The sequence below is a fragment of the Nyctibius grandis genome, chromosome 10 (genome assembly GCF_013368605.1).
Source record: "Nyctibius grandis isolate bNycGra1 chromosome 10, bNycGra1.pri, whole genome shotgun sequence".
In the NCBI taxonomy this organism is placed as follows: domain Eukaryota; kingdom Metazoa; phylum Chordata; class Aves; order Nyctibiiformes; family Nyctibiidae; genus Nyctibius; species Nyctibius grandis.
In genome coordinates this window covers 14,499,470-14,643,648 of record NC_090667.1, presented here as the reverse complement: position 1 = coordinate 14,643,648, position 144,179 = coordinate 14,499,470, and the positions used below count along the sequence as shown (strand labels likewise).

General features: G+C 43.6%; 3 protein-coding genes across 5 annotated transcripts; 1 reads left to right on the top strand and 2 right to left on the bottom strand.

Moving 5' to 3' along the window:
• Positions 1 to 28,577: 28,577 nt before the first annotated feature.
• TRPC5 (transient receptor potential cation channel subfamily C member 5) lies at positions 28,578 to 93,900 on the top strand. The gene is made up of 10 exons (XM_068408905.1): positions 28,578 to 28,955; positions 45,318 to 45,839; positions 60,885 to 61,221; positions 65,297 to 65,436; positions 69,307 to 69,629; positions 74,139 to 74,334; positions 90,052 to 90,258; positions 90,439 to 90,480; positions 92,355 to 92,444; positions 93,166 to 93,900. Exons 1-10 carry the CDS (start codon positions 28,578 to 28,580, stop codon positions 93,898 to 93,900), a joined length of 2,970 nt encoding a protein of 989 aa, XP_068265006.1.
• Positions 93,901 to 107,358: 13,458 nt separating this feature from the next.
• LOC137668074 (UDP-N-acetylglucosamine transferase subunit ALG13-like) lies at positions 107,359 to 134,114 on the bottom strand. The gene is made up of 23 exons (XM_068409368.1): positions 133,788 to 134,114; positions 133,326 to 133,409; positions 132,362 to 132,412; positions 130,386 to 130,432; positions 129,384 to 129,456; positions 127,501 to 127,582; positions 126,959 to 127,139; positions 125,995 to 126,070; positions 125,179 to 125,287; positions 123,898 to 123,962; positions 122,901 to 123,001; positions 121,921 to 122,048; positions 120,969 to 121,206; positions 120,691 to 120,804; positions 120,328 to 120,484; positions 118,201 to 118,333; positions 117,715 to 117,750; positions 117,533 to 117,588; positions 116,318 to 116,489; positions 114,921 to 115,043; positions 109,792 to 109,832; positions 108,776 to 108,959; positions 107,359 to 107,624 (listed from the first exon to the last, which is right to left on the bottom strand). Exons 1-23 carry the CDS (start codon positions 134,112 to 134,114, stop codon positions 107,359 to 107,361), a joined length of 2,844 nt encoding a protein of 947 aa, XP_068265469.1.
• Positions 134,115 to 135,860: 1,746 nt separating this feature from the next.
• On the bottom strand, positions 135,861 to 138,763 carry LOC137667762 (UDP-N-acetylglucosamine transferase subunit ALG13-like). 3 transcript variants are annotated; one of them, XM_068408832.1, is made up of 4 exons: positions 138,609 to 138,763; positions 138,070 to 138,232; positions 137,696 to 137,834; positions 135,861 to 135,992 (listed from the first exon to the last, which is right to left on the bottom strand). In XM_068408832.1, the coding sequence occupies exons 1-4, from the start codon at positions 138,687 to 138,689 to the stop codon at positions 135,881 to 135,883; spliced, it is 495 nt and encodes a 164-aa protein (XP_068264933.1). In that variant the 5' UTR covers positions 138,690 to 138,763; the 3' UTR covers positions 135,861 to 135,880. The 3 variants fall into 3 exon arrangements, with proteins under 3 accessions (XP_068264933.1, XP_068264936.1, XP_068264934.1); XM_068408835.1 differs by lacking the exon at positions 138,609 to 138,763 and adding an exon at positions 138,457 to 138,489; XM_068408833.1 differs by lacking the exon at positions 138,070 to 138,232 and having other exon boundaries at positions 138,609 to 138,690.
• Positions 138,764 to 144,179: the final 5,416 nt, after the last annotated feature.

Genomic DNA, 144,179 nt, shown 5'->3' with positions numbered 1-144,179 from the left:
ATTTTAGCATATTGAAATCTCATTGGTTTTGTAATATATTTTTTAAAAGGCATTGTTATTTTTCTTAACCACCTTCTGCTTTGGTAGAATCTCTGAATAGCTTCTACTCAGAATTGCATTTGAGGTAATGCAAGACACACCGTTCTTTGATTAGCTTGCTTGTTGCAAAGATTTATTTTCAGACAACCTTAAAAAATTCTTAGAATGTCAATTCTGAGGTCTTTTCATGTGGTGGATTTAATAGACAAGGTACCGTCAGCTGAGTTATGAGTCTTGCTAATAATATGATTACGTCGTTTTTTGAGAGAGAGAGTTCTTGAAAACATACCTCAGAGGAGAAAATTCACAAAAGCTATGTGCAAATAATTTTTTTTCTACAACAGATGGAAGTGCTCGATAATTACCACTCAAAGGTGGCTAAAATTAGTTTGAAACAGAGAAGATTTTTTGTACAAGTACAGTAGTATAATTTGTACGAAATGAGCCAAATCCTGTTAATTGTTACAGTGGTGTAAATATAGAGTAATTCCTTTGCCTGGAGTTTCTCCTTCTTTATGAAGTGATGTAGAACAGAGGGGATTATGTTGCTGTTGAATTTTGGCATGTTCCTATCAAAGGTCAGTTCTTTTTGCAACCCAGTGGCAGAATATGGCCCAGAATTTAGCCCCCTGTTCTCATGTTCACAACAGCATAATATTCACTCACTGAGACTCAAAATTTGCTGTAATATGATTGCTGAATGACTCAGATGAATGTAGCTCAGAGTAAACAAACATGTAAATCACTTCTGGCTAGAGAGAGAAAGGAAAACGTGAGAGAGCAGAGAAAAGCCAGCCTCAAGGGTGAGACGTTTATAATGACATGATCAGCAATGATCACCAAGTTCAGCAGGATTCAACAATCAAAAACTCAGGACTGGCTTTGCCACAGTCTTTTTACCTTTGGTAACGAGAGGAACCTGTATGAAGTGAGTGCCTAAATGCAGGTATTACAGGCAAGCAGAGTGTTCCAGATGCTGGGGCTGACAGTCTGGTACAGAGGTGAGCAGGCTCACGGCAAAAACTGCGTTTGGGCAGATTTGAGTGGCCCACCTTGAGAGCTGGGACCCAGGTGTACTGCCTGTCGCAGAGAGGCGGGATGCTGCTCGTGACTGATTGGTACTCTCTACAATGACCAGTTCGGGAAAAACACAAGCTAGCAAGTGATTCCTGGAAGTTTCTGAGCCCAAAATCCTGGATAGCAAGGTGGTATTGGTATGAGTAACTGCAGAAGGATCCACACCCAGCTTGCGGTTCAGATTAGGAAGTACCAGAGCAAGTCAGTGGCTTTGAAACAACTGTAGGTTTCTTCTTAGCTGGGTGAGTATCTAGCACAAAATCAGAGCAAGGCAAAGGCTGTTCTCCTTTGGTTTTCCTGCCAAGGGAGACGACCAGTGAGCACAAATCACTGCAACAGAGCATCTTGCCAGTCAGGTCCTCTTTGGAATGCCCAGGCCCGGTGCAGTTAAAAGGCACAGGAGCACGGAGCTGTCTCTGTGTGTGGCAGACTGCAGTCACTGGAAAGCTGGGGCAGGATTTTTATCCCTTTCAGCTGTCTGAGCTATTACGCTTCAGTGTGCTTTCAGGGTAAGTTAGGTTAAGTTCCCTCTTGGGGAAGCAAGAAATGTGCTGGCATCCAGGGTTGAAACGAGGAGAGCTGGGGCTGGTCCTCTTCGCTGCACAAGGATCGGATCCCCAAATGTCTGCCTCCCTGCTGGCTAACCTGCCTCCAGGTTTGGCCTCTTTTACCATCATGGTAAAGAGAGGATGCTGTGTTGTTGTGTGGAGTTGTTCAACATAAAACCTCTGGTCTTCCTGAGATTTCCCATCTTGGAAAGCGATGAGGAGTCCTTAGAGTGAAGTGTGGCTGTAGGTGTGGCATCCTTGAAGTATGATGGCTGTGAAGGGAAGGACCTGGAGAGAAAAGGTATATTTCTCCATGTATATGAGTAGCAGATAGACCTCAGTACTCATTTCTTAATTTTTTATTGTCCTTAGAGTACATCAGGTTCTATATATTGTTGGTCACAGTGGCCACGATAGGAGACTTGACTTAGGCAGCAGGATAATTTTTGCTAATAGGAATTATGGGTGTTTCTCTTAGATTGTTAGACATGTATTACTATTTATTCTCAGCTTAATCTCTGGATTCAAGCCAGGAAGCTACTTTGTCCTTATTCCCTTCTCCCTTCTCTCAGTCACTCTCCCTCTTCATGTGCAGTGAACACGTTCCAGTGAGAACTGAAGCAATTTCCTGGCCCCTCTCAGGTGTCCTGCATCCCTTTTGCATCCTTAGAGAGGAATCTGATTCACTGGGAAAGACTGACTTAAGCAACTGAATAGAGTCAGATATGTTTCCTATCATGTCTGCTAATTAAATTGTAATGCTCATTACCACAGGATGCTGTGGAGGGCAAAAGCATAAGCAGGTTGAAAAAGATGAGTTCACAATGAGCAGAGAGTGGACAGGAAACACGTAGGTCTGGATGTAACCTCTGTCTCTCTACACTGTGAATTGCCAGATGCGGGGAGAGTGCAGAAGGGAACGGCACTGTAAATGCACCGGACACAGGCTGCTGCCCATGGCCACAGGTAACGTCCTGGGATAGAAGGACCATGGGCCTAATCTGTTCCTGTGTTCTCCCAGCACCGACACACATAGCTTGCTAAAACAGCAATTCACTCTCTTCTCAGTAAAATAAAGTGTTTACTGGGCATTTTGGTTCCAGAATGATAACCAGAGTAGAGATTTCAGCCTGCTCTCACAGGTATTAATGGATTAACGTAGGAAGCTGCAAGAATTTCATTGTGTGAAGCAGTGTGAGAGGATGAAGCTGTTTGGGGCTCAGGGCTCTGGCTGGGACAAGAAGATGAAAGAATTCCACTCTCTCATTCGGTCTTTGCCTTGTTCATTCTGGTTTGTGCTGCATTATGAAATGGAGGTGCTGATCTCTTACTGAGCCTGGAGCTGCAGTTAATGGAAATATCTGTATTATGTGTATTGGGGTATTTGAAAGTTTCCAGGTGGAAAGACCTCCAGGTTTATAAAATTGCCCTAATGCTCTAAAATTGTTCCTAGTGGGAACAAGAGGAATAAAGATTCCTAGGATGTCAGCGCCTCGTCACTGACTCTTCAGCCATTTCTCTTGGGAGGTTGAGTTAGATGCAGGGACACGGTCACTGAATAAATGGACAAGGGGCTGTGAGATGGGTCCCCAAGGTACAGCTAGGAAGGCTATTTCAAAGACAAGCATCTGCTGTGAGAGAGGGATTTTTTAACAGCAGAGGAGAGGCTAGATTGACGAAGGAAGTAAAGCCTGATCTAGGGAAGAGGAAGAGGGCAGGAGAGCACAGAGAATGTGTGAACAAAAGATGTGAAATCCCTGCAGTATATTTAAGGCTATAGTGAAAATCCTTTACCCAGATCTTTCTTTCCTGTATAACACAACCAGGGCATCTTCATTTGGGAAGAGCAGACTGAGTCTCTGAAGAATCCTAAAAGTCTTCCTAAGTTTGCTTCTCCTGCAATATGCTGTTTCTTCAGCCAGAAAACAAAGACTAACCTCCCTCTTGGGAAGGTCTGTGAGGGCCCTATGTGGAGCTGACTGTGCCCAGTGGCTCCACAGGGGTTGCTGGAGACAGCAGGGCTGCCCAGCCAGCAGCCCTGGTCTCCACCAGCCTCCTGGTTCCTTGGCAGCTCGTGCTGTCAGGGGGATGCACGACAGGAGATAGATACAACACGGCTACGTCACCGTTCCTGACAGACACCGAGTCCCCCCTCTGTGCCACAGATAAAAGGGGCACAAGCCGAACCCACACCGTGGGTGTGCTCTACAGCTGGGAAAAGGGCTTCACACTTCCCAGGCTCAAGGTCTGAAACAAGTGTATGCCTTAAAATGCACATCTTTGTTTAAGCCTGGAGCTCTGTGTTTATGGAGTGTTAGGGCAAATGTTCTGACATTTGTCTGTGGGTTGCTATTGATCTTGAAATCACGCCAGCTTTGAAATGGTATCTTTCCAGCTCTCCTTCCTTCTTTGCCATATCCAGGGATTGATGCTGGTGTGCACACAAGCACACTACTACAATTACATGAAGAGCTGGTGACAAGGAGCGGTATGTTATGATCCTGCAAGCACACGCGCCTGCGCACACACACAAAATAGCTTCACTTCCACATTATCTCCTGCAGTTTTCCCTGCACCCTGTCTGTAACCTAATCAAACAGGCTGAGCAGCTGGTGAGTGGGCGCCTTGCCTGTCAAAGACATGGGTATGAATATCAGCAGTCAACAAGCCATCACATTAGCTATTGGCACAAAATGTAATCAGGGAGGGTAGACACCCCTCCCAAAAATAAACCCATTGCTGTCCACAGGAGCCGCACGAACCCCTGGTTGACTGAAATAGTTTGGGAAAAGAAAGAAGTTGAAGAGTGGCTTGGCTGAAAGTACTGTATGCAGGATGTTGGAATGGATGAAAGGAAGAGGTGTTTTAGAAGTCTTCTAGCTCTCCATGCAAGGGTTCCCGACTGATCTCCAGTCAAAAATAGTTCATCTGCACTGGCCATACATCTGTGGAGTGGGTAAGGTAGCACAAATACTAGCAGAGCTTTCTGGGTTGTCTTCTGATTTTGCCAAAGATTTGAATGTACTCATGAACTGAACAGGACAGAAAATGTTTGTTTCTTCCTACAAAAATTATAGATTCCCAAAATGTCACTCCAGCCTACAAACATAGCAGTCACCAAGCCCCAAAAGTTTTTAATTATTTATGCAAAATGGAGCGTCTAGAGAAGCCGAGAGCCTGGTACTTAAATCGCTCAGCAGAGGGCTGTGGAAAGAAAAGGAAAGGCTGGGATTCAGGCCACCAACACAAGGGTGGGTCTGGCCCAAAGTCTGTTTGGTCTTTCTTGTATGGCAGAAAGATCAGATTTGTCAGAGCTATTAGCTCTGTTTGGTCCCTGCTCAGAGACATTTCCAGTCCAAGGCTAAGCTCAATTCTCAGAATTCCGAATTCTTGCCTGGCTGAAGGGAAATGTGGCTCTAGTTGGCCTGTCCTCCTTCACCAGTTCTGGGACTGGTCACGGGTTGAATTGCTGGTGAAATCTGAAGGGACCCTCTGGACCTGTGAGGTGAGCTCAGAAGCAACACTGGGAAATGGAAAAATTCCCACCAACTTTACTGAGCTTTGGATCTGGGCTTGAAGAACAATGTTTTATTTCAGATGTTCTCACTGACCTCTGAATGGCTTATTTTCATTCTCCTTTAAGGCGCAAAAGCTGATGGCACCAAAATCCAGGGTGAAGTATTTGGGGTGTAGCGAAGGAGCAGGGTTGCTGCCATGACCTTCCCATGCACGTTTGGATTAATCTTTCCCTCTTACAAAAATCAACTGGAAACAAAGCTCCCTCCCCCGTGGCACTGACCTGTGCAGAGCGGGCCAGTTCGGGGCTGTTTTCTGTGTTCACTTTTTTAGAATCAGAGCCTTCCTTTTTTCCTGCTTCTGCATGCAGAGCTTCCTCTCGGTGAGCGGAGGTATGTATGTGGAGCAGGGACATCTGCCTTCACCGGTGTGGCAGGCAACTTGTGAAGGTGACCTCTTCAGAAGCAGCTTTCTGTCCCTCCCAGAATGGGGGCTGACTCAGCCCCGGAGTTTGGGCTCGTGTTCGGGCTCAGCCCCCTGTAAGCTTGCGGTTACAAATGGCTGGATAAAAGCCGAGTGCGTTGTTTTGCGCTGTGACAGGCTGAGGGGAAGGGAACTAAGGAGTTGCTCCAGACAGAGTCACAGAGATGTGATTCCTGCAGTCCTGCTGCGTAGCCTCTTTCATGGCAGTGCTCTTTTAGAGTCCTTTAATCTGGTTATTCTGCTTGGCTGAAGTCCTCTAGCTGCCAAACTTGCAGCACTGAGGCTGCAGTGCTGTGAGAAGATCCTGTGCCTGATTGTTCCTACATTTGAACCCGAGTAAGACCACAAACAGCTGTCAAATCTTCACCGCTGTCAGATTATTCACATCGACTACATTGTTGGATGGATTTTGTTGTTGTTTATGGATATTTCAGAACCTGATCCAGGTCCTACAAATGGCTCTGGTATTCCTGGGTATTTGGCGAAACACGTTTTTGCCAGCAATGGCTTGTAGATTGGTCTCTCACTTTCTGTGATGCCTGTAGGGAAATTTGGGCAGCCACAGGATGTGTGGCCCTTCTTCCTCCAGACACGGATGCTGGAGCCTGAGAGCCTGCTCTGTTCAAATGCCCTCCGGTAGTACTGACAAGCTGAGTGCTGTTGTACACATTACAGCATGGGGTTTCCTCCCTTTTCAAGCGACAACCATGCTTGAGTGGGAACACGCTGGGGCATACGGCAGTGTGCAGTCACAGAGCAGTGGGGCCTGGTCTGCAGTGTGTTCCTGTCCTTAGATGTTGAAGTGTTATGAAGAGAATGCAGAGTTCAAAAGAAATCAAATTAGGCTTTTAGTTCTTGTTCATTTCTGGAAAATCTGACGTATACTAAATGGTTTTAATGCTGTGCCCATGTTGCAGTTGCTGTTTAAATCAGCTTTATGGATTGAGCCTCTTAACATGGAGTTAGAACAGATTAGCAGCATCGTCACCCATTTTACAGACAAGGAAAGAGAAACACCTCAGCGTACCCATGATCATGCAAGATCGAGAAGTCAGAGCCAGGTCTCTTGCTTCCTTGATGCCATGCCACACAAAGCTGCCACTGAGTTCAGTTTATTAACTCAGAAGCAAAAGAACAGTGTGCTACTAGTAACGTGGTTACATGAGGGATACCAACGTGCTGTGCACATTCTGTGATGGATGGATTCACATTTTAATCATCTTCTATAGCCCCAACATATATACTGCGCCTCTGTGAGTGCTAAATGGGGAATCAAGTCATAAAGAATTGAGGCTTCGGACAGGGGGACACAAAGCCCAGCCCACTTCCCAGAAAGAGACCATTAGCAGCGGTGCAGTTGCACACGCACACATCATCTTGTTCTGACAGCTTAAACTCAATGTTGAACATGTCCAGTCTAAAGTGGGACTGACAGTTGAAAAGAAAGGAACATAAAGTAGGATATTTATGGAATAATTATGAAGCACTCTTAGGTGGAGGATTCAAGCAAGAGAGTTTGTAGAAGAAGCTCCTGGAGAAGTTTGTAGAAGTGTGCAGGTTGATTCCTTGCCTCTGTCTTGTTGGGTGATGGGGACTGGATCAAGCTGTGGGGCAGCCTTTTTTCTCCACTACATAGGTGTCGATCTTGCTGCTGCTAAGGTCAGCGCAAAGCAAGGGTAAATGACTGAATTCTAATCAGCAAATATGAAAAGTGAAGAATATGGGCAGGTCTTCTCCTCATTGGAAGTAAAGTCTTTTATAGGAAAGATCATTTATAAATATCATGGATAACTGATGCTATTCAAAAGTACTGGTTTGTTTCCAAATTAACCAACACATAAGTAGACCTACTATTTTCTCACTTAAATTCATTCTTTTTTCATCTTGGTTTGGATCCAGAGATCCTGATCTACTGGTTTTTATCCAACACTCCTGTTGAATCCATATGGATCAATTATCATTATCAAGAGCATCAGGTTGTCCCTAAAGAGAATCTCTTGCACCTGAAAAATGAACCCTGGAAACAGCCTCCTCAGACTGCAGAATGTTTCTAGCCTAGATGGACTACCTCTGTGCAATGGGGATGCTGGAGACACAGAGGGGTGTTTGAATACCAGAAGGTTTTTTAGTTTGACCATCTCTGTTTTCATAGATGTTTGGAGAATGACTGCACTTTGCACGAGTGCCCGAGTCCATGGTAACTGATGAACACTACAAAGTGATGGACTGTTCCTGGTGGAAACCCAGTCTTTCTGTTCGCCTTAGACCAGCCTAGTCTGTGGTTGTAGCACTGCTAACAGTGCCCTTCATGTCTGGGCAGTTGGGGAGACCTTATGGGGCAGAACACCATAGATTTAGCCCATAGGAAATATTAGAACCCAACCGCATGTGATTATTTCAGTAAAGAAACCTATTTGTATTTGTTACAGCCCAGGAACGTACCATGACCTGAACATCTTCTTTACCCTCCTGGGTAATGTCAATACAGGCTTTGCAGAGCACCTGCCAATGTTTCATGTTACCAAGACACCCTATTGCTGCACAGAGATATATAAGGTGCTAGGAGATGGTCCTGCAAATTTGTGCTTTATTTGTTCCTAAAGCTCCCCTGCTGCACACATCCAAGCCCAGCAAAGCACTGGTGACATGTGGATAGAGACATACACCTAAATTGCCACTTGGTCTCTTCTCTTGCTTTTTTGGGGGTGCTGAGTAGGGAAGATAGAGTCCAAAAGTGAGCGTGACAGCAGACTAACTCAAAACGTAGCAGGCTTTGGGGCTGAGAACTGAAGAAGTTCAATAACAGCATGTGATAGACTACATCGGTGGTACATGAAACGAGAAGCAAAGCATGAAGATGCTTTGATGTGCTACCAAAGCTTTGCAATACCTTCCCTGCTGAGTTAGAGGAGAACTTATTTGGTGAGTCTAGTCAATGGCATCAGCCCAGTGTAACGAAGCAGGAAGGAGTCCAGAATAGTGGCTTCTCTTTTCAGTTTTACCTGTGCAATTAGGACTCATGTCACTGAAGTCAGCAAGACAAGTGAACGTCCATAAGCAGAATGAAATCCAGAGTGTGTAAGATGCATTTGAGACAATTTGGCTCTGCTTTGGCTGAAGTAATGTGAAGGAAGAGCATAGTAAATTAATAACTTAACACTAGAAAGGAAAATAGAAAAGGAAGTTAAAAGAAAGGAGAGCTCTAAGTATTTTCTTGCACTAAGATGACATATAAATATATATAGACTTAATTAGGAGAAGGTTACTTGAAATCTCAAAGTCAGCTATCAGCTTCTCACTTTCTCACAATATTTTGTTACAACCTACTATAAAAAAAGCATTTAATTAACACAGATTTATTCATCCAGTCCTGCAGGCGTTACAATGAAGCACTGTTTCCAGAACTTGGGTCTTTTTGTTCAACTTAATGGACAGTAATAATATCATGGAAAAGGTATCTCCCGTGTTAGCAGGCAGTATTCATCCTTTGTACCTCAGCATTGGTTGGTTCTGTGTCTCTGCCCTGAGCCTCGCAGGTGGCAAACACACTGTGAGATTCTGTCCCGCATTTTATGTGTGTGAAGGGAGGATTTTCCCTGAGACGTTTTCCGTTGCAGTGCTGTAGCTGCTTGTATTGCTCACTTATGCTTCTCTGTGTGCCCTAAGGATTTGCAGTCCTATGCTAATGTAATACATAAAGTAGAGTCACCTTGACTTCACATTTATCAGCTTATGCAAGTGCTAACCTTTTACTGCACTGCAACAGAAATGTCATTCCTGTTCAGCCTCGAGATGACAAACAAACAGCTTCATTGTCAATAACAGAGTTAGGAGCCTGGCTGGCTCAGTGGCTGGTGCAGTGGCTTTGGGACCGTGGTTCTCCTCAAACACTACACAAATCACAGCGGGCAATCTTGTTTTTTTCCCCAGGGAGCAATGGTTGGTTGGTTGGTTGGAGTGGTTTCACCTCTTTCAGGCTTTAAGGAGGGCATACTTGAGGTGTGCTGAACATTTCATGACAGCTTTCCACTCACTCTCTGTGGCATTGTCTGGTGCAATGCACTTGTTTTGGGGCAGGTTGAACTGTAGGATCCTTGGCAGGAAAGCAGTATCCCTAGAGCGATCACTGCCCCTCATTTTCTTTTATAAAAAGTTGAAGTCCAGAATGAAATTTGGGAAACATATGGGTAGCATTTGACTTTTTCAACCTGAAATGTCAGCCAAGTAACATTTGTGGAACCAGTATAGCCAGACACCAGGCGATAGTCGCTGTGTAACAGCCTGCACCATCCTGCTAAGGATTTACAAGGAGACTCAGTAGCTTGCCTGAAATATAGGGGAATTCTTGGAGCAGTCCAGCTTCTCTCACCCAGACCCCTCACTCCTGTAGCTTCCCTTGAAGGCGATGCCTGATATCTTGGATAAGTCAGCAGAGGTTCAGGACTGGTGTTAGCATTAGCATGGTATGTTGAGCAGGTTTGTTGGCTTCAGAGAGCATCTCACTATCTGAATGGAACACTCTTTGCTTTACCTCACCTAGCACATTGAGAGCGAGCTTGAGTGCTGCTGTCATTGAAAGCACCACAGAAAACTCAAAGCACAAATGAAGGGAAACTGGGCAATAATCCTCACAGGAAAAAAAAAACCCCACAAAACTATTTCAAGGCCCAGAATATACCCTTAGCAAAACATTTTGATTTTGCCAAGGAAAAAAAGTCATTCATGACTGAGCAAGGGTGGACTGTTCTGTGATACCTTGAGGATGAAAGCAAATCCAGAGCACTAGGAGGAAAAAGAAAGACTTGAGGTAGAAAAGCATCTGCAACTTGGAATCCCCCCAAACTGCATATTCTGAATAAATGCCACTTGGAGCCTCAAGGCCTGGCCTTGGGGAAGGGTGCAAGGACTGTAGTGCCTTCCTTGTCATTGCAAGAAGGTGTGGGCAGGAGGCAAGCAGGCATCACGGGGGCAAAGAGAACACCAGGGACGGGGTTAGCACAGGGTGTGATGCACAACGGTGTGTCAGGGTCAGTCGGGTCAGCAGCAAGCAGTACCTGCAATTATTTTAAGGTAGAGCTTGAAGCAAAAGCAGGGCAGAGGGAAGAGCTGTAGTCACCATGATAATATGGGGTAGAGCCCATGGCTTATAGCCCTCCTCCCTTCATTATTCATTCTCCCCATGGAAATACAGAGGCAACCAGTAGGAAAAAAAACAATCTGTGTGTTCAAGTAACTGATTTCTAACAAACACAAAAGTATTTCATTCAGAGGGGACACTTCTGAAGCTGACATGGAATGAATTAATTGCAGAAGACTTTGAGTGTGTCTTTTAGGAGATGGGAGAAATTCCTGAGTGCATAGGATTGACCTGAGACATTTAAGAGATGCACCAATTCTCACTCCAGCTGAAACACTCCTCTTGCAAGGCGAAAGGCTGACAAAGGAGCAGATGAGTTCCTTGCCCTGGGAACTGTAGGATGAGCAGTGGCAGCAGCATCCTTTGCTCATTGTGGGGAGAAAGGTAGTACTTGTGCTCACCTAGATAGAGCCAAATAGGTGAATAGCGAACTTTGCCACTACCTGAAATCAGGGAACCCTTTGTGGGCATGGCTGATGCCCTGTAGTTTTCCGTGCTTGAATATGCCCGTGTGAAAGCTGGAGAACACGCATGTGGCTGTTTGGCTCAGCCTCTGCAGGCTGCTGTTCTGGCCAGAGACGCTGCACAGGAGAACAGTATTTGTGGTTGTCAGAGTTGTAAGGTCTACACTACTGTGTTTTGATGAGAAAGCAGTAAAGATGGACCTGACCTGTAGCTCTGAAAATAGCTCTGGAAGGAAGGAGCCAGACCTGCTGGGCCAAAGGTCCGCAAACAAGAAAGCAAATAGCAAGCAACTGGCCTAATGCATTTTAGACAAAATTGAAAAGAGGTTTTCACTGACAGCAAAATCCAGCTGAAAAAGAGGATGCAAGGGCTCCTTGGAGTGCTGGAGGGCACAGGGAAGTCAGTGCTGAATCTAGCTTCCCACTTGAGAGCTGTGCTGTGCAAAGGTATTTGATGGGCAGAGGATGAAAATCTCAGAGAAACAGGGACCGAAGAAGCTGAGGAAAGATAGCTAGGCTACAAGTACTGTAACACTGAACAAAAAGATACTTCTGGTCCATCATGGCACTTCTGAACACAGGGACAAGGAAATGTAATCTCAGTACGTTGAGATAAATTTGGCCTTACTTCATGAGTGTAAAAAAATTCATTGTTTTATTTATTTTTTTCATGCATGTGCTAGCTGAAACTAGCTACTAAATACAAAACCATTCCTTTATTATAGTGACAGAAGGGGACCTGAAAAATGAGGTGGTCTTGAGAAAATCGTGGACCTGAACACTTTCAGTGAAGCCAAATTAAGTCCTATATGTAATTAAGCCAATATGGATGCAGAGTTATTCTAAAGAGTCAAAGAATTAATTTTAGATTTGTTACAACACATCCCCAAGCAAAATCAGGCTCAGGATTTTAATCAATCATGCAGTCCATCTAGGAACAGCTCAGAATCTGAGGAAAGTCCCAATTTTCCCTTGCAGTGATGCATGTAATATATCATGTCTTCCTTGGATACTCTTTTTGCAGTCATTTTTGCTATTCTGTTATGAAAACTTGATTGTGGGTAATAAAATTTAATGGACAGTGTTCAAGAATGCTAACAGGTAATTAGATGAACAAAAAAAAACGTGTAAAATAGGATTGTTACTAACCGTAGAGCTTGAAATTAATAGAACTGTACATGGTCATTATGCCCGTGCTCACTGAAAGTGTAAGTGAAGAAAATCCCCAGGTCTTCATTTAATATCTTTGCCAGTTGCTTGTTATACAAGCTGGGTTTAGCCTTTTGGATCTGATTTTTAATCAGACACTTTATCTGCTTTATGTGTCTGGAAAGAACAGTGCTGACAGTATCTTGAAAATGAGAGCTGTGCAGTGAGAGAAGTTATCGAAGCTGGGAGGAAGGCAAAAAATGAGTTCCAGAAACAGAAGACATTCCCATTACAGCAACCAAGACCAGGGCCTCTTGGTGTCCTTACTTGTAACCACCAGTGATGCCGTATGCTCTCAAACCAAATGAGAGAAGCAAAGAGATGTGCAGATCTGAAAAAATACTTGCCCAAAGGTGCACCAGAACGGCCGTGGAGAAATCCCCAGTTTGCCATGTCACTGGGGTGGCTGCCAGATAGAGCAAATGCTGCTGCTAAAACTCCCAGCTAGAATCCTGATTTCTTTTCAACCGCAGAGAAGCTCTCGGGCACCTCAAGGGTTTTACCCACCCTTTATTTTGCCACATTTGATGCAGTATAGTTTATAACAGACAGACCCGATTCTGGGGGGAACCACCAGACCCTTCACGTAACTGACATGAGAAGCCACAGTCAGAGCAGAGCTGGGCACTAATCTCAGTTCCACACAGTCATTCTGCTTGTTTTGCCGTAGACCGGATGATCTGTGAGAAACTCGGCTGTTTCTGCAGCCATCCCAGAGGTCGTCCCCTGACAGCCCTCCTGACAGCTTTGAAGGTCTGCGGAAGGCTAAGCCCAGGTAGCTGGACAGCGGGGATCTTAGCCTGATACTCATTTCTCCAGTCAATGTCAAAAGACCTGCTCCTCTGGAAGTACCTCTGAGGAGGGAGGATTGCGTTGTGAACGCTGTATTCACAGGAGGAGGTAGTTCAGAGTCCAGGACTGGGGTCAGACTGAGCAAGCAAAAGGTGGAAGTGCCTATCCAGTCTCTACTCACTAAAGTAACATATGGCAGGTGAGACGGTGTCCAAGTGATGTCCGACGTCTGCAGTGGTCCCTCCAGCAGTTTGCATAGTTATTTAAATTCTCTGTCTGTGTTTCAATGGACAGCTTGAGCATAACTCCCTTTCTGTTCACTTCTTGTACAAATTTTGTTCATCCAGCCCCTTTTAGGTGGGGCAAAATAGATGAGGGTGTCTTCAAACATCACCCAGGTATGGAGGTAGGAAGAATAAGTAATGCAAACCAGTAACTTTCCATCTCCTGTCTTGTATAAGGACTGGAATTGCAATCAGCATTGATACCTTAATGATCGTGCCCCAGAATTAGCCCCTCACTGAGACGGATGGGACTCTTCAAACCTCTCTGAGCCTTTTGTTCCTCTCCCAGGCTCTCTGCTAACTCCTGCAGCTGTCTAAGCATCAGATACCCTCATTTTCAGATTTTGTTCACAGCCATTGTAGATGGAAGCTTTCAGGTAAGAAATCAAGAGGGAAAAAAAAGCAAGAGGAAGGCAAAAGCAAATGAGCATTTGAGAGAACAGTGCCTGTCAGAAGAGACTAGCAGTGCATCATCACTGCACATCTGCTGCTCCAGTGCCTTGTTCTAGTGAAAACATCAGTAGGGAAAACAGCCGTGCTGCCCTGAAGCCTTACTCTCCTCTGCAGTCTTCCACACTTAGTTCAGCCGCCAGTCAGTGGTTAAGGTGTGAGCCTGGGGTGGAGCGAGGTTCTTTGCTGGCCCTGGGCTTCCTGTCAAAAGTTGGTAGCATCTCCTGCTTTTCTTTACTTAGAAAATGGGGGTGATGATACTTTCTGTTTTGCAGAGAGCCCTAACCAGACGTGCTAGTAAGCAAGGATTTGCGGGAGGAGGGCTCTTAGGCCCAGGGCTTTAAAGAAAAAGAAATTAGAAAATAGTGCCTGTCTGGTAATATACACGCTGTTTGCATTTCTGTCTATAGCCACAGTTATGCCTGTGCGTAAATAAAGTTGTCTGGTGTGTAACATATTTTCTCAGCTGATTTTAAGCTCTGCATGGCAGTAATAGAGGTGTCTTGGAGTAGAGAAGCTTCAGCGGGCCTTGGCTGTAAGTAGGCATGTATAGAAATGCATTCCTCCTCTGCCAAAAGTGGTGTTAAATTGGTGGCTGTTTTATCTGATGGAGTCAAAGGGATCCTCTCACGCTACACGTGAACAAGGGTGTATGGCATGATTTAATGGACTTACAAAACTGTCTTCCTGGAGAATACCCAGTGATGCTTCTGCACTGTGTTGGCTCAGTGATAACACCCTTTTAGTTTTATAAATAGCAGAGCAGGCAATCCTGGAAGTGTGCGGGTGTGAGGCAGTGTACAAAATGCCACTGTTGCCCTGACCTGCCTGGTACCAGAGCAGGGCACCAAGATGTCCCTTGCTGCATGGACCATGCTGCTTTTTTTCCAGCCAGGAAAGGGCTTACAGAGAAGGTGGTGCCGTGGCCTGCAGAGAAGGTCTGGCATGCTCAGATCAAGCAGCCGTACTACTGCCGAGTCCATGGGCTCCAAAGCCCCATTTCTCCCCTCTCTGCCCCATACCTCAGAACTGCAAACTTTGGTTTCAAGTTAAACCCAGGGAATTTGGGACACTTTCTCTCTGGTTTCTGCATCAATGAAGTTCACCCAGTGACTCACACTCTTTACTTCACACCCTACAGGCTAGAAACTTTATTTTTTCCCCCAGAAGAACAAATTCTCATGTAATTATTGAACTCCCAAAGCTCAGGGCTGAAAATAAACCCCAGCAAATGTGGCTAGACTCGCAAGGAAGTGACAAGCGTGGCATGACTGTGATCTAGTGTAGTCTAGTCGTGCAGACTGTGAACAGTTCTGGAGAGCACACAACCCTGGGGAAGACCGTTCTCCTGGGGTGAAACAATTCCTTGATACACTGCTCAGAGTGATACTGCTCACATGGCCTTCTCGAGGCCTGCTCAGCCCTGGCTGCGTGGTGTGGTTTATCCTCAATCTCAATGCCAAAACAGCACCTTTCAGAGTCACTTTACAGTCAGTGCATTGCTGCTCTGTTGGCAGAGATCAGTACCTTGTAAGCCATCTGTGCTGTAAGAAACAATGCTGTCTTGTCAGGGAGATGGTGAGAACGGTATCCTATGTGTTGAATATCTGTGATTTAGCAGCTCTGTGTAGACATCCAGGAAAGACAGGTGCATCAAAAGCACAGCTAAAGGTGCATCAGGAATGCACATCTAGGAAGAAACCCCGAGAAGCCAAGAACAAAGACATTCTGCAGGTAGATGCTGTTTGGGTAAATTGAGCAATTAGTCACCTTTCTTCTTTGGAGGTTCAGTGCTCACTCTTCCTTTCATGTGCAGTAAATCACAATTTTGAGCTATGTCTACCATGATCTGACCTACATTTTATGTAGAAGCCAGGAAAACATAAACCAATTCTGCAAAGCGATGTTCAGGGAAAGCAGAAGAGCAGTGCATTAAAATTGTAAGTGCATGGGGAGGAGAGGCCACAGCTACTTCCTTGTAGGGACCACACATTGTCTCATGCCTCCTTCCTTTGCCAGAACTATAACTCTCCTGCCTGGCAGAGGTATCTGAGAGATGCCCAAGGACAGGAGGGGGACAGAGGTCTGTGGCACACCAATAACTCCCAGCAGGTTCCAGACACTGGTTACGAGGGCTAGCTGGAAGAGCACAGAAGCAAAGAGGCTTTACACAGCCTTGGAGAGGAGAGGAGATCAATATCAAGAGAGGAAAATAAAACTAGTAGAGACAGCTGTGGTAATTACCACTTCAGGGGTGATTTTCATTAACTTGCAAGATCTTCCTTTCTGCAGAGATCACACAGAAAAGGGGAAAGTGAGAAGCTGTGTCAGAAGAGACCTGACAGGGAGGAGGAGGGAGAAAGGGAGGACAGGACGTCCACTCAGGAGAACCTGGGAGAGAAAAGTAATGCCCTGGATGGGTCTGTGAATCCAAGAGTGAAGACAGACCCAGGGGCAAGGTATTTGTTAACTGTTTTCTTTTAAAGTTTGCAAACCATTAATATCTTAAATAGTTTATTCTTCATTAGCATAATTAAGAATACACAAGTCTAAACTCACTGAAAACAGAATTAACAAATTAGCAGGTGCAGGAATTTGGAAGCAAGAGGTTTGGGAAAACAGAGCTTGCAAATGTCAGCATTAAGTAGAGCAGTGAAATCGTGCCAAGCCTTATTTATGGGTTTGTGCATTTCCTTTGCATAGGCCCACTCCTGGAGCCAGAGGAATACAGCTCAATTTAAACATGAACCCCCTGCAGTTATACTGTAGCTGAGCCTAAAACTGAGAGCGTACAAAATAAATCTCTTCTGAAGAAAAACTGATGAGCCTCACCTCAGATGTCTCTTGAAAGCCGAGATGTCTTGAATGAACACTTAACTGAACAGGGAAGCAAACTGCAAAATTAAATCCAAAAGAAAATGGGAGAAAATGTTAGAATAGTATCTCGAAGCAAGAAAATACAAAAAAAAAAAAAAAAGCGACATGAAGTTGTACTGCAGACAAGAGCTTGGGGAGGAAGAAAAAAGCATTCTATGCCCATGTGGGAAGTTCCCCTTAGGAAGACCAGGGACTGATTTCCAAGATAATGCCCTGCAGATTTTTCAGCATGTGACAGAGTGGCCCTGTGGAATATTTACAATAAGGTGTTTCCTTATAAGGTGGGACATTTCCGTTTTTTATCATCACTTCTTGTGCAGCCTTTCATGGGACAGAACTACTGCCCCCCATCAGAGCATGAGCCCCAGGAGAAGGAAATCAGTGCTGTGAGATTGGAAAAGGGTGCCAGAAGGCTCCCACTGCAAGATCACGGGGCAGGAGTCGTCTGCAAACTTCAGACCTGAGCCCAGGGAAGAGAGTCTGCAGCATTGCTGTTAACCATGGCAGCTGGCTGTAAGGTGAGGAGCAGGTACGGGCAGAGGCAAAGCTTCTGCTTGGTTCTCTCTATCCAGAAGGCAACAGCAGGGCAGGGGAAGAGCATTTCACATCCCTCTAAAGGGGCTCAGTGACTCAGCTCCCCAGAGGCATTCTGACTCCAGGTCGCTCTGGCATTGCGCTTGTCTCAGTAGACACCGAAGGATCTGTTAAGCTGTACATACATATGTGTGTGTATTTCTGGGCAATTCTGGCCAATTGTCACTTGCTGTCACGAAAGGATGAAGCAAGTCATTTCACTTCTGTTTGCTGTGGATTTCCTGTCCATGCAATGAGAGGATGAATGATGTCTGTCCTTTAAAAAGTACTTTTAGATCTGTGGCTGAAAAGCCATGTAAGAGATGGGTGTTATTATTGTTGGTAGCCAAAGGGCACAATATAAGCGTGCAAAGATTAAGAAATAACGTGGTTACTCCTACAAATCTCTGACCGACATCTCTGACTTTATAAGAATGATCTGGTACTTGAATAGGCAACTTTTATACTGGAGATATTATTCAGGAACCTTATTAGGGCATTAATAGAAGCAAATATCTGTGTCTTATGCATTTCTATATTTACAAGCGATATAACAGTGTTACTCCTTGTCCATGCTACTTTGTGCAGCGTTTTTTTGTGTCTTTTAGATTCACATGCTTAATTCTCTTGAGAACAACATTTTTCAATTTTAAATGAATGTGTTTTTATCTCCTCCAGCCTTTCTGTGGGTCTTCAAAAACTGTCCAGTTTGCAGTTCTAGGCTCTTTCCTGAGCTGTCTTAATGAACTAGGATTTGGTTTTGCTGCTTTATTTTATTTGCAGACTATTCTGTTTATTATCGTTGTGAGGGGAAGCTCCCTCCCACTTTCTTTCTATGAAGATTTCTCTTTTCTTTTTTCTGTATGGCATTTCCACCTCCCCATAAAACACCCTGCTTTACTGCACAGCCGAGGCAGTCGTTTTGTCAAGAGCCTGTCTCAACAGAAGTGGCAGCGAAGGATGCCAGGATCAGGCCTGACTTGTGCAAAAACACGGCTGAGATAAAACACGAGTGCGCTGCTGTTGCAATCTGTAATGCTTAGTCTCCATAACTTTAAAACTGTACATTCAGCAAGACCTTTTGCTTGTAGAAATGTTTCTCCTTCTCAGTCCTATGACCATCCAGGTGGCTCAGAGCAGAGGCTTTTCTGGCGAGGTGCACGTGAACCAGCCAGGGTCCAGCGTGGTGGGGAAGCTGCGCAGCCATGTGGCTGCAGCCGCAGGAGAGGGGACTGTGCCCTGCGTCGGCTGGTGCTAGTGAAGGACGGGTAATCCCCCCACGCCAAGTTGTGCTGCATTCAAATCAGTCACCTGCTCTAAGTACTTCAAATATTTGGATTTTTTCAGAATTTTCTTCCTCTGTCTGGAAGCCCCTAAGAAATCTTTCTTTCTCCTGTGAAGGTTTTAGAAAGGAGAGATGTCACATAAGCATCCCTGCCAGGCACTAGCACCCTCACGGGAGCAGGGCAGCCGCTCCTTGCCCATCAGGAGCTCTCTTTTTGGTCCCGTTTGTGCAAATGACAGTGAAATGCAAGTGCTGTGCTCGCTGCCCTTGGGGCACAGATTCCTCGTGTTCCTTTCCTCGGTGTTCTGTAGTTGGAGAGGGTATTTGGCTTTTAATCCCTCCATATTCACCATAGTTTGGACATTAACTCAGGGAAGTGGTATTCATGGGTCTTGCACTTTTTCATCTCCAAAAGGTGCTGAGGATGAACATCGTATTGGCTAAAACAGCCTTTCTTTGCAATTGGGAAACATCGTTGTGAGAACTGCGCACATGATTTTTCCTCTTCCTTCCAAAAACCTCCAGTCTGGTTTGAATGACAAAATTAGGAACAAAACTAAAATGGAGCCAGAGCTAGAGATATTACTGCACAGTAACCCGGAGACTGTCAGCGCAGGGGGCTGCAGGTGATGGCTGCTGCATACACTGGGTCTTGAGTATTTTTACATGAAAACAGTTCCAGCAGAGCTTGTTCAGAAGTGGTAACTGATAACCACTAATAAATCCAGCCATTACTGAGACGAGAAACAGAGCCTAAACAACTGTCACTGTCAGTTGTTTATAGCTGACTGCAACTGCCCTTTCCTCATCCCACAACTGTGCCATAATCTTGTATTTTCCTTTTGCGACCGGGTGGTTTTCTTGCGCTTTCAGCCAGGCTGAGGCAGGTCTAACAGTCCATCCTGCCCTCAGCTCTCCTAGAGATGATGTCCACAGATTATCTTGTTGATTGAAGCGCTGATTGCAATGCTCGTTGAGCGAGAGTGGGAACAGGCAAAAAAAATGTCTTTTTCAATAGCTACAGCAGCTAGAGATTACAGGCAGCAGGCGCAGGAACAGTGGACACAGAGCACGGAGATGATAATGATGCCATGGCACATTAGTGCTGCATTAGCAGATAAGACAACGGGGCGGCTTGCTTGACAGTATTTCTCAGCTCAGTTGACATCTCTTTTTTTGTTATTAGGTGGTAGAAAATGGACAGATAGCCCATCTCAGAAGAGTGGGGGACAGAGCAATGATGTCAGACAGGCAAAATAAGCTTTCTGTTCTGTCTGCATTTGCAAAGATACATACTATGAATATATTCCAGGGCTTTTTTTTTTTTTTTTAAGCTCCTCACAATGGTACATTTTTATTTATTCATACCTGTGTGATGTCTGTGTGGAAAGAAGTGGGAGAATTACAAAGTGTAAATACTTTATTATAATAGTAGCTAAAAGCATGTGCTGCAGCCATTCCATCACCAGGAAGTCATTTGAGTCATTTTAGTAGCCCAGACTGATTTTTGTTGAGGTAATACTGAAATATTCCAGGGATGGGTCAATACTCCCCCCTCCCTCTGCCTCCCAAATAGGAGCTTCGCAATTGGCTCTGCACCAGAGGTTTTTTCTGTCATCCTTTCCATTAAGCCATGCTGGAAGCTGTGTGTTGCTTTCAGGACAGATAAAACCAAATCTGGGCTACCTAGACCCTGCAAAGACCACACTGACAGAGCTGGAGATAGACAAGGGTGTTGATTGTCCTGAACCCAGGGGTGACTATTGGCCCTTGCTCTGCGTGGCTGCTCAGCCTGTGTGTGAATCACAACAGCAGGGAGTACATGTCCTGGTTATTGTTGTCCAGAGACCAGAGGAAGCACTCTGAAGTCAAACATGCCAGTGACTTTCCTGGAATGCACACACTGTACATGTGCATAGAATGAATTTACTGTGTGATAAATTCAGGCCAGGTTAGTATTAGCTTTTGCTGTCATTTCCCAAGAAAGGGTGCTGTTTGTTGTTTGAATTCACTTGCATAGTACAAGGCTGAGCAGCCTCACACCAGCTTGCTCACGGGCTGTAATGGATTCTGGTTTAAGCCCATATATCTAGGGCTTGTCCAGATTAATATGAAATACTGCGACTTTTTCTGTGCAACTAGACTGAAACTACTGAAGCTAATGAAGGTTATAACACAAACTAGGGGTTTCCTCACACTGTTTCCTTGGTGATTTTCACCCTTAAATGATGCCAGTACATCCTGTTCAGGCAAGAGGCCTCAAGAGTCATGTGCGATGGAGGAGTGGGTAACAGAAATATGCTGAGCTGAGCCAGGCGAGTACAGATCTTTTCCCTCCATGGCAAAGCAGAGTCTGCCAGAGAAGTGTTTTCCCATGCACTGTTAAAACTCAGGGCATTAGTCATTTGGATGAATTAAGCAGCCTGCCCACAAAATGTAGTAACTGTGCATCTACTGAAATGTTGTTACACTGTGTATTTTAACATACAGCTAAAATACACTAAAATACACATTTAAGAAGTTTCCCATTGAGGATAAACTAGGTTATTTAAGTCATAGACGTACAAAACTTAAATGTCTGGACAAGACCTTTTTGAAATACAGTTCTGCTGAAGAGAATAGCGAGCTCAGCAGGTGGAGATGGAGGACAGAGAACCATTGGGGGCAAAAGAGAGGAGAATAGCTTTTCTGGGTTGCCACAGGCGATCATTGCTAGGGGTGAATCAGTGGTAGCTCACCTCTGCAGCCCCACAGAACAAAGCCTTTTGAGAACACGCTGGTCCTGTGGAGCAATGGTCTGCTCCTGTCCCCAGCGTTATGAAGGACTCAAGGCCTGAAGCGGTATGTTCAATAGAGAAACCTAGCAAGAACAGACGAAAAGTCGCAGCTGGCTTGAAGAGGGAGCAAGGACTATCAAATGCCTCATCTTTTTAAATGGTTAGGCTTATGATGCGAGTTGTTCTCTATGGTCGTGTCAATCCAGGGGTGAAGAAGGGCTTGTGTGCTGGCAAACTTGTCAGTTTTGTTTCCAACTACAGCCGTTAGATATAACAAATGCAAAAGTCTTCTCCTGCAAATTTTCCTTACTTACATCTGCAGGCGAGTATAGTTATAACGGAACTTTCCATCTCTTCAAAATTAAATCTTCCTTTTCCATCCTGAACACCAGCCTTGGCTACCAGCTATCTCTGATTCTGCAGAGGTACGGTGAGGTGGAGCCTTGATTCTACAAAACCCCCTGCGAAACCCATGGGGTGCTTCAGGCCTGTAGAGCTCAGCCTGCCACCAGGGCCAGTTTCATTGTGTTCTTCTCTCTGTGTTCTTCTGCTCTAGTCCTCACTAGAGCATGGGGAAGCCTTCAGCTCTTCACCAAGACATGATTCACATCTGTTGCGTGTTGGCTTTTAGGCTCTCCCCATGGGTTTAAGCATATATGGTGGAGTGTCATGATTTGTTATTTTCCTTTGAAATACGTGTGTAGCTGTGCTCCTCTGCTTGAGAAGTCAGGGTCAAACCAAGTGCTTTGCACGTGGAATGGAAAGTGGTAAATTTTGCAATGCTCCTTACTTCCTGGGCAAGTTTGTGCTACTACTGAGTGTCATACTGACCCTCAGTAAGGCTGTGTCCAGCAGAGAGAGCTTATTCATCTAGTAGAGGATTTGGCTGTGCCAAGATTTCCATCCTCCAGCATTAGGTGGCCTTGTAGATGTCCTGGACTGACTTGATTGAGCACCCTAAAGCCAGAATACTGAGAACTGAATTTGACTCCTAAGTTTTAGTTAGGACCACTGGTTGCTCAGAGAGGAACAGGTACTTTCTTAAGCCCAACAGTATCTCCAAGCGTACTACATACCGATATCTTTTGTAATGATATTTCTATATATACATATATATATATACCCCCATATGCGGTTGGTCGTGACTCATCAATTGATTATGCAGCAGAAGAGAATTATACCAAAGAGTTGGCCTTTCCAAATCAAACATACATATCTTTTATAATTGTCACCCTCCCCAGGAAGTTAAGAATTGCTGCTGGGACTTGAGTCAAATTATGACATTTTGAGTTACTGGCAAAGAATTTTCTTTTGGCTTCTGTAAATTTATAATCGGAAGTTTGAGGTTGTCTGCTTTTATAAACACTTCTCATGGGTTACGTGCAGTACCCCAGTGTCTGTACGTATTCTTAACTACGCCTGAAGTGATGATGAGGGAAAAACGTTCTAAGCAGAATTTTTCTCTGCATCTTTTAGGGACATGTCCTCCAATGTGAATCAGGAACCACTGCAGCCTTGCATTTTTATCACATGCTCTAGTAGTGCTCTCCCTTTCACTCATCTTGGGCAGTGAAACTAGATTACTCATCTCCAATTTTATTAGCTGTCGGTTTCTCATTTTTGTGTTGTACTGCAACCCTGCAAGTTTTGGAAAGCACTTATTCCAGGGGAATGATATATCTTATATAACTTATGAGCTGAATATAAACTTCCTGAGATCATGGGGCCTTTGCTAAAGGGAATTTACACAGCCATGTACACCAGAAGGTCATTGCAATTTTATAATTTTAAAATACTTCTGAGGGCTGTACATTATTCAGTAGCGGCTCTTTTTGCATTTAAAAGCATCACGAAAAATTTCGGCTTCTGACCAAAAAGGTGGTGAGTGATGCAGAGATATCACAAGAAGCAGTGAAACTTAGGCTGCAGTCTGGTTCCCACTGAACTCCATGGAAAAGGCAATTTTCTGGAACAAGAGGGTATCTTTGCAGAAGAAAAGGAATTGTAGAATGTTACAAAGTCAGTTTTATTTCCTCGAACTGTGGGAAGTATAAGCTCAGTCAGGCATTGTTAGTAAATAAGATCTAGAGCACTTAAAAGAAAGATGCAATCACAAATTCAATTGGTCCATTAACTACATGTAATATTATTTACCTAAGTGGCCCATCTGGACTATTTTATAACTAAGGTTTATAACCTTTTTCAAAAAGATCGATATTACTGAGCACGCAGCCTCTGAGAATGAGGAAAGGGTCAGGCCATTTTAGCAGCTATGGTCCGTGATTTCCAGACCTGAAGTCCAGATTAGAAATGCAAAATGAGGAAAATACTCTCCCTGAAATACTAAAAATCCTTGGAGAGAAGGATGGAGGGAAGCAGTGAGGTAAGATGTGTTGCAGGAGATCAGTTCTTTTATTGCGCTGATACAACTAGAAAATACAGGCAGGCTTTCCACCACATAAACCCTTCTGCAGGTCCAAGAGAGAAGATGTAGTGACATTTGAAGCCACACAGACAGTTTTGCCAACGTGTGTCAGAGTGAGTCTCCAGCAGGAGGGAACAACCAACCGCTCTATTTGCAGCTTGGCAGATGGGGTGTTTTGTTGTCTACTCTAACGTGTGATGTGAGTTGGCTGCTCATACTGAGTCCCATCAAGTGGGAAAGGTAGCTCTTGTCTATTGATGTTTTGTTCAAGATCCAGTACTTAATTTGTTGCTCAGGTAGTCAGATGATCGCATCATCTGGGAGCGATGGGCTCTGATATCTAAATTCAATAACCCTTCAAGTCTCTGCTGCTTCCATTACACAGGGAGCTCAGCAATCAGGAGCAATGGTGCTTTTCCACCCCTTAATCAGCATCATGAAATGTCCAGTGATGATAAAAGCAAATAAAAGCCAGGAAGGTCCTATTTTATAATGGGCCTAGTGACTACATGGCTGTAAACAGGCACTGGCTCCCACCCTTCCAGTTACACTCATTCCACTTCATACAGGTCATTCTTTCCTGTGAGAAGACAGTGGTATGTGGGAGTGCGTTGTGCGTGTGAAGTGGGAAATGAGGGCTGGTCCAACTCCTCACAGATCCTAAAAAAAATCTTTAGTGAAAACTCATGAAATTTTTAGTGGCAAAAGGCAATGCTGCTGAGTGGCCTTTGCCTGTCTATCTTCATTAACCACGGCTCTAACTAATGGCTACTATTCAGTGCTGCTCCCCATCTCTGCTTTCTCCTTGCCCTTTCCTCACATCGCTCAGGCTGCCTCCCTTGCCTCTTCCCATGCTATCACACATCACTCTAAACTCTGTGCAATTTTCATGATGTTCTCTCACTGACAAGAAGCATTAGAAAGGAAAGCTAATTTTCATTCTTTCTGCTGTCTCTTCCCCCTTAGTGCTGAAGTGATCTCTGGTTCACCTGGGCATGATACATCAGTGCGATGAACAGATCATTTGGTATCAAGTCATGAGCCAGGGTGGGAGATGCTCAAGGGTGTTGGGACAGTGCAGTGTCTTAAGAGAGTTCTGACCATAGATTTCATACAGATGGTGACATGTATAAAGCCACTTCTTAGTTTTCAGCAAAAACCGTTGTTTTCAGCCCTTGCCTGAAGTCATACCATTCCCTTGTGATTGTAACATGTCCATCCCAAGAGTCCAGTCCAAAAGCAGGCAGCAGGAGATCCCAACAAACCCACCTGTGGCAGCTGTGATGCCATTTCACTCTTCAGAGTGAAAAAAGTAGCCCTGTTGATGCAGGGGATAGATATGTCTGAACTGAGTGTTGGAAGATGCAGAGAAATTTTTGCAGGGATAGAAAAAACATTTTATGTTATTAGACAAAGTAATGTGGCTGGAAACCTTCCTTCCCCAAACCAGACAAGGTTTTTCTGCCAGGTGTGGCTGCTTTTCGGGGGCTAAAGCTCTCATTTCTGTGTCAGGCAACATAGCAGTGGTGTCAGGCTGAAATGGCTTGAAGATTTGGACTAATAGTTTAGGGAGAAGGGTGACCCAGCTGGAGAGAGGTGACAGAGTCCAAATTGAGTGGTAAGTCCTCTTCCCCTTATCTTGTGTGCTTTGTTAGGTGGTTCTCTTAGTTTTTCTACACCTGTTTGTGCTGCGGGTATCACCACTGCATTAGCCAGTCATTGGATATTGTCTGATGCACCTGCAATCAGGCATAGACTGGAAAAAAAATTCCTTGCCCCAAATATTAACTCAAGTAGCAGAAAATGCGTTTCTGTGAGAGAATTCATATGGAAAACCTGCGTTTTCAGGCTTTCTGCACAGATTCCAAAATTTTTCTATTTTTGCTACCTTTCAAGTACTTCCATTGCTGCTTCTCTCTAGGCACCTATGAATTGCCTACCCCTTTTCTTACCCGGATTTCATCAATATTTTTGTCACTTTTTAACTGTTAAGCAGGAGACAGTACCACTCTGGGACAAACAAGTGATCTAGGGTCTACCAGCATTGTCTGTTTCTTTCACCAAGAGATCCTGCCTCCAGGAAATTGGTGGTATTGGGAGGCGACAGCTGAGAGAGCAGTGATCCTCGGGCTCATTTGTTCCATCCACATGTTTGACTGATGCTCTGTTAGCCAGTTTTGGAAAAGAAAGACATCAGGTTTGGAAGGTCCATCTGTAATTGTGCTGGATCTCAGGCTGAGGGGCGGTTCAATGGCTAAAGGTTTTGCTGAAATCTTCCATGTAATCCAGGCAGACATAGATTTGTTTTGGTACTGCATGCTAAGCCCAGTCAGCAGTGTGTGTTTGTCAGGCTATGCAGATGATGGCATGAGAAGAATTCAGGGCAAATCATTCATTTTGTGAGTCTGCTGTTTGGTTTTATTGCTGCTTCTTAAGTGCTTGAAGTATTAACAAAATGCTCTCTTGGACTGGGCTTATACTGGGAGATGAGATCTCACTGAGAAGTTAAGATATCTGAAGCTTTCTTTTCTTTCTACAAAATTTCTGGAAAGGAAAGGGATCCAATGCCAGCATGATGTTTCATAAGGTGACATTTGTTATAACTCATTGCAATGTTACTCACCATCTACAAAACATTCAATTAAACTGAAGAGCAGTGAAAAATATCCAGTTCCACTTTAGCAGCTGCACTTGTCACCAGAATCCCTCAGGTTTTTTGGAGCCAACAGATTCCCCCCTGGAGACCTCCACACGGTGGTTACTGTCCTCTGCCACCAGTCCCACCGGTTGGTGTTCTCTGCTCCTGTGAGCCAGATTGTCACATGAGGACAAAATTTCCCTTCCCATTTGGGCTTACCCTTATTTTCCCAAAGATCTTTTTGGTCCTTACTTGTTATCAGACCTGTTCTGCATCCTTTTGTGTCTTGTCAGGATTTCAGTGGGAATTGGCTGGACCCTGCAGGGATAACATTTTCAAAAACAAAATTTGGAAGATGACTTGTGATCCTTAGTCCTTTTGAAAATCAGAGTAGTTGGTTATACATGCAGTTTATTGAGACTTCAAGCTCCTGAGTCACTCGAGATTGTTCCTTAGTTCTAAAAGCTTTAGTGGCATAATGTTTCTGTAGAAAATAAGCCAATATATTGGTTTCTCTTCAGATCATAGGTCCTTCTGCCTCTAACGCCTTTGTCTGTGTCTTCAGGTTGAAGCATATGTGCAGAGAACTCTGGAAAGGTAACAAACAAAAACTTTTCTCGTGCTTCTAGGAAACCAGGATACTAAGTGAGCACATTTTTTGAGATGCCAAACTCGTTGTTACAGATCTCTGGCTCCCCAGGAAATTCGCAGATGTAACTTTGCTGCGTGCTACAACCACCCACTGTTTTGCAGTGTCAGCTGGGCTGGAGCTCAGATCCACCCACTCCCACCGCACCGGGCCCGTTACGCTGGAGCTGAAGGCAAAATGCAAATGGGCTCTGCTGAACACGGTTGCCTCATGGCATGCAGTGGGATGGTAAAAACAGGACCCATGGCACCTGAACCACAAGATCCTCCTTCTCATTATCTCTTTATCAAACCCTCCTCTTTCCCCTGGATAGGGCACTAAAATGGAACAAAACTCTGGCTCATTTGCTGCAGGAAACCATTGAGCTTTGGGCAAGGAAATGGAATAAGTCACATAATTAGTTATAGCTGCTGGTGTCCCCTGGTCCTGATTTGGTGTGGTTTATCGATGCCAAACAGAGGTAGATAAGCATAACTCCGTTTTTCTTGATGTGTGAATACCTGTCCAGCCCATGTTTCTGACAACTTCAGTCACCTGCTAGGCTCTTTGAGCCGTGGGAAGGAGCAGTAATTCATTCAGTTTGCTGTACTTGTTCCAGGGCAGGATTTACTTCTCATTCTCCTAGACCATAAACAATATCACTGCCTCTGGAGAGCAAGGGTGGTGGCTTTCTACATCAGCCTGTCTTTAGGTCCTATTTATAAATGAGGAGAGTGAGAAAATATGTTTAAAAACATGCAAGCTTTAAAAATAAAACTGTGACCTAGTCAGAGAGTAAACATTAGGGAAAAATAAAAACCTATTTTAAGAGATGGAAGCAGAGAAGCAGCAGCAAAAATAATCAAAATAAATCTTATTACTCTAAATAGGAGGGTGTAAATCAGCAGCTCCCATCACTGACAGTTCAGAGATGCTGAGGACCTGGCTCAGCAGTGAAAAAGGAGGGATGTGAAAAAAACGTCGAGAGGGAAATAAAGCAAAGATGAGGAATCCTCCTATTTGCACGAGATAGATTATCCATAAACAACAAGATCATGCTTCTGACCAGATAAAAGAAATCAATGGCACAGTGTTTAAACCAGATTTAAAAATCTACTGAGTGTCTGTCATTCTGTGTACCTCTCCTGAGCAGTAGTGTAACCTTTCTTTTTTTGGGTAGCCTTTTAATGTGGGGTTGCTCAGAGGAACTTGTAGTCACTGTGTTGAGAATAAAACAGCTTAAAAAGGGATCAGAAGCTTTTACCGTGACGGACCTTTGGAAATTTGTCCCCTGTGAGGAGCAGATAGGGGTTGCTTGTCTGTTGTCACTATGCATGCTTCTTCTCCCCCCCAGGTTGCCCGGTCACTATGAACAATGGCCCAGCTATACTACAAAAAGGTAAACTATTCACCGTACAGAGATCGGATCCCGTTACAGATCGTGCGAGCGGAGGCAGAGCTCTCAGCCGAAGAGAAGGCCTACCTCAGCGCTGTGGAGAAGGGGGACTATGCCAGTGTGAAACATGCCTTACAAGAGGCAGAGATCTACTACAACATCAACATTAACTGTATGGATCCTCTTGGTCGCAGTGCCCTTTTAATAGCCATAGAGAATGAAAATCTGGAGATCATGGAGTTGCTTTTGAGCCACAGCGTGTATGTGGGAGATGCTCTGCTGTATGCAATACGGAAAGAGGTGGTGGGAGCTGTGGAGCTGCTGCTGAATTACAGGAAGCCGAGTGGTGAAAAACAGGTTAGTCAAGTGTTCCAGTTCAGTTTTAAGCTGCATTAGGAAAGGTGCTGTGCAGGAGTCATAAACATAGTCCTTAATGCAGGTCCGTTGCTTTCAATGCCCAGAGTAGACGTGGACAGTCCTGTTTGGATGATAACTTCCCAGGCTGAGCAAACATGTTCTGCCTGACTTAAATACTCAGCATTTTCGATTTCACTCAGTGTTCTTTTTCAGTCTTACCGTGGTTGTGGACACACTGATTTATAGGTTGATTTATAGACACGCGCTTTTTAAAAGGATTTGGGGCTGTCTGAAATTATATTACAATCTATAAATGTGAACTATTGCTGTTGTACTGATATTAAGTGGAATTGCTTTTCATAAGTAAGTCCTGAAAACACACAAGCTTATAAATAACTGTAAGCAAGCAAGCAGTCTGCTAGATTTCAGTACTTAGCCATAGCACAGACATATCATCTTGGTGTCCATCTGCAGAGAGCTTTAGTTGAGAAATGCTGAGGTAGTACATAACGTTAGAGCACGAGCTAAGCTGCTATATATCTGAGCAATGAACAACTATGACTTGTAGAAGGATCCTTAGCTACAAAGCCATCAGTAAGTTACATAAGGATCTTTGTGAAAAACCACAAAGTCTGAATCCCGTCACTTCAACACACGTATCACACTGTCCCTGACTTTTCTTTTTTTTTGTCTCCTGTTTTTTCAACTTTTCTCTTTTTTGCATCTTTTCAGTTGCAAGTACTACTGCCAATAACTAGAATAGTTTATATACGTTACTGACCACCCACAATTTTTGCATGTTTACTGCTTGGAAAGGAACATTCAAAACTTGGATAATCCTTATATGTCAGGCCTTGTTTTGAAGTCTACTTGGACATATCCCTCTGTGTTTGAAAGAAGAAAATTATTAATACCAGTCAATCATAGAAGGAAATGTTTTCAATGGATAGGCCCCTTAGTACGTAGGTTTTCAACAGTAATTTTATGTAGCCAAAGCAAACAATAAGGATCAACCCTGACCACATTCAAGAGTGTACAGCTTAATACTTAGAAACAGCAGCATTCTGTGTGCTGTAGCAATGTGATTCAAATGTGTGGTTTAAGCACTAGAGAGATGAAGAATCTCTTCTATCAAACCTAAAAATTGAAATCTTAGTACTAGGTTTTAGTCTGACAAAATATAAGTAGCAAAATACAGACCATACATGGAGAATGAGCTATTTCTTTCTTGGTCTTCTAGAAAGTTTGACCATCCTAGGATGGTCAACAGGACAGAAAGTAGAACAGAAGAAAAGCTTTTTCAGTAGCATGAGGAACTGCCAGTAATTGCAGGTTAATGACAAGTTTCTCCTGAAATGTCATGGAAAGCAAGTGATGGGATTCATGTGGAATTCTGTAAGATCTCTTGAATACCAAAACTTGTGTTCACAAATTCACAGCCTTGCTGGCTTAACTGGACAGAGACAGAGGTCCATGAAATAAGGCTGGTTTATTGCAGCTGAAATTCAGCTCCAGCGTCTCTAGTTCAATGATACATTTCATAGTAGGTCTGTTTCATTTCTCTTTATCTCTGTGCCGGTGTGCAGCTATCCTTCTGTAGCTAGGTTTGTATCTGCTGCAAAGTTTACAACTTGAAGGGAACATGTGTGTGGGAGAAGAGATGAAGTGCCAGTTTCAGCTTTATTTACAAGGTTTGTTACAAGACCAGATTTCATCAATATGTTTTTAGACTAGTACTGGCTTGATGCAAGATCCTATGTACAAACTAGGATTAACTCCCCTGGCTGTGGTTCAGGCTCTCCTGAAGACTGCAGGAAGTGCTGGCTGGTAGAGGGCTGCAGGACTGGACTTCCATTTCAGCAGCTTCACTGATTGTTCATGCAGTGATGGTAATTAACATTTATTTCATGTACAGTGATATAACATTAAATGGAATGAAGTGCTTAGTTAAGCAAAGTTGGGACAAAGTTGGTTAGCTTGTCAAATCACAAAGCTAATATAGGAGGGGTTTCTGAACACAAGTTCCTGATGCTAATCCCACAGCAGTATCAATATATGTTCAGTAATTATCTTTGCTGGACCCTTTCTTAGAAAGTCCTTTGGGAGTCCCATACCTAATTGCTGTCACAAAAAGCACGTGATAAATCAGATTAGCACAGCTTTGTCCTAGTCAGCTACTTATATGTTCTAAAACATATAGAAAACCTGCTTTTTTGGTTGAGCAGTGACAAAAATTCACACTTCATGGAACGCTTTCTGCCTGGCTGAGAAATTTGTAAGATAGTGTCACAGCACTTCTTACATATAAGGTTTAGTATAATCTGTTCATTAAATGTCCACAAGGTTCAGTTTGCCTGAACAAACCTGTGCCAAGGCAGCTCCCTGACTCACGTGTAGCAGCCTGTTTCCAGTTAGGGGCTGGCTGTCTTCGCTGCCCTCTGGGCGAAGGTGCAGAAGCAGCATCTTCTGATTGCTCTCTCTTAAATGTTCAATCCATCACCTTCATTCATCTGAGTCTGGGGTCTGTGAAAACCTGTCAGTTCCCATTTTCCTGCTGTCTACCTCTGAGAGGTTATTATTTGGCTCTATACCAGAGTCTTGTTTCTCTAACTGCCAGGCACGAAGAGCTGTTCCTATTTGCGTCTGTTCACGTCAGCTCAGTTAATTGTTGGCTTTGCATCTCACAAGCAGCTGAGTAGCATCATTCAGCGTAATCCATTTTATGGGCTAATTCTCACCACCTTATCATCATACCACAGTCCTGACTGACAATGTTACAGGTTGCATTACGCCAGCCTCTTGTGGGGTTACAGTGACTATATCTAGTTAGCAAAAGATACACCCAAACCAAGGCAGAAAACCATGGCCCCTTATAGACTTGACCTGCAAAGCGGTTTCGCTCACCAGCCACAGAGTCTCTAAAAGGTGATGTGTCCTGGGCGCTCCATGCCTGTCTCTTGAGAGCTGCCCGAGGGGAAGAACTCTGTTTTTCCCCTGTATGATGACCTTTCCAGGGACAGAAGTAAAAAGACTTTCAAATATAAGAAGTGACCTTTGTGTTCTTTATGTAAGAGAATCAGGGTCTCATTCACAATGTGAGGGACAGGGAGAAATGGATGAAGAGATTGGGCAGCAGAGACACGTATCCTGTTGTTAAACGAACGCAGGCAGTCATTATTCTGCAGACCTTTGCTAGACTGCTGTTTAAGCGCCATTTACTGAAAATACCATGACAAAGGCAGGGGTAAGTCATAGCCAGTAACTATAACAACACGCTTCTCCCGCACTGCAGCCCTGCCTGTGAGGGGTGTCTCAGGAGAGGAAGAAATTACTCTGTTTACATGTGGAGCGTATGAGAGCCAGGAACATGAACCACCTCTCTCTAAAGGCTGCTACAAAGCACATGATAGATGAGTGTGCTGAACAGTGATGTCTTCGAGTAGATGTATTTCCTTTTAGGTTTACCTCCAAGCAAGGTTCATGGGCTATTTTAAGAACTTAACAATTCTCCTGAAATCTATTCTGCCTGGTCCTGGCAACTTAGAGCCATGGTTTTGTGTACTGCTCTGTGAGTCTCTTGATGGGGAGAAGACTTCACCAGTTACAGCCAGGATAACTCTACGGCTAATAAAGTTACAGCTGTTTTGAAAGACAGTCATCTATGGGAGATTTTGGGTTCAGTAAGGGAGTCATCATGGTGTGGATGTTTTACTTTTGCTACCATGGGAAGACCATGGAGGTGTGGTGGTGTGCTTCACTCCCAGCAAAGAGTAAAGCCCAGGCTTTAAAGAACCCATTCTCTTCAGATCAGAGCTAACCTCTCTTCAAATATGCCACACCACGCTCTGGGGTGCACTCTCACTTTTTTTTTCACTGTCAGTGTGCAAGTGTGGTCTAGAGTGCGATGGAAGATGCCTGTGTGCAGAGCATGTGGTGCTGCAGGCTGCGACAGCCCTGCCCACCCACCGCAGCGTAGGTGGGAGCTTCGCTGACCTCAGCGGGACGTGGTCCGGACCTGGCACAGCAGCAAGAGCTGAATTCTCAGGGAAATAAAGGAAAATTCAACTATCTACTCAAAATAGATTAAGTAACAAAAGAGCTTTTCTAGTTCTGTGATTTTTACAAGTTCACTTGTTATTTCCAAGTGTGATGTAATTTACTCCAATTAATCCTTAGAGCTTTTTTTTTAAACCATATTTTGCTTTGGCCAGTCACTTTGTATTGCTAATTGGTCACTTAAATTGTAGGATAGTTTGTTTTTCCCCAAATAGATGACAGACATTTGGAAAGCAAGCAGCCTATTCATGAATATTAAGAGGAACAACAAAACAAGCTCATATTCATGGAACCTGGAGGGTATGCAAGTGTTGCTTTTCCTGGGGAGATTTGTAGTCAGTGAACATGTATTCTACAGGAAATAAAAGTGAGCCTAATCTGGTGCTTTGATAGTTGTTGTTTGCTTTTCAGGATGGTGAAGAGGCTGATATTGTACTGCATAGTGGCAGAAGAGTGGTATGCATGTACTGCAGACTGCTCGGCATGGCAATCCGTGCTCAGATCTTCCACGCCGATGAGTGTCACGTTATTTAAATAAGACAACAAACCACTGAATAATCATCAGAAAGAGTGGGGCTGAGTTAGAAGTAGTAAAAATCACCACACACAGATGCAGTACTGACTTTGGCCCAGGCTTATCGAATCAGGTGGCTCATCTCTTTTGGGACAGGCATGTTAAACTGCAAAGTTGTCTGTGCCATACAATGGCAGAACAAGACTTTTTGTACTGCTCTGTAGGTACACGTCAAAACCAGAGATCTGGCTGGGGTCCTATGGGGCTGGAATTAACAGGGAACTTGAAATTACCTCTCATTTTTTTGATTCGGTACTACTGTAGGAGTGTATATGTGAAGCGTTTTGAACTAACTCTTTTTTTCCAGTAAGATCTTCTGTCTCCTAACCTATTCGATCTTTGAGTTTTGGCATTTTTTTTTCCTAAAAGTCATATCAGAAATTTTTTTTTACTATAGAAGCATCAATACAGTGGGTTATGTTTTCAGTCAGGCTGGAGTCTGCACCTAAACTGCACCAGCAAAGAGGAGGAAATATATATCTGGAAATTCACATTTTCCTACATATTTGGTTCACTTTCAATTTATCATTAGTAATAGTTGTATTTCCAGACATTTTGAAGCCCACTGAAATTGGTACAGATTTTCCCCTTGACTCCAGGTGAGGTCTTCAGGGGCATTTTCTTAATAGCCTCTTGTGTGAATTCTGTGAAGTGGTCCTGCTTCTCCACTAAACATGCATCACAGCTCGCAGGCCGGTGCTCTCAGTTTGCACTGATCTTGCATCATTTTTTTGCACCAGACACAGTCTGTGCCGACCAGTGAGCCCTCCTTCCGTTCCTTAAGCAGCTGTACTCAGTCATCTAAATTACTACACGTTCATGGTGTAGCCATAAGCACCTTGACGGGTAGCTGTTTCCTTCACAACAATCAGAGCTGACATCAAATGTTTACATAAGGACGATACTAGCATCTCTCTGCTATCTGCCAAAATTAGCTTTGCTCATGGCAGATGGCTCCAAATTAATCTGGTTCACAGATGGGACTACAAATGCAATTCCTCAATAATGAGAATAAAAAGAAAAGGGATCTCAGTATTTATGACTATGATTCAGTTTGTTTCGACAGTCCAAAGGCCTTCTGAAATCAATGAGATCTCAGCAGATACCTATCCACATGTCTTCCAAAAGAAGGAGCTTTACAGAAATAAACCCTGGAAGGATATGGCTGTGAAGAGGAAACTATAGAGAGTAAAAGGCAAGTTTTCAGTCTTAGTTGCCAATCGTCAGATACCTGCTGGTGGAAGGTTACTGCACTTGATGGTATTCGTGAACTTAAAATTTTACCTCAAAAATCCGCTTTCAGCTGAGCTGATGAGTGAAAATCTGCCTTAATCTTTGTGTAAATATCATAGATCAACAGCCTAGAGACAATCTTTTGTGAACCAGAAATTATATGTTACATTAAACTATTTTATTCTTGCCCCAATCCAGTAACTTTCTTGTTACAATATGGTTTAGCTTAATTTTCCTACTCAGATAGGGTTCTTTGTCCTGTGTGCAGAGTGCAGTGCAAAGTTCAGCTCTAACCACCAATGGCCCTTGATTTCTGCAGACTTGCTGATACTAATTAGATGTCCGAGCTCATTGCTATCATTGTCAGCCCTTTGCTATCGCTGACAGGACTTTTTCAGTCAAAGTAGCAGATCAGTTGTCAGATATCTCATGCCATAAAAGCTAGATTCTGCAGGCAATTAGAAGAGTTTTAGAAGCAGCTGGTGTTCCTCATGCCCTGGCTGAAGTGGTTGCTGTGGATCTGTCTCACCTACGTGCAAGGTGCACAGAGGTACCCTGCGGCAGGACCAGAGGGTCTGGAGTTTGTAGCTGGGAGAAATGTTTTGGAGGAGAAACTTTCTCCTTCAATAAAAGGTTTATGTTTCTTTTAGAGGTGAAGGAGAGACTTGTGGACTTACCAGCTAAAATTGCTAAGCCTTGCAGCACTAGCCCCTAACCTATAAGCTGAGGATGGATGTGGGGAGGTCACTCAAATACAGGCTGAACCAAAGAAATCTTGTTCACGTGGTGGTAATAGATATTCTGGGTGCATGCACTGTCTTTTTCTGCAACATCAGGGACAAGACCAGTGCCATCAAGTGCGGAGCGTTTACGAAGGTGTGAAGTACAACAAAGTGATTAAAGCAAGCCCAAAGTGCAAGCAGATCTGTGTAGCCCTTCTGCAGTGTTAGCCATTGCATACCAGCAGTATTTGTGTTCCTCCTTGAGTTTAAAAAGTTCAGCTAATTCAGGAAAGTGTTGCTGAAACCTGGGCATCTGTATCAAGGAAGACTGTGGGCATGACCTGTTCTCCCTGGGCTCTTGCTGTTGAGCACAGTGATGGGGTAACAGGCTGATTGGTATGACTCAGTACAGATCCTGTGCCCTTTGGTATGACTCAAACCAGCCATTTCCATGTTAATATGAGAGGTCCAAAGTGAAAAGGGAAGGCTGAACCTGGTTAGATACACTCTGAGCAAGAGCAGATTCTGAAGACTAGAAGCAGTTGAGAAAAACTGGCCACAAGTTCTCAGTACAAAAATATTTGAAAGGCACAATAAGGAAGAAAGATTGTGTCTGAAAACAGAAAACTAGCTGTTACTGCTCCAAAGCCTAATGGCTCTGCTAGCATCCAAGCTTTTCATTATTTTTATTGATGCAGTAATAATTCACAGCTATAGTTAACATGCCTTTGACATTGGCGGCTGCCTTCGAAATGAATTCCATCTAATTAAACTAAACAACAGAGAAATCAAAGACTACTTCAGTTAATGATTACATTTAACTGGGAATTTTCCTCCCTCCCCACTGCCTTCCTCCCCGAATAATCTTAAATCTGAGAAAGAGGTGTGAGGCAAAACGAACTCGGGTGATATATCGCATAGACCTAATGAGTAGCATCAGGGCTAGGGCTTGCAGGCTGCAGTGCCAGCTGCCAGACATCTGACAGTGGCAAATAAGTCACTGGCTCCTTCTCCTGGGCCAACATAAAGTCTGTTATTAGTTCCTAGGAGAGCTGGTGGGGTCAGGCCAAGAACTGCATCACAGCATGCACAAACATGTCATGCTTGTAATTTAACGTATAGACAGGTGGAGAAGTCAGGAGTGCGCTGTTATATGAGATGCTTCCCAGGGAATTATCTTTATTAATTTGTGGGAGTGACCTTAGCACTTGCCTGTATCTTCAGTCAGGAGTGATGAGTGCCTGGGATTCAGCTGGGTGGACTGCCTGTAACAAACTATTTGTAGGGAAAAAAAATCCTGTTTGTGTTCCTACACAAGTATCCTTTCGGTCTCTCTGCAGATAAGTTGATTAAGGTGCTAAGTTTCAAAAAAACATATTTCATTACCTACCCAGCATCCATGAACGTGCCTAGTTTACTCACCACCCTTTACTCATAAGCCCCAATTACAGCATTAGCTGTTCCCTTACATCACTCACCCCCCGACATCACACCACACATGTTTTTGCCTCTGGTCTGTATGATTTCTGAAACCCAAAGGGACTTTTGACATGGCTGTCTAGATTCACTGATACAAATATGCAGGAGAGTGCAATAGTTGCAATACATTTTCCAAGAGAAGCTTCTTTATATGGGGAAATTGAACATAACAAATAACAGGCTCCCCCGAAACAAAGCTCTGGGATCTATAAAGAACTGCAGGAGGGTTTAGTAGGAGTCCCCTAGTCCTGATCTGGCTGTTGAATAGAGCTGTGCTTGGGTTTGCACAGTAGAATGGCACGTTTATGGCTGGTTTGTCCCTGTGATGGGCAGTCTTTTGGTGGCAACAAGGGTGGGGGACAGGAGTCAAAGAGGCATTGACTGGGAACAATATTCTCCCTGCTCGTCTCAGCGTCGTTACAGCAAGGGAACGCTGTAATCCATGGTCTGTGCTCTGTCATTGCCTTGGGAGAACATGTTGGAAAACCGCTCAAGCCTGCAAGAGGCTCAGGGTTGCGAGAGGGCTCGCGTGCTCCACTTAAATACTCTCAGGCAGATAGATGATGAGTTAGAGGCGGTCTCTGAAGCAGGAGGAACATATCGTTAACTAGATGTTTTGAACTACCCAGCATTAGAAATAACAAAGGACGTCACTGCTTAAGTGGTAATAAAGGAAGATCACAACCACACAGATCTTACTCTCATGGGAGACCCTGCCACCTGTCTAGATTGCCATTTCTTTGCTATTGCAAACTCTGGGGTCTTTTGAGAAGCCACTGTGTCGTCTTGGTTAGTATAACAATGATGCCAAAAGCACGGCTTAATAGTCAAAATGGGGCGAAACGCAGCCTCCTGCTTTGTGAGCATCAGGATGTGTTTTGTGCAACATCACACAGCCCTGGGCTGGCACAGATGCAGTCACTCGCTCCTCTCTGATGTTGTCTTATGATCAAATCTGATTCTTTTCTTTTTTTAAAAGGAATGTGATTGAATAGAAACACAACCCCACCTCTCCCAAGCAAAAAGCCCTCCCTTTTCAAGCCCTGTTAGCAACGTATTACCTCACTTAAACTTAAAGAAACATCTCTCATCCGCACACAGGAATAAATTACAGGAAATAGGGACATTTTATGTACAAAGATGACATAAAAGGCTATAGATAGCATGATTATTAGCCTGTATAAGCACATCTTGTCCTTGTTACCACTAAGAATAGAAGATACAGAGACCAAATAAAATAAATTAAAAAGCTGGACAACTCTTCCCTCCCAGAATAAATCCTGGAAAATATTAGAAAAAGAGTAGCTGTAGTAATACAAAGATTGCCTTGAAGTCAGAGCCTGCAAATTTCCGGCTAACCATGGACTGTCTTTGTTTCAGCATGCTTGGGGTCAGGGGAAAGCTTATCCATAAAATGAAAAAATATCTAAGGTGCAGCGACGTTCCAAGGCCTTTAGTGTAGTTAAGAAATTTACAGGACTGGGTTAAGCTCTTTAACAAAATCCGTTTCCGAACTTAAAAACAACATCAAAACTTGTTAGGGTTTAGTCTTCATTTGTACCCAAAACAGCTGCTTCTATCACAGAGTAACTCTTAAAATGGTAATTAAAAAAGGTGAAAAAATGAATAAACAGCATTTTATGGTTCTAAATGGGGGAAAAAACCCAGCTTCAGGCATATATGAACTAGTCTGCCTATCCAGATTTCAAGAGGCAATTCAATTAACTCTCATGACAGCAGTACCAGACTTACACCGGGGCTGGTGTCAGAGGGTCTCAGGAAGCACATCTAGCAAGCAGCCAGGGAATGTCTGCGTTTTGGCAAGGCTTTTGTAGATCCATAACACGCCGTGAGCCATGTTCTGATGTCGCTTATGCCACTTCTAGCAGCTTCATTAATGTCTGGATTTGTAACAGTCCCGAACTTTTGTCCCTCGTTTGTTTTAACTAGACAAGTGTCATTGTTCAGCTAGCTCCAGGCTATGTAAGCGTATGATGAAACCAAGGTTCCTTTGATAGTTGGTCCTATCATAGAGATAATGTGACAGCAAATGCAAGTTGTGACTACAATGAACTTCGCAACCATTCGTACACAGATGAGAAGACATAGCCAGGAGAGGGTGCAATTGCTCATGGCACAACACTGGTCTTATTTCTCTAAACAGCAGCAGGCACTCGCTAGCCCCTCTTCTGCTGGATTCAGTTCTCAGCTGGAGCAAGACACGGGAATTCAGGGCAAAGCAGACAGCCAGACTGCACTTCATTTAAATACAAGAGGTTCAAACACAAGCTAACTCTTTAACAGCATCCCTCCGTGACTTGGAGAGTAAAGTCCACGCTGACTGCGCTCTTTTTTCATGTCATCATCAAGTGCCTCATCTTATATCCTCCACCCACATCAGAAAGGGAGAGTGGCTTAGAGGAGAGAGTGCTCTGGCTGGAATCAGTTGCCATAGGCCATTTAAATGCATATTTGCAAAATCCTTTCCTTCTGAAGGCTTCTCTCTTTTTTTAATCCCCAACAAAAGAGAAGTTATTATGTAGCATCAACCACAAATGGTGACATCTTTTGACAATCTCTCTGGCTGTGCTGCATTTCCTAAACACATGGCTGAACACAACAAGCTCTGATGCGGTTCTGCCACTGTCAAATGCACTAGGTTTCAGTCTAGCTCTGAAAACTAATCCCTTGGGTCTACCTCAATTTTTAAACACATGGATAAGAAGCCAAATTAAAACTTGAAGAATCTAGAGGAGATGTATCTGTATTTTGCTTTTGTTTATTGGTTGCAGAGAAACAAGTTTGGTTGTACAGGTATCACAAATCTAATTTTTCACATTATTTCAGTAGTAATGCATTATACCATGCTATTTTTTATTCAAAGATGCCTATCTCGGTGTTAACATGTACCATCTGGTAACCTTGTATCAGCATTTGGCTTGCTACAAGGCACTAAAAGGTACTAATTTTCTCTGGTTTTGAGTATCAGTCTGAGGGGCAGAGACTTTATTTGGCTTTGTGGCCATGTAAGTCAGATTTTAGAGCAGAAGGAGCCCTTTCTTCAGCTGGATATTCTGGGACAGCTGTATTGAAATCACTGGAATACTTCAATAACAACAGCAGAGCTTGCCCAAAAATACATCTACAACCGTGTGTGCTTTATGCCAGAGTTACGAACTTGTTCGTAACCAGTACAAAAGCCCTGAAAGTAAACTGCCTTTTTTGTTATCAGTTTGTGGTGTTCATTATATTTCATTAACCAAATTACATAATTTCATTCAGTGAATTGCTCTTTAAAGAAAAACCAACCTCCCTATTAATACAGATACTGTCATCACTCTGATACAAGATGTCTCTCAAGGCATGTCTGATTAAGATATTCAGTTTTTGAAACCTGCACCACTGCATCACCTAAAAGGAATGCTTAAATTTATAGAAGCATGTAACATTTTTCCACAGTCCCACGTAATGGGATGTGGGAAACAAATGCCCATGGGGTGCTGTCAATGAAAATTCATTTATGGGTTTAGGCAGGAGCAGGATTGAATTGGTCATGCCAGTCACAATATGTGTTTTTTTCAAGACCCTTTTGCTGGTAACATGGCTGATCTGCAGTCTAGCAACACTGACTCTGTCTCTGATGCTCTATTTATAGAGCTGCAGCTAGAAGTGCCACAGGACTGAACAAAATCACAGTCACTGCTAAAGCTCCTCCTGACCGCTGAGCCTCACACTAAATTGATGTAGTACAAAATCTTCTTTTTAGAATGGCAGAAATTGGCTGTGCCCGTTGCCGCGCTTGTGGATGGCGTACGCGCTTCTCCCGTAGGAGAGCATGCAGAAAAGCAAACTGGAAATAGGAAATCCCTGCTCAATAAGTCACCCAAGCTTCCATTTCTATAAGTGTTACGTATGAAGTTTCCTAGTGAGGTTGCATGAGTTTGCTTTGTTTAGTAAAACATTGTTTTGGCAATTAGAAGATCTTTTATAACGGACAGTTCTATCAAAAAGTTATGCAAGCTGAAAATAATGCAGATTAATATGTTTGCAGTTTATCATGGTTATACTTACAATTTATTAGACTGGTCCAGGTGAGGTGCTAGTTTATGGAATGGAGATGGCTTGAAAATGGGGCAATTCCACCTGTAACAAGTAAAAGTAGTATTAGTTATTTTCACGTAAAAGTGGCAGCATTCTCCGTGCCAGACAGGATGCATACTTAGACTGCCTCTGACCCGAGGAGACTGAAATTAGAGATTAACAAAATTAAGAAAGTAAAGGATTTTGTGGTTAGGCTTTGCTTTACTTTCTAGATATTCTCTTTTCAGTTCAGGTCTGAAGCACTGAAGGGTTATCTGGGGAGACTGCAGCTGTGAGCACCAGTAAAGGTGAACACTGAGGAGAGACATCAACGTGAAGGGAGACTAGTGTCTGGTAGGGTTCCCAGACCATAATCAGGACTGTCAGTATAGAGAGACAGAAAAGCATAAGATGCAGAGACAGAAAGAGAACATCACCCCCAAACAGTCATTAGACAGAGCCAGACTCCTTCCTCACACTTCAAGATTTTGCACTTGACTGGCAAGTTCCTTTGCTGCAGAACAGCTTTTTTTTCACCTATTTGTCCTTTTTTTACAAGCATTGATATATGACAGACACTGTAGAAACGCTATAGCTTGCTTTGGAATCTTCCAGGGTTTAAGCCTGGATATTAGCTTCCATGATCCATAAAAGGCAAAAGATGCATTCATATTAGTCTTTTAGTTTGGTTGAGGAGCATGCTTTTGAGCTGCATCTCCTTAACCTCCCCGTTTACTGCACTTTGGTTCACATTGCTGAGCAGTCTCAGAGCACTTGGGCTGGATTGCTTTTACACAACACTAAACCAGAGGACATGCTCCACAGGCACTCAGATACCAGACTAGCTTAAGTCCAAAGTAAAACTCCTAGAAGACCTACAACAAGGCCATCGGGTCTTCAGTGACAGTTTATTTTTGCTCTGTAGTTCTGCTCCTCTTACACTGTACTAGTTACTAACATACGCAGAGATTCGTGCTCTTCCTATCCAAAGCTTCTTTCCAGCAGTGCACTATTTACTGGAAGACTTAGCTTAGCTAAGAGCTTAGCTATCCTGAACAGTGCTTTTATGTGAGCTAATACTCCATTTTCTTCTCCTCTAATAAATTAAGCTTGTTTCTCCCCCCACCCCCTCTTTAAATAAAGGAGATTTTTCACTCCCCGCAGCATCGTTCAGAGAAGCAGCAATGCAGTGGTAAGCAGCCTACCTTTATGAGGTTTAAGTCTAGAAAGATGGTAACAAGCGTTCAATCACTTGTTGTTAATGGTAGCGTTCATTTCTTAAGTGAGCATTACCAAGATGAAATACAGACAAGGCACATGCTCTTATGCAAGTAGTGACAATAAGGTTCTGAAGGACTCAGTTTAACAGCTTGTGTCAGGTGATGAGGTTAATGGAAAAGAATTTGTTATTCAGGTCACCTAATGAAAATAACCTTGGAAGAGCTTAGCAGAGCCCTTGGGGTAGAATAATTTATTCCTCTTCTGCTTCCATCACTGTAAGTTAACCCAAGACATAGAAGAAGCTGATCTAAATGTGAACTCAGCCTGTCAGAGTAGTGCAGGAGGACCATCAGCAATTACAATTGTTGTAATCTCTGCTGCCCCTCCAGTGCTAATGTGTAGAATACAGCCTCAGAGCAAAGGCTTGCTTTGCATAGCCCCATCTTTAAAACAAGACAGTTTGTTTAAGATGCAGGTTATCAAAACACTGTGCAAGAAAACAACAGAAATATTCACCACAAGACATAATGTTTAGCCAGTGCATGGTCTTTGGGTCAGCCAGGCGTAGAAAAGAGAGGCCACAGCAGCACTGTCCCTGTTCTGTGTTTTGGTGGTTTATTTCCTGCCTCAGCTGTAATCAGAAATAAGCTTCAGCTTCTGTGATTTGAGGCCTGACACTGATCTGCTCCCAGGCCCCAGGGAGCCTCTATGTCTCTGCACCACCATTTCCTTTCTTATCCCTTAATTAAAAGGGCTGCAAGCTGCCCAGGAAAACATGCCTTCCACACAGCGGCTGCCCGAGCCCTAACAGAGCAGTGCTCCGTTTTGAGGGCGAGAGCTTGATATGAGCCAGAATAAGGGATGAAATGATCACTTGATAGAGGCCCCCGAGTTGATCCCAAACCTTGGGACAACCATTTTGAGCGCCCTAGATCCAGATTTAGAAGACCTCAGGAGTAGACAGGAGCAGAGAAGATGAGCAGTATCCCCGCCTGTAACATTACTACCTTGCCTGCAAGCACCCTTTTCATGTACTGACCAACAGGAATACCTCATCTGTGTAAAGCTGGAAACCCTTTTCACAGCCCTGGGTACAATAACTTCCACATAGAAAAACAAGATTAAACTTGACAGCAATAGGAGTGATAGAGGGAGTGGGAAAGCATTCTTCCTTTGAGGCAGAGCCTCTGAGTACAGCAGCCAGTGACTGACTGAAAAAGGAGGGGAAGAGAAATGCAGTTATTCGAGCATCGGAGCTTTAAAAAAATGCTTCTAAGAGAGGGAAAGAAGAAAAACCCGCACCTTTCTCTTGACATTTAACAAACTCCCTAAACACCTAAGCAAAGGAAAAGAAAGGAAGTCAATGACCTGACAAAGAGAGCTGCTTTCAGCTGTTTGTTACTAGATATCTTAAAAGACATTTATCCAACCTTGCTAAGAGACACCAAGCCCTCAGTGACCCACAGCAAATCCCCTCTACCATTCTCCCTTCTTCCCCAAGAGCCGTATTTATAGGCTGCCTCCTGGCTGCCTCTGTAGGGACCAGCCTTGTTAGCAAAGCCTCTTTACACCTGTGTGTCTGTAGGCTGCCTCAGATTTAACTCCTCATGTGCCACATCCAGGGTAGCAGACTTGGATTATTCCCCAAAACACCTCTAGCCACCCAGTGAGCCCTGCTCTGGTAAATGACCCTGCATCTCAGTGGGGTGCTGACCTTTGGGAGAGCGTTGTGTGTTGTGAACAGGATCTGTCCTGCTGTCATAGCTGGGTTTTGTAGAGGTTTATCAGTCAACTACAGCCCAGGAGTCTTTAGCTCTTTAGTGCTACTGAGGCACTTAACTCCCAGGGACTCTGATTCAGTGGTTAGAGGTTCACTGTCTCATAACCAGCCTTAGGTACATCCTACAGGAGCATTTCTTCATGCTACTTTATCACTGCTTTACTTTTGGATTTTTTTACAGACTGAGTAATGTTTCCTGTCATTAGGGCTCTTTGACAATAGTTCTCTGAAACGCCTTTGACATTTGCAAGGGGAAGCAGGCCTACTGTTCACCAAACCCAGCAACCACCCCTTGAGCAGCAGGATGCCAGCTGCCAGGGCAAGAGTGGTGGGCACATGGAGTACAGTATGCTTGAGTAATGATTAACACACAACAAAGAGAGCTGCCTGTGCTGCAAATGGAAGCACACTGCGTGCTTGGGATGTAAGAGCGTTTTGGTCTAATTTTGCACTCTGCATATAGTAATAAGACACAACAGGGTGTGCATTAAGCTCATCTTTTGAGAAGTGCAACAGTAGCTGAATAATGCACACCCTGGAGTGTCTTATTTGTAGTGGACTATGGCTCATTAATTTTACATTTGAAATTTTTCAAACCCATTAAAAAAAAACCCAGATCTATTCTGAGGGCAGTTATGTAATGTATCCTTCCACGGAAAAGTATTTTCAAATAAAAACAGTAGGGAAAAGGTGAGGAAGATCTTTGCTCACCTGCAGACCAGTGTTCGGTTTGGTTTGTGTAGGGCCTGCTACCAGTGGGTTCTTGGCCTGCTAATGCAGATGTATAATGCAAATAATGATAGTTATGGAAATCTATTCAGTGCTCAGTCTTTTCTAGACTTTCTTTTCTTTTTGTGTAATTACCTGGGCCTTTTGTCTTCCTTTTTTCCTACCAAAGTCCGCCTTTTGGTGTATGAACCAATACCCATTTCAGAACAGGTTCACCTATAAAGCATTCAGATGGGGATGTGACTGACTTTTACCCCAGGCTGGGATCCGAATGGTTACAGGTTCCTGCTCAGGAAGCAGACAGGCATGATTTGGGGGACAGTGGTTTTGCCAGTGTGTGTGTGTGCACATGGATGCAATAGGATTCAAAGAACAGAGGGTGTTATAAAAACTGTTTTGTTATGACATCACTTCAAAAGTATGAAGGAGGGACATCAGATTTCTGCGTTTCCACATGAAATATGACTATGGTTTATCCCTTTATATAGGTTCCAACCTTGATGATGGACACTCAGTTTTCAGAATTCACTCCAGATATCACCCCAATAATGCTGGCGGCTCACACCAACAACTATGAAATCATCAAACTGCTTGTCCAAAGACGGGTAACAATTCCACGCCCACACCAGATCAGATGCAACTGTGTGGAATGTGTCTCCAGTTCGGAGGTGGACAGCCTGAGGCATTCCAGGTCAAGGCTGAACATCTACAAAGCCTTAGCCAGCCCTTCGCTGATTGCCTTATCGAGCGAGGACCCCATCTTGACAGCCTTCCGACTGGGCTGGGAGCTGAAGGAGCTCAGTAAAGTGGAAAATGAGTTCAAGGCTGAATATGAAGAGCTTTCACAGCAGTGCAAGCGTTTTGCTAAGGACCTTTTGGATCAAGCACGGAGTTCCCGAGAACTGGAGATCATTCTCAATCACAGAGATGATCAAAGCGAAGAGCGGATCCCCAAAAAATGTCATGATTTGGCAAAGCTAAAGGTAGCAATAAAGTATCACCAGAAAGAGGTAAGAGTCATCTAAACACAAAGGTGTGTGAAGGCTTCATGTATTGGGTAAAATGATTCATTTCTCTAGTCTCCAGGGCTTTGCTCAGGGTTGCTAGCTGAGAACCAGCAGGGGTGAGTTTGGATTGAGTGGAGAACCATGTGCAAATGGGTTAGTCACAAACCAAGAGGTTCAGTTCACCCTGGTGACAGTGTGAATCTGATGACAGCTTGAGGGGCAACAGGACTGGGCACTTGCTGCAGTGGATTGTGGCTTTTACGGCACTTTCTGTTTCAAAGATACTGGAATCCCTTTTCATTGTAACCCATTCCCCTGCAAAGAACAGCCTTCAGAGATTTCCAGGTTTGTTAGCTCCGAAAGATTTTCCCAGTAGCTGCTTTTATACAGGAACCAAAAGCTAGAAGGGGTTGCCTGGCTCATGAAGGTCTTGACTGCAGGAAATAATATACAGTTCACTTCCTCCAGCCACCAAACACTTCCTAGCACCCATTCAACACTAACTCCTAAGGGCCAGAGAAAGGATATCAGCAAAAGAGAGCAGGAGAGGTCAAGAGCACGCTCACTGTGCCAGGTTTCCATGTTACCAGCAATTTTGTTAGGTGAAAATGCTCATGTGATGCTAGGAAGTGGATCATGTCATGCAAATGCTTCTTCACATCTGAGACACCTCAGGTTGATTCTTGCTCCTTGATTCATCCATGTTTTAGGAACTGAGAAGAAATTCAAACTCCTGCCCATAGTACCAGAAAGGAAAGACATCCTTCATCTAAAGGGCACAGAGCCTTTCAGAAGCCCTGCAAATCCAGAGGTTTATAAGCTGATTCAGTAAAGGCCATGAACCCAAGGAGAACGCTGACAACAGTTTCATTCGTTGGCTCTGGATTTTCTTTTTCCAGACCTGGACAGAATTTAGTAGATTAAATATTACTGTTGGCCAGTGATGTTCCAGGTTATCTGAAGGAGGAATTTAGCTTGCTTGGCTGAGGAACTGAATTGCAATGTCTATTACATTCTTCTGTGTCCGGAGCGTGACAGGAGTGGCGGAAGAGCCTACCTCCCACATTACTCTTGCACTGTCTTCCCCACATTTGATGCTTTGTTTTATGCATTGACCCAGATGAGGACAGCCTGGTATGATACATTCCACCTCCCTTACTGGCTGCTCATGTCATCCGAGGTACAATAGTCAAGAAGTGAAAGATACAGATTTTCCTTTCTTCCCTTTGGTCTGTTACGCCTCCTGAGCACCAGCCCCTTGATGCCACAAGCTGAAACCAAAGCCTCAAGCTTTGTGGGATCTAGCACGTGGTCACTTACTACTCTTACTGGGCTACTCGTGTGAAGTGTCAGCAAGGCTCACTGGCTTCATGTCAGGTTGTGTTTTTCACTGCAGCTGACAAGGTTAGGTAACACCATAAGTGCTTTAGGGACACGAACAAGTAATGAAGAATTAGTCTGGAGAAGGGTAATACAGTATATCAGGTCAAATGTTCCTTGAATCTAAGAAGGGCCAGAAACTCTACTTCTGTTTTTTTTACTGGCCTGATAGCCACAGACACAGCTCCCACACACAACCTTCAGCAGCCTGGATACCACTGACACCGCTGTCTGTAGATCACTGCTGATTTCCATGTCTTGTCACAGTTCAGGCTCACTATTGACATCCAAACATAAATCTGTGGCTACCCTTACCTTGTGATCACATTAACAAACTGCAAGTCGGAAGGAGTTCACTGTATTTGAAATGTAGTGCTGAACAGTCCTGAAGCTCTTTTATTTTAAAGTAACAAATTTTTAATCTTTGCTTGCTTGCTTGACAGTTTTTATCTCTTTTTTTAGGCATATTTGGCTGAATTCCAAGCATATGGACAAATTCCGTGTTTTGTGACATACTCATGACAGTTCCAGCATATAAATGATAGCAAATATGCTCTGTGTTGCCAGCTAAAGTCAGTGCTGTTTCCAGGTAGAATACTGGTGGGCAGGGACAGAATGAATGAGTTTGGGAAACGAGCCCTACTGAACCCCCTCATCCTACCTGGTTATTCACAAATACCTGATGCATCCTGCAGGATGGTGTTTGTATGCAACAAAATATTGCAGTGGTTTTCTTATCGTGATAATTAGTCCAATACAAAGCACCAAGCAAGATACAAATGTCATTGCCAGCTTCTGAAAAAAAAGAGTAGGAGCATTTGTCAGGGAGACACTGAGAAATGCCTTTTAGTCATGACTGAAGAGTATCAGACTGAGAGAATTTTTGTGGGGACAGGAAGGAAAATAGAAACAAGTTTGGTTTCATGAAAGACAGTTTTGCAGAGAGAAACAGCAGACTTTTAAAAAGTAGATCATCTTGTTCCGCTGAAGCTTTTTATGTCTTAACATTAAATGGGATTGGATTGGATGGAGAAGCTTTTTTATATCTTAACGTTGACAAAGCTACAGGTCAAATCTCTAGCAGCCTAAGAAGAAAATCCAAAGTGGACCTGGGGCTGTAATTTCCAACAAAAAGGCATGGGTGGTACAAGTTTGATTTCTCCCAAACATTACATGTGTTAAGTATTTTATAAACTGACGACCGTGTTGCTCATGAGGAAGACAACCTTTTTCCTTTGGAGGAGAGCCAAAACAATGGAGAAGAAATTTCTTCCTTTTCATGTTTGTTTCTAATAAGCCGATATATCCTAGAAGGTAAATTACTGTTTACACAGAAGGAAAAATTTCATTTATACAGGAAAGATCAAAATGTGCCCTAAGGTAGCTTTGTAGGATATTTTATGGTAGTAAATGTTAAAACCATGCTGTGCAACGTTCACAATCTCCCTCTCCATCTCTTCTTCAGTGTAGAATAATTGTGTCCTCAGTTTCAAATTACAACAGGCCCTTGATCATTTCTTCAGAAGATAGGAAGGATTTAACAGTTGTGATTGCTGTTTGCATGGCAGTCACAAAATATTAGGAAAAAATGTGGACAGCTCTAATACACCGCGAAACATGACAGCTGAGATCCAGCACAGATACGTCAGCTTTCTCCAAGTCCACTTTTGAAAGAAATTATTTTTGTAGGATCATGGGAATTCATGGTCTAAGAGACAAGTAGGCTTTTCATAAATGCTCTGTAGTATATGGCATGTCTTCATATTATTAGTTTTCATATTCTTTTATTCATAACTAATTTTGGAAGAAGGGTGCTGAAGACTTAATAGGAAAAGGCACAGCTCAGCTGTTGAGGATCAGTCTTCACTATGCTGTTGTGGCACCAAATTAGCTCTGCATTTGTTAATTTGTTTGCATTTCTAAGAAAAGATGGGGAAAAGTCATCTCTTAGGATCGTACCAGTCACATAAAGCACAGTTGTATGTACAGTGCACCATCGCTGTATTAGAGAATCAGAGCACAGGCTGCATGCAAATATCATTTTTATGTCCTTTAAGGTTCTTTTACATTGCCAAAATAATTTAAAGCAACCATAGCGTAGCAGTAAATCAGGTCTAAAAGGGCAGATTTCTCCTTGTATATAACATTCTGCTAGGCCACAAGAATAGCAATATACATTCAGCCTGCTCCTGCTTTCCTGCTCTCCATCACAGCTCATTCACATCTTCAAAATGAAGTGAAACATCCCAGTAGTGGGTTTTTAGTGCTTTGCATTTTTCTGGTACTGGTAGCTGCAGATGGCTGTGCAGGCTTAGTTTGTATGTCTGTCAGAAATGCACACAATGCACTCAGAAAATAAGGTATTTTACCTGTGACTATTGCTTAGCACTTTCACTGAATAGATCAAAGGGGTGCTTGAAATTCCCTCTCAGAAACCTTAACCTTAGTCTCTCTTACTCACTGTACTCTAAGTCAATGACAGGAAAGGGGAGAAGTAGAATTGTTTGCTTTTCTAATTTAAAAACAGTGCTCTCTGCTGTTTTCTCTTCAGCACGAAGCTTCAAAAGTTTTAGTTCTTTTTTCCCAAGACATTTACACAGACAAGTACTTCCTGAGATACAGTACTGGAGTGAAAGAATAATCATTCCTGCCATGCCACATATTTTTCAGCTGTGTCTTGACTCTTGTCAACTGTGTGGCTGCAGTTAGAAGCGCAGCATCATTCTCCAGGGAGTATGCATAAACCTGGCAAATTTCTAAGGGTGCTTCAGTTAGTGTATAAAAAGCTTTTAAAAATACCAGACATGCATGAAAAATGAAGTACGAGGTCTGCAAAAATCAAAGCTCATCCACTGCACCTTGTTTATGTGTTTTGAAAGCCATTCAGGTATCTTGATGGGTAGCCACAGATCTTTCTTTGCTTGCCGGCAGTGCTAAGTTATTCTCCCGTGGTTTTGTCTGTTTTCTTGCCGCACTGCCTGGAGGTATAATGATACAGGGCTGAATATTTGTATTGTGCTCTTTAAAGGCACAATAAAAAGCCTTTTGGTGAGCCTGCACAGCTCAGAAGATTAATAAACAGGCTTTTGCTTTCAGGTTTCTAGAATGAAATCATACCATGGCATGAAAAGACATTTATTAGGACTAGATGTGGGAAGCAGAGCAGCTCCTTGTGGAAGCTTTTTTCCTTTCTAGTGACCTGGAACATCTGTATCCCTTATGGTATTAGATGGTGAGGTTGGTGTGGTTACGCTACTTCCAGATCTGTCCTCCACCACAAACCTGAATGTAAGTGTAGGGATTTCTAAAGCACTGAATGTCCAAATGTCACTTTTCATTCGTTCATTATTGTACGCAGCAAAGTTACCATCTGATGTGTGAACAGTGGCCTATGCTAAATGAAGCTGTTTTTCTCTCAGACTCAATCCCAGCAGGCAGATGACCACATTACAAAATCTTCCATGCGTGAGGTCCTAACTGAGCTGTTATCAACAGTCTCAGCGGCCAGACTTTGGGGTGACGAGTGGGGAGACTTATCTGCATTTGCACCCTTAAAACACTCTTTTGTGCTGATCGCTGGTGGGGCAGCAGGGTGAGGGGTGCATACCTTGGAGCCCCCACTCTATGGGTTTGTGCAGTTGCCAGATCTGTTTGTCCACTTTTGGAAATTTAACCCCTACGGCTGCATTGTGTTGCAAAATTAGGACAAAGGGCATTTAAGTGTAACTTCTCTCCAAACTTGGAATAAGAAGAAATATTCAGAGAACTGATGGTTCATCAGTTTGACAAAGTGGACTTGAATATTTATTTGAGGAAACAGTATTATTTGGTATATTATTCACGTAACACCAAAATGTTCTAACTTGATGAAGGTTAGCCACATATTGGAGCTGTCACAGAAGAGAACTGCAGAAGACTCTCTTTTGAAAGCAAAATCATCTCCGACTAATCTTGCCATGCACAAATTTGAAAAAAACAACATAAGACCGGTATGTCAGTCAAGGACAAGGACTCTGCTTGTGTTAGTGTAATGTGCAGCAGGCAGTAAATGCCTGGAGCATTCTTTAAGTCATTTTTGGTGCTTCGTGCCTCTGACTTAAATATCTCTCAGACAAAGACAGGAAATATGTTGAAAACTAAAGGAATTGCCACTGTTTTAAGAACATTCAAGAATGATTTAGTGAGTTCGTCAAGTCCCTTAACATCATGTATCCCATCAGTCGTCTTGCCAGCAAGAGGAGAGGCTTGGGAAGCCAAAGTTAAAGCACAGGACATGATTGATTGGCTTTCTATAGACAACAGAAAGTGGAAGGAAGTGACGTCTTGTATATTGTATAAGCCAAGTGTTCAGTCTTACCACATCCGAAGGTCTAGAGCACCTTTCAGAATCAGCTTTACGTCAGTAGTGAAGAGAATATCATGTTATTTCCTACTTCACTTTGAACGATACCCTGCAATTATAAACTCTGTGGAAAAAATATTGCTATGGATTCTCCCTTTTGGATATAGAAGTGGTCATTGTTATTTATCTGGTTTCTGTGAATTTCAGCTTTGTTCCTGTCACTTAGTGAAGAATGTTATGAAACTCTATAGAGAAAAGAACTGATTCCAGTCCCCTTACACCTCTTGTGTATACATCAGATCCATCATCATCCAGATGAGCCATTTAGGTGTCTCATGATTGAGAACACAGTTACCTCATAGTTCTTCACTCCAAGAAAAATTAGATGGATAGATGGGTTAATAATAACAACCCTGCCAAACTGATCTTGTGCAGAATGGCATTTAAAAGCTGTGACTGCAGTTTTTGTGTTCTTACTCTTTCTCTACAAACCCCAGCTGGCTGAGTAAACATCCTTCAGCAAAGAGTATGTCCTCCTTGCCCTACAACGGTGATATTACTCAGAAGCACAGGTAGCCTTTAGAGGTTCCCAAGAATGTGCAAAGTGTTTATAGTATGCTGGTCTGTTCTTTCCTGGATATTGGAGTAAATTTACTCATTCAGGAGGAGGTAAGGTAGAAACAAAAAGAAACTAGAATTAAATACTTTCAGCATAGATATTTCTCAGGTCAGAGAAAGGAAACAAATGAAAAATATTTTTAGAACTTTTTGTTAACACTAGCAGGGTAAAGTAGGTATGTATTTAAAAATACTTGTGAATGACTTAAAATTCTTGTGTTTGCTTTACTTATCACTTATTTAATGTAAATGTTAGAAATTCTCTAGGGAGCATAAATCCAGCCTTTTACTTAAAAGTCAATACCTTCCCCACTTCAGCTAAAGCCTGTGAGAGCTCCTGGTATTCATTTGCAAGATCTGTAACTCTCAAAGTGCTGCCTGCAAGAGGACTTAGGAAACTCTGCAAGATTTGTCTCTAAACAATTTTTAGCCTCAGTGTTTTTTCAGGGCTTCTCTAGGATGTGTCCGATATCCTCTGTTCAGCTCTTGAAAACCAGTTAGTGTGTTGTGAATTGACTGACTGTCTCTCTTAGGTATATCCTGGTATTCAGCACTTGCTTGTACTGCAGCACTCTGCCTTTGGAAAGCCAGTCTGTGCCTACTTAATCTTTGTAACAGAACTGTGTCCTGAAATACTTCCTACAGGAATTTATTTATCAACTGTAGTCTGCTAAAATAAATGCTTACATCTGGACTCTTGCTCAGGGTCTGACCCAGATGAACCATGTTTGCTAACAGAGGTTGGCCTCCAGAAGCACTGTTCAGCAGCTTGCCTTTATTTAATGCAGAATTTACGCCTGCACTTAAATCCTGCTGACACAGGCCGTAAATACAAACCTATAGCTACACACACATTTAAGTGCTCCGAGTTTGGATTTAATTTCAAGGCTAAATACTTTGTTAATTCCTTTTTCCATGGGTAGGTACCCAGGATTTGCAAGCCTGTACCTTTGTCCTAGAATGTGGGACCTCTTTTATTTAAATGCTTAAGCCAATCCAACATAAATTTATGAAAACTATGAATTTTGATGGAACTGTAGCAGGCTTTTAGAGGTTGTTCAGTCTTTGCTTTTGCCAGCATTCACATCACTGGTGAATTTCCATTTGCTACTGCTGAAGCTGAGTTCATGTCTGCTACCATCAAAAGATGTGTTATAGATAGGAGACTTTAGTTAAGATGCATGTGTCATCAACACTTAAAATATTTTAAGAACAGATTAGACAAAATTTGGTATAGTTTGAGGCCATATGTTCATCTGTGGAGGATCTGGAGTTTGTTTTGTTCACCAGCAGAGGGACTGAGCAATTTGGGTAGCACCTGGTTTTCTTGAAGGTCTCTTCCAGCTCAGCTGGTGATCTTCTGAGTAGCAGGAATGGCTGCCATTTGGAGTTGCATCAGAGCTTCCCTGTTAGGAGTAACAGGCATGGGAGTAGCAGCTGTGGTTTTGATGGGATAGTCATCCTGTCTTTTCCTGAGAAAAAACTATTATCTCCTGGAAATGCCTGATGAGGAATGTTGAGTTATAGTCCCTTTTCCCCCGAGTTATACAGCTTCCCCTCCAACTTCTTTGTCTCATTTCTTCCTTTTTTTTTTTTCTCCTGTTGCAGAAAGTACTTAATTAACAGGATGAACAACCATTAGGTGTTTACCCTCTGCAGCTCACATTTCAGCAGCAGAATGTAAATAGCTTTGCAATCATTAACAAGGTTAAACTTAAAGAAATGTGCTACAAAAGAGGATTTTCTTATTCATCTCACTGTTTGCAACACTGCAAACTTGAGGAGGCTGGTGTTTCTTATATAGAATACCTGGTCTCATAGGGCTTACTGGATCTCTACAGCAAAGATCAAATTAGGCCACAGATAGTTTCTTTCTTCTATCTTAGGCTAATTTAGACACGTAGCTCTGAGTATTGCCCCCTGGAATTTCCTTTAAGAGCAATTAAACTGATACAACCACCACATTTCCTTTCTTCCTCAGAAGATCCTGTCCTTGGTGCAAAATGGAGGCAGAGTGGTTTGTCTGTTGCCCTGGAAGTGTGTTGTGCTACTTGGTTCTTAGCAGGAGCATCTGCAGGATTTGGGAGCACACGATTTTCAAAGTTCATTTCTTTGCCTGTGTCTCTATTTAGCCCACATCTAGGGCTATACAATAACCAGTTACTCTATCATCCAGTGACCCCTTCCCAGCCAAAAAAGGGAATGTGAGAAAAGGAGAGAGACTCATGGGTTGAAATTGAAACAGATTAAATAAAATAAGGAAACTAATATCAATACTAATACAAAAGACACAAAGTTATACTTACCCCACATAGTGGTGGCAAGACCCTCCAGGGCTAGCAGCCATTGAGGGAAGAGAGCAGAGCAAAGAGCCCAGGCCCTTCCCAGCAAACTTTGCAATTTATAGTGAACATGATGTTTATGGTATGGAATACACCTGTGGGCCAGCCTGGGTCAGCTGCCCTGGCTTTCGCTCCTTAGCTTTAGCACCTGGCTAACTCAAAACTGCTAACGGCCTTGATCACCGTGGAAACCTGCATACCATGGCTGACCAGGAACTAAAACAAAATGTAACAGAAAATTGGTTCTATGATTTTATCCCAACAAAACCAGGACAGCATGCCATTTCACGTTCCTGAAGTCAAAGTTAGAGTGCCCAGGGTGATCCATGTGCCTGTTGACATTGTGCCCAAGTGTTACAACATGTTTGGGCTATTGAACAGTGTGTATTAAGCTTTGTGGGTTAAGGCATTGAGATTTGGCATGGACTGGTAAACCCAAGCCTGTGTAGGACTGGTGGTGTAGTAGTTTTCCTATATCTTCATGGGAGGAAAGAAATTCTAGTCACTGCTTCTGAAAATTTCAAGTACGAAAGGGTGCGCTCCCTCCAGTCCATCCAGCAGTTGTATTGATTGTGTGTGGAGTAGGTACTTCTGTGCCTGGGTAGGTCACCCCTGCTAGTGACCTGGGAGGAAGAGGGCACAGAACCTGCTGCTCCCAGCCCTGCCTGGCCACACAGTTACTCACCAGCACTGGGGGGAGATGTGTGTCTTCAGAGATCTCTCCCTTCAGTCTGCCTGAGAGAGGGTGCAAGGCAGAACCTTTGCAGGATGGGACAGGGCTTTCTTCTGAGTGGAGGATGGCGATGGCATTTATCCTTTTCATGGCAGAACTGGATTCACAGCAAATCTGCATTCTTTACAGATCTAGCTAAAATACATACTTATGCTAATACATCAGACACTGCAGTCGCCTGATGGTTACACAGACTGCAAAATCTAGCTCAGTTTGTGTGAAATCTGCCTTTCCAAAGCAAAATAGCCAAATTGTAGAGGGCAGCAGCGTATAATAATATCCCCAAACACAGTCACCTTGCAGGTATTCAGCTGCCAGGTTTTAGATGCTGTGGCACACAGTGCTGGTTGGTGAGATCTAACTCTATTGAAATGAGTGTCAGACAGGGGAGCTAAAGTTAATTTCATGCTCCCGTGCCACATTTGGCTCTCAGTGGTAACCTCACTGGAGCTGATGTAGCTGACTGATAGAAGAAACTCGGTCCTGCTTATTAACCCAGGGCTCTGCAGTTACAAATTACTGCTTATTCATCTATGAAGAGCATTCACTATTGGCGTCCGCAGCAAGAGTACAAAAAAGAACTCCAACAAACTCCAGACAGAAGAGCCTGTTGGCAGCCTTCAAGATAATCAGAATAAACGCAGAGAGATACTGTGCTCAGCCCCTGTGATGTCTATCAGGGAGCTATTTCAGTTGCTCCCTGAGGCATTCCACATCTCAGCCCATCTGTCTCTGATCCTAACTTATGACTGTGAGAGATAAGGGATTTCCCCATAGGTAAGGGAGGTGGGGTGGAACATAATTTCTGTGTTTGATATTTATATTAATGGCACAGCATGCAGAAAGCATTTCATTCCTGAGAAGGAGAATTTAGGTGACATAGAAATATCAGTAAAGATTAGATTATTAAGAAAAGACACTCCATCCAGCAGCTGCTTTTTTCCCTTATAAATTTTCTCTTGGTAGAGGATCAGGTGACAGTGAGTTTGAACATTGAAAATTAAATTCCCTAATAGCACAATCCAACTGCAAGCCAAATGTTACACAGAGACCCTGGCAAGACAGGAAAGTAGAAAGAACATAAAAGACTTTGTATTGCAGTAGTTCCTACCCTCAAAGTGCTTCCCAGTCATGACTGAAGTTGCTGATCTCACTTCTTGGAAAGGCAAAGATACTCATCCCCGTTTTTCAGAAGCCAGGAGACTGAGCATCTTGCCCGCTGGTGACACAATGGCATTTGTCCTCACAGGAAGGTACTCTGAGCTGCATCTTATCTCCCAGTCATTAAGTTGAACTGCATCTTCACCTAGGGACAGGCTCTGCTCAACAGGTAATGGAGGAGGAGCTTGCTTTTTGGATTACCTCCCCTAGAAATGCATCTACAGGTAGGGACAATCCTGGAAAAAGTTATGCCAAGCACTACCACAGGCTTCGTAGCATTGAATGTTTAGTTCATACATTAGCTGAACTGAGTATAAATGCCACCTTTTTGGAAGCATTTCCTTTTCAGTAATGCAGCTGTCAGAACATTCTCTATCATGTCTATGGGATAATGTCTGTGCTGCCATTGGAGGCTCCTATAATGCAGCACAGACCTTGAAAAAATGCTCGATACCCGTGCGTGTTATGTATTGGAGAAATACACTCTTTGCAAGTCATATGCCTCATCTTCTTAAATAGAGAGCTTCTGGTCAGTACATCTGCTGCTGATTCTGGACCATCTACAAAACTGGGACAACGGGCAGTTTTTTAAATGATCACGATCTCTCCTTTTCATTGTGCAGAAACTAACTGATACCAAAACCCTGTCACATATGATACGTTCATGTGAAGTGATAAAAGACTATGATATACACATGTGCTGTTTCTATCTATGGTAAATGAAAGGCTTTGCAAAAAAGTGAAAAAACAGATTTGGGACCCTACTTACGTGGAATGGAACTTGTACTTCAGGAAAGGCCTTGGCATAAGTAGTGTTGGAGAAGTCAACTTGCTTTTCCAGATCTCAGTTCTGTCTAGTTGCAAAGGAGGAATAAGATTGTTTCCTTAACTTATGAAGAAATTTGAAATTTATGGATGATAACTAAAGTTCCACGATATTATTACAGTTTCAGGGCTACTTCACACCTAAAAGGGCCAAAGCTGAACTTTTTCATGTTTTGTATTTTATGTGCATTGATTTAGCAGTATGAATCCTAGACAATCTTTAATGAGTTGAGCATTCAATGGTTTAGTCTAGTCAATTAATTTGATGGTTTCGTCTAGGTAACAACACCTAGAAGCAACAATGAGGCAAACATTCACAGAACTACTTAGGGAAATGGCTAGTTTCTGTCTTCGTTCAAGTTACACAAAGTTACTGAAAAGCAGTTGGTTTTCAGCAGCCCTTGGCAGCACACCCAAGGGCTTAGTTAGAATGCAGACTTCCAGTGTTTCTACACACAGGAAAATTTTGTTTTCAGCCAGCTGTAGTCCTTGCACTACTTGAGATCTAAGCTGCAGTATTTACTAATTTTAAATCTGTGATTAATAAGTTGGACTAATACGAGTTAGTATAAAGCCTACATGGGTAACTGCTTAGCCTTACCTCGAGTAAAGACAGCATTTGATGGTTTGTGACATTAGGGAGAGTTTCTTTGTGCGGTGCTTAAATTTCCCTTAGGACCTTTTCAGTGAGGTTGTGATGGGCTTGATTGGAAAACTTAATGGCTTTTTCTGTTTCCATTCCCTTTTGCCAAGCTGGTCTTTAAAGCTCTCTTTCATGATGTGAGAATTTCTCTCCATTTGAAGAATGAACATCAGATACAACACAGAAAGCAGATTTTAGAAACGAGCTATTGGGCAGAGAAGAGGCACTTTTAAGATGCTTGCAAGTTGCACAGCAACCAAGGAACATAAAGTCATTTGATTTCTCAAATGACTCCGACTTTGACTCAAGGGAAAAACAGTTTTATTCTCCCCTTAGAGCTTTCTATCATATGTGATAAAGAGAAAATGTGTTTATACATTTTCCCCCTAAAAAAAAAAAAATCAAAAGTTGTACCTCATCTCAGAGAAACAGCAGCATCTATTACCATGTAAATTACCACAGAACACATCCAGTCACAGCTCCTGGTTGTGATCTTAAATGAGAAAATACAGCAGTGTAACCTTCCGTTTCTCCTAGCTTTTAGACATAACGCACTGACCCTTCTGAAATCATAGATTAAAAACCAACCAACCAAATGACAATCGATGCTTGATGTTTTTTCCGTTCCTGTAGAATTGTTTCTTTCATCACTGTCCCCAGACTTGGAATTTTACAATAACATTTTCTGATTGTTACAGGCAACAGGTCTGGGCTTTTTCTGGAGATCATCACCATATCACCTATTGTCCAGTTTCTGCTGCATGCATGTGTAGGTTGATTCCAAATCAAATGTGTTTCTGATTTTCTTTTCTGATGCCCTCTGAAGCACGGTGTCACTTGTATGTTAGATGCAGCAGCCATGTTTATTATAGTAATAACACAGAAACATCCAGCTTCATAAATGCCAGATATTCCTTCTGGAAATACTATTTTCAATACTCATTTTGGTCAGTCCATATATTTGAACTACTCAGTCCAAAAATGGTCTGATTCTCGTATAAACAGCCTGTTATAGCATATAAAATATATTTACAAAATCTAATAATACCTACAAAAATGAATGACTTTATCAGACTGAGCAACTAATTTTTCCTTTCATTTGACCTTGGTGTAGACAACATGGCAGTGATAGTGCTCTGCTTGTAGAGAGCGCTCCGAGAACTGTGCATAAAAACTCCTCCCAATATTGGGCAGTTTTGGTGGTGAATGAATATTTAAAAGATATGGGTGTGTGCTAAAGCTTTTATTAAGAAATTGTTTCTTTCACACTCAATCTGATCTCGTGGTGACTAAGACCTACGGGAAGTCCTAGGTATCTTTAGACATGATGAGAAGAGCCTTGTAACTGTTCTCATAAATGCCCGTGTGATGGCTGACTCATTATTAGCCCAGGCCGTGTCTACACTGAGGGCAGTAGTGTCTACATAGGGGCTTCTGCCAGGGTCGAAAAAAATCATACCAGTTTGGGGTGGCAAAACTGTAAGACTCTTGTATTCAGAAGCCTGTCCCTTTGCTACCATGGCATAGCCCTTCTGTGAGCTGGTTTAAATTGTAGTGGTGAACGAGTGCTTTGCCTGATAAAATCTTCCCTGAGGGGGAAGAGCAGCGTGGTGGCACTACAGCCCTCCCGGAGATCCCTTTTAAGTATAGACGACCCAAGTGTAATAAACAGTACTGTCATCTTCAGGTTACTCAGCGCTTTGAGTCTGCTTTATACGAGGTCTCTTCTCCTTGACAAATGCTGCTAGTACTGTTGTGTCCAGTGGAAGTGTGATTCTTTCTGATATAGCTGTTTCCTATCATAGATGTAGTTATATTGCTACAGGAGTATGTTTCTCAATAGCTGTATCCATGCTAGGATTAAACCAGTTTTTCTGGTTTAATTACAGCAAAGTAAGTATAACAGGCATCCTCAGAAGAATAGTTGAGGTTTTCTTTTGAACTTGCAGAGCCAAGTGAGAAATCTGAATTTAGTAGATCAGAAGTATAACTTCATTAAGATGGATTAGAAATCAAATACTTAAAGAAAAAGTGTCGTGGTCTTCCAGACACCTCTAATTAGCTATTGGTCTGAAAAGTTCTGAAAACCATGGGGCTGTCCAGGTATAATCAGGAACATAAAGTCTTCTGGCATAGACCAGAAATGTTGTGGCTTGAGTTTGAATTTCCAAAGGCTGTTAGGTATTAGCACAGTCTGAAGCAGTTGGAACCTGAGCATGTCTGGTATGGAGTCACTGAGGTGCAATAAATCACCATCATAATGCTATTTTTTTACAGAGTGAAAGTAACTTTCAAGTGTCACTTTTGGTACTGTGATCAAAGATTTCTTTTGCCTCTGCTTAATCTCTTACATTTTACAACTGCTCTTCCTTAATAGCGAAGCACGTTTACGAACGTGCTGTCCTGCTTCCCACCAGATTGTCACCTGGCTGAACTTCACATTACTGCGTGCTGCCTCATGCCCAGCCCATCCCACACACACATATGCTGGCCTCCTTGCACAAAACCACGTGCAGCACCCCACTCACTTCTGGAGACATTCTCTCTTCCTCTCTCACACACACTCTCAGAGCTTTACACCTTTTCACCTCCTGCCTTATCTTTGAGTCACTTCTTAAGACGCTGACAGTGATTTGTTTGAGGCAGTCTAAACCTGAAACATTCTGAAGAAGAAACATGCTGAAAGAGAAACACATGGGAAGAGAAAAAGCTCGTAGTAATTTTTGTTGTATCACTTTTTGCACGAGGCTTCATGTGTGTGACTGATCTACATACGGATGCTTCAAATAGAAGAAACCTCACAGAAGAAATTAAAAATCCTATGAAGAAAAAACAAGAGCAAAATCTCCCTCCTTTCTTCCCTCTGTTTCCAAAATATGCTTTTCCACCCATAGCCAGCCCCAAACTTAATACGAGGGTCTGTGTGGGCTCTAACACATATGTGAGGGGGAGTGCACATGAAGTACCAGTCAGTAATAATCTTTCTTCTTCTTTTCCTCCTCAGTTTGTTGCTCAGCCAAACTGCCAGCAGCTACTAGCAACTCTTTGGTATGATGGTTTTCCAGGATGGAGGCGGAAACACTGGGCAGTAAAACTCTTGACCTGTGTCACCATTGGACTGCTATTTCCTGTGCTATCCGTGGCATATCTGATTGCACCGAAGAGCAGGCTGGGACTGTTCATTAAAAAGCCATTTATAAAGTTTATCTGCCACACCGGCTCTTACCTAACCTTCCTCTTCATGCTCCTGCTGGCGTCGCAACACATCGTCAGGACAGACCTTCACATGCAGGGACCACCTCCCACCATCGTGGAGTGGATGATCCTGCCGTGGGTTCTAGGTAAATCAGAAACACAAAAATGCCTGAGCCACAGTCGCCTGACTCGCACCCATAGCAACTGTGTGGAGACTCATTCCTGATCTCAGCAGCATCAGCGTGTAAAGAGATTTGGCAGCCAGCTTCAGTAACTGCATAAAACAGCTGGGCTCCTTCTGGCACAACAGATCCTGTTGGCCTAGGGCTCTTCTGCTGTTCATATTGCCATCTGACATGCCTTTAGACATGACCCTGAGTAAACCGCAGCACACACAGCTCTCTCCCTGCTTCCCCCGTGCTCTGTGCAAGGAACGGGCTAGGAATTAGCTTCTGGGTCATGCTAGTAAGTGTCACTTCTCATGCTGGTTTAGTTCTGCTGGCTGGTACATGGCAGAAGGCAGCGCCCAGAGACTGTCTCTGCTTTCACCTTCTCACTGATCTGCTCCTGGAGCCAGTGTGCCAGTACCAGACCTGTTTATTCCTGGGCTCCCAGACTCCCAAACAGCCTACAGCAAGGCAGAAGAGGGAGGATAAACCTCACTCTGCCCTGTGCCTCTGTGCGATAAACACTGACCAAATCAATATCGGGTGCTCTAATATAAGCAGGAGAAGGAGGGAGTATTTATTATCAGAAGGTTAAACTTGAGGCTCTTATTCTGGTCTGGCTTGGGCAACCACAACTGTGAAGAAAAGGAGGTGTCCATGTTCCTGAGGGCAGGATGTACTGGTGAGGTAGTGAGATGGGATGAGAGAAAGCGGATAGAGCCACCGAGGGAGAAGAGCAGAGAGGCATAGTTGGATATATTTTTGATGAGAGAGTATTTACCCTTTCAAACTGAGCTCCAACACAACAGCAAGTGAAAACCTGTGGACTCCCATTAGAAGCATCTGATTAAGCTCTGATGAAGCTCCCATCTCCCTTGCTGTGCCATTAACATGTAGCACCACTGTGAGCTGGGGTGTTGCTCATGGGCAATGGTTTCCACACCTTTATAGCTCTGCTCCAGCCTCTGTCCATACAGCCCAGGTCAGTTCAGTGCAAAACCCCAGAGGTCAGGTAACAGTGAATTGCGACTGTCTAGTAGGCGTCGGTGGCATGGAAAGCCACGCTGATGCTTCCTTAGGACACCTCTCACAAACCTCAGTCTCTGGAGCTCTCCTTACAGCTCCTCAATACTTCTCATGGGTCCACCTCTGCTTTCCTGTGCCTGCTGGCTCCCCTCTCTTGGTAACACCAGGCCCCAGCTCCTTGTTTCTGTGGTGGCTCTGGATCAGGCTGGTTCTGTGCTGAACGAACCTAGCTGTTCCCTGTGCCAAACCTAAAATTGCTGATGGAATATGAGGAAAGAAAGCAAGAGTTGCACACATGTTCACTAATCACTTTCCATGGTGACCCAGGGCACTTAGCTCCTTGCATAGCCCTACCACAACTTACAGATGGTAACTCAAGCCTCATTATCTTATTAAACTGATTCATGGCATTGAAATGCATGTATTGGTGGAAACTTCAGAATTAGCTGAGAAGGTTAAATGTCTTTTCTGAGCTTAGGTGATATCTTCACTTTATCCTTAACTTCATGGTTAAAATTGAGGGAAATGGTAGGCATTTCAGCAAAACTGATTTGCAGATAAAAGAAGGATAATCCATTAAAAAAACCCTTTCAAAATCACCTCTTACAGCTGTCTGCTCTTCTTTTTGAGTTCCTTTGTTTCAGATAAATAGGGATATTGTGGGACTGTTTATTAAATGGAGAAATTAGAACAGTTTCACCAGATTAAAGGTTATTATTTAAGAAATATTTTCCACTATAAAAGGAGAGAGAACAGGCACACGCAGCATTGCTGTAACTATAGTAACCAGCAGTGATAACTCACTATAAATACAGTGTATGAGTTCTTCAACAGGCTTCTCTCCATTGATTTATTTTATGTTTTTGTGTGCATGCAAAGATTTGGAGGCAGCTGTAATAAAATTACCTTGTTGGCCCTGACATTATGCTTGCCTGACCACTGACCTGCTGGCTGGCAGCTGAAGAGCTAAGACTGGTATTTGTATGTTTGCAGCAGTTCATTTCAACATGATCTGCTCTTCAGATTGAACTTTCAGGTCCTATAACTTGAGTTGCAAGTAGCATTTCAGTGACCACTGCAGTATCTGTGGTTAGGTGTGGGTAGCAATTTGGGTAACTATATTGCTAATGCACCTGGAAGTGTATTTTGTTGTTTTTTTTTTTCTTCTCACACATGTTTCAGGTCTTCATTCAAGGATAATATTGTAAACTGGGTAATTCAAAATATCTGGGGGCTCTAAAGACATTCTCAGAAGCATTATAGGTGATGAAGGAGCCTAGCTGCCATTTGCTTTTTAATGGGACTTAGGCTCTCAAAAATACTTAAACAGTTCTACAACAAAGGACATATAAGTTACTTAAAATAAGAATTGTATGCCAGGTGGGTTTAGCAGTCTGGTAATGAACTTCAAAAGCTGCCCCTCACCCCTTCAGCTGCACGGAGGTATAGTGAAGGTTAGCAAGTGCCAACAATTATTACCAGAAGGCATTTCAGAATTGAGATGATGGTCTCTGGTCGTATCCTCAAGAGCAAATACTCACCTCGCAAAACCCGTAGCCATATTTGACATGAGGTGAGTCATGGCTGAGAGATGTGATGCCAGCTCTTTTTCATGCTGAGTCCTACCTTTTTTCACAAGTAGTCCCTATGGGCTTTTTGTGCAGCAGGAGGCATAAATACAGTGACTGAGCATAGAGGATGAATTCACTTCTTCCTCCTTTGGTGTGATATTTCCAGGTCAGGGAGGAAATGTGCTGGCATGCAGAAGCTGGTACTAGTGTTGCACGTTCTGCAGAGAAAGTCAGGAAAAATCAGTACTGTCCAACTGAGCAATGAATTACCTACAGTTTCTATGAGAGCAGACAGGTTAGATAGATGGGCCGAGACCAACGGCATGAGGTTCAACAAGAACAAGTGCCTGGTCTTACACTTCGGCCACAACAACCCCGTGCAGCGCTACAGGCTGGGGGAAGAGTGGTTAGAAAGCGGCCCGGCAGAAAGAGACCTGGGGGTGCTGATCGACAGCCGGCTAAACATGAGCCAGCAGTGTGCCCAGGTGGCCAAGAAGGCCAATGGCATCCTGGCCTCTATTAGGACTAGTGTAGCCAGCCGTTCCAGGGAAGTGATCGTCCCTCTGTACTCGGCACTGGTGAGGCCGCACCTTGAATCCTGTGTCCAGTTCTGGGCCCCGCACTCCAAGAAAGATGCTGAGGTGTTGGAGAGAGTCCAGAGGAGGGCGACCAAGCTGGTGAAGGGTCTGGAGGGTCTGACCTCCAAGGAACGGCTGAGGGAGCTGGGGTTGTTTAGCCTGGAGAAGAGGAGGCTCCGAGGTGACCTTATTGCATTCTACAACTACCTGAAGGGAGGTTGTAGTGAAGTGGGAGTCGGCCTCTTCTCCCAGGCAGCTAGCGATAGGACAAGAGGACACAGCCTGAAGTTTCGCCAGGGGAGGTTCAGGTTGGACATTGGGAAGCATTTCTTCTCAGCAAGGGTCATTAGCCATTGGAAGGGGCTGCCCAGGGAGGTGGTGGAGTCCCCATCTCTGGAGGGGTTTAAGAAAAGCCTGGACATGGCACTTAGTGCCACGATCTGGTTGACGTGGTGTCAGGGCAATGGTTGGACTCGATGTCCCAGAGGGCTCTTCCAACCTGATTGATTCTGTGATTCTGTGATCTATTAGAAACAACACCAAATACAGTTGCTTAAATAGTTCATTCATGTAGAACAAATTTCATCTGAGCCAATCCACTCATACTAGTTACAATTAACATGTTTCAAGCAGTCTTCTTGTGTGTATATTTGGAGCCCTGGATAGGAAACCTAGGTCTTTTTCATATTTCTCTAGACCACATTCCCCACAGAGTTGTAAAATGTCTCATAATCAGCAGTGTTATACTTTGTGGAAGACAGGAGGGATGAGACATTTTTTCCAAGCTGTTAATTTAGAATTGTCCTTTATTACATCAGTTATACACAGTCTTTACTGGCAAATAATACCTCGTCATGACAGTGAACTTTCTTTCTACAGGTTTTATCTGGGGAGAAATCAAGGAAATGTGGGATGGTGGATTCAATGAGTACGTACATGACTGGTGGAATCTGATGGATTTTGCAATGAACTCCCTCTATCTTGCAACTATCTCCCTTAAAATTGTTGCCTACGTCAAGGTACAGTAACTTGGGAGAAAGAATGTGTAACTTGCTTGTGAGAACTGTAGTACACAGGGTAGAAACTGTCAAAATCAAAATGATAGATCAAAGAGAATAGTTGCCTTTCAAGCAGTCCACTTTTGAAAATTCACCTAGAAAGCTTATTAATTTGTTTGGAGAATGATTGTCCTTCTCATCCTGACTCTGATTAAGACTGAAGTAGATTGGTTGGGCATTGGGTAGAAGTTTCCCCACTTGCTGTCTGTTTTGTAGCTACTCAGTTGCCAAAGATAGGTTTTGTTTTCCATACTGACACTGGACCTCTTTCAACAGTGCTAGACATAGTGCAAACATGATTTTTAAATAAGGAAAAACAAGAATAGGGTTATCTGAAAACATCTACAACCAAGATTTATAATCTGTAGTCCTATAGATCTGTAAATTACTAATCAGAAGTTTGTGAAGATATACTAAGAAAAGCAAGCCTGCTAGTAGGAGGCTTCCATCTGATATAAAGGAGTCAACTTTTTCTCTTCAATATGTATAGTTTTAAACTGTAGGCAAGGAGATGCCAGAGGAGCATGCTGGAGCTTTAACATCGTGTAGATTCTTCACTGTCATGTTCCGTTTATGCGAGAATGCACATCAGAGCTCATCCTCAAAAGCACCTTCCACATTGATAAACTTCTGATGCTCCAAGTTAGCATATGCACATGTTTTGAAGCCAGAGGATGGCCTGAAGCACTTTCCTTCTGTCTCTCTTTTTCAAAGACACAGACAAGACACAAATGGCCTCCTGCAAACCTCCTTATGCAATGGCTCTCTTTGACTTCAGTTGGAGCTGCGTGCGTTGCCTGATTCTTTTCTTGGTATGAATCAGCAGTAACTTCACTACAGTTAGTGTAATTACACAGGTGTAAATCAAGTAACTGGAGTCTGCTGCTTGGCCACTTACGCACTTTCTAGTTTTGCTGTGCTACAGTATTGGGTTTGCCCTGGTAGAAGGATACTACTTCTTCTAGCCCAGCTCCCAATAACCAGGACAAGCACAAAGCAACCTTGTTTTGTCCTGCCCGAGCATGTATGCAGGCAGAGAGGAAAAGAGGAGGAAATTTCACAGAGGTCATTGACTCCAAAATGGCCAGGTTTTCATAAAAAGCTCTTTAGCAAGCAGTCTTGCTACGGGGCCTTTTTAAAATCCAGAAGGCTGCGTAGTGGTGAGTTAGTTTCCTAGTGGTGAGTTAGTTTTTCAAAGGGAAAAGCTTTAAGATAGTTTCTGCTCCCTGAAGAGGCAGCTCTGTAACAGCATCAAAGTAGGAACAGATTACGTCTTTTTTCTCCCAACATTCAGCACCAGTGAGGAAATTACAGACTTGAAAGGCTGGTCGTTGTGAGCAATACAAAAAAAATGCTGGAAATCATAAGATTGTCGAACAAACCTTAAAATGTTAACAATCTTGTTCTCTTTCTCACACACAAATTACTGGAAGAGCTGTGCATCCACAGATTTGTACGGTCACATACTGAGATTTAAACTCATAGCCAAAGCCCACGTACAAAGGAGGTACAGCTTTGTGTATATACTTGGTAAGAACTACAGAAACTTACAGGCTAACTACGAAGACCTCTGTGCCAGCATACAAAAGAATGCTTACAGGAATATATCTGTTTGAATACCTACTTGGATTAAACCTGACTGATCTAAGGTCTGCTCCTGACAAGGACCAATGTCAGACAATTCTGAGGTGGGCATAAAATCTTATTTAGGAGTAGTTCTGAAACAGCACGCTCCCAGAAGTTCCCTTCTGACCTATGTCACTTAGAGGTTGCAGTATGCTCTGAAACCTGAGGATTTATAATGTAGATAATGGCTTCAAAACCTTTTGCAACATGACTTGTAAAAGTTTTTGTTATTTATAGAACAGCCCCAAGCTCAAAAGGCTGGTAGATATGCCAATATACCATATTCTAACACTTCTCAGAACTTCAAAGGATTACATGGACATTTAGCTTTCTGCCAAATATCAGAAAAATAAATTGCATACTGACACTAATGTTTTCCATCCTTGTTTTTATGTGGAGACTTCTTTTTTCTTGATTTGACTGGTTCCAAGACCTGGCCCTAATATTGTCCAATACCAATGAAATCTTCAGACTAATTATAGGGTAAAAATAATATCTTAATTACTTTTCATTTGCTGCATTGAATTACCATGTAGTGAGGAAGGGTAAATGTGACTGCCTGGTGTAACTTATTCGTACTATTCTGTATACATTTCTGCTGTTTCATCTTCTGATGCCTAACCCAAACACCTCCAGCCTTCCCAGGTACCCAGCTTCATTAGATACCTCTGAAGTCTTCTGTTTCTCTATTGCCTGTGATGCTAGGCTGCTCTGAAGAGACTACTGCTTGCCAAGCAAGGACAGACCATCAGTTTATAAAGGGCCAAAGTATGACCCTAACAAGTTGCTTTAAAAATAGATGTGAGATGAAGACCTTTTCACATACCTTTGCATGCAGTCTGTGCTAACCCCTAGCAGAGAGCCCTTGGGCTGCTGTGTCCAGCCAGCACGCAGAAGAGAATTGCAAACAACTGTGCAGATGTGCTCTCTAGGCAGGGGAGGGCTTCTGATCCCAGCCATGCACCCTCACTGCTGGGTATTGGCAAGAAGTTAACGTGTCTGCCTGTTCATAAACATTTTAAGACCCATCTTCAAATCAAGTGAGCAAACTCGGGCCATGATGTTCATGTAATAAAAAATGGTTTGGAAATGTCAGAGGCAATCAGAGGTCATGCTGAAATGCCTTTGTATCATGTCTCAGCTCCTTCATACAGGGGAATAGTTTGAAATATCACCTTGCTTTTAGCTGCGTCCTTGAAAAAATGGTGAGCTCGTGTATCGGACCTTCAGATTTAAATAGAAAGTCCCTGAAAACTCATCTGTCAGTATGCTGTTGATACCATTTCATTTTAAAAGGTACGTAAATTATTTTAGGAGTCCCAAACACGCTGGCTACACTATTAGCTATATTATTCTAAGTACATTTTTGCCTTTTTATACATGTTAAATGAGCAGAGACAAATGTTAAAAGGACAATTATTCCTTGATGTTAAAATGTCTTTGACTCCATTCTGTTGTGCCAGTGTAGTTAAGCCACAATAGTTACATTTATACAACCAGCTCTTTTGTGTTACCTATTTGCATCTGGCTGCACTTTGCTCAGAAAATGCTTCTGCTTTTACAGTTACATTATGAACCAAGTTAATGTTATAATTGATGCACTCAAATGTATCCAGTGTTTCAGCTGTAATTATGACCTCTGCTTTAGCAACTCTCCTAAAATTGCCATGACAAATTAACTAATAAGAAAATTAATATGAAGAAAGCATTTTGGTTCCGGGCTGTTGGCACTTTTTTGAGATTACTAGGGAAGGAAAGCATCCACTTAAGCTCCGTAGTTCATCACTTTCCTTCTTCCCTCCCTTCTCCCTCCCTCTCATTCTGAAGAACTCTACAAACAGTGAACTCAAAATTCAAAAGGCTGTTTTCTAAATTTAGGCTAAGATCAGCCAACATTCCAGAAGCCTCTAAAGAAAAGCTGGTCCCACAACTATTCATATCAGGGGGTCATAATCTAGTAGGGAGAGTTCATAAGAAGGCATCATTAAACCTGAGTCTCTGCCCTGATCAAGCCAGCTTCAGTCCTGAATCCCGAATGTTAGTCTGACAGTAGCTGAGACTTAAGAGTTTAAAAGTACTTCTTGTGTCACCAGTACCTGGTTAGTATTTACATGTGAAGCATTAGTATTAGCAGGTGTGACTTTCTAAGTTACCTCAGAGTAATTACAACATAATTCACTTTTATACCCTTGTTATTTCTTTCAGTATAACGGTTCTCGTCCAAGGGAGGAATGGGAAATGTGGCACCCGACTCTCATTGCGGAAGCCCTCTTTGCAATATCCAACATTTTAAGTTCCTTGCGTCTCATATCCCTGTTTACAGCAAATTCACACCTGGGACCCTTGCAGATTTCTCTGGGACGCATGCTGCTAGACATCCTTAAATTCCTTTTTATCTACTGTCTGGTGCTTCTGGCTTTTGCCAACGGACTGAACCAGCTTTATTTTTATTATGAGACCAGTGCCTCGGAGGAACCCAACAACTGCAAGGGGATCCGATGTGAGAAACAGAACAATGCCTTCTCCACGTAAGATGTCCTTTCCTTTCTGTTTTTAAGGTTGACTTCCACTGTCCCCTGTCTTACCTGACTTTGCCTGTTGTCTGTCACTGCACTGAAAGCGCCTTTATTTATTCATTCACAAATATCAGGTGAGCTGGTTGACTGTGCAGGAAGGGTGTGAGTTAACTGGGGCAGACATTCCGCTGAGCTTTGCTGTCAGAAAGACTCTTACTTAGGTCTGGAAGTGGGAGACAATTGTTTTAGTTCTGGACCAGAGAGTCCTGATCCTACATGATCCTGAAGCTTCAATTTTATTATGGCTATGTACAATTTCAGTATATTTGAGAAAGCAAGTATCCTTTTGCCATAATACTTGTTTTGTCTGATTCTGGAGAAAAGGAGGGGAAGCTAAACAAAATGTAGAAAACAAGGGATAAAGCTATGAAAAATGTATTAATAAATAATGTGATACAGCAACAACAACAATCTCACCTAGGCCATTTTTATGCATACATGATGTTGCAGGCTTTGATTTCCTTGCAGTGGGGTAAGACTAAAATCCCAGCAAATCCTTTTTGCTGGAAATGCTGGCAGTTTACCGAGATGTTGGCATGGAAGTTGCTGTGATGACAGCTGGCAGGGCTGAAAGAGATAGCACATGCTGAAAAATAACATGAATTGTCTTTCTAGTGTATTTGTTTTAATTACTAATAGTGGAAATGATTATAATAATCAGCCCCCACCCAATTGTTCTTGCTGCTTGCACAGTACTTAAAACACAATAGGAAGAGCAATAAATAAAGCACTGTCTAGAAAAAGGCCTACGCCCCGCAAACAAGCAAAACAAAACTGTTGTCCACCACTTTATGCTAAATTAAATAAAACTTGTCCTAATGCCCAATAATTCTCCACCCTTCCTCAGCTGAAGGCTTGAGGTTAAGAAAGGATTTGTGACATATTCGCACTGTTATCAAAAGCAGGTGATGGCTGAGGCCACGCGACTGGGTTGGAAGAGGAAAGGCTCCAGCCTTGTCCTGCGGGCTCCCTCCTTAAAAGAAGTGGGGGATTTTCACGGGATAGAGTCCAGCCTTACAAGAGCATCATGACCTGGCAGACCAGACGTGCTGCCATTTTCCACTGCAGAGCAGGAACACCATAGGCTTGATTAATTTTCTCATTAAACCCATCTATATCTGGAGGAAGTGAATGGAACTGCACTGTGCTAATGAAAAACAGAATTAAAGACTTCAGTCTTTTTTCTCTGTTAATTGCTTCGCGTGCCCCAGAAATGTGTTGTTGTGCTGCCCTTGCAAAGGAATTAAATAACAAATACTATTCCTTGCTCTACGTCCACATTGATGCAGCAGCCAGAGGGACAAATGTTTGGCAAGCACAATGTTTGTTAAGTGGCAGCTTCTAGGTCACAAAGGGTCAAACCCACAAAGTTCAGTGCCTTTCCCTGCAGCTAAGGTGAACAGATGTGTTCAGTTCTGCATTCTGGTTTGGACCTGTCTCCACTGCAAACCAGTTGTCTTACAGATTTCATTGTCAGCAGGTTAGTGGAGAAAACAACAGCAGGATTTGACTGAAGAAAAAGAGAAAAAAAAAGGAAAAAAAACCACCAAAGATCCTCAAGTCTGCAAGAAGGTGTAATGTGTTGGGAAACAGAAATGATACAGAACTGCTTAGCAGAAAGTGCGCAGATCAGCTTAAATAGAGACCGCAGTTTCTCCCACCCTACCATTCAGCTTAAACCCCCTGCCAAGGAGAACGTAGCACAGAAAGGAAATTGAGGGGGCTCAGCCTTTGTGGCAGAGGTTTGCTTAAAACAAAATCGCAGTGGGAGGGGATCCATTAGGACTGAGCTCTCCTGGCAGGGGACAGAACGCTCTGCAGTTACTTTTTGTTTGAGACTTGCTTAAGAAATTTATTTAACATGTTCTTAAAAGTTTAAATAGTCGTTATTAACACCCCCAGTACAAGCTGACATTTGGCCCTTGAGCAGATGCACAGCATGGGTGACTGGCTAAGAACGAGCAACCTGCGAAACGGAAAATTATATTGCTGGGCTGGGGAGAGCAAGCATGGCTGGAGGGAATTCAAGTCAGAGCTGCTGTTACCTCAGGTTTGCTCATAGTTCGTCCCTAATGAAAGAATAAATGTAAAAAGCTTTCAATCAGTACCCTTTGATTCCTACCAGCATTTCTAGGCAGTCCCACAATAAGATCTAATTTTGTAAGGGAAGGAAAAGCAGGACGCCACTCGTGTTTGTACAGCTTGTTTAAAGTGTGACACCTATTTACTGGCACATTATTTCCTATTACTCCCAAAGGATGGGTTTAATGTTTTCTCGGTGAGGAAATTTTCTGCATTGCAAACACAGATCATGGAAAAGTAATATTCCTTTGTGACAGCAATGAGGTGAAGTCATGAATAATTTAAGGTTTTATGCTTTGGCCTCCCATCCCTTAGAAAGCAGAGTGTCTGCTACTTAGGCAGACAATTTGAAAATATGTTTATTTCTGTGATTCTGGCAATGGAAGGAGGGAGAAAAGAGAGAGGAAGAGGAGGAAGGGGTGGAGGAAGTCACACCTTACTGCCTGCGGTGTCATTCTCACTGGAAAGTCATGCTCTTCGCTGGGGCCATCTCTCCAGGGACTGCAGGTGGTCAGGAGGGTTCCTGTGGAAGAGGGGGGCACTTGCTGTCTCTAAGCTGCCGAGGAGAGTGGTGGAGCTTTGAGATGTCTTCTGTTTGCTGAAGATCCAAAATATACTCGTCAGGAGGGGATAGTTTCTCAAATCACAATTTCAGAAATTCTTTTTTTAAAGCTGCTTCTCTGAAGTAGGGTGAACCCCACCTGAAACACTGTGGGAAGAGACTGTGGTTCTGGCCTGTCGTTAAACACTGAGGAAAGAGTAACTAACCCTTACTTCTGTGAGAAGTTGCAGAAACCAGTTGTTGTCTTTTTCAAGGAGGACTACATGTCCACATGTAAATATATTGGCTTTCATCTGGGCCCAAATTATACTCCTGGTTAATACGGTGAATACAGAGCAATGCACTGATCACTTCTAAGACTGATTTCAGTTTCATGACAGGAACCTCTGTCTCCCCTGAGCCTAGAGCCCAATCAGTACTTCTACTGCTAATACTTAAAATAAGTTAAAAGATAGCTAGGACTCCACCATTTTTAGTAGAGAAATTCTTTGCATTCTTTGGTTAATCCTTATTTTACCACCTCACTTATTTAATAAATCTAACAAACAGCCTGACTTCTGGGAGAAAGCTTTAAAGAAAGAGTCTTTATAATTTTGGCCAGTGAAAAACATAAGATAAGTCCCCAAAATATAAAGAAACTAAATCCCCATATAAAGCACAGAGGTACATGTGGAACAGATGCCTGGGAGAAGCCAGGAGAACAGATTCCCGGTATGTCAAGTAAAGTATCTGAATTATTTGTGTTGATTTTTCTAGTAGGAGCATTTGAAAATATCTACTGACCTCGGGCCAAAATGGAAACTCTTCAACAGGGATATAAATGTCATTTTTTGGTGATATAGATGCCATATTTTGGAAAGCCAAAACAAAGATGCCCAAACAGAGCAATTATTTAGATTGCTGATTATGTATTTGACGTGAATGCAAAAGGTCACTTGTCTCTGGCTGAAGCAAATAGAGACCTGGGATGATCTCATCAGCTGTAAAGCACAGTGAGGTCAGGTCTAGTCCATCTGTGGAAGGAAGACTTCAAAAGGAGAAAACCTCCCGAGCTGATTTAATGTGATGACTCTCTTTCATCTGAGTCATCCCTGATCAATTGTTGCAGCCTGCTATGGAGGGCACTGCACTGGGGTGGGTGGGCGCTGCGGCACAAACAAGCCACAGCCACCAGCATTTTTTTGACACGTGCATTGCTAACGGGCAGGGTCTTAGCACACTGGCCTGGTTCACTTGCAGCCAAAGTAATTGCAAACTCTCAGCTTATATTAGAGCAAAAGGTGAGAGTGGGCGTGATTTCTTGCACCCCGCACCCTGTGGTGCCTTGTAGTTGTGCACTAACTACTACGGTCATGCTGTACTTGGGGATGGGTTCCCTGAATGTTTAGTCTGCACACGTGTTAATGATGCAGGAACTGGTTAAACAGGAGAGTTTATATCTATGGATAACAGCAGTATCACAGCATGGCAATTTTAATTAGAGGGACTATATCATGGCTGTTCTTTGCATGTGTGTAGAGTGGAAAAGGGAACCTTGGGTTCCTTCAGCGCAGTTACGCTCGTTGCATCTCACAAGGATGTGGACAGGGCTCTCGGACAGGTAGCAGATGTTGATGTGACACAACTCTCACATACATTGGCCCATGGGTCTCTGTGGCTGGAGTGCAGACTGCCTCCCGGGGAGAATAAATGGCTGTACTATGGTGTTCCAGGCTCCCAATGTCTGTGTGTTCCCCACCTGAACACTGCCTGAACCAGGCATTGTTTTCCATTCCCCAGAGTCAGGCAGCCAAGTAAAAATCTGGTTTTATTTGCAGACTGTTCGAGACCCTCCAGTCACTCTTCTGGTCTGTGTTCGGGCTGCTGAATCTCTACGTCACCAACGTGAAAGCGAGACATGAATTCACAGAATTTGTTGGGGCCACTATGTTTGGGACCTACAACGTCATCTCCCTTGTTGTGCTGCTGAACATGCTCATAGCCATGATGAACAACTCCTACCAGCTCATCGCCGTGAGTTACCTCATTCTCTTTCTTTTCGCTTTTATTTTTCTCCGTGTGCCTCATGGGTTTGGCTTATAGCAAGTGTGTATCTTCTGGGATGCTGGAGACTGCTGCCCCTGGTTTTTGACAGCAGAGAGTTGGGATTTCTACTCACTAGCCTGAATCATGCTTGCAGAGGAGGTTTTGCTCTGTTTGTAATGCTGCTTAGCTGGAAAAGGCTTATCAGCTGTGATTTGCCCTTGTCTTCTCCTGTACAGTAACCTCACTGATCACCTTGTCATTAGCAGCTGATTTACTTGGTAGCAGAGAGGGTATATAAAGGGAAGCCTTCCCACTGCTTCCTGATGTTTGGTTTTAGCTTGGGGGGTGTTGTATATTTTTTTTCCCCTCTCCTATTACTGTTTTCTCATTTGGAACCGTATGTGTCAGGAGCCCAGTGCTGTAATTTCTTATTCCACAGCCTTCCCAATGAAATTAGATCATTGCCATCTGTAACACCAGCCAGCCTCCTGGCAGCTGACTCCAGAATCTCAGCTTCCTGAGTAGCCTCAGTGCAGGATGGATCTGAGCTGCGGCAGCTCAGGGCTGCCAGTTGGCTGTAGAGCCAGTTTCAAACTTAACTTTATCTTCATTTGAATGTTCAAAACTGGTCTCTCTGCTGTAATCTCATTCTGTGTACCTAAAAACCAATCTGTACATTGATGATTAAATTTGTCAACTGATTGAAAACTAAAGCAGCGTGGCTCTGCATTTTAAGGCTCTTCAGGTAAACTACACAGAAATAGTATGGAAGGAAGCTAAACCTTGTGTGCACAGTACTTAGTGCGCACTTACTTTCCAGTTCTGACGCCTAACATGATAGGTTTAGAGATAGTGAGGTGAGGAAGTGTTACAACATCTGTGAACAGAAACAGGAGTTAGGAAAGGCATTTGTGTCCTCAGCTGGTCACTCAGAAGTACAGGCAGAGTAGAGACTTCTGTCTCTGCTTTGGATGACACTTGGATTTACTCTAGAAGATAGAGAATAAAACAGAGAAAAAAAAGAACCAGCACCAGCTCTCCTATTTCCATTCCCAACTTCCTGGGGAAATGTATGGGTGAGCTCCTTTCCTGGCTAAAGCACCTGGAGGAGTGTATTGAGTTGTCTGCTTCAACAGGTTCCACAACTGCTGTTGATCATCTGCTCATTCAAGGGGCTCCTAAATTTAGTTATCTAGTCAAACTGAGCACAGACCCAGTCAAATCAGTGATACTTCTGGACATCTGATCTTTATCACCTTAAAAAGTATGAGAAAAACTGGACCATTGACCTCCCAAATGAGCAGAAAAGCAGCTTATCCCAAAGGCATCCTGCTTTATCAGTCTGTTTCAATGCTTTAAGTGCTTTCTCTTTGTTCAATGCTACTCCTCACATTCCAGGGAGACTGAAATGAGAGGCAGAAAACAAAGATACTCTCCTTGGCCATTTTCTCCCATTCCCCTTCCTTTATTGTCTTCAAATAGGCTTGTCACTGACACAAAGCTCAAACCTAAGATTGGCATAAGAATAGCAGCATTTGCTATTCACTGGGATACAAACCGCTCATCATTCTTCTCCCTGAATAATTTGAGTGATGCAATGACACATTACAAACAATCCCACATGACTTAGACCCATCATAACAATTAACTGAAGTGAATGGTCCAGAGCGACTGTTGTGTTAATGTTTTTGTATAGGAGCAGTTGGGAACAGTTAATTGCTCCACCAGAAAGGCTGCTTGTGAGAGACCTGAGGGTGAAGGACTGAACTCACCAGATAACCTAGGCATAGAAGAATGGCAGCGAAAATGCTACAGGATACCTCTTTGTCACTTGAGCTGTCATATTGCAATTGCTGCTGAGAGCAGTGACGTTTCTTGGGAAGGCAAGAGGCAGTCGCTTCCAGCCTCTGCTCGTGCAGGGCATGCAGCTTGGTTTTTGAAGCTAGTATTTCTGCGTGCTCACAGCATTCTCTCAGGGACAAGTTTTCTTCATGTCTTCTAAGGGCAAACATCAATTAATCTCTTTCCTGAAGAAAACAACTCACTAAATGTTGAGCTTTACAACTGTGGGTCATTTTTTAACCTCTTGTAATCAGGTCTACCGCCTTCTGAGTCACAGTGGGCTGGTTGCTAGACTGGGCATTTCTTCCTCCAGGTATTTCTATTACATTGGGTACACCTGGAATGACAGCATTGCAGGGAGGGAGGCAGGGAGAGGACGGAGGAGCCCTGGCCGTGGGGTGGAGGTGGCCTTCTCAAATACAGCAGGATGTGCAGGACTCTGCAGAGAAGTGAGCTAGACATCAGGGATGAGAGTGCATCTCTGCTTGTTGATTTCCCTGCAGTGGAGTGGCCAGGATGTCTTGTCTTAATTAATTCCACTTGTTAATGAGCCAGTGGCACTGCTGCAATGCAAACAGTCTTTCTCCCCTCCTTTCTTCCAGGGACAAATAGTTAAAGAATTTGTAGCAGTTATTCTTCAGGTTAGCTTTCCTCCATTGTCTCATATCTACATGAGTTTCTGCTGTGAGGTTAGAGAAAGGAGAATCCAAGCTGCTCTTTCTTGTGTCTCCCCAGTATGGGGGTTAGGGCTTGGTAGTTAAGTAAGCACTATGGTCACACAGCATGAAACCACAGGGTATCAGTGGAAGACAGAGCAAGGCAAGCAAGGAGTAAAACCTCCACACAGCTTTGAGTGATTCCTGACTCACAGAAGGAAGAATTTTTCTGCCATAATTTTGTTGGTTTTTTACTAAGCTATTTCAGACTTCAATAAATACATTTTTCCAGGGGTACCCTGAAGCAGTTTCAATATTGATTTTTCTCATACAGCCCATTTTTCTCTTTTGCCAAACTATTGTCAAGAGCTGGTTATGGGAGACACTATATTTCACCGACAAAGCAAAGAAAATCCAAATGCACCCCAAAATTTCCATATGCTTTGTGCTGTTTCAATACGTGAAGATCAAAATGTTCTATACAAGCAGCACAGAATGCAACTGGATGTTATGCATTGCCGGGTCTCTCATCTCAATACCTTCCCAGACGTGACAGAAATACCATCACTGAGGAATAGAAGAGGAATATGTCATGATGACAAGAGGAAGGACAATGGAACTTAGTAGGCAGGTGGCTCCATCGTTTGTAAGTGGCAAAAAGTAACAGAGTGGGTAGTGAGGGCACTGTATGTGATAGGCTATTTCTCATCAGATTGCCACTTGGCTGCACATGAAGTTATACAATTCCTTCTGCCAGTTTGTATTTTTTTCAGAACAACGTGATAGTGGGTGTTACTGGGGATCCTAGTGTGCAGGTGGCCTTCCTGGTGTCCTAGGGCGCTGGTACGTTTTGCAGGGAATTAGCAATCTAGGAGTATTTTCTGAAAGCATGTTCCTGATGGACGCATCCGTGGTGTTCTGGGAAGACATGCAGGAATTAGTCACTGGAACTGCACCAGCAGTTCTGCCTCTGCAGCTGCAGGAGCAATGGGAAGCGAGATCGATGGAAGAACGGCAACTAAAACCCATTTGCAGGAGGAAAACCACAGGGCTGCGAGCGCGTAATCCGGGCTCCAGGTGAGTTAGAGCGATAAGTGGCGCACAACAGCACTGCGGCACGAGGCATCCCGCTGACACGTTCAGGAGAGATGTAAGCACTTGCAGCTTTCAGATGTTTTAGGAAAATACCACGATGCTCGATACCTCAGGGATAGCATCACAGCAAAGCAGCTCTGAGAAAAACCACCTCTAACTGCTGTGCGTGCAAGCGAAGGTGTTAACAGCTTCAAGTGTGTAATCCACGGTGTACGTGTGATGTTGGAATAATGACTTCACTCTAGCAGTACGTATTCAGTTACGAAATTGCTTTGTATGTTGTGTTTTGTATCCTCCTGTTGCTTTGTACATCTATTATTTCAAGCTAGTTCATCTCAGACAGCTGTTACTGCACACAACAGCTGCCTGGTTCATTTTTTTAAGTGTATCTGCCAGTAGAGTGTATGACCACACTGAAGCATAGTTGCCAGTGTTTAGATTGGAGAAATTAGGGCATTGGACACCAAACTAGGAGTGCAGTTTTAAGTGATGGAATGAAATGGAGTGGATTAGCACATATTGCGGAGGACAAGAATGAAAATGATAAATATTTTGCATAGCAAAACAAAAGCTGTACAGTAAACAGAACCAGTTGGTATGTGCAGCTAAAAATAAGTGATCACTGTCAGGAAAATTTGACTGTAAGTGTAGGGTTGTTGTACATGGAATAGTCTCCATTTTTGCAGAGTAGAGAGCTTCAAAATTAAAGCACAGAGGAATATAAAGATTTTTCAGCTCCCTATTACATTGTTTCCAAGATGACTTTGTATTTCCCCCAGGAAGTAGTGTCAAACTTTTCTTGATCTACAAAGAACAGGAATTCCTCTAGTTCCCTGCGCCAATTGAACTCCCTCAGCGCCGTGGCAGTAATTGCTACCCAGTTCAATTCACAACAGCAGCAGAAATTCTCTTCCCCACTGTGATCTATGCCCCTTAGGACTGTCAAAAAAATATTGCACCTCCTCTGCTTGCATGACCTGCACAGTTATTACTTGGTGGTTTTCCTAAGGAAGAATTTTACGAATCAATAAACTTAGTTGAAGATACACAGCTGGACAGTCCCTGCACGTGGCAGGTTTTGGGGTGGTGGATTACCCCCCTGTAGAGGTAAGGCCAGCTCCAAAGCCTGGACTCAAAGCTACTCTGTTGTAAAGCATCAGGAAGCGTTCATCTCACAAGCCCCATTTCAGAACCATTAATTTGAATTGCTTAGGAGAAATTGAGATGTGTTTGTTTTTTAACTCTGTCATACAGGAGGAAATGAAATTATGCTTGTTATACTCATGTTGCCAATATGAGTTGGGATTAATGTCTCTTGAAGCTTTTTATGGTGTAGCAAAACAACTAGGCTCTAGAAAGGGGATTAAATGGCAGCTCTTTGGTTTGCTGGCTGAATGAAATATCACTGTTTGTCCCCCAGTTTTATGGCCCTCAGGGGCTCCAGCTGACCAACATACACATCCTGCTGGTCACTGCCCACGTGCAGACCCCCGTGTTCCGGGTGCAGGTAATACGCTTGAGTCTTTTCTTCATTCTACAATGCAACTGTAATTAGCCAAATCTCAATTACTGCGCTCCCAACACTCATCCGTGTTATCAGTAATAATTAATTGAAATCGCAAACTCTCCTGAACTCGCTCGGTGCCTTTTGTGACATTTGGACAGGCAGATTTCTGGTACGTTTCCCCAGGGAGTGCGATACGTGTGAAGAAGTGCTGGACCCTCGCTCTCTTGTTCCCTTCTGGGGAGCTGTAGCACATCTTTAGAGGAGTGGGATTGATTCCCAGGGCTGGGTGCTCGCTCTGGAGCTTGTGACTGGATGTGGGGGGCTCCCAGCAGATTTTTATTTGAAAGTGAAGGGAAATAACATTGCAGCAGTAGTGTGCTGTGATGCTACCATACAGCGAGAGGCCTGTATGTGAAATTAGCCCTGGAGCCCGCTGTAGACTGGCAGGCAGCTTAATTGCTTTTTGTTAGCAAGCTAAAGTATTCATTTGTAGGTGTAGAACTGTTTGTCTTTTTGCTGGCTTTGGCCTAATTACATATAACCCATGGACTTGAATCAAGTTGTTAATATTCATCTGGTGTTTGCAGAGCCTCTAAATGGAAGCACTCGATGTGCTCTGACTGCACATGCTGCATCTTTCTTCTGTTGCTAGACTAGCTAATTCTCCATCCTAGGGCCCAATCCTGCAAACCCCTGCTCATACAAGTATTGTCAGCAGGATCAGAAGGTTAATCCTTTCTGTTGTTTTTCATCTTTGAAAACCCAGGTATTTATCTGACCCTGGGTACCACCATGGCCAAACCACTCCAGGGCTTACTCAGAGGAGCAGAAACATTACATTTAAGTAAAAAACAAGATGAGCTTGCAATCTGTAGATGACTCCTAGCTGATTTAAGATACAGCAGGGAATTTGCTGGCATTTATATGGGTGGGTTCTGTTTTCTTTGGTGTAGTTAACACGCCAGTGCCCCACATGACAGGTCAATAATTCTCTGCCCATTACGTGCAAAGCAGCGCAGCAATGTTTGCTCTTGCTACGTGATAGGAGTTGAAGTACCCAGATGGAACCACAGAGGCTGCAGCCCCCTGCATTATCCCATCTTTTATTTAGGCCTGACAAGCTCAATTAGCATTATCTTGTGCTTCTGCATCGAGGGGACTTTTGTTAAGAAGGCAGAAGAGAAGAGGAGAAGTGAAGGATAAAGGGAAAATATTACTGAGGAAAAAGCAGTGAAAAACTAAAAGGGATTCATCTGGGAAGAGCTTTCACCTGATATTATCATAGAATGGTTTGGGTTGGAAGGGACCTTAAAGCTCATCTAGTTGCAACCCCCTGCCACAGGCAGGGACAGGCAGGGACACCTTCCACTAGACCAGGTTGCTCCAAGCCCCATCCAACCTGGCCTTGAACACTGCCAGGGAGGGGGCAGCCACAGCTTCTCTGGGCAACCTGGGCCAGTGTCTCACCACCCTCACAGCAAAATCTTCCCTCTTTCAGTTTAAAACCGTTCCCCCTCGTCCTGTCACTCCATGCCCTTGTAAAAAGCCTCTCTCCAGCTTTCCTGTAGCCCCTTCAGGCACTGGAAGGTGCTATATTGAGCTATGGGAACAGCGATATTAAGAATCCTCTGAAATGTGACTTTTTAAGATGTCGGTGCTTCACAGATTTCATTTTCAACACACTGCAATCTAGCAAATAAGTTGATGCTGATTATATAGGTGAAACAGGATACATACAACTAAATGGGAAGATGTCTCATAACCTGGATGCTGTGGCTCCTCGCCTGCATTTCTGTTCTCTAGACTGTCCCCCGCAGCTCCTCAGCTGCAGACTCTGCTTCAGAATCTGGGGCAGAAACAGGGGCTTCGTCTCCTCAATCAGTGCTGTCTGCACAGCTCAAGATTCACTGAGAGACTTGAGCAATCTCATACATTTATAATGGTTCCCTTTCTTTCAGCTCAAGGATCTATTGAAATGATCAGGATGTTTACTGAGGATTTTTCATTTCTGAGCAATTTTTCAATTGTTGGCAGCTAAGCTCATGCAGTGCATATAAGTGACTATACAAGCAGGCTGGCCTCCAGAGGGGTCAGGCACCTGCTTCTCCCACTGGTGCTGTGACCTTCATAGACTCAATAAAAGACATAGTCCAGCTCCACTCCTTCGCTGAGGAAAGGCAGTTTATGACAGGTCATAAAAGAGCAAAATACTAAAGCATTTGGTACCTGAATACATGTACATTGTTTCATTGCTTATCTATGGAAGTTTGGGAATGATAATTTTATTCTTTTGGTTACTTGAGGAAGGGATATAAGGGCTGTGTATATACATGTATAATATATAATTTATATATTATATATATGTGTTACTACTGGTCAGCTCGATGTGAACGGATATTCTGGTAAACATTTTTGTAGCACGGGAGTTTGTGGCAAAGACCATCAAATGTGCTTTGTGATTATTCATAATCAGAGCTCAGATCTAAAAGTTGCAAATGGCCCTAAATATCACGTTAAATAAACTGTTAGACCTTTAAATACCTTTGTCGCAGCTGACAGCACATTTCCCAGCTGAAGCCACATCCTTATACTGGCGCAGACTGGATCCTGGGATCTGGAATTCACATGAGGATCCAAACTGGGGTTTTTCTTCTTGGGAGTAATTTCTCTTGAGGAAAAAAAAGAAAGAAACAAGAAATAAATAAAAAGAGGTACAGAGAAGTACCTGATTTTCCTTTGCACCTGGCTCCCACCAGTCCAAAAATAAATTTCACAACATTTCTTATTCCTTGGAAGAGTCAAATCCCAGGCTGACTGGCTATGTAGAAAAAAATCAAAGATAATCTTCCAGAAATAGTGCAAGTAGAAATGAGGTGAAGTTCTCTTTTTTTGCTGTGGTACTAACAGAGTCATCAACACTCAAGCACTTTGGGTTAGATATACCCTCTCAGCCCACCATTTCTCTGTGGGCATGTGTGAATTACTTGAGTTTGACCCGGCTGGAGGTAGTTACCATTATCAGCACAGATGTACCTTATCTCTCTGACTTTCAGCATGAAAAGAGGCTCTTATCAGACAGGGATAAAGGAGAGAGACCGGATAGCAGAACAACAAAGTCTTAGTGATATCTTTCTCATTGTTTCTTCCTTCGGAGGCTTTTTTAGAGAACTATTTGTCTGCATGACCTTCCTACTGCTCTGATTTATTTGACTGTTAAAATAAAAACTGAACTTTGCTGGAATATGACTGAAGGAAAAAAAAAGGTGTCAGTTCAAATAATTTAACTGCACTAAACCCAGTTCTCTGCGTTTTCTCAGATATAATATTCCCTGGCCTTCTCATTAGCTGTCGTTGTTTCCATCCAATATGCTGGTGGGAGATGAAAGGTAATTGATGTATATAACCTAAATACATTGTGGAATGTAGAGCATTGCAAGCTGTAATAAAAATTTTAATTATGAATATATTCTGTGCATGGAAGATATAAATAGCAGAGATGCTAAAGCATGCATTTCCCAAGTACAAACTGATTCCCCTGAGCTGGGCGGATCAGCCAGCTCGCAGCATGGAGGTCCCTTCTGGGGAAGCGACGGCCAGTGCAACAGCTCATCTCACAGGTCTGCTGTGGGGTCGCTCAGGGGTGAAGGCCCCTGCTCTTCCCTTGACCTTGTGTATTCAGAAGCCATTAGTGGGTTTCTTTTCCACTGCAACCAGTGACCTACCCCATTTCCATGATTTCTGAGCCTCTTCGGCTGTGCTCCAGAGATGGAGTCCTTTATCCATCTTATTACAAAACGCAGTCACGGTGCTAGATATTTTCCTGACACTGAACTGGCCATTCCCTTGAACTGCTTGAAGTGATGGACCCCAGACACTGCAAAATTAAGGAAGCTTTTCCTACCGTCCTCTGTTACAGTGTGTTCTTTTATGGGCTCTACCATGACTGGGATTTTCGTCCAGCTTTCAGGTTTTTAAGGCTCGCAATCCCATTGATGGCTTATCTGAAATGTCTGCTATGTAAAAACTTAGATTTGGGTTTTTTTCTCCCTTGTTCTCTGATTTTCTCACCTAAGGCCCTCGCTGCTTTCTGCCTTTCACCAGCTAAGGACAGCTCTTTTCTGACATCAAGTCTTTACCTGTATCCTGGCCCAAGAATTCACTTTTCTTGTATCCCAGTGCTGGTATTTATTTGAGTATTTCTTCAGGACCTGCCTATGCTTCATGAACGGCCCTTTTCCTTTCCTGTGCTTCCTTTCCTTTCCTGCAGCTTCCCTGCTGTGAACGCCTGGTGCTGGTCAGGACCGCCTTTGCTTCACCCAGTGCAGTGTGGGATTTTGTGCTAGACAGTACTTTCATCTCTTCTCTGGCTGTCTCATTCTCTAACTGTTCTAATTGCTTTTTCTAATGCTAGATTGTCCTCCTTTAGTAATTTTTCTTGCATTATTTTTGAGATTGATCCTATTAAGATCTTATCCTTCAGCATGTCATCCCCAGCTTTGAAAGCAAAGTCATTTGTTGTCAGCTGCAGCTGAATTACCTCTGCATTAATTGCCTTTGTAGGCCCCTGGTTTTTCTCATAGACTTTTTTTTTTTCTTTCTATGACATATTTTTCTTTGAAAAATATTAAGCATCATTTACCTCAAATAGCCTGCTTGGATTTTTGCCGCTTGCTTCTCTGAGCTTGGCATTAAACCCCCAAGCTCTGCTGATGTTATTACCAGTTTGCCCAACACATATTACAAAATTAACAGCTTTGAAACTGCACAGGAGTTGTCTGTGTCGGGTTCTGGAAAAATTAACCTCCTCCTGCCCCTCTTTCTGCAATGCTTTCTGTTCAGGACACACAAGGGTGTATTTCTTGTGCTAGCCTGCTTGAAAGCCATTGCTGGTATATTTGCTGTGCTGTTCCCTGCTCTGGCTGTAGCAAAGAGCAATAAAGAGGCATGTTAGATAGAAATACACTAAATGGAGTTTAATGACTTCTCCCACACTTCACAGCACAGCTAATTACACAGCAAAAAAGCACCTTTGAAGTTCCTGTGCCTCTCGGGCAAAGAGCCTCCCGTACTCAACAGGCTGCAAATAAGACATGGCAGCGAGCACCTTTGAAAGGTGAACACTGCATCTCCTCCTCCCTTCCTTCCTGGAGGAAAGTACTACAGCCTGGACACTTTCTGATCTCGTGGGGCTGCTGCTGGCACCTCCTGGCACAGCAGCAAGAGCAGCCCTGCTACTCCTGATGCAGAAATCACACCATTCCCAGCACAACCAGAAAGCTTTCCGTGCCTCCTCCCGAGGCACTCAGCCATGGCCATAAAGCGTGGTCCTGAGGGCGTTGTCGCAGCCATCTACATCTGCATCTGACAGGCAGCAGCCTGATTTCCAGCTTATCCCACCGACTGCTTTATAATAAAACACGAGAAAGGGACACACAGCCCTTTTTGTGCCAGCTAGAAAGATGCTAGATATCTTTATACAGTATTCTTTCCAAATGGGCATGGGGAGGGCTTGCATCCCAGGAACACTCTTAGAGAAAGGGGCAGAAAAGCCCTTGTACACCTCTGTGTAGCGTAGAGGAGCTTAAGTAACTGATTATCTTGTGATTGTTTTAGAGTGGACTCAGAAGATCTCGAGTTCCTGGCTGCCCAGCATTACCATCATCCCAGCATTGTGTCTGAGCTGAGTGTTTGTACCATGGCTCTACACCAGCCTACTCCAGAGCTGACCACAGTGTGCAAGAGCAGAGTGCAGGGAGCCACCAGCATCCATTTCAGCCTGTCAGCCCTGAGCTAACCTGAACTCAGGACTATCCCAGTGCTTTCAGGGATGCTAAATCCAGAGTCAGGAGATCGGGCTCCCACGGGACAGCCCTGCACTTCAGCTCCTGTCGCTAAGTAACAGCGTTTTCCGCCATCAGCTTTCCAGCCCCAAGGGAGCTGAAATACTGAACACACAAAGAGGCTGAGGAACGCAGAGGCTGTGGCAGGGGCAGCCATCTCATACAGAGAACTGAAACACCCTCCCAGTGCTCAGTCTCGCTGGGTGGGTCAGCACCAGCTGAGAAGCTGGCCGTTATTTGGCAAAGTATGGTCTAAAAACCATAGGGCCCAGCAAGGAGATAATGATGGAAATCTTTATAGAAAACATTTCACAAAATGTAAACAACAGATATTCTACACAGAGATAAAGATGGAGATTAATGCTTGAATTATCCTGGATAATTAGTGTAGCAGGTAATTATTTAAGATCTGGCACATCTGTGAATACATCGCTTTGACTGAATTAGAGAATCCTCACAACTGCTCCAGTAAGATGGCTTCAGCGATCCCACGGGGAAATCTTTATGGGAGATTAATTCTCACTTCAAATGGCAGAGATTTGCAGGAGGGTTAGGTGGCCAGTATGACACATTTGCATTGTGATAGTAAGCGATACAGGTTTTTTTTCTCACAGAGAAGCTGTGCTGGTTTATAGCTGCAATGATGAGCAGTGCTTGAAAGAAAATTGTGACAAGAACAAGGGCAAGAGCAGCAGAAGCTCAAAGAGAGGACAGTAAAATCCAAACTTGGATTTAAATTGCTAAAGCAACAAGGTCACACTTGCAAAGCTAGTGGATATGTTTCTTTAGCTTATTATAAATATTACCAAACAGGTGTCATCTAAGAACACTGTATGAGACAGCGCAGGTCTGTGAGGGTCCTGTCCTCGCCGCGCGGTGGGTCTGCTCGAGGCTCCTCACCGCTGCTGAGCTCCCCTTGGTGCGTGCCCTCTGCCAGCACACCCTGTGCAGGGGCAGAGCGCCTGCCCTTCCTCCTGTCCTCTCTCTTAGGAAACCCACTTCTACGGAAGCCCCCCAGGGTAATGTCCGTGCTGGCTGTCCCTGGGAGCGGGCTCCAACACACCATCTCCTGTGACCCGTCTCTAAATCAGCAGCTGGTGCAGGTGGCACTGACCCTTCCAGAGGAGGTCCGTCTGGTCCATCGCTGCGTAGCTTTGCAGGTTGTGTGGTGGCCAGGCCCAGGCTGAGAAAGGAAACGGCCCTCGGGCTGGACTCTCACTGTACTGGTATTCAGGAGCTCGCTTTGAGTGTTCACCTACATGCAGTCTTTGCAACAGCTTTGCTGCAAAGCAGGCTCAGACTCGGGCAGCTCTCAAAAATGTTAAGTCTTGCCCAGCAGCCTGCAGTCAGTGGGGAGACACACCAAAACCCAGAGCACATCTGGTGGTCCACTGGGCCACGTTCACAGCCAACACAATGACTGATGGACTGGCTGTAACTCACAAGTGCTTCAGGTTTGAACAGGATATCGAATGATTGCTGAAGCATGGTGTTCTTGGTGCCCAACACAGGGAGGAGACTTAGGAAAGCTGTAGTTTAGTGTGCAGATTTCACTGCTTATAGCACTAAAGAGAGCTCTGACCAAAAAAATGGTGGTTTCCTGGCACACAAAGACAATCTCAGTAAAATTGAAATGTCTCTTTGCTATATATTTCCAACATAACACCACTGCCAGGAGCTCTCATCTGATTTGCTCAGGTTCTCAAAACATCAAGGTGAATAATTGAGACAGGCTGAGTTTGTAAACCCTGAGGAATTCACAGCAGCAGCAAAGAGAGAAAGATACTTCAAGCTTTGTACAGAGGGTCCATCTTTTCAGAGAGGTTATATTGCACTTGTTGACTGAGACTGCACAGGAAGAAATACAGGTGGGGTTGAAGCCAGGACCCACCAGCCTCACCCACAGACACATTTACAGCAACAGCAACTTGTTCAGGCCAACCACAAGACTTCCCCAATGAGAAACCCCCACCAAGTTTCACAGCACTGCCCTGCACCTGCACTCAGCCCCTAGCCAAGCCCGTGTAGTCCCCTTAAGCTATTTTAAAATGAAAGAACAAAAATAAAACACTCTGTGCAGAAAAGCTTTTTTAGCCCTTTTCTTCCTATCCCAAAAACTAATTTGCAGTCCCCAAACTAGAGATTTGCCTTACCCTCCTCTCCAGACAGCATCCAACATCCACTGCTCAATTGCCTCTGCCCAGGCCATGCCCTTTTAATAACGTGCTGAAGGAAATTGCTGCCAAGTCACCACACCTGATCCCACCCCACCACTGACACTGGACCTTTGTAGAAGGGAAGGGTGGATTTATAACCTTCTCCAAACTACCTTCTCCTTTCTAACTCCTCAATAGGACATTTACACCTACTTCTGTATTGACAAAGGACTTAAAATATCCATGTCTCTATCCAAAATAAGTCTTTGCACTCTCCTTCAGCTGCTGCCTTACCCTGAACTCTCCAGCTGCCCCAGGTAGTGCTATCAGTGTTGCCAGGTGTCTGTAGTTCCTGCACACCCTGAGAAAGGCTTACTCACAGCAGGGCTGAATAACTCCCTGTTGGTCTCATGCAGCTATTCCCCTACAAAATGCTTTAGATGCTTGAACCAGCAATGCACCTCTTGCCTACAGCCTCTCAAGATGCAGCCACCACTGTATATTCCCTGGTAGTGAGCATGTCTGGGTGGAAGCTGCAGCTCAGGCCCCTTCTCTGCCAAGAGAGGCTTGATCTCCTGCCTCCCCTGCAGGCAGCACACCCTCCTCTTGGCTCACCTGTGTGTGATGCCCATCATTCTTCTCCTGAAGACTCCTTCAGCTGAAGTTGCCCAGCCCAGGAAATGTTCAGGTAGAAAGATGGGCATGAGTGAGCCTTTAGGATTGAGCAGGGAGCAGCCAGCCCTGCTCCTGGAAGAGGCTGGGGCAGCTCTGCCTTTAACTCTGAGCAGTTATTAGGCAGGAGTCATGCGGTGGGCTGGTTGTGGAGTTCAGAGCACTAACCGGGGGTCTGGGAAGGAGGAACAGCAGCTACGTGGCACCAGCTTGTCCTGCTCTCCTTGAGCTTGCTGCAGCCTACAGGTAGAGACAAATGAAGAAAAAATGAGCAGGACTTTTCTTCCTTTTTTTTTTTTTTGTGGCAATTATTTATATTGCTGCAAACTGCATTTTTACTCCTCGGAACTTCATTTCTACCAGCATCAGCTTCTAATGCTTCATGGTGATGCTGCAATTTCCCTGCTTACGAGGTCTAATAATGTATGAGGCAAAAAGGGGCATCGGAGGCTGCTCCTCTGAGCCTTCCTACGGCTTGAAGACAGCCCTTTTGGTAAGCTGGCAGGGGATAGTAGTCTGATTCAGACTGTCTGCAGAGACTAAAGTGCTCCTGGGCCACTGAGACGGTCATTTTAAATCGAGAGCTGCACATAATTTGAATACACTACTAAAATGGAGTTCAGCTGCACCTCACTGTCAAAATGTGAGCGTATTTTACCCATGTCAGAGCCCTGGGTGGTAGCCAGAAAGCCAGTGTAGTAATTTTTTGGGCATGATGTTCAGCCATGTTTTATTTAACTCCCTGTCCTACACTTCACTGCTTGTTCCCGAGAGCTGCAGCCCAGCATCCCTCCCTCCAGAGGCTGCTTGTCCCAACATGGCTGAAATCTCCTCAGAAATTTACAGTCCTGCATTGTCCTTTTCTCCTGCCTTGCGCTGTTACTTAGCCAGGATCATCACAGCTTTGGTTTAATCTCATGTCAGCTACTGTTAACGTAAATGCTGAACAGCTGAAATGTCACCCATCAGCTTAGTGCTGTACTCCACAACAGTGACAATACCCACATTTACCATTTAAATTCAGCGTACTGCTGTAAGCTGGGCTCAGCACGGCTTGGCTTGAAGGCTTCAAACTATTCCCTTCCTTTTCTAACATCAGAATTTCTGCAGAAATACAAAACAGTGGCATTTTTTAACTCTAACAGCCTGAAATCCATTTTGAATAGCTGCAGTATCTCTCTGAGTCCAGGCTGTAGGTAGATCTCTCTGCCCTGTCTTGCACAGACTCCGTATCCCTCTCCTGGTGACTGCACGCCTGTCTGTGCCGCTGTAAAATGATGCTATTAACTTTCTACCTTTACTTTGTTGGGATGAAAAACACCAGAGCACAGCGAGCTGGCACGGTGATAATATATATGAAAAAACCCCCAACAACCAAACAGTAAAATGTCTCCTGTTTTATGTAAGGATAATGCAGAGGCAAGATTTAAAATATGGCACGCATAAAATGTGTCAGTTCCTTATAGAGCTGGATTGATGGATGCTATAAAACCCAAACAAATCAAAAAACACTATGAAAGATCTTTTTCAGGGAAGAATGTGTGTATTCATTGGATTTGGACATGAGAAACAACGGTTTGTGATAATAAAAGCAAAATAATAGCAAAAAGCAAAATAAGAAATGTGTTTTCTTGCTTCTTGTACTCGTGAACTAAGCACAACCACTAAAGCACACAGACGGGCTTTAGCATGTGAAAATCCTTTTTGCTGAATATTGCTGTCCTCTCATTTCTCAGTGGTCGGTATTTTTACACTCTCACTACATTTCTCACTCATTTTTTAAGTACAACCCCCAGCGAGGGAGATGGAAGACGCGATAGTGCTTTGCCTGCAGCTGAGAAGTCCTTTATTGCTCACACGTCACCTCCTCAGCCGTGGGCATTCGCTCCAGGAAAGCCTGCCTGGAGCTGTGGGTAATCTCTCCTCTTCTCTCATAGGACCATGCGGATATTGAGTGGAAGTTTGCACGGACGAAGCTCTGGATGAGTTACTTCGATGAAGGTGCCACTCTGCCCCCTCCTTTTAACATTGTCCCAAGTCCCAAGTCAGTCTGGTACCTTTGCAAGTGGATTCACAATCAGCTGTGCCCAGGGAACGACTTTGACAATGAACAGAAGAGGCATGAAAACCTCAAAACATTCACAGTAAGGAGCTGCATGGGTTTATACTTCATTTTTCGAGGGTGCTTGTGCATGTTCAGGATCATGAGGGCCACTGCTCTGCTGGTGCAGTAGAAGGTTGCTGGATCATAACTTGCTAAGAGCCCTCAGGAGCTCTAAAGGCAGGACTAAACAGGTAACACGTCTGTGCCTTTCTCTTTCCAGGAACGGCACGCTGACAACCTGATTCAGAATCAACATTACCAGGTGAGCTCTTGAGCACATAAAGTTTTTACTTGCTGTTTCTTCTTCCTGCTCATTTTCTAATACCTCGATTCTTGCTTGCTCCTAGAATATATTTTGATAGGTGTAGGTCCTCTAACAGGATTTTTGCTTATCATGGATTAAAACATTTCCTCATTAGAGGTGGGATGGTTCAGTAAATCACTCCTAGCCTTTCACCCCCTCTGAAGTACCACAAATGCGATGACAAAACCGGAGTACTGCCTGCCTCCCCTGCTCTAGAACCATCAAGTTATCTAGACCGTTATCTAGCACATGGTCTAGACCCAACAAGTGAGCTAGAACATTGTCTAGAACCATCAAGCAAGCTAGAACATGCTCCAGAACCAAGAGGCGGTCCTGAACCAACTAGCAGTCCTGAACCAACAAGTGAGCTAGACCAGCAAGCAAACTGGATCCTGATATAGAACCAACAAACAAGCTAGAGCATGAGCTAGAAGCGAGATAGAACATTATCTAGAACCAACCAGCAAGGTAGAAGGTGATCTACAGCCCAATCCAGAACCAACTTATCTAGAACACGGCCTAGAACCATCAAGCTAGCTTGAACATGATCCAGAACCATCAACTGATCTAGAACATATTCTAGATCCAACAAGCGAGCTTGAACATGATCTAGAACTGCCCCCCTACCCAACTACTGTAGCTCTACAAACAACCAACCCCTGAAAACCAGCCTCTGAAATGGACTCTAGGGCCAGGCCAGACTCCAGGGCCCCGGGTCTGATGACAGCAGGTGCATTACTTTCCCCTTCTCAACTACAGGGATCAGAAGAGGCAGATCACCCACAGTGCTCATATTGTCTGCCACGAAAGTAACCAGCATCATCTCAACATTACCAGAAAGTTCAGTCAGTGCTGATGAACACCTCATGGTAACTTTATTTTAGCAGCAATATAGACTACAAAAAATTGGATAAAGCCAAAGGGTATGAGGTTCTACATGCCCCAAGTCAACAACTCCACCGCCTATTTAGCTACTTTAATAAATAATTAGAACCAACGTGATCATAAATAATACATAATCAGAAATAATTCATAAATAATTAGAACCATCTACCTGCCCTGGGACAGGCCCGACAGGCAGACAGGGCACATCACAAGGGGGATTCCCTGGCCTCTCTCCGCATGGCTCAAGAGGCACTTCAGGGATAAGGGGCAATGGCAGCAAGGGATCTCATCCTGCCAAAACCCTGTGCTGCAACAAACACCCCGGGAGCACAGAGGAGTGAGAGCCCTTAGAGAAGCCACGAGGGTGTGATTCAGTCCTTCCCACACTGCCCACAGACGCTGCAGCAGCCTTGAGAGGAGCTTCTAACCTGCCACGGGGGAACGCCCTGGCAGCTGGTAGGTGTGGTGTAACGTGAACGTGCGTTGCCCCATGGGGTCCTGCCTGCTCTTTACGTTATTTGTTGTCAACACACCCTTTGGCTTTCAAATCCTTGATAAACAATCTTCACGTGGTAAGCTCAGCCTGTCGGGATACACAGCGTACACACATGAGACTGGTAATCTTAAAAACTTGCAGCAGCTGAGATTAAATGGCTTGAGGACATTTAAGAACATCAAGAATTTTTTCTCCACGACTTTCACATATACAAAACAAGGACAAATTACCTGCTCACTGTAGTTAACAACTGAGCATTCAAGAGGGAAGGTATCTAACCCTTTCCAAAGGTTTGTTCTGTTAAAAAGTGTTCTGCTTCTAATGGTCAGTGATTTCCTTTTTAGCCAGCAGAGTCAGGACAGCCACTGTCGGTAAGAGCTCGGTGAAATGCAGTAAGAACAGAGTTTGCTCTGGGCCAGCAACTGATCACTGGTGTTGTTTCCTATTCCAGGAAGTGATAAGGAATCTTGTGAAAAGATACGTCGCAGCAATGATAAGAACTTCCAAAACCAACGAAGGGTTAACTGAAGAAAATTTCAAGGTAATTTATTATTCCTTAACAATAATTTATTGTATTAATTCAAGTAGCCACTTGCAGAGTTCACACTAACTTGTTAGGATGGTTTGTAACCTGCTGAGGCAATAGGGCTGTTGCTGGAGCTGGGAATATATATGATGTGCATGCAGGGGGTTTTTTTGAGCAGAGAATATTCTTATTCAGGTGTCTTCCTATATGATTGCCTTCCACATTTTAATATACAATGTTATGTAGATGCAAGTATTGGAAAACAGTAGGCATGAAGTATCTGATCTGAGTCAACATCACGTTCCTAATCCCTATCCAGAGAGCCAAAGAATGAGTCTGGGTTAATGGATACGAACACCACTCACAACAAAGTGACAGTTGGGCCTATCAGCTAAACCAGATTCCTGCCGTATTTCTAAATTTCAGCAGTGTTTCCCCTCTTCTGTAACTGTCTTATTTGACTTTTTTTGGAGGGATGGTGGGGTGGGCAGAGGGGGTTGGTCAGGAGGGCTGGTCCCACAGCCTTTGGAGACAAAGATCTCCAATTCTCAGGATTACCAGGACATTTTTTTTTTGGTGTGTCACTGAATAATGAAGATGTCTGTGGTATTCTTGTAGCTGTGATTTGGCATCAGCCGCTTGCAGAACTCCAAACAGTTCTCCCAAGAGAACGTGATCCTTTTTTCGTGTTGCAGATAAAGCTGCTGACTGTAACTCATTTCTCCTCTTGCCTTAGGAATTAAAACAGGACATCTCAAGTTTCCGCTATGAAGTTCTTGACCTCTTAGGAAACAGGAAGCCCCAGAGGAGAAGTTATTCTACCAGCAGCACAGAGGTGTCCCAAAAAGATGAAACAAATGAGGATGGTGCTGGAGAAAAATCCAAAGCCAAGAGCGTGTCTTTCAATGTAGCCAACAAAAAAAAGGACTTCAATGTATCTGCTCTTATTAAAACTATGTCTGGGATCAATATGGTGGAAGAGAAGCCCAAAAGCAATGGGATCAGTAAGCGCTCCTTTGTCCGCAATGGAAATAGGGTTCAGAGACTTTCCAGCTCCAAGAAGGAGTCCTTTAAGAGACTGGGCCTGCTTTTCTCCAAGATGAACGGACACGTACCCGAACCAAATGCAGAACCCATGTACACTATTTCCGATGGAATTATTCAGCCACACTACATGTGGAAAGACATTAAATATTCTCAGATTGATAAAGAGAGAGAAGAGAATTGTTCCAAAAGTGAAATTAACCTCAATGAGGTGGACTACAGGGGGAACACCAGACTTACAGGACAGAGCAAGGAGTGCCCTGTGGTTTGTACCAGCTCCCTTCACTGTGCTTCCAGTATTTGTTCCTCTAATTCCAAACTTATAGACTCGTCAGAGGATGTGTTTGATTCATGGGGAGAGGCTTGTGACTTGTTTATAAACCAGTGGAAAGACGGGCAGGAGGATCACGTTACCACTCGGCTATAAGTAAAGCTATCCTAACACCCGCGGAAAGCTGAGCTGATTATTTGTCCTTGTTTGCTGTCATCTGATTCAGCATTACTATTGCCTTTCTGTCCACAGGTGAAAAAAAAAGTGCATAACTACTTCTGTTAGCCTATTTTGTAGCCAGCTGCACCTTTTTTAATTTACTTTTTTTTACACTCACAAAAACTAAAGGTTTCACTATCCAGAAGGTCACCATAAACACAGGAATCCCTTCGGATGCAGTCTTAGTCTTTGAACCCCCCAGAGCTGAGACACGCTGGTGGCCGGGTAAAGGATTTCTCCAGTGCTCTCATCATCATCCCACCGCTGCTGCGGTACCACTGCTGCTATCCAACACCATCGGCTCTGCGTCCTGCTCCATTTGCTCGTCACACAACCAGCTGGTGAGCAGTGGCTTAGCAGGAGGCTGAGAATCATTTAAAATCTTTTTAGAAAGGGTTTAAGGTTATAAACTGGCTTTTGTTTTCTTTAAGCAATATGACCTCTGATTCCTTCAGTTTGTGTGGGGGTTTTTTGGGTTATATTAATATTGTAAATTGTTACTGAATAAGAGACCCCTTTGATCATCCAGCTAGAACGTGTTATGATTTGCTTATTTACCTAATTCCCATAAGAAGTTCCCCCTGTAGGGAGCAGAATGACCTTCCAGTTAGATTGACAGTGGAAGCCAGCCCCTGGCCTTGCTACCACCTTCTGCGTAGATGAACTGACCCAAACCCAGCTGTGGCTGCTTGAAACCCAAACCTCAGAGTGGTTCTCCTATTCCTAATGGGCTGAACCAAAACCCAGCCCTCCCACCCCTCCACCTGCATCTGGTTTTTGAAATTCCTAATCTGACTTCCACAGCTGCATTTGCTTGTTGCTGCCTCGCTGGTGGATGTCAGGCTTTAGGAAGAAAACCATCCTCCTGGTACACGGCAAGTGCTAAGAGAGATTCTCTTCCCTGGGCCTCTGAGCAGCATTTCTGAAAAGCAGCCTAAACAATAGCAGCTCAAACTGCAGCTGGCAGCCAGGAAAGTCTCTGCAGTTCCTTTTCTAAGGTGCAACAGAAAGGAGTGTGGCAGTAGATGTTATCTTTTGTTTCCCCAGTGTCTGGGCAGGGCCTAGCAATGTCACTGCCTTTGTCCTAGGGAGCGTCAGAGAGGGGAGAAGACAACTCCATCGAGGGCAAATGGTTGAATTTTTAACAGTGATTTTTTTTAAAAAACAACGTGATACTTGAACTTTCTTCTGCAGTGTTGCTAAGGAACACAGATGATTGGCACGCACTTACCACCACTTCTCAGCTGTTACTAATCAGCTGCTTTCTTGGAGGAAGCGAGTCCTGACCGGGAGCTCAGCGATGGCCTTCCCGTGTGACGGAGCTCCATGACTGTGCTCGTGCAGTCACGCTTAAGGGTCTTTTCCCAGGAGAGGTGATGTGAGCTGGAGCATATCCCAGGGGTGGCTGCTGAAATTCACCTGGGGCGTGAATTCCATTTGTAAGAGCACAATGCTGGAAGGTCTACACCTACCACTGGCACTGGTCAGGTTTTACCAGCACGGGGCCGGAGCAGCTCTCGTGGCAGGACAGAGGGGCAGGAGGAGCAGGATTTCTCACTGTGCAGTCCCCCAGAGATGAGATGCTGGGATGCCTGCAGCTGGATACTCTGCCTGAGTTTTAAACCTGGGTCCCTCCTCTTGTTAAGGAAAACCACCTTGTTGGGTTTTCCCTTTGGGTACCTATACAGCATTACCTAAAGGTCGTGATGGAGCACACCTACATCAGAGAGAGAAAGGGGAACGATGCAGCCAGCTCCTGTAGCAGAGTTACAGATGCCAACACACTGGACTCAGGGGAAGTTTCAGTAGAGACCTCAAGGTGGAGACCATGGCTCCAGGCCAGCCCCAATACAAGCCCTGCAGATTAACAAACCAAACTGAGCACATTTCTAGGAAGAGGAACATTAGCGAGAGCTGCTACAGGGGGATGAAGGGAAGGGTTTGAATCATTTTATGTCTCACCTAACCACACTGCAGTTCATGAACTCTGCTTGACACGGGGCCAGCAAAGCTTTATGGCATTTCCTGTGTAACGCGTAAGAATGCAAACAATTCCAGTAGGGTTGTGCAGATGACATCAGCTGAGTTTGAGGCTGGGACAGATGCAGGGTTCATCTCCTTGGACAGCAGAAAGGCCTTTAAGTTTTCCACGAGAGCCAGCACACTGCTCCTGGTGATGATTCTGTTGTGTCACAGCACTGCAGTAACCGGTACAAATAACAAAACGAAACACAATTAACTCTGCAGTGGTGCCCCCCAAAAAGGTGAACACACCACCCAGCAGCGCAAATCCCTTCCATGCAAACTGAGTCCCGTTCCCCTGCTGCGTCCTGGAAGAGCATGGGAGGAACTGCCACCTCGGGCTGGCTGGTGGGTAACGCAGCCTGCAAAGAGCTCTCGATAACGCGACATAGAAGGCAAGAGGTACGTCACGTGGCTGCTCGGCTGGGGCTCCCCTGGGGTTTGTTTCGTGACTCAGACACTTCCAAGCTCCCAGCTATGAGCTAGTTTGAGCTGACTCTGGAATTTAACACAAATATTTGATTTGGCTGTGATTAATACATGTGTCCAGGAGTTTGCAAAACTGTCAAATTGGTCCCCCAAAAGGCAAAATTCTGTTTGATTGCATCTCTGCATCCCCTTTGGCAGCAATACACTTCATAGCAGCTGGTGAATTAGTATTATTATTACTACTCTAAAACAGGAGCTTCAGGGGAGGGAAATTAAAGTATCTTGTGAAAAATACATTTGATAAAAGCAAAACCTGGGTTTCTTTAATTCACTTGCAGCCACAGTGTTTGGGATTTCATTAGCATTTTTTCCATTTTCAATGCTCAAAAAGAAACATGTTTTAGTGAAAGTTACTCTTTCCTTCAGAGGAAATCCCTGAACTGCCCCTGTTCTGTGCAAGCGGACCAGGGCAGGAGCTGAGGGGACACGTTGAGTTAAACTTTCCTTGGCTTGGGTTCATAGACGCACAGCTGTGCTCCAGCTGGTGCACGCCTGGCCTTTATTCTGGGGGCTTCAGTAATAATCCTTATACACATGCAAGGAATTTGGAATTAGGACTAATAGAGACCTCGACTACTTGCCCTTTCTTTAGGTTTCTTGCTCTTGAAGTTGCTTTATTTCTGACCTCCCATCCCCAGTGGCATTTTCACCTGGCTGTTTAAAGCAGCACACCGGCAAACCATCACCAATTAAGAAGTTAACAATTAACATCCAGGGTTAAGAATATGGACTAGAGCTGGGAGGTGTTTGTACTCAGCTCAGAGATGAAAGAAGTTGTTTCAGAAACAAGAAATTTAACTGACATATCTCTGCAGCTTGTTTGGATAATTGCATTTGTGTGTTACTCACTGGTACAGACGTAACTACCCGAGTGGTCCCTCTGGAGGAAGCATCGCACCGCGGGCAGAGCATGGGACTTCTGAGGTCTGGTCCCAGCTCTGCCACCAACTCATCTGTGACCTTGGGCAAGTCACGTAGCCTCTCTAATGCCTCAGTTTCCCCATCTGTAAAATAGGGATAATAACACTTACCTACCTCGCAGGGGGGGTTAGTTCATTATTTATAGCACTTTCAGATCTTCAAATTAAAGGCGCTATATACAGTAAGTAGTTGATACTCGTAGCAGTAGTACGTACTTTTATTTTCTTACAACTGATTCAGGTCAGGATTTAACTGTCTGTTACGACAGTTTTTCCATGTAGAAAACTAGCCATGGTTTCCCACAAGGAATTTTGGGGACTTCTGCAGGAGACAGGGAGCAGGAGCAGCACACCCTAGAAGCCAAAACTCGTAACTCCCTTGCTTTTGTGATTTACGTCTCGCCCTTAATGCCACTTCACTGTATTTGTGTTTCATCCTTTCCCTGATGGTACATGTAACGTAATTTTTAGCAGAAACAGCCACTGTAAATATGAAAAGTATTTAAATAGATCTATTAATGTATAAATATAAAACCTTACCTTTTAAAGAGGTTAAAATTAGTTGATGCAACAGACTCCCAGGCATGGGGAGGTTCCACAGGCAGCCCAGCACTGACGCACGCGGCAGGACACCGGAGTGGGGCTATAGGAAAACTTCACCACACGTCATCACCTCCTCGGTATTCACATTTTACCCTATCACTGGGGAGGGCAGCAAGTCAGGCGGGTGACGGTGTCACAGCAAAGGGAGGTGGTGGCTGGAGCCGAGTGGCCCCGCGGAGCAGGACAAGGCAGCTCCCAGACACAGCAGTGGTGTGTCCCCAACACGATGGCTGCTGGAGGAACCTTTCCTGGACAGTGGGAGACTGTCTTCTGCATCCCTGCGAGAGGGCTCTTCACCCCGATTTCTCTGTAGGTACAATTTGGTTTTCTTTAGCGTTGACTCAGGATAAAGGTCTTTGGTTCAAGCGACGGGAGCTCTAAGATTTGACTTGCACGGTGAGGGCACTCCGAGCACTCTGAGCTCCCTTCCAGGAACGCGAGCAGTTGCAGGGTAGCCGCACCGGGTATTCCCAGGGCAGTGGTGGAGTCCCCGTTCCTGGAGGGATTTAAAAGCCGTGTAGATGTGGTGCTGAGGGACATGGGTTAGTGGTGGGCTTGGCAGTGCTGGGTTAATGGTTAGACTTGATGATCTTAAAGGTCCTTTCCAACCCAAACGATTCTGTGATTCTATTTGGACAGTTACTAATAGTGTAAGCAAGAATCTGATTTCCTGCTGGGTTTTCTAGCAGTTAGACAACTCCATGAGGACCTGCTGCTCTCACACCATTAAGTGTATGTCCCACTTCCCCTGGGACTTCTCAGCTTTGCTTTGATTTTTCTAACTTTCCTTTTCAAAAGGCCAAAATCCCAAAGAAAAGCATATTTCAGTTAACCAGGAAGAGGTGCCATTTGGGTTTAATCTCTGGTTGAGTTCTCCTTCAACCAGTTCACCTGTCCTGCCATGTCCTATAGACATGTCCATGAGAAAGCTCTGTGCAGCCTCAAAGGCCGACTTCCAAAGAAACAGGATTCCCCTCCCACCTCCCTTGCAATTCCACAAACAGAACAGCAAAAAATGAGCAAAACTGAGAATTAACGGAAGTTGTTACTTAACTAAAAACTCTCTGGAGCTGTTCTTGGGTGGCCGCGCTGTAAGGACCTCTTCCTCGCAAGAGGGACTGCCCGGCGTGCTGGAAGCATCTGTGACTCATTCATGTAATGATAAAATTAATTAGAATCGGTGAGACTACAGTGAATAATAAATGAGCTCACTGGAGGAACATCTAAAATACACTGTTACCAAAATAATCTGTAGTTTTCAGTGAATGTGTAACTTACACCCCAGCAACTCTAAAGGTTTTGGCAGGAGGCAGGTGCGCTCTGGGCCAGCCACGGCACCGTATTTTCTAACTGTTTGGAAGTGAATTCAGTTCCATTTTCCCACCGCTTCTTGCCCCATTTCAGGCCATTACACTTCTACAAACAAGTCATTTATACGTTATTCACACAGTTGCCTCCACCCAGAACAACTACTGCTCTGGAGTAAATGTATTAAAGAGAACATGCTTTATCTAAAAAAGTATATTTAAAAGGCAGAAGTGTTTGATCCTTGTACTCCAAATGTTTGATAGTGTTTGATGCTGCAGGGACACACTTCTACCTACTCTTGGTTTTTAAGGTGTGCAAACCAAAACAAACCCCCCGACCACAACAGAACCCTACTAACCGAGCTCAAACCACCCGCGATTTGAGGAGCCAAATGGCTCTCACGGTTCGTTCGTTACGTACAGACCCTTCTCAGCCAGTGGCTCACGGGACACCGGCCAGCCCGTTCCTCTGGCTAGCACGTCCTCCTTCAGCGTGGCCCATTTCGTTTATTTGGGTTTTTTTTTTTTCCCCCCTCTCCCATTCAAAGCATTTCCATATCAGCAGTGACTCCTACGCCAGAAGTAAGGACGTGCTTGGGACAAGACGCAGGCAGCGAGGCGCCGGCCTTGCGGCACATCAGCTAACAGAACTCTGTGGTACCTGGAGCCAACAGAGGGAAATGCCTTTCAGCTCTAAGCAGTTGGGTGTTTTTTGAGCAAGGGGCACTTTTTGGTCTAGCTGGTTTTGGGGTATCGTACAGTCTTATTTAAAAACCACTGACTGTGTTATGAGGTGAGTCAGGGAAGCAGAGGGCTCGGGAGCTTTGAGAAGCAGCTGCTGCAGTACTCTATTTTCTCTATGGCAAGCACTAGAGACCTGGGCTTCCTCTGCAAACAGTTTTTTTAGCAATTGAATTTTAATATCAAATTAAATCTTCATTTAAAAAAGCTATCACAGAAACAGCTTCACACCTGAGCATATTTTAAAACACCATTTAACTTCCTGGGCTAAAAAAGGTGAGGCTTTTTTTTTTCCTCCTTCTTCTCTTAGTTTTGGTCAAAAACTTGATGGCCCCTTCCAGGCAAAAGAGCTTTCAGATGATGTAAGAATTTTGCGTATGTAAAGACAGAGCCGGGGCCTCGGCGTTTGCCAGGTGAGCTGTGAGAGCCACCCCTAGAGAAAGGGGGGAGGAAACGGGAAAAGCAAAAAGCAAAAACAAAAGCTTCAGTTTATGTACTTTTCTACTTACATCTTTTCTGTCCATAGTGCAGACTCCACGTCATTCCCTCACATTAACATGTAAAAATGAAACAATGTACATAATAAATAAAATTATTTATTTTATGTGTATTTTTAGCTTAATTGTAAACTGAAAAAAAATAAAAAGCATTTAATTTTTTTCCCAAAAATGTAAGCCTACTGAAACTCAAGGTGTTTCTACCTTTTCAGATGTAACATTTCCAGCTGCCTATTGATAATAAACATTTATGAACAGCAGCAGAACTGACCTTTTGCAGTTTTTTAAAATCAATGTTCAGCACAGGCTTCTCAAGGGCTGTCAGTGGTCAGAGGAACACTTGAGGGCTCCGGTTCTGGAGACACTTACACTGGCATCTATGTGAGAAAGGCACGGCACGGTCCTGCTTACCTGCAATGGAGTCGGCCACTCAAATTTAGAAACAGTCATAGAACGGTTCTAGAACATGTTCTAGCTCACATTCTAGCTAACTTTATTGTTCTAGACCACATTATAGACCACTTCATGGCTCTAGAGCACGCTCTACATGATGTTTCTAGTTTGTTCTAACGCTATAGCATTAACATCAGGCTCACCATAAAAGGGAGGGCTTGCTGGGGAGAGGTGGGGTTGTTTTTGCTCTCCTCTCTTCTAGCCTTCCTTTTCCTCATTGCCAACGACTGGTATTCCTGGAAGCTGCTGCAACTGTAGCTCAGTATGCTTTTGTGTGGTTTATGTTATCATTTATATTGGTTTCTTTCTTTTATTAAATCTGTTTAATTTTAACCCACGAGTCTCCCTCTTTTTCCCCAATTTCCTTCCTCACTTGGGGAAGGGACATTGGGTGAAAGAAACACTTATTGTTTAGCCCCAGGCGCGGGTTAAACGACAACACTAACTTTCTACATCACTTTATGGTTCTAGATACCTTTACTTTCCATTTCTAGATAACGCCCTGGGTCAGTTCATTGTTCTGCATTGCTTGTTGGTTCTAGATCAGTTAGATGGTCTAGAGCACACTCTAGGTCACTTGTTGGTTCTAGATCAGTTTGTGGTTCTGGATCTGGGTCTAGCTCACTTTATGGTTCTAGAGCAGGTTCCAAGTCAGTGCGTGGTTCCAGAGCAGGGGAGGCAGGGAGTATTCCTGTTTTGTCATCACATTTCTGGTACCTTGCTGAGTTTTTCCCTTTCTTACTGTGTGCTTTTTTCCTTCTCTGTGACTCTCTGGAGTTCAAGGCCCACAGGATTGGGGATCCTGTCATCCCATACAGTGCAGCTCTCTCCCCTTTCTCGCACGCTGACTCACGCTGCCTCTGTGGCCGTTCTTTTCTCTGGAGTCAAAATTGAAAACTGGACACACGGCAAACTCCTACTTGCCTGTGTCCTTCCCAGCAACTGCTTGGAAGATTCTTGCCAAGAGTCTTGTCTAACAGTTGTCAAATTGGCTTTGGGACTCCCTCCTGTGCCCAGAAGCACAGCAGCCAGGGCAGGTGTGTCCACACATCTCAGAAAGGGCTCAACTAAAGTACACTCGAGTACTTGCACTCGCAGTTGTGAACGGCACGCTGAGAGGGAGTCAGACTGTCCGTTAATTTCAGCATTAAAGGGTATTTCAGTTTCTCTTAAAAGACCGTTTTCTCTAACACAACCGAGTCAAGCAGCCGTCACAGCTATGAGAACAGAATGACACTTATTTTGGGGTAACCCCCAGCACCTCGAAGCTAGTGGCAACATGTTCACCTGCTCCAGGGAAGGCAAGGTTTAGCGTCTGGCAATAAAAGTATTGCCATAAGCTGAGCCCAACACACACAAACACCCTGTCAGGACTCGGGCACACGCTCCTGTTCCTGCCGACGGCCACACCTGCAGAGGCGACTCAACTGCGGTCACTGTCTGCGAACGTGCTCTTCGCCTGTGGCTCCTTCTGCCTGAACTGCTTCATGCTTGCCACAGCTCAGCTGACACTGAAATCTGGTGAGCAGCAGCGACTGGAGCATGTGTAGGAGTTTCTAGACACAGGCCTGCCTTGCAAAATTTAAACTCTGATCTTATTTCAAAGCTATAAAGTCCTGGTCCAAGGGTTTTATCTCCCTCCCTTATGAAAAAAAGTTACTTGGAAGTCTGGGCCTGGATTTATACATTGAGTATCTTCCGTATATAATGCAGTCTTTGATGGTGTAATTCTGTAAAAGAGAAAGGTATCCAGCAGCCCCGCAGAGAGAACTGGAAGCTAAGAGTAACACAAAACAACTGAGCTAGAAAAACAACTTGCCGTAGCAATCGGTTTGGTGTCCTTATGTGACTGAGGGGAGAACAGAGCCCAGGAGCAGGAGCCAGCAATAGCCCAGGAGGCTAATGCTGCTGGCAGGCACAATCAGCGTGGTTTTTCTCAACAGTATTTATAATAATTATCTTCAATAACGGATGGATTTTACAATTTAAGGCTTCAGAAAGACTCGTGCCTCTGGCGAACAGCAGTAAGGCACCAGACGTTAACACACACAGAGGGAAGCAGGACCAGCGTCTCTCTGGCTGCGGAGGGGGGCTGCGGGGCGCGGGGCAGAGGAGGGGGAGCGGGGCAGCCCGACTGCACCAGGGCACGGGCTCGGCCCGTCCTTTGGTGCGAGACCCAAGCACCTCTGCCAGAACACCAGGCTTTTGCTTTACCGCCTAGCGAGCGATGCTCAAGGAACAGAAGGGCAGCCCAGTGTCCGGCGACCTGCGGGCAAGCGCAGTTCCACCACAGCCTGCTCCTCCTAAGGGCAGAAAGAGAGCACTCTGTGGCACTGCCAGCTCACGGATCCTTCCTGCACAGCCTTCAGGGGTTAATTCAGTTTGGGCCCCTGCCTTTCATATATAAAAACATGGTGCGGAAAAGGAGGCGGCAAGCATGACTAGCGCAGGCTTGGCTGCACGACTCCTCTGCTCTGTTCTCCCTTTTAAAGGCTGAAAACTCATCCACAAAAAAACTAAAGAAAAATGAAAAAACATTTCAGGATCAAATCCTTGCTTTAAAAATTCATTATTATGCAACATACTTCAAGAAGACCTATAAAGAAAGGGGGGGGAAAAACCCAAAACAATCTGAAGGAAAATAATTGTTCCCAATAGAAATCAATACTCATGGATTTTTCTGTGCTTCTACTTCAAGATAAAATAGACTCATGGCTGCAAGATATATCCCGTCACCCCCGTTCATGGCAATTCTGCTGGGCATGAGCATTGGTCTGGTACCAAATTCTAACAGAGCAAGAATCAAATGGTGTGCCAAAGTAAACAAGCCTGGATGATCAAAAGGCTGACACTGGGTTCCCCAGAAAAAGAGACCCTGAGCCCACATCTTGGCACCCGCGACCACGCATGCACACACCCCCAACAAAAAAAAAAAACAAACCCTCTCAAACCAACCCCCAGAATTCTGTGTAATTTTGATGTGAATTATCTTACAGCCTCTGAAAAGGCAACTGTTTTGTAGCCATCAGTCCCTGGAACACTTAACCACAAAAACAGGAATTTAATTAGTAACAGGGATGCTGCAGGCAGACATAGGAATCTCTAGATGCGGCCACGGCTAATGTATGAAGCAGGTTAGCTGTGTTTTGGGTAGAGCTGTGGCATTTTTGGCAGCTGTTTTAGTAAGCGATGTAGAGCTACTGTACTGCAACACACCTCTGGAAAGCAGAATTGAAAATAAAAAAGTTCAAAAAGTTAATTCCGAGCCTGAACAGCCCTGGCAAAAATACATGTATCAAGTGACGGAGGTACCTCTGTATAGCAAATCCATAAATAAGTTAATACATGTAATATGTGGCCAGTTATTTTATCAATTAATGTAATTTTCACGTATATCAAAGTGGCCAACATGGCCACAATAGCCATGGCTAACACTGAATAATCCAGCTACTAGAATAGTAAGCAAAAACATACAAAAAACTTTACTCCATACCAGAACTATCAGTCAGTGTTTCTAATTAAAAAAAAAAAGTCTACTTCAGGAGAAAAACTCATAGCAGAAAATAAACCACCAACACTTAGCTACGATAGCCATTTGTGTAGAAAACAGCAAGGCTGTCTCAGTGACAGCACAAGAAAGGAGGCATTATTCACAGCTAAAGCCTGAAAGTAGAAGATACTCACTTTGGTGCTTGACAGCAGCTGTCTGGGATGTGACAGATGGCACTCGTGACTGAGGTGGAAACACACTTGATGACTCCATCATGGAGACTGTACTACTTAAGTCTGTTCCATTTTAAAGTTCATAAAATAACTCACATGCTTTACGGGTTCCTTTAAGAAGTTAGTCTAGTGAATCTTTTTCACAGAAAAGAGAAAAATCCTGTGGTGTCTTCTCCCTTTCCCGAGAAATGTCTGTGCAAGTCAAGTGCTCCTCCAGAGGCAGAAATACAAAGGTCAAGGTCCTAACTGCCACCAATTACTTTGTAAAATCATTTTGTGTGCATGTTTTGTTTTTTAAAAAGAACAGCACAGCAGCTCACAATCAAATTACCTATTCGGGGGTCATTTTCATGATGCTTTGACTTTTTACTTGGCTCCTCCATCTTGAAAAACCATTATTAACTTGCCAAGTTAAATGTACAGCACTTAGAGATTTGAGGAGACAAATCACAAGCCAAGCCTGCAACCCTCCCAACAGAGGATTACCAAAAGTGCAGCATGAATTTAAGATCACAGAATCAATCAGGTTGGAAGAGCCCTCTGGGATCATCAGTCCAACCATTGCCCTGACACCACCATGGCAACTAGACCATGGCACTAAGTGCCATGTCCAGGCTTTTTTTAATCACCAGAGATGGTGACTCCACCACCTCCCTGGGCAGCCCCTTCCAATGGCTAATGACCCTTGCTGAGAAGAAATGCTTCCTAATGTCCAACCTGAACCTCCCCTGGCGAAGCTTGAGGCTGTGTCCTCTTGTCCTATTGCTAGTTGCCAGGGAGAAGAGGCCGACTCCCACTGCGCTACAACCTCCCTTCAGGTAGAATAAAACTGTAAGGAGTCACTTTTTCCTACTATGGTTTTGCTTCCATGGTTACTTAAAAGGGATACAGAAGGAAATATACTTTTTCCCCCCTCCCAATTCTGCAGTCAATCCTCTTTTCACCACCACTTAGCTATGTACAAAGGAAAAAAAGAATCACTGAACAGTAGCATGGGCCCATAGAGTCGATTTCAGCTTTGGGAAATGGCAGCTGTGCCACTGTCTGAAGCTACTGACTTCATCTCCTTATCTAAAGCAGGCTATGTTTAAATGTGGTGGACTCAAAATTCCCTACAAGATCTGGCAGCCATGGCTTTAGAATCCAGCTCAGAGACCCAAAGCTGAAGTCATGTGAAAGTCAAGAAGATTTGGTAAATAACTGTCTCTGCTGGTAAAGCTAAAGCTTATTCCAAGGGGAAGATACAACCAAAACCGTAGACATCTAAGTCCATAGCTGTAGTATGTACACTCTACCTGGCCTCCCTAGAGAAAGGGGAGATACTACGACTGGCTGAACTGCTGTTTGTGGGGGAACTGCTGTTGTGACACTGGCTGGAGGGGAGGCAGCAGCATTTGAGGAGAAGCCTGTAGCTGGAGCAGCATAAACACCTGTTGAGGTTGAGATTGCTGCAGAGTTCACCACCACCTGGAAAAGAGTCAGAGTATGCAGTAGACTGCCTCTACAAAGAAGTAAGAGATTTTAAGTGTCTTCACTGGTTTTCAGGGCCTCCGGTACTGAGCTGACATAACCCGCACTTGTGCCCTTGTTTGTTACCCCAGGACAGAGCTATGTCACCATGACGCCCCAGGGCTGCAGGTAGGGCCCAACTCGCACCCACTTCTTGTTGATTTTGCACATACAGTGCGAGTTTCTATCAAGGACGGAGCCTGTGCAGTCATTTGAAAGTACTGCAGTTCATGGGCACAGACTATTCCATCTCTTCTTCCTAAACTTACCAACAAAAACACAGATAGAGCTTTCCACTGCAGTTTACTCTCATGCCAAAAGCTTTTGCTACTTTCTCACAGAAGGCTAGAGCAGCCTTTTCCCACACAAGACAACTACATTTCTTCGGTCCAGGCTGTTGGATGACTAACTATCAGGAATGCAACCTGCCAGTGATAAATGACCACTCATTTTCATGTGTTCAATGCTTTTATTTTGTGCTGTCAGTGCAAATTAAGCACCAAGACTACCACCACTTGTGCAACAGCTTTCACAAAAGAAATCTTACAAACATACAGCAATATACAACAGATCAAAAGGGCATTCTTATGCTTTAAAGAGTCATGAAACCTACGCAGAATGAAATTACAAATATGTGACCACTAAGGGCAAAGAAGTTTTGTTTTGAGAAATCTGAGAAAGCCAACCTATTTCAAACATTTTCATCCTCTAATGACCCTGTGCCTAATTTTTATCTGTAGTTGTAATTGCAGTCTATTTCAGTGCTTAAACAAGAACCAGGTGTCTAAGTGTTCCAGTGCAACCCCGCACAGAGGTACATCATCCAACATTCCTTTAGTGACAGCGTATGTTTTTACACACGCTTTATGTAGTCAATTCACTTTTTGTGTTCCCTGCACTATAGGTTGTGTATACTCTCTCCCTATGCTTTCCTACATAATTGACTAAACATCTTGTCAAGTCAGCTATCACTTGCATAAACCTAAAGAGAAACATGAAATTTGAATGCAATTTAATAAACTGATCCAGCCCACCATGGCAGGATAACATTTACAAACAATATTAACATAGAGTTGACAAACAAGAAACAAGAGAAACCAAGGGCAAGAAGTGAGCTTATGGCTCCCAGATTTACATTCCTTGAGGCACATCATGAGGTGCAGGGTTAGCTGAGGCAATATAGCTGACTTGGTGCAGTTGTCCAGAACCTACAGCATTAGCAATTTGTGGAGAATTTCCATAGGGTGGGTTTACTGGATGCCAGGTACTGATATAGCGATAGGCAGGTACTAAAGAATCAAACCCAGGAAGAGATTGCTGGCTGAAGGGGTCCGACACAACTGGGTAATATACTGGCCCGTAGGACAGGGGTGGAGGCTCTGCATTTTGAAAGTTACCTTAAAAAAACAGAACAAAATACACACACTTACCATATTTTACCATATCCATGGCCTTTTTACGCAGGCTTTCATCACCATGAACACAGCATTATTTTGGTGGCCAAAAGGGAAAATCCATTTAGATAATAATTTTATACTGATATATGTCCCTTCTAATGGATGAGTCAAAATCATTTTGAGTCCTAAGTTAGACTAGAGGACAACTTGCTCATCTTCTCACTACACCCTGTTCAGGAATTGCTTAGCAGCATCCTGCACTGGAGTGGCAGCTTTTTCAGGAGAGTCTCAGGTAAAGAGCTAATCCATTCTTCCCCCATTTGATCTGACCACATGACACTAACCTGTGCAAAAGAACCACCTTAGCTGAACAGGCTGGAGCGTTATCAGAGCTATAAGCCTGTATGCCTCTGAGCAACAGTTCTGCTACGATGCCCTCCTTTCCAACACTGACCGTTTGCCATGTTCCATACGATTTTAACAAGTTAGGCATCTGACCTTTTCGACATCTTTTTCCTCATTTAATACAATCTTCCCATTTACTGCCAAGCATATCTACAAGCTTGTTACAAAGCTGCTAGGTGAAACTTAAGTTTTGCTGTAAATTTTACACACAATAAGAGACACAGCTAGCAGTAAGGGCTACTCAAGAGAGAACAGCTCAGCATGCTGAGCCTAAAACCAAGGTTTGCTACATCTTCCTTTTAAAAATTCCCATGGAGTTGAAATACCGATGCTCAGTGCTTACCAAAACTTGTCTCCTTTACTTTAAATACAGGCATTCTGGTTTGATACCATGCTATTTGCTTATCAGTAAGCAAAGAGATTCCTTCACAGTTTTAGAAAAAGTTCTCCAAAGTTAAAGTTAGCATACCTAGAACAGGCCTAGAAGGGATTACTTCTTCCTTTTTATGGCTTTAGAAAGCCCTTGACACATTGGTGTCTACACAAGTGACTTTAACATACTTTATGTAGTACCACAGATGGGAGTGGAACTTGTAATAACCCCTTACAAGGCTTTATGTCTTCCCAACCTCATGCTTCCCACAGGAGCTGCTTGCCTGCAGCTTTGCTATCCTATGGCACAGTCGGAAACCCTATTCCCTCACTTCTCATTAGTTGTGTATGTGGTCTTATACTCAAATACTAACCATTTGCAGGTGCTTCCAAGGGAACCTGGTGGACTTCAGTTCGCCCAGCATCAGCGTAGAGCTGAGGTACTGACTGATCTAGGACAGGAGCTGGCTCAGCATATGCTGGATAAACTTCCACGGGTGATGGTGGCAGCACTGGCTGTACATACACCATGGAAGGCCAATAGGTCTGATGATAATACTTTGAGCAAAGGAAAAAAATACAAGGTCATGCATACAACCACGTACTCTCCATCCCTCCTCCAAATCACTACTAGTTTCACATCTAAAAGTTAGGAAGAAGTGCATTTTTTCCTTCCGAGCCCCTTAAGATACTACACACACCAAAAAACCCCAGTACAGCCTACCAGAAAAGATATTGCAATGTCTGCAGCGATAGCCACCTCAGTTCCACATGGCTGTTGTGTCAGAAAACTTTACAGAGTAAGAAGATTCCCACCTATGGACTTTATCATATTCAAAGAGATTTTTCTTATTTCTTCAGTTGAAAAAGCTGACATCACTTCTTTTACTTCCCTCAGCAGCAGCACTGACACTGCTACTGCAGAGACAACTCATCAGCAGAGCAAGAGATCCCAGAACACAGATAAATGGTGCTAACCAGTCCACACACAGCTGTACAAGCCCTAGAAGGCTCAAACCACACATCTCTAAATGGTCTTTGATGTCTAAGTACACAGATTTTCTTATGAATGGCTCAAGTTCCTCCCTTTATCTTCACAGAAAGAAGAATATTTATCCACCATCCTCCACATAAACAAAACAAGAAAACCACCACCACAATCCAAAGTAAAACAACTAAACATACATACTTATGTGCTTCACGTTTTGAGGTAGAACTTAACTTCCTGAGCCATACTTTAATCTCCACCAAGCAAGCCTACATGTATTAATAGTCCAGTGCACAGGATGCACATTTAGCACACCTGGAAGTCTTAAATACATCAGTACATTTGTCAAGAAAACCAGCATTTTTACAGGCAATTTACCATACTCATTTGAAAAGCACTTACTTGCAATCCCAGATTAAAATAATACCGCAAGACCTTTGTATCTGAAATTAGAGGATATGACATTAAAAAGCAGAAGAGTATAAACCGAGAAGCAGAAGAAATTTACACAAAGAGCATTTTATGTTAAGTTACTCTTACTTAATGAATAAGAGTATTTTATCACTGTTTTTTCTTTAAAGTTGATGGTAAAGAATATATCTTGAATACAAATAGTTGTTAAAACTAGTTTATCTTTTTAAGTTAATCCAGTTAGATATTGGTGCAATAGTAGAGCATTTGTCTGACCAACTTAATATCAAACAATTATATTAGCTTTAATTTTGGTTTATTCATCTTGATTACTCAAGCAATAATTGTCAGTGTTGTTACAAGTCTCCACTAAGCAACTAAGACTTAAGCAATTCTGGCTTCCTATTAAGGCTGGGTTTTTAGAGGGAAAAGTATTTTATCAAGGAAGAATTTGATTATGAGCCCTCTAAATTAAGTCGACCACTAAAAGCACTCCCTCCCTTCCTCAGTACAGAAAAGAGAAAGGGCTTGGAAGCATGCAGACAGGCAGGAGCAGTCTTCTCCTACACCAGTGACAGTTCACCCCCAACGCACACACATATACACACTCTGCATATGTATCACAAATACCCATACTGGGCTGGCACGCGAGTCAACCGGCCAACTCCATAGAGGCTCCAGCCTCACACTGCTTCTGCCCAGTGTTACGTCTGGCTCTGCCACTGTCTCCATCTCCAGAGCTTTGCTGAGCAATGACCACAGCGATCAGTCAATGGGGACAACATATGCAGCAATCCTAAGACGTTCTGACCTAGTTTTGGGGCTCCCCCCAATTGTTATATCAAGTCAGAAAATGGAGGCGGGGGGGTGGGGGGGGGAGGAATAAGGAATATGTTCCTTCCTTCCCCTTCCTCACAGGGTACTCAGTTCCCTGCTTTCTTGCAAGTCGTCTTTTACTTGTGTCTTCCATGTACTGAAAAATTTGCCTCCAGGCAAATACATGATACGCTGAGAAGCAATCCCAGATATGTGGAAGATTTGAAACCACTCTCCAAGATCAACAGGGCTGTGAACTTGGAAATGCATTTCCAACTGTCCAAAAACAGTGAAGCAGTTTTAAAACTTTAAAGTTGACCATTGAAAGGAAAAAAAAGAGAGTGCATATCTTAACCCTATGATGCAGTTCTGGAACTGTGCGTGAGAAAAACTGTTGATTTCTCAGATTCAAACACAGATTTGTTTTAAAGGCTCAGGAACAGCACGTCACCTATTCCACAGCAGTAGCTTTGCGTGTGCGTGCACACACACAGGCTTTGGTTTAGTACTGCTGGAAGCTGAAAGAGAGAGCAGGGAGACAAGTGAAAAGGAGCGAGCCACTAATGGCTTCAACTTAGCAACACCTTCAGAGCTACCGTATATACCATATATACCACTTTCTTACCATCTACCCACCTCCCCCAGACCAGGGCCTTGGCTCCACATCGTTTCCCTGCCCACCCATCTACCACACACGCACGCTTTCCCAGCCCTGCTCTTCTACCATACCACGTGTCGTGTTTTGCTGCAGGTAGGCACAGCGTCAGAAATGCAAACCCCAGTCCTGAAATCCACGAGGATTTGTTCCTCTGTTGCTGTTGCCAATTCTCAACTCTTCTACTGTTCAGCATATTTGATCAGGGCAACAATCCACGCAGCTATTTTAGGAAGTGCACACAGATCCTTCCTTACATCTAACAGCTGTAAGCTTACTCCTGAAAGTGCTGGTGATTTGGCTGTGACATTGACCAGAGTCAGTAAAACATTAAAAATAACTCAAAGGCTCATATAAATGCCAACTTTTTAGTATCCAGCTGAAACTGCATCTACATTTGGAACAAGCTTAGGTTTTTTTTAAAATCTGATTTTGTTCTTCAATTGTTTATGCAAATCTATGCAAAACAAGCATAAGAGCTGAATGAAACAGCTGCTTCACAGCAGCGATAACAGTACAAAGGAAGAGCTGGGAGACTGAAGTGACAAACTGATACTGGAAATACTGACGTCTGTGGAATGTTGGAACAGAAGCCAGTACAGTAGGAGACCAGTTTTTGTTTATATTCCTCTTTCAGATGTCTAGAAATCAAGTCAGTCTTCAGTAAAACATGACTACCCTATGAAGCAATAGCTAAGCCAAAAAGTTACTCACCCTGACATGAAAATATAAAGACCATGTTGACTACTGATAAAAATCTCATCTTACAATGCACATCAGGACAAAAATCATGATAAAATTTTTACTGTGCTGATGGGAAGCTCTGGTCAATCCTGAACACTACTGCAGTCTCTGGAACACAGTAATATCAAGCGTTCTTTTATCAACAGCTCCTTCAAATACAAGGGAGCAGGCAAGGGTAAGACACCTAAGGTCACCATGTTAACAAACATGTTTCACAAGCCGTAAGCTCCATTAAAAAAAGATCCAAGAGACTGAAAATTGGAACACATGCAGATGTACCAAGTAACACTACAGCACATGACAGGTTTTCCTTCCAAGTCCAGGACTTCAGTCTGTTGACAAGTCACACTCTCAATCTATACCAGGCCAAATACCAGGCCTGCAAGTATCTTCAGCGAAGTGCACAGAACTCTAGGTCAAGTATACCCACATACCTTACCCTGCATACTCCAATGCTTCTGGATTTCTTAACTTAAAGGCCATGTAGATTATACTACAGCAGTGTGACAACATAAATGCTACATGCAGTTCCTTATTATTACCTTAAAAACCTTGAAAAGATTTCTACAGTGTATGCCAAGAAGAATGTGGCCAACATTACGTGGGAGGACTCAGCTGAAGAGCTACAGGCAGGGTCTGAAGAGGTTATTAATCCACATCCACTCCAGATTCTTGTCAGTACACTTAACACCCAATTCTCCCAAGTGCTGAAAGTCTCAGTTAAGGACATACAACTAAAGCTGAAAACCATTAACTCTGATGTGTGCATAGTATCATCTAGAGTGATACTACTGCAGCAGGGAAGTGGAAGCCAGAATAGTTGAGATTAACAAAAGCAGGACTTGAGAGCACCTGCAAGAGAGCAGAGTTACTGCAGAGCACATTAGCAGTACCTGTGAAAGCAGCCATGTCATAGTGTTTTGGAACCTGCCTTTTTCCAGATCAACTTCTGACAAGCATGTTACACAGTAAATGCAACTGAAAGAATCCATAGCATTTCAGCCCAAAGTTGTTCTGCAACCTACCAGATGTAGCTACCTGAACTGTAGATATCAAGAGTAACTCTCTGTCTTATCTGAAATTAGCCCTCTAGGACTAGTACATTGAGGAAATCAAGTCAGACAGTTATAGTGAAACTACACATTTCAAAACAGTGCAAAAAGGAACACTGGGATTTCACAGATCCTACATACATGCAGCCAGTTCTTTCCCTCACTCACCCTGAATGAAAAGCTACTCTACACCAACACAGAACATGGGAGATTCAGGAACTTGAACCAAAGGTAGTAAGTCTGATAATATCATGTCATCTGCTGTATCTATAAATATAGATGGCTATTAGAATAAGCCAGCTACGATGCTCAGACTTCCAACACATCCAGTGTATGGGGGGACATTTAAAAAGCTTATGTACTTCAACCGATGTGCGGATACATAGCCACTACTTGAACAACAAAAACATACACAGACAGTCAGTTTTGTACTGCTGCTCTTCAGAGCAGGCTACAGCTTACCTCTAGCTTGGCCTCGCTACAGCCAAAACCAGCTTCCCCCCACGCTCCCTGACACAGAAGGCAGAAATCACTGAAGTTGTACACGACGCAGTGGCAACACAGCTAACCATAACTGAACTCCAACTCGTATCCAGAGCATTTCTGCTCCAGTCTGAGCATCACACATTAGGGCAAGATGAATCTTGCTCTCAAGAGGACAAGCAGGCTGAATAACCAAGTTTTCTTCTACAAACCTTCTAAGTTTTTAACCCTTAGTGCAGTTGGAGCCAATGCACTGTCAAAAGACTGAGCAAGGGGACACACACAGGGTAGGGCATTTTCTACAGCTGTCCAAAACGACACCCAACCAACAACCCTTATCAGCTAAGACAAGAGACTGCATCACAGAATAGTTTTATCTGCCTCTTGAGACGTGTGCAGTGATGCAATGGTGGCATACTTGGGCCTCACAGCATTCCCCACCTAGAGAAAAACAAGTTACATAGCACAACAGCAAGAGCACTGTTACTCCTGTAGCTGAGAGGCACTTAGCTTGCTGTAAGGACAAGCAGACAGCTTGATCTTCAGGTTATTAACCAAAGCTCTGTGAATCTCAGGCTCTATTTATGCCTTGTGAGCCATAAACAGGGCAGAATGAAGGGATAAATTAATAACAAACAAATCAAATATGTGTATGCCTGCTGCACTCCTTACCAAGCTTGGCTGTCTGATGCAACCTTGCATGGTATGCCAACACTTTTAAATTGTAAGAGAAAGTTGACTAAAGATTACCACTTTCGTAATGAAGACCACATTCAACTGATAATGCTGAAAGCTGTTTCTGAGCTGCTCTGCTGGTAGGTACTATGATGGTCTTTGCACGCTCGTCGCTTAATAGCTGAAATGTACCTTAAACACTGTCACAACTGATGACAGTACATGAAAAGGCTACGCACCCACAGAAAAACATGACCCTACACTTCGTCCCCGGTTTATGATACCACAGAATGACATCTCAGAGCCATACAGGAAAACAACACAACATCCCACTGAACTGTGCAACAGCACTGCTTCATAAATACACAGATTTTTTTTTTTAATCAGTTATCAGAAAAATGATTACTCCACCAAGAACCAGTATGATACAGGCCAAGCACCCTTGGCATTAATTTCTTTAGGATGCTGTCCAAAGCTACAGTAATCATATATTTGAGTCAGATATGAACACGTATTCAGAACGGGGAGTTAAAACATTTTTAGCATAAGCATCCATAATATTATTTCTCACTCCCTGCGAGCTGCAAAGAGCCATTTCTTCTCACTATAGGTATTCTGTTAAGTTTCCATGGAGAACACAAGTCAGAAGTGTGCCAAAGAGCAGCAGTGGTAAAAACACAAAATACTGTCATTACCTCGAGGCAGATCACTGCCACTGGGATCAAAAGAGTAAGGTGGAAGAACAGCACCAGCTTCTCCCACCTCGCTGACTGGAGGAAGAGGAGCTGAATAAATTGGGAACGGCACCGAAGAAACTGCTACAATTAGAAGGAAACAGAAGTCAAGTCAAATTTGCAGTGGCATGTCAAATGAGCAAGATGCCAAGTTACACAATTAAGCAAGCACTTCTTTGTCATTTCAGTGCCCCTAAACACAAGCTTTAACAAAGTTCTCTTTAGTAATCACTTTAAAAGAAGTCCAGAAGAAATTTTAAAACCAGATGGGAAGTTTCCCATCTCACAAGCCTCAACCGTATGTCTATCTGCAAGCTTCATACTCCAGTTAAGAATAAATGTCTTTTTCAATCATTTCTCCATACTGGAATGCAGGCCAGACTTTCCTTACATAACTGTCTGTCCTAGAACACCAGGGAACAGACTCATCACTTGAAGTCATCAGAAGTGTGACAATAAGCCCACAAAAACAGAGGAGGGTTCAAGACATGTCAGGCCAAAAGTATTTCAGATAGAATACTATTAAATATTTATTAGGTGGCCCACACCTCTAACACACCAGCAGGTTAATTGTAACGACATCAGCAGGTAGACAGCTTAGAGAACTGTGCTGACTAAACTCCCATACAGAGTGGAAAAAACCCAACCAAGCAGAACAATGCAGAACTGAAGGTGGAGGTTTTTTTGGATGCTAAACGAAGAGTTACAGAGGACACTGAAAAGTCCTCTTTATAAAAAGGGAAAAAGCATTTTTTCTTAACAGACATTTCACAAGAGCAAAGTAGATACAGCATTTCAGGTGGTAAGTGCACCACATGACAAATCACAAATGTGATCTCCTGACGCAGAAATAACTACGCACTGGAGCTAACTAAGGGTCACAAAAATGAATCAGACACTTGCACGGATCCTGAACCATCACAGCCAGTGACTCTTTTGGAAGGCACAGTAAAGCCTCAGGACCAGTATCTCAATTCAAGATGAAAATTAACTGCAGAAAATGGGAAGAGAGCTGCCATGAACTTCTGCCTTCTGAAAAGAACTTTCTAGCAAAACACTTGGCATTGATGGCTAAAGGTGGCAAGGGAAGGAGGCCCAAAGCAGAGACCTGCAGTTCCCATGCAAATTCAGGGGCAACTGTCCTCCCCTTCAAAACAAGAAAGCAAGAAGTCTGCAGTGAAGTTACAACTACTATTAAGTCATTTTAAGCCAAAGCAAGTGATGCTTTTTTTTTTTTTAAAAAAAAAAAAAAAGTCTTTTAATATTTGTCTCTGATAGGTAGGGAACAAAAACAGGAGGGGAAGATGTAACCAAAACCTTAGACATCCAAGTCCATAGCTGTAGTATGTACACTCTACCTGGCCTCCCTAGAGAAAGGGGAGATACTACGACTGGCTGAACTGCTGTTTGTGGGGGAACTGCTGTTGTGACACTGGCTGGAGGGGAGGCAGCAGCATTTGAGGAGAAGCCTGTAGCTGGAGCAGCATAAACACCTGTTGAGGTTGAGATTGCTGCAGAGTTCACCACCACCTGGAAAAGAGTCAGAGTATTCAGCAGACAGCCTCTATAATGGACTTTGACAAAGACCACAGAAATATCACACAGTTCAAAAATTCTCACTTCACATAAATGCATTTTGGAAGTCCTAGCTGTAAAGACAGCTAACTATCCCAGTTCTCTAAAAATTGGCTTGAAAATACCAGTTTAGAGTTGGAGACACCTGCAAGGCATCCCCTCACCCTTCTGTTTTGCTTGTATTTACAGGGAATCGTATTCTTTGCTACAAGATGCTCTAAGAGGCAGGTAGAGGGACTCCACAAATTGACACTAACCAAGCAGATTGGTTACCTCTCCACAGGGCTACCACAATACAGTACTAGATACTACCTTCTGAGGATAGCTGTAGGAAGCCACTCCATCTTGAGGTGATACAGAGACTGGCCCTTCTTCCTGTAGGGATTCCAAAGCAAAGCATGGTCCATTTAAGAGGCAAAGAAATCACAAGGCACACACATCCCTAATTTTTTTTATTTCTTTATGGACTATACACATAGAGGATCTTTTGTAACTCGAGTAAGAGCAGTTTTATTCCAAAATGCACAGGACTGGCTTTCACACCCACTGTAGACCAGTAGGTGACTAAAGATTTAGTTTCAGATTAAAAAAAAATAAATAAATTCCAAAGTCAGTTCTATCAGAGGTGAGATCTCTCCAGTCCCACAGCGGAGGAATAAGACTAACTGGAATAGGACTCGAAGGGTAGCATGACAAAAGTAGTGTCTGGAATAGAAAAAAGTAAACAGCACTCAAATATACACTTTCTCTTTGCAGAGGGGAAGGTGGAAAATCATTAGTGCATCTAGTACAATTCAGACTGTACTTGCAGACTCAGATAAAAACCTCACCACTTAGGAAGGAAAAGAAGGTTGAATATATAAATGAAACCATCATTTCTTTCTTCCAAAAGAAGTCTCTGACCTACTACATTAAGCCTGCATCCAAGGACAGTTTCTATGAAGAATGCCACACACTTCAAGGATTACTAAACCGAACAGACAGTGACTAAAGCTTACCAAGTTTGCTGTAGGTTCTGCTGAACTAAATGCTGTTGCAGTTTCACAGTCGGGATCTGGAGGGCATAGGCAAAATTGAGAAGAGTAGCATTAAATCTAATCCTTTAGTAAAATAAAAAGGTTATAATGAGTGTATTACATTCACCGAGTGTTCTATCAGTAAAGACTAAAGTTTTACTTACCTGGAGGAGCATAGATATATTCTTCATGAAATTTCCCTACAAGGGAGAGAACAGGAAACTTTGATTCAGGGGGGAAAAAAAAAAAGTTTACAGCTGAAGTCACCACAATTACATTTCAGTGCATCCATTAATGAGCTGCTTTCAGTATCATCTTGTTTTGTGCAGAAAAGGTAGAGATATGCTCTTTTTGTTATTCCACCAAGCATCAACGTTGCCATTACCAAATTTACACCATACATTTTTAAGCAGCAACTTGACTTGCTACAGACCTACACAATCACAAGGGCAATGGCGTAGCAAGCTTAAACAGAAGTGACACATTTCTGTTACACAACAAAGAACAATAATGTGTTCACATGCATGTTCAAAGCTCACAAGAAACAGATATTCAGGAGATGTAAGGAACCCACTTTGACAACCAAAAGCACACTGAAGATCTTCTAAACCTGTCTCTTCTCTTCACCCACTAGTCCTTTAAGAACTCACCATTTTCACTTGTTTCTTCTGCCTCCTCTGAGGAATTCAGGGGCTGCTTGTTAAGCGGAACAGAGTTTGGGCCTCTCCTTCCTACCCAAAATCCCACTGGACCATGGACAATGGGAGCAGGGCTACCCTGGCTCTAAAAAGCAAAGTCAGAAGCATGCATTTAGAAACAGATTAAAGCCTTTCCATGCTCTACACACAAACACACACAGTAGAAACAGGCTGGCAAAGCTTGCTGCAACCAAAACTTACTAGAATTACCATTTGTGTGTCCATTCCTATGCATCTTGATTGCAGCAACACAGCTGAGGACACGTTTCTTTCCTTTACCCTCTGTTCTGCCTAGCATACTTAAGGTAATTTATTTTTGAAGACCTACCACTGTCCTACGCAATATGGTCAAGTTGCTCCCTCCCAGAACTTAGCCAGCTTTATCTCAAGCTCAAACAAAGCTGAAAAGGAAGGAACAGACCCCAGACAACAGCCAAGACTGCTACCCCCAACACGTACTCCTGCGTTCCTCAGCCTGGAGCATTCCCACCACACCAACAGCAGATCAGTTCATCCAAATGCTCTAATTATCATGGAAAATGGTTATCTTCAGTCACAATTAGTGAAACCCATGGGTGGCTGCTGGCACAGACACCACTGTCTGCACTAACTTGACCCACCCATGCAAGCCTGACTCTTTCAGACAGCAGCACCCATCAAGGTTTCCCACAGGGCTCCTTTAACACTTCACATGCCCTTTGTCTTTGCACTGCAGTCAGTCCTTAGCTGCACCACAACTTAAAATATGGAGTTCTCTGAAGCAGGAATATAGGACTGAGACACTCGAGTAAAAGAAGTTGATTCACTCTTTTGTGATGGCTAAGGTGACACTCAAAATTCTCCTCAGAAGACATGGTGACTACGAGATCGATAAAGTACTCAGAGAGGCTTGTAAGATTTCCAAGGTTGAAGCAGAGGTGGTAAGTCAGAAGATTCTCCCACCAGGCCTCTAGTAGGATGGCAGAGTTTTCTGCGAGATGCATCTTTCCCCAGGAAATGTTATATTCCTTTACTAAACAAGACAAGGAAGAGACAGAGAAAAGGCTTTGGCATTGACAACAACAAAGTCACGGAATGAACATGAAAAACTATTCATTAGGAGCTGCGGGTACATAGCCTAGCAATGGGGAGGAAAAGCTAGTAAGCTATATTGATTTTATGTCGGGGAAAAAAATTGCAGGATAATCTGTCCTTATACCTTGACAATCTTGGGAGGAAAATCAAAGCAAAGATTACAGATCTAGCACGTGAGGACAAATTAGAAGATGGCTACTGCTGAAACAGCCCTGAGCAGATTCCCTCCCTCTCACTGCTTCAATACAGTAAAAAAAATTCAAACCTACCAGGGTTTTTTTTAAAAAGAAAAAATCTGCTTTCCTGTTCAGACACCTAAATATCAATTGATTATTTGTAGCATATCCAGCTTGTACTAGGTTTAGACTACAAATAAAGAAAAATATTTATTTTAAAGTTTAAGAATACACTGTGCCAATTTATCTACAACCCAACAGAAAGACTGTTTTAAGAGAAGTCTAGATTTGGAATCTTCTCCTGTTTCTGTAGCAGAAGAAACTGTTTCAGGAACAACATCCTAGCCCAAAACATCACAACTATAAATTCACAGGAACAATCCAGGCTATCACGATACAGTTTCTCACTCTAGTTACATAAATTACAGTGTGGCAAACAAGTGAAAAGCTTTCTCCCACAATATTTACAGCTAGAGAGACATCCACAGTAGGAAGGGATTTTTTTGTGTGTTTTCAAACTGCAATAAAAAGGAGAAACGTGACCCTACTTTTATGAAAACATACTAAAGAGAAAATGAGTGCTGACAGCGAGGGGAAGGAGAAAGAAGTGGAACATTTAGAAAAAACTGAGGTTTATAAGCAGGTTTTACAGGATCTAGACTCATTTCAGCTTTCCCTTCTCACAAACACAGACATGGCTAAAGCTTATTCCAAGGGACAAAAAAAGGACACTGTATACTTAGGTAAAGAAGTGCTGCGCATTCGTACAGCTTCCTCTTCCCTCCCCTCTCTTTGAGAGGTTTTAACATGCCCCTTGTTCACCACTTACTGGTAAAGCAGGAAAAGCAGCATCATCCTCTCCTTCAATTTCATAGAACGTTATAGTTTCTTCTCGTCCCTGAGGCTCCTCTCCATTCCCTGGTACAAACCCATACTGACATTCCTTATTCACACACTGCACCTGACGGCGGCTATGGCTGTATGAGCTTCAAAAACAAGAAAGGAGGTTAACAATCACCACTACCTGCATGTTCACCTTGCTTTTGTTGCTCAGTTTTAACTCTGTTCTTTTGGGAGAGGCACAATAAACCCATCATTTCATATTGTGCCACTAACAGCCAGCTCAGCCCTCCACACACCACCATCCTCCCCAGCTCTTTTATGTTTTGTAAAGAGGTTTACAGTCACTTACCAGGACCTGCAGGAGAAACTGTCATAGCTCTGATAGCATCTCTTTCCTGGACTGGGGTAGAATGCTATTTGAGGGCCACCCATGTTGTGCCTGTTTATAAATCGGGCAGATCCCCTAAGTTTAAAGGGTAAAAGGTGCAATTACAAGGAAGTGCCTCTCAGATGGAACTCAATTGTCGTTTTACCTATTAAACAGCACAAACTCTCTTCCTAACTAGTCTACAGGAAGAACAAATAGAAAACAAATGATCTCTGACTTCAGATATCGAGGCTTCATACCTTGGCATCCCAAATCCACGGTTATGTCTCTGAGGAGGATTCTGAGGATGACACTGTTCGTAAGGTACCATGTTTCCACCACCCTGTGAGCAGTGAACTGGAGGAGAGCGCCCCGAGGGAACACTGTGCTGTAGCCGGGGTGGAAGAACTGGCTGACCCCTGCTATAAGCCAGAGTCATAAAGACTTCCTTTCCACGAACTTTCTTAAGCATTCTCTTCCGTGTTTTCATATCCATTTCTGCAGTTTCGGTTGAGGACAGAAAGATAGATTTACACCTTAAACATCTGACTCCAGAGCTATGTTCTCTTTATCATTTGAGAAGAATCAATATTTGGACACATGGAGAAGAAACAGCCAGTGGCCTATCCCAGAAAAAGTGCATTTTAAGCATTCAAACTCTATACCCTTATTTTGAAGGCTCAAGTGGGCATTATAAATTATGAGCAGAACACAAGTATCTCACATGTGAATACCTTCACAGCTTCAGCTGATCAAACCAGTACTCTCAGTCTTAAAATCTCTTTATGAAGGCTGCATTTATTAAAAAAAAAAATTTCCACATTAAACAAATACAATCCACATTTAATTGGCTGGGAAAGCCCTAGTCTGTCCATGCATCTCTGCCAAGGCCAAATCAGACGAGGTTTTTGGTTCACAGACCCAGTCTCTATACATGGCTCTCAAGTGCCAAATTTCTTCTTGGTAATTTTGAGCAATACCAACTTTGCTATGTATTTTCAATGGATTTGCTCTTTTGCAAAAGCAAATTCATCCCTCTGTCTGAAGGATCACTTTACATCAAACCCCTGTAGTGACCAAGCTTTATATCACAGGCTGAATTAAGTCACTTCCAATATCCAAAGACTGCTGCTGTTACAACTGTCATGAGTGTCTCCTGCATTCCCCTCTTGGCCCCAAGGGAAGGAATGCTTGTGGAAACCTTGTACAAACCTATTCCTGAGAAGTATCCACCTGTTATTTTCTGGTAAGTTCCTCCTTTTCGGCTGGGAACCATATTCCAAGCAAGGACAGGCGCCACTTGTGTCACTGGTTTTAAGTTTGCCAAAGGAACTGTATGCCTACACAAAGAACACTGATGTTAGCAGTGCCACAAGGATACACTGTGCATAACTGCACAACAACATAAGCTGAAGCAACACTAGAACAAGAATACAGAAAAACCCACAAACTTAAGAGTGTAGGGAGCTTGTGGAAATGAAAAAAAAAAAAAAATCTGCTTCTCTGACAGCAAGCACAAATTACTGTTACTTGTTTATTAGAAAAGGCAAGCTAGGATTTAGTCTCAACACTATTGACTTCCTGGGTCAAGTCTCTCTTCCCTGCATTTGTGTGCCTTCAGAGGAACACCTGAAAGCACCTGACAACACAGAATTTTTGCAATGTCATGAAGTTGAATTCTAGGTTTGGAGAAGGGTGAATACTTTGAATGGCAAGGTGGAGAAAGTAATCAGACTCACCAGAAGTGCCAGTTATTTAGTTGTTTGGGTACAAAATAAAAACTCCCAAGAAGCCAAAAGCACAGGGTAATTTGCTATCCGTAAATTAAGTCCAAACTGCAAGGATCACTTTCGTATTCCAGAGAAGAAAGAGCAGCAAAATTTCACAGAAGGCATTACAATAATGATTTTGGTCATTAGAAATTAATTTTGGACTAGATGATCTTTCGAGGTCCCTTCCAATCCCTAACATTCTGTGATTCTGTGATTCTGTGAAATCCAAGAGAAAAAATATCCTGCAACATTCTATCTGAAGAGTGATAGCCAACAAGGAAGCAAAGCCTCACTTTATATTTAAAAGCCTAGGTTCTCTTTTCTTTTTGAAGTATCTTAACAATCCAATTTTAAGCATCTGTGAATATACAAACTCAACCAGAAAGAGTTCAAACATGAAGTCGTCACCAGACTGCTTACTTTTCTGCCAGCTCCTCAACGAATACAGTCAACGTGTTGCCATCCTGTCCAACTTCCTGGATATGAGCATTGTAATACTTACCTCCAGGCTCCAGACGTACCTGGAGAGAGAAGAAGGGAAGTTCTAAAAAAGGCAAACTGTATCAGGGGATTCCGAATACTGTCTACAAACCACTAATAGCAAAGGCTGCTCCTATCTGATCCTATGCTATTGAGTTGTCCCAGGAGTCTCAAAATACTTCAAAACAGCAGGCAAAATAAAGAGCACTGTACTACCTTCAGACAGGAAGGAAAAAAATACATATATCAGTCTTGTGAGTGACAGAGGTAAGAAGATACCCGCTTTCTAACTTATTTTTATACACTGTGCCAAGCAGATAAGTACCAAGGAAGACCGCTATTTAAGAACTTGAGAAGAACAGAAGATAAAACAGAAAACAGGAAAGCTCTGCTCAGCTAGAAACAAGTCACTGAGTGACTCATCAGCACTACCTCAAACAGTGATAAAAAGTCCTCATCACATACAACATTGGAATACAAAGAAAGATGACCTCCCTTTCAGCATCTCCTGGCCAGATCATGCTACTCCTCCCTTTTTAGATCTTCTATTTCACAAAAAAATCTGCTACATTACTGTTGAGAAGCAGAAGACTGTCCAGACTTGTTGCTGACCCCCAGTGAAAATCTAATAGACAACTACCTGAAACGCACATCCTGTGCATTCTGAACTCTCAGTCTGGAACTTCCACACTCACAGAATGTATATTGCTGGTTCACAATGAATTTCCAAGCAGCTTTTCCTTCACACTACCCAATGTTTAAAGGTAGATTTTAGAAAGAAATTAAATTAAAAAGAAAGTCAGATTAATAGCTACAAGTAAGAGAATGAGAAAAGCCTTGGAAAATTCTATGAAGTCAAATGATTTCATGGCTTACCATACTCCACATAAAGCAGTTTTAATAGTTTATCATAACTGAGTCTCCTTTGAGTACTAACCTGACACTTGTCTCCTAAATAGTACTGTCTCCCAGCAAACACCATGTAGTCAGTTTTTTGAAGCTCTAAAAATAAATAAATAAATAAAAAGGAAAAAGCCTTTAAACTACTGTTCTTTCTTCATGTATCCCACAAGTACTTCATGACAGCATCCAACTACAAATTATAGGCCAATTGAGTTAAATATTTCCTATGCATGTCTCAACATTGCACACAGTAATGACGAATTAACTGTAGATGTTCTTGTAACAGACCATAACCAGGCTAAGTCACAAGAGATCAATAATATCCAGATAATGCAGTAAGTAGCACTACTACTTGAATACTACAATGTCTTTTGTGATGGTACCAAGTTAATCTTGCATTTAAAACCAGTTCTGGTTTTAAGAATGTTGAACATGTCTTGTCTTGCCAGAGTATTGGTGGCACTTGGCAAAAGTGAGACGTTATCCACGAAAAACTACCATTGCCTAAAGTCTCCTTGCTGCTAGATTTCAGTAGGTTTTTCTCCACTCCTTGCCTGGATTCTCTGCACGTCAGTACTCTACATAGATAATTAGTTACTATACTCTGTTAGAAGAATTTTAATGACCCTCATTATTGCTTATGCAGTTGTAAAATGCTGGAGTTCTTCAGCATGCAAAGCGCTTCGGGTCAGACACAGAACAGCACGTTAAAACTTATCTTTCTTGGTAATTTCTTGCTTTACAGATCGGCCACAGCGTATGCCAAAAAGCAGCAACCTATCCCAAGCCGTGAAGACTACAAAATCTCTCCAGAATGTTCAAGCCCAGGATTGCTGGGAAGCAAGAGAAAACTCATCTCATTTGACAGATCTCAATGCTAAATTTGAGATCTTCGTTATTATACTGCTCTGAAGCCAAAATCGTGCTTTAAAAAGCAGAAGTCCTTGCACACATGCTGCAAGAAAAAAACCTCTCAAATTTGAATGATTTCCAATACAACAGAATGGTAACACAGAGTTCTGTACTCTGCTCTGCGTCCTCGTATTTCCTACACCACAGTCAATAAGTAGCAGAGGTCAGATTTTTAGCACCCTTATCACCATTATACAGTGTCAGAAGAAGCGTATTTTGTACTTTGAAATAAAGCCAAGAAACCAGCTACTAACAAGATGTACTACCTACAAGTATCTGCTGGGTTAACCAGTATCCTTCACATTTCAGCTGTGAAGGCACAACTGACATAGGCCTCAGACTCAAATTTAACACTGAGCCTAGTACAGAGAGAGTTGTTTGTTTCTTCCCTTTTTAAAGATACCTTTTCTGCTGTCCAGCCAAACATCAAACTCCACATTTCGATAGATCTCAGGGTCCAGTGCCTTTAGCACTTTGTAAGGAACAGGCATCTTTGATGGATTTTCTGGAGGCTAAAAACAGAGTTGAAACGGAGCATTAACAAGTGCATTTGATGTGTTCAGCACAGTCTCTACCCTGCCAGCATCTGTGGACCATTTTAAGATGTACGCACACTATTTTCCAGAATTTTCACTTCCACTATATTTATCTAAAAACTAAAGCTCAGGAAGATAAAAACTAAAGCTCAAGGCATTCAGAAGCTGAGCAAACAGACTTTGGAAAGGTTAGAAGCAGGCTTAGAAGTAACATTTGGCATGTTCTTTACTCAAAAAGAATGGAAGGAAGCTAACCAGAGCAATGAAGCCATGGCTTCAAAAGTTGGTGGGAATTTTAGTTATTGTATCTGAAAACAGGTTTCTGGAACAGTTTAGAAACTCTACAAAGTGACTTATACTGCATTCAAAACAAAAGTGAACTGATTTAAACCATTTCTGGGAAAAACAGATAGCAGACTAGGAAACATCTGCTAAGCTCCATCTTTGGGGGAAAAAATATTAGCTAGATAAGAACAAGAGAATCTCAAAGGAAAAAGGCTTATCGAATTTAATAGAAATTCAAGGGCAAAACCAAAAGACAAGCAGATGGAAGAAATAAGCCACCCACTTTTCAAAAAGTCATTTTTAAAAAGTGGAAAAGAGGGTTTAGCCCGAAACAAGGATAACATCATACAACAACAAAAAATATACCACCATAAGGAATTCTTCCCTAACTGACAAACCTTTTCTTCTTCAATGCCTTGTTTGAACTTATCTTCCTGTGGATTGTCAGTATCATTGCCTTCCCAGTCGTCCACTCTAAGTAATTGAAAATAAGATTACAAAAAATACAGCGCATAATTTCTAGCCAGGATTAAAATCGACCAACTGCTCGTACAATCTGAAAAAGCACCATGGTGCCATCAAGTGGTAGATTTTGCCTGAAACACTAGCCATGGCTGTGGTGCAGTACAGTACAACCCTTTTCCTAGATTCAAGGACGTGACCTTGTTACAACACCCACCCCTAATGAGGGCCACTGCTTGCATTAGGAAAGGATGAAGATGATCCCACTGAGTGATTAAACTCTTGCACTGACAAGTACAACGAGACACCCTGTTCAAAGTCCTATCAAACCAATGCCACCTGTGAGCATTCAGTAATGGTCAGAAGCATCCCTCAAGCCTTTCTAGTGACTTGAACACGGGATATGAGGGTTTCTGTAGGTACATTCTGGCTGTTCCCCTCATCCCTAGTGATCCAACAGACTTGAATAATGCCTCCATTTAATTGTCTGTTTAGGGTACGATTCCATTAAAAAAGGATAAATGAGAATAAAGCAGAGCTCATTTTCTCAATACAATATTGCCTCTGCAGAGCTATAGAGGCTTAGAAGAGTAATAACAGTTTCTCATTAACAAAAATATTCTGATGACATAAGGAACAATTTTATTTACAAATAAGCTGCCATTTTACAGAGTAACACACAACTGTTAACAGGCAGCAGCAGAGGATGTTCAATTACATGACACTTCCCAGCTCCAAGGAAAGCACACTCTCTTCCACAATATACTTCAGCTTTCTGTTTGTGTCATGAGATAGGAAGAAGAGTTAATACCCCATGAACATTCAAAGAAACTTGGGAAAGTTGCCCTTTGCAAGGTTTTTTTGCTTCCCTTTTACCACATCCCCTTCCCAAAATACTACCTCTTTTCTGATGGATTTCTGGATACTTTTTCATGAAGACAATCAAAGTTTGCATCCTCACTTCCTACAGAGCCACTGTTTCTGTTCTTCTTGGATCCACTTCGAAACACCTCAACTGCAGACCTTAATTCTTCCTCATCCATGCCAAACACATCTTTGTACAGGATCTCATATAATACAGCTGAACAAATTGACACAAAGCTCAAACCAAATTAAGATAATACCAGATCCATAAGAACTGCTGCAATTTTCAAGGTAAGCATATCTTCAGATATTATCTACTGTTACAAGGCACTAGTTATATTAAATTCAATTAAGGAGAGGATCATAAAAATAATTCAGGTGGGAAGAAGGGACCTCTGAAAGTCATTTGGTCCAATACCCCACTTAACAGGTAGAATAATGAGTATATGTATATATTAATATACAGTAAATAAGCTTCCATCTTTCTCCTCCCCATCCCTGAAAACCAAAACAAACACTGCCTATAAATATATGAAAACACATAATTCTCTTCGATAGAAAAGTGATTTCAAGTTTACCCTGGCACATAGCAGCATTTTCCTGGAATTGTTTTCTATACACAGAGTCATAATGGCCGTTGCCGGAACAACACAGTAAAATCTGGGAAAATTAAAAAAAAAGGCTTTAAGGCTGGAATGATGTTAGAAAAAAAAAGCCTAACTACTTCTATTTGATATCCTATCACAAGACTACACTATCGTTTCATCCTACAGTCAACACCAACTCATCAAGAAAACAGTAAATATTCTCAATATAAATATGAAAAAGCTTTAGAATCAGCTTAAAACTGAACCCTAGGTAAAGCCTCTAAATAAGTTTGTCTGTTACACAAACTACCAATTTGTACATCATGCTGTATAAAACATGAAATAAGAGTCTGTTTCCAGCTTACCTTTGAAACCACCGACTGCTCAAGAGGTAAAATAAATACAAGCCATTAAATGCAGTACCCCTGAGATACACTGTCCAAGTATCAAAGGCACATTTCACCCTTCCCCACCTGCGGGACTAGGAGAGCATCTAGTTCTCTAACTCTCAGCAAAGCCTTGCTTTTAATAAGCAATATTATGCTGCCTTTTCAAAAGATGCATGCTTTCTGCAACACATGCATTGATACACCAAGGAAACATATACCATCGAACCCCATCTCAGCATGCGACCACAGCCAGCTGCAACTGGCAGGAGCCCTTCGGCAGCCGTCAGCACACTGCCAGCAAGGATGCTTCCCAGTGAACCAGGAGGAGCTGGGATGGCCAGGGCTCTTAATTCAGTGTACGCTACGTCTTCAGCCAACACAAGCTCTCATCGCACAGCAAGAAGGAGCAACACCAGAAAGAGCTGCTACCAGTACATGCAGTCTAATGACAGACAGCTGCCAACACTTAATGAGAGCTCTGGTGGTAAAGCCTTTGAGGACAAACACACGTTTAGACCATATTGCTTGATTACTGAAGTTAACTCATTTTGGAATTAGATTAAGCTACACAGGAAACTACATAGAAAAAGAAAGAAGCACATGTAAACAAAGAGAGTGATACTAACCAACAGAGAAGAACAGCTGCAGCAGCACAGATTTCAGAGCAGACTAGCCACTTTGGCAAATGTAATAGCCCATACTGAAACCCATACCGCAGCAACTTCACTGGCATCATGCCTGAGCTAGCCACATAATTGTGTAGGCACATCTACATGACTGCAGAAAAAACAAGAGGGGTCAGACGGGAGGTAATACAGAGTATTTCTCCTTTATGTTTCTTCTTTTTTCCCCCCAGCAGTAATTCTTGTGTAAGCAAGCTGTTCAATTAGCTCCCATTCTTAACTGGGCTCAATTTGTATGTCATAGAAATGAATCAGTTTGTTAGATTAATCCATTCCCATTAACCTCCCCTTTTCGGAAAGAAAAACTGCACATCTCGCCTGACTTCAGGAAGAGAAGTACTGGGGATGGGGGAGAACACCTTCTCTTTGCCAATATGATAAATATATCTCATTCTGCTCTTCAACTCAACCCAGATATTTCATTCTACCCTGTCAGACCAGTCAAATTGCCACTGGGAAGTGTTTTTACCCAGAGACTTCAGAAACATGAAAGAATATTGAAATTGTGATGTTACCTCTTCCTGCTAAAATTAAACTTCTTCCCAATAATGAGCTGGAGTAACAAAAAAGACTGGCAGAGGAACAGCACAAAATCCATCCCTCAGGAAGCAAAGCTACTATCATTGAATTAACTGTTGTGAAAAAAATGCATTTTCCATGAGCTGAAGTCAGCTTTGGGGTTTTGTTCAGGTATGCAAGAGCACTGGAGTTACAAGAGCTCAATTCCAGAGGCAAGTTTTTACAACTAAGCAGGACTGTAGGTAACTAGGATTCAGGGGTAGGATATTGCCTCACTTCTCACCTTGTCTTCAAAGCCACTGTCTGTACCATAAATGGGCTGCTTTCCAGGGTACTGGTACAGAATAAAGTCTCGCCTAGGTAAGCAGAGGAAAAACAAGACTTGAAAGAGCACACTTTTCATAGAACCATGTTATGAAGAAGTTTTCAGGGAGCTGTTTAGAAAATCTGCTGTTGGTTTATAGAAAAATCAAGCAGAATACTTTTCCAGATAAACGAATGCTACCACACAGCAATAGCTAGATGAGTAAACACCCCCCCATCTTAGTGGAAAAAAAAATTACCTGGGAAAGACCATTATATTTAGCCACAGATGGGGTCAAGTACTTATGCTTATGGCAGGGTGCTCAGACACTGGGACAATTAAGTCTGATTTAGTCACCCTGCAACAGGATTAGAGCCTCAGTACAGGGAACTAGTAACTCTTGCAAAACTTCAGTTTGTTCCTTTAGTATGCAACAGAATGAGCCTGCAAAGGGAGGGTTCTTCTACCACTGGAGAGTCAGGCTGCTTGTTACAGGATAGCAGCACTTTCAACAAGACAGCAGCACCTGTGCAGGCTTGTTACCTTTGAAATAAATATCAGGGTTTACGCACCAAGTAGGGCAAGTATTCCTCACTACTGGAGCTTTCAAGAACACCTACATGAGTTTTAGTCATGCTTATAACTACTACACAAGTGTTTCCACTACACACAGCTCCTTGTTTTTTGCCATTTTCCATCCTTCAGCCACTAGAAGGAAACACTTGACTTTAGAGTTTAACATTAGCAAAAAGATAACAAATAAATATTGATGGAAACTGACACTCCCCTTAACCCACACTGAGAACAGGGGCTGTGTGGCACTCATTTACATGTTAGTTTAAATAACTTCATTAGGGGAGCATGTTTCTCACCATGTTTCACACATTAGTATCTCAGCAGCAAAGAAATAAAAGGTCTGGGGCCAGAACTCAAACACCATCAAGTCCAAAACAAAGTGAAACTTAAGAAAGAGACACTTACTTGTACATCATTGATAAAGCACTCATTTCCAGCTGGCCAGCACTTTCCTACGCAAGATTGGGAGATTACATCAGGTAGCAGAGCTGTCTTCAACACCAAGAACTCTATTCTAGCTCTTTGTAGTATTAAAATACCTAATCAAACTCATCAGTTTGTTAAAACAAGCAATCAATGCACTGAGAGTTGAGGATTTCTGGGGGGGAGTCTGTAACATGGGATGGCCATGATTACCAAGCTGAGTAAGATGGAGCTCGTTCTGGCAGCGACTCTTGAACACATCACTCAAGATACACTTTTTAAATTAAAACCACTACGTTTCACAGAATCACAGAATCACAGAATGTTAGGGATTGGAAGGGACCTCGAAAGATCATCTAGTCCAATCCCCCTGCCGGGGCAGGATTGCCTAGACCATATCACACAGGAACGCGTCCAGGCGGGTTTTGAATGTCTCCAGAGAAGGAGACTCCACAACCTCTCTGGGCAGCCTGTTCCAGTGTTCAGTCACCCTTACAGTAAAGAAGTTTTTCCTCAAATTTAAGTGGAACCTCCTGTGCTCCAGCTTGCACCCATTGCCCCTTGTCCTGTCAAGGGATGTCACTGAGAAGAGCCTGGCTCCATCCTCTTGACACTTGCCCTTTACATATTTATAAACATTAATGAGGTCACCCCTCAGTCTCCTCTTCTCTAAGCTAAAGAGACCCAGCTCCCTCAGCCTCTCCTCAGAAGGGAGATGTTCCACCCCCTTAATCATCTTCGTGGCTCTGCGCTGGACTCTCTCTAGCAGTTCCCTGTCCTTCTTGAACTGAGGGGCCCAGAACTGGACACAATATTCCAGATGCGGCCTCACCAGGGCAGAGTAGAGGGGGAGGAGAACCTCTCTCGACCTGCTGACCACACCCCTTCTAATACACCCCAGGATGCCATTGGCCTTCTTGGCCACAAGGGCACACTGCTGGCTCATGGTCATCCTGTTGTCCACTAGGACCCCCAGGTCCCTTTCCCCTACGCTGCTCTCCAACAGCTCTGTCCCCAACTTGTACTGGTACATGGGGTTGTTCTTGCCCAGATGCAGGACTCTACACTTGCCCTTGTTATATTTCATTAAATTTCTCCCCGCCCAACTCTCCAGCCTGTCTAGGTCTCTCTGAATGGCTGCGCAGCCTTCCGGCATCTCAGCCACTCCTCCCAGTTTTGTGTCATCAGCGAACTTGCTGACAGCGCACTCTAATCCCTCATCCAAGTCATTAATGAATATATTGAATAGAACTGGTCCCAGAACCGACCCTTGCGGAACTCCGCTAGACACAGACCTCCAACTGGACTCTGTCCCGCTGACCACTACTCTCTGGCTTCTTTCCTTCAGCCAGTTCACAATCCACCTCACTACCCGATCATCCAGACCACACTTCCTCAGTTTAGCTGCGAGGATGCTGTGGGAGACCGTGTCAAACGCTTTACTGAAATCGAGATAGACCACATCCACAGCTTTACCATCATCTATCCACCGGGTAACATCCTCATAAAAGGCTATCAAGTTTGTTTCAGAGACTGCTGCATTGACCGTACTTATTGGTTAAAGTCTAAAGAAATAAAAGTTTTAACTCCAGCATTCGATCCTGGGGGTAAAGGAAGCAGCAATGGATTGCAAAGCCTGATAAACATTTGGTGTGAGGTATGCTCCCATATTCTGCTTTTTCCTTCTTAGAGAAGAATTGCAATCATGAATAAGGCCTATGGGAGGCCTCATCTTTAGTGTCCAGTCTGCATACATTGCTCCTTTGCACCAACACAAATTCCCCACTAAAACTGATTGTTTATACATGTGACTATTCAGTACAAGTCCGTAGTATTACCTATGCAAATGAGACACCAGGATTGGGATCTAAAAAAAACCACCCATACCACCACATTTTAAACCATCACCTAATTTCTTTCAAATTTAAATCTCTTGACAAGTATTAGATCAGTCTTACCTTTGGATCTCCTAGTCGTTCAAGGTATTTCTCAAATGGTCCTTCCACATACTTTCAACAAAACAATGAAGAAAACAAATATAAAAACTCAGCCAGTTGGAAAGCAAAGTTAAACTTAAACACTACGCCATATGTTACTAGCTGTTGAATGGGAGGAGGCAGGTCTGGGGACATAGACACCAAATTTGGGAGTAGTCTGCCAATTCCTATAATTTTTGGGTTCTGAAGAGCTATGGTCTGACTGGGGGTATGACTTCACACATTCCCTGCCTTAGAACATGGGAACGATTTGGGGTACCAATGTGGAAATACCAAGAGATCCTAAAAAAATTAAGAGCATGAGTCTGAGTAATACTCAGGGACTCATCTCCTAGATTAGATTAAGCACTTAACTGTGATTACATGGGGAAAAAAACCCAACACACACCAAAAAGAAAAAAAACAACAAAAAAAAAACCCCCAAAACATCCCAACACCACACACAACACAAAACCACGCTGTGCACACACCTGCATGAACCACCACACACAAAACCAACTAAACAAAAAAACCCAAACCCCATGACTTTATGCAATGATTAAACACACTCTAGAGCATTCCACCATCTTTTGATGTTCGTTTCTTACTGCAAAATCCTACATATCTCCTACCTACTAAATTCTGCAATGGTTGCTCCACAGAGAATATACTACACAAATAACTGTCATGCTACTGGTTACTTGGGTATCAGTAACTTGCTTGATTTCAGGAACTTCAGAAAGACAAAGTCAAATAAAACTTCTGTGATTGCAACTCAAGTAAGGTAAGCAAGCAATCACCTTGCCATTTCTCCTCTCTTACATGCATCAAGCCTGGCAAAGCATGACATGTTTTCAGTGCACATTTTTATGGCTAAACCACTCACCCCCTCCCACATTACCTCCCAACTACGCGTGCAAAACTGCCTAATACACACATTACTTACAGATTCAAACTTAGGCTGGTGTTGCCTCATGAACAGGACACAAGCTTTCCTAACTTCCTCATGATGAATTTGAGACAAAAACAGCTGAAAAGGTAAAGGTTATGAAAGAATGAAGGAGAAATTTGCAGAGTTTAATTAAATAAGCTTCACATTAGGCTTATTTTACTCATAAATACTAACACCACCACAACACGCTTCACAAAACAGGCAGAGGCACCGCAGAGGGTCACAGGCACTTGCGGGGAGCAGCCGAGGGAAGCCCCAGTGACCCAGGAGCCTGGTCACACCCGTCCCCACACACATCCCCTCACTGTGGGCACCCAGGAGGGGTCTCCAGGAGCACCCCCCTTCCCACCCCCCAGCCGCGGGCCTGGGGTGGACACCACCCGCCGTGCCAGCGCCGGCGAGGGCCTGGGGCGCCCAGCTCCCCCCACACCGTCACGGGCGCCGCCCGCCGCCCACCTGCTCCGAGACGGCCCTGAAGAGGCAGGAGGCGTCCTTGGCCGTCATCTTGCGGTACAGCCCCAGGCTGCCCAGGTACTCGTCCATGGCCACCTCGCTGAAGGACTTCTGCCCGAAGTACTTCTTCCAGCCCTTGTGCATCCTCCCCGGGCGGCTGCGGCACAAGCGGCAACAGCTGAAGCGGGAGAGGGAGGCTGAGGGAGGCTGAGGGAGAGGGGGCTCCGCGCCGAGGGTTGCGCGGCGCGTGGCGGCTGGACGCGCGGCTGCTGCTAATGAGGGGCGGCGCCCAACGTACGCACCTGCGCCGGGCGTCCGCGGCACGGTCATACCGTATGGTACGGCATAGCACGGCACGGCACGGTCATACCGTATGGTATGGCATGGCACGGTATAGTCATACCATACGGTATGGCACAGCACGGCACGGCGCGACCCCCAGCACCCCCCCTCTCGCCGACGCCGAGCACTGCCACTCACGGAGCGCGCCCCCAAGCACGACCGGCCCCGTCCCGGTTTCCTTTCCCTGCGAGCTGCCCGAAAGGCGGCTGCGAGCGGAGCGCTGCCGGGCACCCCGCGGCCCGCCCGCGGGAGGTGCCTCCTGCTGCAGCCATTTCCAGCTGCCCGCTGAGAGCCCCCGGTACCTGCCCCGCTCCCCGCTTAAGGGCCGCAGGGGCTGTCCGAGGCGGCGGGGTCCTCCTCCTCCTCCAGCCCCCTCTAGCTCTCGGCGCGGGTCTGTGCGCCAGACCGCGGTGAGCCCCGCGGCGGCTCCTCCTGGACCAGCAACTTAACCTTGCTAAGTTAACTCCGTCCAACTTCATCGCTTGATGTGCCTGTGACTACAAACAGCTTGTGGGAAAATCAGTCAAACGGTTGTTCAGAATTCCCTGTGCCAATCCTGCGTGCTCTCGGGCTGCAGCAGAGCTGCTAGCAGTAAACTTGAAATAACAGCAGCTCTGTAAGGAACCGAAAATCGCAGTTGCTCCTAATAAACTATTTGGGGAAAACTTTGGAGATCAGCAAAAACCACTCTTGCACAGCTGTGCAGCGGGATTTATTCCATGTATAGCCCTTGTGCTTGATTTGATTAGGAACAATGCCTCTATGTACATTTAACTTGCTATTAAAAATTGCACTCAGTCATCAGATGCACCAATTCAGGAGTTTCTTTTTCTTGTTTCAAGCAACAGCAACAACAAAAAACCCCAAAGAAATCATGTACAGGAAGAGCAATTAGGACCAACTATGCACTTATACAATTTTAGAGTATTCCAGCCTGCATGAACATTTTAAAGTTTAAACCCTCTTTGTTTTTCAAAATATTTACTTAAACAAATTGACGGTAGATCAACACAGTTGACAATTTCAAACCTTTGAATGGGGAGCGCCAATCAGCATCAAATAGGAAACATTGCACTTCACAGAAGGCCAAGCTAAGTAACGATGGGATAACACCGTGTAAAGGGACTGACTATAGACAAACCCATTCCTCTCCCACAGGCCATGTTTTACTTGGGAAGTAAATCACCCAAAACCAGGTGAGTCGGTGGATAGTTTGGCAGCAGGTTTGCAGCTCTTGACTTTTCCCACCCAGATTCACCACGTGCCCCTTTCCCTTTAAAGAGGCTTAAATCTCTCACTTTTAAAATTCTCTTTTTAGTGCTTCTGTAAACACCTGAGAGCTGAAGGCATCTGCTTATTTGCAGAACATCACAGGAACATCAACAAGGACAACATATTTTCACTACTACTAGGCAAATATGGTCAAGAGACCACTATGTATATGCCATGCCTGTTAAGAAGTAATTTAGCTTGTCCTCCTCACTGGAATTATCAACTCAGTGCAGATTTTGTGATGTAAATATCTGTCTGTGCAAGAAACTAGGCAGTTCATACTCTCCCGCCCCTTGTTGGCACTTTTAAGCATAAAGCCAAATGACTTTCAATTGGCACTAAATAGGAAACCACTTAAAGTCAGTTAATATTAACAGACACTTTCTTTGAGGGTTTGTCCCGTTGATGGATTCTTAAGTATAGAAGGCCTCACTAGGAGAGAAGAAAGTTTTCATGCTGACATTTGTATTCCTCTGTATTGTTTATTGAAACCCAACAACTTTATCTAAGAACAAAGCAAACTTTTCTGGCTGTCCAGGAGGAAAAGGTTTCAAAGTTGACAAGTCCATCGACTGCAGTGTCTCCACAAGAGTGCTGTAAAAACAAACCAAAACCAAAAATTAAAAAAAAAAATCCATCCCAAAAGGAAATTTTTTTCTTCATACAATTTTCTTTCCATTCATACATATATAATTCTTCACCACGGAAACAAAAATAAGGACATGTATTGAAAGGAAGAAGAGACCCCACAAACCAGCAGGCCCCAAGCATCACTGTCTCATAGGCAGCACTGACGAGAACACACTTTGACCTATACCACAGCTTGCACAGCAGACAACCTCAGCTCTTAACTTTTTAAACTTCTGTGGTTGCAATGTTGGGAGACTGAAGAAGATCTGAGGATCTTCACCATAAGCCGTACCAGGAAATTCATCCTGTTTGAACACATGGCATAGTTCTCCACTTAACACATAGTCAGAAAGAATAATAGCTAAATCAATCTGTTAGCTTGCTATTATCAGACTGCAAATAAGGCTCAAATGCTAGGCACTGTTCAAAAAAGTAAATAAAAATTCCTTCCTGCCTCTGAAGCTGTCAGAAGCACTGAGATAATAAGTTTAAGAAACTTGCACAATATAAATTTATGACAGGCCAGGCCTTTTCAGAAGGTTCTTCTGAAACATACAAAATCCTACTTGCAGGGCAAAGGAACAAGATGCAGACTAAATAATGGGAGTTGCATTTCCTCTGCCTTTAATTTAGAGGTCATCTGTTATTTATAGAGTGCAATCATAAGTAATCATAAATACAAACAGCAAGCTATAGTCAAAACAAGAGAGCAAATGAAACTCACAGGAGCCAGGATGAACACAAACCAACAAAAGGAGCTGGGGTTTTTGTTGTTGCTTTTTTTTTGGGGGGGTGGTATTTGGTGGTTTGGTTTTGGTTTCTTTTTTTCCTGAAGTGACAGACAGTAGATCTGTGAAACTCCTTGTCAGAGGATGTGGTGGATTCAGGAAGTTTGGTTAAAAGGGTAGCCTGAGTAAGTACTTGGAAGACAGAGGCATTGAAAGTTACTAACTAGACAGCATCTGATTCAGGAATCCCCCTGAATCAAAGTACGTAAGAGCATTAGAGGGAAAATAATACAAGGACATACCATATGTTCTTGCCCTGTTTCTACTTTTGGCTGGGCATCTGCATATGGCCACTGCAAATAGGATATTGAGCTATATGGACTCCTGATCCATATCAGTAAGGCCATTCTTATATTTTGTTCTAAATACTGCAGATACTTTCAATTTTATTATGTCAGTACATCTAAACAGTCACCTTTAGTGCCCTTTACAAGGAAAATCCACATGAAGCCTGCAGGGAGCAATTTATTCCTTATGGCTCATGGTTACAAACTTGATGGTCTGGGTTGTATTCTTTCTAGACCTCAAAAAATAATCCAACAACTAGTGAGAAAGAGAGAAGCTGTTAGGTACCTCTAGGATGCTACCCAACTGTTCCAAATTCAATCACTTCTATTTGGTTTAAATCACTCTCAATCTGAATACATGTGCCCTCAAAAAAAAATATTTAAAAGGAGTCATGGTCAAAAGGCTTGATACGTTGGGTAAATTAGCACTGAATGTTAATCTATGCACTATGTAAAATCTACCTTGCAAACAAATGGTTGTTACAGAGAAGGAGGTATATTTCCTTGTTACATTCTCAATACTGTAACAACACACTGAGTGATGGTGCTGAGCACCACTTGTTCAGTCAGGACAGCCACAGCAGCTCCATACCTGCAGTTAGAGCAGAGGACGTGCCCATCTCTGTGGAGCTGTTTTGCCAGTTCAAGTTGATGGTTGTTCATCAGCTTTTCGTTTATTACTACTATTAGTGGTTTTCCTTTTTCTAGAGTCTCCAGACAGCTACCTGCACCTACAGGAAAAACAGAAAACACGATGAGTTTCTGCCTTGACAGATAAAATGTCATCCTACTTGCTCCTGAAACACAGGAGACTCCTGAGGGCGAACATTTGGCCATCCAGCTCTAGCTGTGGACCTGAACATTCACTGCCAGCCCACCCCCGAGCCGCGGAGAAACACACTTCATCCATCCGACCTCCCCTCCTGCCCGCAGGACAACAGGCTCGCCAGACAAACGCGGCTCTACCTGCGTGGCTGATGACCAGGTCGGCCCTCCGCAGGTCCTCGGCCAGCGAGTCCTTGAAGCGGAAGGCTTCCACCGCCACGGCCGCGCTGCTGCCCAGCTCCGGCCTCAGCGCGCCCCGCCCGACCTGCAGCACCAGCTTCTCGCAGCCGCGGTCCCGCAGCACCTGCGGCGGAGGGAGGGTGGGATGCGCGGAGGGGCTGTGCGTGTGCCCAGGGCGGACACCGGGGCGCCTGGCCCTGCTCCCGGTTACCACGGCACGGCGGCCGCTGCCACCCTCCGAACCGCCCCCCCGGGCTGCTTCGCGCCACAGACCGTCCCTTCCCCTCCTCCGCCACCGACACTTCACGCCTCCCACCACGGCCCCTCCACAGAGACCCCCACACCGACCCCGGCACCCCCCCGCCTCAGGCACCCCCGGCAGCCACTGAGAGAGGCCGGACAGCTCCTACCGCGCAGGCGCCAGCTGAGGCGCTGCAGACAGGCCGGGAAGGGGAGGCCGGGGCCGGCTGCCCGCGGAGCCGGGCTCTCCGCCGTCTCACCTGCAGGGCCGCCGGGGAGCAGACGGTCGCGATCAGATCGTCGAAGCTGGTGGTGCCCACGGTGACGAAAACGGACTTCATGGCCGGCGGCCGCCCGCTCGTAGCCGACCCGCCGGCGGGGAGCCGCCAGGGGGCGCCGCGCACCGCCCGCTCGCCGCGGCGCTCCCCAAAATGGCGGCCGGGCTGAGGGGGCGGTTTAGGCGGGCGGGGGGGACCCGCCCCCTTCCCCTCACGGCTCCCGAGGGCGCTTTCGCGCTCCCTGCCGCCACCGGGGCCTGGTGCGGTTCCCGGTGCGTGTCCACGGGACAGCCGGACCCGCCGCAGGGGTGCGGGACTCCCGCCGCAGTGCCAGACCGGCAGGGACGAGGCCTGCTCTGTGTAACGAGCCCCCTCACCAGCAGCGTTCAGCGCCCTCAGCGTGGTAGCCACGAGTGTCTCAATTTTTTAGAGTTTCAGGGAAGGGGAAAAAAAAGAAAAACCCACCCAAATTTGGAAAAGGTATTCAGAAAGTTTTGCCCTCCACGTATTATAGCACTTGGGGCACGGATCACTGTGACTGACAGCCTGTCTAGGGCCAGGTGCTGGGTATGTTCACAGCCCACCGTTCCCATAGCATGGCCCCAGCTACCTTCTCTTCAGAGGCTGACCTGGGGTTACCCAGTCTGGCCCATAAAAATTATTTGGCCTAAATAGATGAACCTGTCACAGGAGCTGAGATTGCAACTCAAGGAAAACCCTGAAGGTGAGACTGCAATCAAAGCTAGGAGCAGTATCCTCCTGGTTTCTTTTCTTCACTTTGCAACTGACCAGTGTTAGCACCTCGGGGAGGTGCTCATCTTTTCTCTTTCTCCACCTGCAAGGCAACATTTAGCAATTTATCTCCTCTAAAGCTTTCTGTGGATTATATTAATGTGCAGAGAACTGAGTCTTTTAAAAATCTTCACTGTAGCAAAATTTTAAAGACATTGAATAGGTTTTTTGCCTCTTCTCCTTCCCTTGGCCTTTTGAAAGATACATTCTCAGTATCATTGAATACAGGTAGGTTTCCCCTCCTCCCTATTGCCCTTTCTCTAAGCACACATCTTTCTGACGCTGTTTCAGGCTGGTCTTACTACTTCTTATGAGGACTGAGGAAAAGTACTGCCTTGAGCAAACACATGTCAGCTCCTTGTGGAACGTGATCCTAAGAGCCAAGGGGCAGGAAGTCAGGCAGGAGCAGAGGCTGGAGATGAAGGACCTTTCTGAAAAATAAAAATGCTGTTCAGTGCTAAACCACATTAAATCAATTGCAAAGATGAAGTCACCAGTAGATTTATTATTCCAGGTACATTTCCCCTTTTTGATGAAAACACGGGGGGGGGGGATAACATTTTAGTTTCCAAAAAAATCCAAACATTAAATCTGTTAACACAGTCTTGTCCACTGAACACTAAGAATAACACCTTAGCAGTTGCACAAACTGAACTAGCAGTTTTCTTTAAGTGCAAGTGTGACACAATGTACAATGCTACAAAAAGAAACTACTCGACTTGGACATCTAAATCTATTTATTCCCTGAATTAAATTTAATAGATGAGGTCACATCTGTATACGCTACTGAGTGTTCCAAGAAAGATGCAGAAAAGATGTAGCTATCTTGAGGATACCTCTGATTGCCATGTTAATGGCTCATTCACAATGCTCATTAGCCCCCTGTTGCTTTCATTTAGCATAATGAGCCACACTGAAATGTATTTATTTTTTGATTAAAGCTAATGGTGCTGACAGCAGACATGGCTAGGGGGAGGGTGGCACTTTATCTTGGGAAACATGCAGTAGAGCAAAACAATATCAGAGTTCTGAGTGCACAGGGCCTTAGTGGCCCTGAGCAGCCTCACCCAGTTCTTGCTGCTCTCCCCTCAGGAAAAGGAAGCCAGGTGCTGAGGGTGACCACAACACAAGCCAGGCAACAGAGCACACAGTCTGACCACACCTGAGCAAAGCAAGCAGAGCCATGGCAGCAACAGGTCCAGCGGTCCAGTGACCATCAGGCAAAACCAAGGTAACAAGCCATTGCCAAGGTCAGTCCAGGAAACCCAAACAGCAATTCAGGAGCAGAACTAGCAGCAAGGACACTTCTAACTCACCTCTGTCATCCCCGCATAAGACAAACGTGGACCTGTTTGAGATGGGCCAGAGGAGGGCCATGAAGATGATCAGGGAGCTGGAGCACCTCCCTTCTGAGGGCAGCCTGAGAGAGTTGGGGTTGTTCAGCCTGGAGAACAGAAGGCTCCAGGGAAACCTTACAGCTGCCCTCCAGTACTTAAAGGGGGCCTACAGAAAAGATGAGGAATGACTCTTTATCAGGGCATGGAGTGATAGGATGAGGGGTAACAGTTTTAAACTAAAAGAGGGTAGATTTAGGTTAGATATTAGGAAGAAATTATTTACTGTGAGAGTGGTAAGACACTGGCCCAGGTTGCCCAGAGAAGTTGTGGCTGCCCCCTCCCTGGCAGTGTTTAAGGCCAGGCTGGATGGGGCTTGGAACAACCTGGTCTAGTGGAAGGTACACCTGCCCTGGTGTGGAGAAGGCTGGAACTAGATAATCCTTAAGGTTCCTTCCAACTCAAACCATTCTATGGTTCTATTCTATCATTCTACTTAAAGCCCGAGCTTATTTGTATTCTGCATCAGAGGGTGTGGGTGGAAGCCCCAGCTGAGGCTGGTCAGGGCAATTAAGACCTATTAGTGCAGTCAAGGCCCTGACAACTGATGGATAGGAGGTCAGACTTTGGGATGAAAGGAAGGATGCTAAATTTTTCAGGTGTGTCAGAAATGAGGGTCAGCACATGTGTAAATCTTTGTGAGAAAAGGTAAGGACAGAATAATTAAATGATTGTATTTTTTTTTTAATGGGGAGGATAGAATTTAAATATATTGGAGTGTTTTCCTGTTTATATCATTATTTTATATTAGGTTAATTACAGTGGTTTAGGAAATGACTGCTCATTTGTAACTAAAGCACTATAACTCACCACATGCATGCTCTTACTCTGCCAAAATTGAAAAACAAAGTTGCCATCATAAGTCCACGTGTTCATTCTGCAGTTAGAACAGGTTTACAGTGGTTGCCATTGTACCTCAGCTGTGACATTGCTGTCAGCCATCCACTCATAACTTAAAGTTCCTATAAAGTAAGGCACTCTCAAGAAAATATTCCATGCATGAGCAGCAACTTGTTCATAGTCTCACACATTTGCTCCCTGAAGACACTTTGAATAATACTAGTCTTCCTAACCCTCAAGTGAGAGAGAAACTGGACTACAGTCTGCATAGTACTGTGAGTTAAATTGCTATGTCCAGGTTTGCTCTGACTATTAATGTTTGCATACAGAAAAATTTCTTATTCTAGCTAACTCATTCGTTGCTACCCCTGCTCAGTGTTTCTACAGATACTCATACAACCACATAGTGATACAATTCAGAGAACTGATGTGACAAGAAAGTGATTTGTTTGCAGTTAGATCAGTTCCCTGAGTTGCACAAGCACCACTACTAGCACAAGGAAGGAGGCAGAGCTGTGGCACCTTGGATTTAGATTGGCTTAAATGCTGGGGACTTGCACCTATGCCTACCTTTTCATTGCCATTAGTAGCTGAGATCACATTCTTCCAGCCGTGTAGCTCAAGTGGTTAAATGCCCATTGCCTTGGGGGCAAACCTTGTGTGAACCTGTCCCTGCTTGGGCTGGAGAGCCTCTCTTTGCAGGGCCAGTTGTTTCTCTCCAAGATATGTGTCTGGGATATTATCAAGGACATTCAAGAAATATGGGCTCAATCTGACATAGCACAGCCTGAGACCACAGAGAGAGGCGAGGAAAGGGCTAAAATGGCAGATACGTTCTTGTGAGAGCTTGCTCCCATCTGTGCTTTATATGGCAGAATTTATATTCTGATATTTTCTTCCCATGACGTCTGGGCAAGAAACTGAAGATGGCATGAGTGCAAGCTGGTTTTGGTAAGTAAGAAATGATGTATGCCTCCTCCCTTCTCCCTAGCCTTTATTTGAAATGTTTCTGGATGGCTCTGTTTTGAGCACTGTCACTTTGTATTCAGCTCAGCTTGCCACAGCTTGCCCTGAAAGCTCCATAATTGTATTATTCAGGAGTAAGAAAATGCATGAAAATAAACTAGTCAGTTCACATCTTGGTGTCTGAAAACTACATACTGTCCTCAGCTTGCCCCTGAAGTCTAAAGACTAACTCACAACTGTCGCAATCAGACTCTGACGACCCCTGAAATGCGTGAGCTGCAGACCATGTATCAAATAATGAAGCAAAAATAATTTAGAATATACACCAACAGAAAGGCAGCTAAACCTGTAAGCCTACGAAGTCTGATTTTCTTTGAAGGAAAAAAAAAGCCAATGACTAGCTAGTTAGAAATGCAACCCTGTCTTTCCTTTACCTTGTATCTTGTGCAGAGATTGATTCTCCATTTGGCTTGTGATATAATGGTGCAGTGGATGACATGGGGCACAAGAGAGCAATTAGACTTCTCCACCCTAAATTTACATTATGTTTCAGTACTTTTTATATGTTTATGAATGTGCAAAATGAGTATAGATAGTCTTACTTCTATTTCTAGTTGGCTTTATATAAATTTGAATTGAAAAATGTTCACTTCCTTTTCCTCTCTCATTTGGATGTAGTGCTGTACCTATGAGGGATGATATTTCTGTGACTGTAGGGAACTGTGAAAATTAGATGGAAGATATTTTGAGGAATGATTCCTTCATATTACTGTGATTCAGAGATGCTTGGTCTGGGAAAATAAGAGAGCAACATTTTTCAGGCAAATTTAAATAGTATACTTTGAAATATTTCATCACAACATTTCTACATGCTTTGATTTGTCTCTTTGTGGGCTTGTTATTTGGCAGTGGGGATTGTCAGGTAGCCTACAGATACACAAAGGCTCAGACTGACTGGAGACAGCAAAGGGGATGTTAGATCACCTCTTCCTCAGGGCTGACTAGCAGAAGACAGGAGCTGAAGATCAGAGGATCTATGACCACTGACTAAATATTTCACATTTGAAGTGGAAGGGGAGGCTGTGGCCTGGCTAGAGTGAGTGTTATATGAGCCCATGATCTGACAGCTCGCATGGATTTGTCTGAATTTTGCAATATTTGATGGCATGCCTTGAAGCCCCAGGTTCTGGAATTATGTAATCATGATTTCTAAGGCCTTATGCTTCTGAAGAGGAGACCGAGAAAACGACTCACTGAATCTTAAGGCTCTGAAGACTAATACATAAATAATATTTGTTATATAACTATGTATCTTTTTATTCCTCCTGTTTTGCTTTGTATTTAAACAGCGTCATGATTCTTTGAGACCCGATTTCTGGAAGCTCAGAGCTTACTAATTTATGAAAGTAAAGTGCTGCTGGTCTTTGCCGTGCCCATGAAGCAGGAGGTCACCTCTACACTGGGATATAGCACATAGGGTGTTTCAGTCCTTGTTACAAGGAGTGTGGCTCAACTGATTTGTACCAGCTCTTGAACTGGATCCTTACTGATGCTTGATGCC

Bases quoted from the DNA above. Each gene is read 5' to 3' on its own strand.
- LOC137667762 (XM_068408832.1), bottom strand. From the start codon at position 138,689: ATGAAGTCCGTTTTCGTCACCGTGGGCACCACCAGCTTCGACGATCTG. The intron at 138,233-138,608 runs GTGAGACGGCGG...CCTCCGCCGCAG, and splicing joins GCTCCCCGGCGGCCCTGCAG to GTGCTGCGGGACCGCGGCTG. The intron at 135,993-137,695 runs GTATGGAGCTGC...TTGTTTTTACAG, and splicing joins GTCCTCTGCTCTAACTGCAG to CACTCTTGTGGAGACACTGC.
- LOC137668074 (XM_068409368.1), bottom strand. From the start codon at position 134,114: ATGACCGTGCCGCGGACGCCCGGCGCAGGTGCGTACGTTGGGCGCCGC. The intron at 121,207-121,920 runs GTTTGTACAAGG...CCGAAACTGCAG, and splicing joins TGGATACTTCTCAGGAATAG to AAATGGATATGAAAACACGG. The intron at 116,490-117,532 runs GTAAGCTTTAGT...ACTCTTTTCCAG, and splicing joins CAGAACCTACAGCAAACTTG to GTGGTGGTGAACTCTGCAGC.
- TRPC5 (XM_068408905.1), top strand. From the start codon at position 28,578: ATGGCCCAGCTATACTACAAAAAGGTAAACTATTCACCGTACAGAGAT. The intron at 45,840-60,884 runs GTAAGAGTCATC...TTTCCTCCTCAG, and splicing joins TAAAGTATCACCAGAAAGAG to TTTGTTGCTCAGCCAAACTG. The intron at 61,222-65,296 runs GTAAATCAGAAA...TTCTTTCTACAG, and splicing joins GATCCTGCCGTGGGTTCTAG to GTTTTATCTGGGGAGAAATC.